Below are 104,068 nucleotides of genomic sequence, written 5' to 3'. Positions count from 1 at the left end.
GCCGCCTGGGGCCCTGCAGGCCTGAGCCTCCCAGCCCACCTCCCCAGGGGTCCTGGGGGCTGGGGGCCAGGCCCTCCCCGGCTCTGCTCCAGGCCTCCGAGCCCTGCATCCCCAGTGGGGTCTCCGGCCAGGGCGGGTGCTGGGAAGCCATGGATGGGCCCGTCTGCAGGGGGGGCTGCTGGGTGGGTATCTGCATGCCGCCCTCACCCCTGCTCTTTTGCCCCAGGGCACGGCGGCTGCGGAGCATGTCCCAGCGACACTCGGACAGCTCCTTGGAAGAGAAGCTGCTGGAATACCGCTTCCACTCCGAGCTGCGGCTCGATGCCAAGGGGAACCCAGCACCCGGGCTGCCCATGGTCCGGGACTCCCTGCAGGTCAGGGACAATGCCGCCTTCCAGCAGGACACCTCGGTGCCCCCACCTCTGTCCACTAAGGACGAGGAGCCACGGACCATTATCCTGAGCACACAGAGCCCCGTGGCCCTCAAGATGGGCACTCAGCAGCTGATCCCCAGAAGCCTGGCCGTGTCCAGCAAGGCCAAGACCCCAGCCCGCCACCAGAGCTTCGGGGCGGCCGTGCTCAGCAAGGAAGCTGCCCGAAGGGAGCCCCGGCTCGTCTCCGCCCCCAGCTTCTCCCTGGACGACATGGACGTGGACACGGGCCCCGAGGGAGCGCTCAGACGGAACCTGCGGAACCGATCCTACCGGGCAGCCATGCAGGGCCTGGGGGCGCCGGGCGGGGAGAGGACCCCCATCCAGCTCAGCCCCAAGCTCCAAGCTCTGGCCGAGGAGCCCAGTCCGCCTCCTGCTCGGTGTCCGGCCAAGAATAAGGTAGGGGCCCATCTGCCTGGACACTGGGGCAGGGGCCGTGCCTCGAGGGGCCTCGGGAGCTTGTAGACAGGGCCTCACCTAATGGTGCAGAGGGGCCCAGGGAGCGTCTACCGTGTGCATATCCCTGACCTGGTTCACCCCGGTCACGCACATGGGCAGACTGTGAGCTGAGTGTGACATCCCCATTTTATAGATGGGGCAGCTGAGGCTCAGAAAGGTCGGGGGCTTTCCCCAGGCCCTCAGGCTCCAGCGTCCCCACTCAGCCACAGTGAGAGGGAACAGCCCCTCTCTGAGCCCCAAGGGGAGCCGGGCTGTCGGGACAAGCTGTAGGGAGGGCTTCCAAGCGGCACCTGGCCTGGATCCGTCTGCCCAATGGGCCCCTGCATGGGGGCTCAGGAGAAGTCTGACACCCTCTCTGCCCGCACCCCTCCTTCCCCTGCCCAACACCCTTGTGCGCCAGTGTTCTTGAGAGAGCGGGGCTGGCCCGGGGCCAGTGGGAAGGGTGCCCTTGCTCGGGGTCTGTGTGCCCAGAGTTGTTCCCGCGGCCGCCTCTGCCAGGAATGCCCTGGGACTGTGAGCGGTGGCCCCAGCCCGGGGAGAAGCCAAGCCCGGCCGTCAGTGCCAGCAAGCCAGCATGCAGCGGGAGACCTGGGGTGCACCTTGGCCGCTGTCCTCCTCTGAAAGATGCCTGTGGCCTTGGAGGTGGGGCACGGCCCCTGCCTGCCTCCCTGAGCTGCCCAGGCCCCGGAAGCTGCCTGAGGAACCCCGCAGCCCCCAGCCTAGGACCAGGCCAGCTGCCAGCTCGCTGTTGGCCCAAGAGCTCAACCGACGTTTCCCGAGTTCTCCTGCGGCTGGTGCTGGGGTCCTGAGGGGGGCCCTGGAGGCAGGGCCCCAGGGAGCTCCCAGGGCAGTGAGGGGTCAGGGGTGCTCTGGGGTGCTCAGGTCTGGGGGCCGACAGAGCACCAAGGAGGGGCTGGCTCCCTGGTTGCTCAGGGCAGGGGCGGGGCGGGGGTGGGGACAGGGTCCCGAGGAGGAAGGGTTAAAGCCAGGTGTGAACGAGGGGCACTGGGTGGGCACAGGACGGGGGAGCCAGGTGTGGCTGGAGCACCGCACCTTCCAGCCCAGCAAAGGGAGTTGTCAAGCCCCAACTCGTCCGAGATACCAGCTCTCCCTTTCCTGGAGCCGGCACGGCTTCCCACTCAGGAAAACACCGTGTCCCGGCCAAGGAGGCTCTGAGCAGGCGGCTGCTGGGGCCACGGGTGGGGATCCCCGAGAACCCCCACTTGCCTTTGCAGTCCTGCCAGCAGCTGCTGGGACCCCACACCCATGCTGGGAGCTAGACTCCGCCCTTCCTGCCGCCCCAGCTCCCAGCCCTGGGCTGCCTCAGCCCCTCTGGCCGGACCCATCCAGCCTTGCGTGGGCCTCCCTTCACGCCCAGTTGGAACACCCGCCTGCCTGAGCACCCGCTCTTGATTAGTTCAGTCCTGCTTTCTCCTCCAGGCAGACCTCCTGGATCTGCCCAGCTCCCAGTCAAGCTGCCCTGCCTGCTCCAAGCTCCCATTCCACCCCATCCTACCCACCCTGGCCTCTGCCTGGTGGCCTGGCTTCCCTCCACGTTTACTGAGCATCTTGTGGGTGCCTGGCAGAGCCCCCGCTGTTGAACAGGCCGCACGCGTGGTGCTTGGCCCCCCAGGGGTAGAGGGCTCGAGGCCGACTCACACCTGCCTCCCCTCCCCGCTGACTGCTGGCGTGTCTGTGTCTCTCCTGTTTGCACAGAGGACGCTGGGACGGAAGCGAGCGCACAAGGGCTCCTTCAAGGACGGTGAGTGTGGCCGAGGGAGGTGACCTCAGGAAGCCACCATAGGCCCGGCTGGCACAGGGGAGGCTGGTCTCTCTGGGGCTGCTGGGGGGCGGGGGAGGCTGGTCTCTCGGCAAGAACATGTCGAGAGGGGTTTCTCCAGGGACGGGAGGTCCCCGTGGCTCATCTGTGCCGTTCTGTTGGGTCTAGAAAGTTCTCTCGTGCTCCCTTTTGAAGTGTTCCAAGGGCAGGGGACAGACAGAGCCCCTGCACTCACCCCAGGGAACGTTTGCCAACCCTGCATGTGCCAGGCCTGTAGTGACCGGTGGGACCAAGGCCAGCCAGAGGGCACTGGCCCCGGGTGTAGACACCCACGCTGTGTGCATTGCCTGTACATTTCACAGTGTGCAAGGAGCCCGGTGTCGGGGCTCAGGAGGGCCCAGAGCAGTGTGTGCAGCCTGCCAAGGGGTGGGATGCCGACAGAACCCCCCAGCAGGTGGGGGAGGGGTCTGTGCCGTTGGGATGCGGCACCCAGGGCTGTGAGGGGCTTAGGGCGCAGGGATCCAGCCAGGAAGGGCCCTCCCTCCCTGCCAGCCCCCAGCCTCTAGACAGCCGTGGGCCTGGGGGTGGGGGGCGGACAGGAGCCAAGCCTCCTGCCCCAGGGAGAGGAGCCGTGGTGAGCAGATCTGAGGCGGGATGGGAAGGAGGGGCGTGGGGGTTGCCCTGATCCAGGGCCAGCCGGTCGCCGTCACCGTGGGGCTGCTGCAGAGCGGGAGAGCGGGGACTGCCCTCCGGGGGATGGGCTCCGGGGAGCCAGCACCCCGTGTGCTCGGCCCGGCCTGGGAACAGCCCCCACCCAAGGCGGCCCCCCGTGGCTGGGATTTGTCGGCTCAGTCTCAGTCTGAAGGTGCCACATTCTGCACGGGGACGCCACCCCAGTGCGGGGCTGGGCCCAGCACGGCCATGAGAGCCAGCCAGCCTGAGGGGAGCCTGCTCTGGGGGGCCCTGCGCCGCCTGACACTCTCAGAGCCCCCCTGGGAGGACTCAGCCTGCAGGCTCGCAGGTTCCCACGCCCGCTCAGAGCCCCCCGGCCTGCAGGTGACACAGTCCCTCTCCTCAGACCCTGGGTTCTACCAGGAGATCCGGGAACGGGGCCTGAACACCAGCCATGAGTCCGACGATGACTTGCTCGGTGAACCGTCCAGCCCCGATGGAACGGAAAAGGCGGGTGCCCCCATCGTAGTCAAAAGCTACCGGCCTGCCCAGGTCACCTGGAGCCAGCTCCCAGAGGTAGGACCCGGATGGAGGGCTGAGGTCCTGAGCCTAAGCCCTTGGGCGGTTGGCTCCTCAAAGCCAGCCTCGGTCCCTCTGGTGTGGGGACAAGCCTTCCAAAAGTACCTTCTGGGCCCAGCTTGCGGTGGGGAGCTCCCTTCCTGCTGTCCTCCAGGCTGCCCTGCCCCGAGGGCTCCGTGGGTTTGGGTCCCATGGGGGAGATCCATGAGGGCCACATGCCATTGGCGGCACTTGTCTGACAAGCCTCCCGCCCGTGAGCCCCTCACTCTCTCCCTATGTGGACTGATCTGCCAGAGCTGTGGGCAAAAGGACCCCCTTCCGAGGGGCCTGCCCCCCGGAGAGTACCAGAGGGTCCGAGCGGTCCAAGACCTCAGGGGAAGGGAGAGGGCCAGGCCTCGGCTTCAAGAGAACCACATACCACTGTCACGCTGCCACCTCACCCTCCACACCTGATCATGGTTGTCCCTGCCCAGTAGGGCCGCAGGGGCCCCGGGAAGAGCATGGCTGGGACAGAGGCCCTGGTGTCCCGAGCAGGTGTGTGGGGAGGAACCCCACGACCCCAGGAGGACAGCCACACTCCTGACCCATCCCCAAGAGCCCAGGGACAGAGCTGCCCTGGAGCCCGTGGGCAGGGAGGGCAGCTGCAGGCGTGTGCTCTCCTGGGTCGGGGCGGGTCAGGACACGCCGCTGGAGATTCGGGGCGCCACCTGAGTCGGGGGCTTGGAGCCCAGCCTCTGGGCTGGTCGAGAAGGTGGGGGCTTACCGGCCTGGGGCCCCGGGGCCTGAGGGCATGGAGAGCCGGACCGTGTGCCCAGATCTCATGGGCAGGGCGCAGACTCACCTGGGCCCGTGTGTCCGAGCTGTGGCTCTGTCCCCAGCACGCCTCTCAGCCCCCAGGCCAGCTCTGCGGGACAGAGCCCCCTCCCCACCCAGCGGGGTCCGCCAGCCGCTCCCTCTGGACGCTCAGTTCTCTTCCTCGTCTCTTCGGAGGGAGGCTGGACTTCCCAAATGTGCCCACCCTGTGACTCCCGGGCCCGTGCCCTCCTCAGGTGGTGGAGTCCGGCCTCCTGGACGAGCTGTCTGCTGAGGAACGCAAGCGGCAGGAGGTGAGGGGCTGGGCGGGGTGTCCACTTGGTGCAGGCCACACAGCACACGGGCAGGACATCGGCCACGGCGATGCCTCCCGCCTCCTGGCCGGACACTGGGATGATGGTGGATGCCTTTGGCTTGGGCGGGGGGCGGGGGTTCCATCACCCCTTCTTGGACGCACGTGCGGGTCCTTGCCAGCGTCACAGCTCACGAGAGGCTGAGCCGAGGGCATGAGACGTACCCCTCTAACCTGCTGCTGACGTCTGGTCCGAGCCTGCCCTGCACCCTGGCCCTGTCCCCGAGGCGCACGGTGGCCCCAGCAGCGGCTCTCGTCCCCGCCAGGCCATCTTTGAGATCCTCACATCGGAGTTCTCGTACCAGCACAGCCTGGGCATCCTGGTAGCCGAGTTCCTACAGTCCGGGGAACTGCGGGCCACCATGACCCAGACGGAGCACCACCACCTCTTCTCCAACATCCTGGACGTCCTGAGCGCCAGTCGGAGGTGAGGCCCAGCTGTGCGCCTGCCTGCAAGGGTGCCCCACCCCGGGGCAGCACGGCACTGTTGGGGGTCTCGGGACAGTCTGGGTCTGGGACCGCGGTGGGAGGTTGGGAGCTGCTGGGGGCTGGGAGGGAACACAGGGACCCGAGGCCGCCCAGCGCTGGCCTCCGTGAGAGGCTGAGCGCCCCCGCCCCAGAGTCCCGTCCCTCGGATGTCGGACGGTGCAGCACGTGCTGGATGACGGGCGCCTTACCCACACCCACCCCCATCCCCCCACCGGGACGTCCTGTGCCGGAGGCTGAGCACCAAGCCCTGAAGTGGCCACGGGACGGAGCAGGCAGGAGGCGCTTCAAGTTGGGGCTTTGGGTCCTGTTGTGCCCGATGGTGTCCGGTGCCCGGCCCGGGGCTCCGGTGACAGGGCCTGGCGGTGGAGGAGGAGCCGGACGAGCCGCCGCGGGCCTGCAGGGGCCTGCGTGTGTGCGTCTCTGTGCTTGTGCAGGTGTGCGGCTGGGTGTGTGTGCACACGCGTCTGTGAGTGTGTGCGTCTACTCCCACACACAGCCCTGGGCCCCAGGAGACCCCGGGACACCTCCCCTCTTGCCCCAACGTCCTCCCTAACCCGAGGAGGTGGGTCCGGGGCCCTTGGCAGACTCGGGTGGGGCAGGTGGGAAGGTGGCGCGGCCCTGGCTGGTTCACATCAGCATCAGACCGGTTCCCTGCGTCCCGGCCCACACCTACTGCCTGTGACCCCCGTGGGGTTTCAGGGCCCTGCGGGGGGAGGGCTGCTGACTTGTCCCTGGAGACAGGTCGGGCCGCAGAGCAGAGCAGCGTGGGGAAACTCGCAGCCTTTGACTCCACGGGGGCCTGGGGTAGGCGGCTGCCCTCCACTGGCTCTGACCCTTTGCTCCATATCCCCGAGGCACAGCAGAGGGCCTGGACCCACCATGGGCCAGCTGTCCCATTTGTGCCGAGCTCCCCAGGGCCTCTGGCTGGCCATCACTGTCCTGGGGTACGACGGTCCGGCCTCCTGCTCCAGCTGGGTTCTGGCAGCTCCGAGCCAGTCACAGTGGCCTTCCTGGGACTAGGTTATCTTGGGTCAGCAGCTGATGGCTCCCTTTCCCAGAACTTTCTCGAAACCCTTGGAATGGCTGGGGGAGGCGCTGACCGGCGTGGCCCACCCAACCAGGCACAGGCATGCAGCCCTACACCTGGGCAGCTGGGGCCTCCCATGCCCTCCTCAAGGGGGCAGGGTCCTTGTCCGTCCCTATCCCCGTCTGCCTGGGCTGCCCAGGAGCTGGGGCTCTCCGAGTGCTCCCCCTTATGGACGCATGGTGCCCCCTAGGGCAGAGGGTCAAGCAGGGCCCAGCGAGCAGGGTCTGAGGGACCCGTCCTCAAAGCCAGGGCCTTGTTCACCCTCCCTGAGACTCGCCCTGGCCTCCCCGAGGGTAACCGGAGCACGGCCCCCGTCTCGCAGGGGCGGGACTGCCCATCCTCCCCCTCCTGCCGGTGGTGTCCCCATCCCCGGAGCTCGGTGGGGCTGACGGCGGGCCCCATGGTGTCTGCAGTGTTGGGGGCCTGGGACCTTCCCTCCCAGTCTTGTCCTCCTGATCTCTGGTCAAGGGTGATCTCAGAAGGGGACCCCAGGAGGAAGCGGGACCTGGTGACCACTGCTGGGGAGCCCACCCGGAGCCCCCGGCCTCACACCGAGCTGGCAGAGGGCACCAGGGCGCCCGGCGGGTCTGACCCAAGTCCAAGGACTCACATCAGAGCGGCGGCTTCTGCGTCCTGCCTGTCTGCGGCCCGTGGTGTCTGCCGGAGGCCCTGCCAGAATCCAGCAGGAAAGGCCCTCGGGTCAGCCTGATTGTCAGGCTTCAGCGGCTGGTGTGCTGGGGTTTCCCCAGGCGGCGGGTCCCCCACGCGCCTGCCGGGTTCCTGCCCCTGCGTGCGTGTTTGCATGCGTGTGCATGTGCCTGTGCCTGTGCCGTGCTGGGGGACGGCCAGGCCTCCACTGCGCTCTCGCCTGGTTAGATTCTTCGAGGCCCTGGAGCAGCGGCACAAGGCGCAGGTCTGCGTGGAGGACATCAGCGACATCCTGGAGGAGCACGCCGAGAAGCACTTCCACCCCTACGTCGCCTACTGCTCCAACGAGGTCTACCAGCAGCGCGCCCTGCAGAAGCTGACGTGAGTGCGGGCTCCCTGCGGCCGGGGATCCGCTCCGGGCACCCTGGTCTGGCGGCACAGTCCTGCTCGTGGCCCGGCGTCTGCCAGCGGCACCTGGCCTCCCGTCGCAGCTGAGGGAACGTTCCCTGTTGCAGGAACAGCAACACCGCCTTCCACGAGGCCCTGAAGGAGATCGAGAAGCGTCCCGCGTGCGGGGGTCTCCCCATGATCTCCTTCCTGATCCTCCCCATGCAGAGGGTGACCCGGCTGCCCCTCCTGACCGATGTGAGTAGGACGCGCAGACCCCCGCTGGGGAGGGAGCAAGAGGCTCCCAGGAGCTCCCTGCAGGGCCTCAGGCCTCTGAGATGCCGCTCGTGGGCCCGAGGGGCGGCGGGGTGAGAGGCACCTGTGCAGGTGCCCATGTCCTACGTGCACACAGGCAGGCGTGCGTCCCGTGCACACGTGCAGATGGAGACTCGGCGGGAGCCTGCCAAGCCCCCAGAGGCAGCGCACGGCTTGTGCTTGGAGGATTGTTGGTGTGGACCCATGGGATGTTAGACCCTCCACAGTCCTTGTGGAGGCTTCCCCAGACTGGGCCAAGACAGCTGTGGACCGGAAGGGCTGGGGTCCTGGGCAAGTGCCCTCTCCAGGGTCCCATCTGCCAGCCTGACCTGGCAGGAGCCGTTTGGGGGCTGTGCACCCCCGGGGCCCTGGCAGGAGCCTGTTGGACACGGACTCTCTGCCTCCCCGCAGCCCCCACCTGGGTCTGTTGTTCGTGGGGGGGGGGGGCTGTGCCCCACGCAGGCCTGAAGCCTGGAGCGCAGGAGGGTATGTGGTGCCTGACATGCGGGGTCCGCTCTGCAGACTCTCTGCCTCAAGAGTCAAGGCCATCCCGAGAGGTACAAGGCCGCCAGCCGCGCGCTCAAGGCTATCAGCAAGGTGAGGGGCGTCCGGGGGAGAGGCGCAGGCACCTGGACCAAGCCGAGGTCTGTCCCTTTCCGCCTTGTGCGGGGGACCCTGAGGGCTGGGCGGGCTTCTGCACTGTCCATCTCGGGCTTTTCACGGGGCTGATGGGGAAACCGAGGCCAGAGGGAGAGGGGCTCACACGTGGCCGGGGATCCCGTCCTGGGGGCGGCAGCGAGGACAGCCCGCGTGTGGGCTGGAAGCCGTGGGCAGCGGGCAGCCAGGAGTGGGTTGGGAAGCCGTGGGTGGCGGGGGGCCGGGCCACAGCCCGAGGCAGCGCCTGCTGTCCGGCCCCGCAGCTGGTGCATCAGTGCAACGAGGGCGCCCGCAAGATGGAGCGCACGGAGCAGATGTATGAGCTGCACGCGCGGCTGGACTTCGGCCGGGTCAAGGTAGGCACCCCTCCCCTCTTGAGCCAGCTCCCGGGAGGGCGGGGGCACAGCCCCGGGCCCTAGAATGTCCCTTGTGGCTCCTGGTCCCCTGGTGGGAATCATCCCTCCTGGGGCTAGGTGGGCGTACGGGTCTCTCTGGCTTGTGCTCCCCGACCCAGGGCCGTCTGGGGGCGGCTGCCTGAGGAGGGGTGGCAGCGGGGCGGGCAGTGGGGCGGGGCGGGCCGGAGGGCTTGCCCCGGGCCAGGCTTCCCGCAGCGCAGCGCTGAGAATGGGGTAAAGGACGGGGTCAGGCCCCGTTCCTGTCGTGGGCCTCCCTCGGTTCTGGGGACGGGCCTAGACATCCTGCCGGCCCTCCCAGGCAGGCAGGGCCCAAGCCGTTGTCCCCACTGAGCAAGGCCCTGCTGCGTCCCAGGCCACGGGCCTCCTGCCTCCGTGGGGGCAGGGGCGGGGGCGGGGTTGTCCTGCAGCGGGTGAGGAGCAGACACACAGACACTTCCCCACGGGAGCCGCTCCGCAGGAGTTGGCCTGGAGGCGGCTCTCTGGGCCGGGCCTCTACTGTCCTCCGACACGCTGGGCTGCTGACCTCCGGGGGCTGCCTGGAAGGCCGGAGCTCGGGGGCGGCGGGTGCAGTGGGCAGGACAGGAGGCCCCAAGTGTTGGAGGCAGGGCACGGAGGCCTAGAGAAGGGTGTGAGGGTGTGTGGACACTTCCCCACAATGGCTTTCGCTTCCCAGTTTGGAGAGAGTGTTCAGCAGGTGCTAGGAGGGCCCCAGGGCCTGGCCGGAGGCAGGACGGGCCTGTCCTGGCTGCTGGGCGGGATCAGGGCTGGGACTTGGCACAGAGCAGCTGTGCCATTTGTGCCTGTCGCCCAACTGAATAGCCCTTTGTGTGAGGCGAGGCCACATCGCCCCGCCTTCCTCGGTCCAGCCCGGGAGGCCGGTCCCCAGTTCTTGGAGGCAGGGACCCCCGCCGTCCTGGCCCCTGCCCCAGCTGTGGCGCCTCTCCGGCTCCTCCTTCCAGTCCCTCCCGCTGATCTCTGCCTCCCGCTGGCTGCTGAAGCGTGGGGAGCTTTTCGTGGTAGAAGAAACCAGGCTTTTCCGAAAACTGGCCAGCCGGCCCACATGCTACCTGTTTCTGTTCAACGACGTTCTGGTGGTCACCAAGAAGAAGAGGTGGGCCACCGTGGTGCCGGGCTGTGTGGCCCTGCGATCAGGCCTGGGGAGGCGTGGGGTCAGCCGCCTGAGCCACCCCTGACCTCAGAGTTGGAGTCCCCCGCGCAGCCTGGCCCGTCCCTGGCAGCGGCCTGCATCCCCTGACGTGTGGGGTGGCCAGGCGCCTCTCATGGCCCGCAGACCAGGGTTTGCAGGCCCAGACGAGAGAGCACACGGCCCGTGTTTTCTGCGGGGTGGTTCTCAGGCGCATCCCTCTGACTGTGCCCCCCAGCTGGGTAGGGGCTCCAGGCTGCCCACAGACCCCCCCACTGCAACTGGCCACCCGCCTGTCGTCCCGCAGCGAGGACAGCTTCATGGTTCAGGACTACGCCCAGGTGGACCACATCCGGGTCCAGAAGATGGAGCCCTTTGACCCCAGCCTGCTGGGCGGCGGTGGCACCCGCAGCTCCTCGGTGCCACACCCCTTCCGGGTGACCCTGCTGCGCAACAGTGAGGGCCTCCAGGAGAAGATCCTGCTGTCTTCCGACTCTGCGTGAGTCAGGGGAGGGTTCCCGGGAGCAGGGGTTCGTGCTGTCGAGTTCTCAGGCACCTGCCGTGAGCCCTGCCCTGCGTCGGAGGCCAGGGCAGCCTCGTCCTCCCAGAGTTCACACAGGTGGGAGGGGGACACGCCAGCCAGATAAGCAGCTGGACCGTCGGGCGTGTCCGGGGGCACCGACGAAGCAGGAAGGCAAGGCAGGGAAGGGAGCACCCGGTGGGGCAGCCTGACTGGTGCAATGCCGTGTGGGGAGGGGAGCCTGGCAGAGGCACGGCTGTGCAAAGGCCCTGAGGCAGGAGGTCTCTGCTGAGAACCAGGCTGGGCCGGAGCCCAGGTGCCGGCGGTGGGGTGGGGGGTAGTGAGGTCAGAACCATCTGGAAGTGTGTGGGCAGCACACGGAGACGCCAGCACCACGGGCACTCAGCAGATGAGGGAGGCAGGGACGGGGCTGGCTTGGTCTCCATGCTCCCTCCAGATGGGAAGCTGAGGCAGAAGGTAAAGCCTTAAACTGGTAAGGCCAGTGGGCTTGGGGCCCAGCACCGGCAGACAGGGCGGCCCGGTCGGTGAGGGTGAGGCTGCTGCCTGCCTCTGGGACGCTGGGCGGGTGGGGCTCAGGGTCAGCCTGGCTGCCCTCACTTTTGCCCCGTGATTTCCCCCACGTGGCCCCTCAGTGGTTTGTGGGGGTCAGGAGAGGGCACCCAGGCAGCGTGAGCCTTCGTGGCCACTGCCTTGAGGGCTTTGGGGTCACGCTCACGGAACCCCTGGCCGTGCGAGCCCATCTCTCCACAGTGCCGCCCTGCGGGTGGGACGTGTGACGCCAGAGGCCCCCAGGCTGGGCCTCACCCATCCCCTCTCCAACTGCAGGAGTGACCGGGCCCGGTGGATCATGGCACTCACGCACAGGGAGAGGCAGGGGCAGGGCCCCACCAACAAAGGAGGTAAGCGCCTGCTCCACGCTGAGCAGGGCTCCCAGTCCTGTCCCCGGGCCTGGGCAGGGTGTTGGCATGGAGCTAAGAGGCTCTGACCAGCTCTCTGTCCGTGCCACTGCCTGCCCCCAGGGTGAGCCACCCAGGTGAGGGACCCCAGAGCCGCGTACCCGTGGGTGCTTCTACGCACCCAGCTCTGTCCCAGGGCCTTCCCGTTCTGTGCGGGGAAAGGAGGCTGCCCCGCACCCAGGGACTGGAGCTGACTGAGGCCACAGTGCCCATCGACCTGTCACCCCGGCTCCAGCCCTGCCCCTTAGAAGCCGGGTTCTCCTCTGCTGGCGCTGGTGCTTTGGCTCTGAGAGCAGGAGCAGCCTGTCCTGTGGCCTCTGGAGGGAAGCAGCCGTGTGTCCAGAGCCCCCCAGGCCCCACCGAGACCGGGCCACGAGGGATGTGTTAGGAAGGGAGCCCTGCCCGACCTGGGGCAGCAGAGCCCCTGGCCCTGGCCCTCCTGGGGACAGCTTTGTTGCTGACACCCGCTTCCTCCTGCCCCCGCAGACCTGCCCCAGGTGGAGATCACCAAGGCCTACTTGGCCAGGCAGGCCGACGAGATCTCGCTGCAGCAGGCCGACGTGGTCCTGGTACTGGAGCAGGAGGACGGTGAGCACGGCTGCGCCTGGGTGGTGGCCAGATGGAGGTGGGGTGGACCCCAGAGTGAGAGTCCGTCCGGCGCCCCCACGAGGGTCTGGAGCATGCCAGGTGCGGGCAGCTGACCCTGAGCCTGGCCCCCCAGACGCGGTTTCTGCACCGGCTCTCGGTGGGCCTGGCCTGATCTGAAGCCCTTCAGCCCCTCCCTCCAGGGTCTCTTCAAAGGTCCCTGAGTCACAGGATCAGAACCAGCTTCTCTGTCGCTCTGTCCTCAGCAGGAGGAGGGCGGCTGTGCTCCTCCTGGGGGCCCCGAAGCTGGCCAGGGCGCGCTCAGCCGCTGACGCCAGGGTCCAGGCGGAGCAGCGGCTGGAGGACCCGGGGCCCGGGGCCCGGGGCCAGGCCCTGCCGGAGGAGCAGGGGGTGCTCTGTTCTGCGGGAGGCCTGGCCCTGGCGTCTCCCAGAACCCAGACCCTGCCCTCACCTGCCCCACATCTGTGTTCAGGCTGGGTCTACGGCGAGCGGCTGAGGGACGGGGAGACGGGCTGGTTCCCTGAGGACTTCGCCCGAAGCATCACCAGCCGCGTGGCCGTGGAGGGCAACGTTCGTCGGATGGAGCGGCTGCGGGTGGAGACGGATGTGTAGCCCGCTCGCCCCTCCGCACCGCACCGCACCACGCCCAGGCTCTGCTTCCAGACGGCTCCAGCAGCGGCCTGGCTTGGGGGCGGTGGGGGGGTTGCTTGTCCCAGGAAATGGAGCGGTCTGGGTCTTCACGAGTCCCCATGCTGGATCCGGATTCTTCCAGGGAGGAAGGTCAGGCATGCTGCAGGCCCCCAGGACCGTCCTCCCAGCCAGCTCTCGGGCCACAGCGGCCTGACAACCCCCACCCCCAGCGGGGTGAGCCCCAGCTCCCTGGAGCCCCAGGGAGGAGCCCCGCCCTTCCCCCAGCGCCCTGTGGCTGCATTGGACATGGGCTCAGCTCCCTCCATTGTCCCGGTGTGGGACAGATGGCTTGGGTGTCCGGGCAGCCCCAGTTTCGGAGAGGAGGTCCTGCCGGAGGGAGGTGACCCTGCGGGGACAGTGCGGAGATGCTGAGGTTTTCACAGACATTAAAGTATTTCTTCAACACCTGGATCTCCCTGGCAACCTGCCCAGGAGGACGCCAGATGAGTACCTGCGGAAGCCCCAAGGTGCCGAGGGCCAGGCCTGGCTCCCAGGTGTGGCACCTGTGGTGGGTCCTGGGGCCTCAGGAGAACCCCTTGTTCGTGGTCCCCCCTGCTCCTCTGTGGCCTTGGCCTGACTATCCACATGAAGGGTGCGGGGCAAGGCCTGACCCCTATCCCCACACTCTCCCTTGCAAGGCTCAACCTGGCCAGTGGGACTGGGGACCCTGCTGCTATGTCCCCTAGTCCCCACCTCCCTCAGCCCATCTGCTCCCCCCGGCCGTGCACGTGAGGGTGGGGAGGGCAGGCCAGCCTGGGCTCTGGGCTGCTAGGCAAGGCAGGAAGGCTGGGTCATGTCCTGCCAGTCCCGCCATTGGTCTGTCCCCGGTCCAGGGCCACTAGGCGGGGGCACTGATGTCTTTGCAGTGGCAGCTCCAGGCATTAGGAGGATCTGCCCAGTCTGAAGCCAGGAGCGTGGCTCCCCATTTCCTGCGGGCAGTGGGTGATGGGACCCAGCCCTCTGCCCCACCCGGGCCTCCTGGAGACAGAGCTAGTGCGAGGCCCAAGTGCGGAGGAGGCGGTGCTACCCTGAGCCCTGCCTGAGGAATCTTGGAGGAGAAGGAATTCGGCACCTGGGGTGGGGGTGGGGGACATCCGTGGCCTCAGGCAGTCGGAAGGGCCCGGCGGAGGTCAAATCCCCGCTGTCCTGGGCGGGGACTCTGCGTGATGGGGGATGGGACAGGTCAGGTTTCAGGGCCGGTGACAGGGCGGGGCTTCTCTGGAAGCGGCCCCAGGAGCTCCTCCCACTCCCTGTCCGGCTGGGACTGCGACCCCCCACCTGAGGGGTGGGTCACCTCCCAGCTCCTTTCCCAGAGCCCGGCGGGGGTGAGGGGGCCACCAGGACAGGGCACGGGCGCGCAGCCGTGTTTGTGCAGGTGTGTGTGTGCCCAGCAGGAGCGGGGTGACCCACCTGCTGGCTCTCACCGCGGAACCCCTGCCTACAGCCGTCCTCGGGCTGGGGCGTGTTCAGCGAATGGAGCAGGGAGGGTTTGGACGGCCCTTAATGTCCTGACCTAACGCCAGGACCCAGCCTTGGGTCCTCCTCCGTCTGCAGAGTGGCTGACGCCTCCTCTACCCCCCCACAGCAAGCAGGAAGAATGCTCAGCCAGTGGGGGAGAGAACCCGGGATGCTTGGGGTGCTGGGTCCCCCCAGGGAGGGCAGAGCCGTCCAGCGCGGGACAGACACCCTTCAAAGAGGGATCAGGAAGCACAGGGCCCGGCTGCTAACGTCTGGAGGAGCCCAGGCAGGTGGACGGTGAAGAGAAGAAAGCCAGGGCTTCCCCCAGCACCAGTGCCCACTCGATACCCCCTGAGGGCCTCTGCTCAGCCTGGGGTCCCTTACTGGAGGCAGAGCAGGCCAGCCTGGACCCTGGCCCTTCCCAAGCAGAGCCTGCTCTGATTTATCTTCCAGCAGAGCTGGTCTTAAGGCCTTAAAGGATCCCTCCACCCCCCTTCATCCCCCCACCACCCCCAGACACCAGGGCGTCCTGGGGAGAACCCACACCTGCTGGGCTGGGCAGGGGTCTCCAGAGGCCTCTAGCCCAGCCCCTCCCCCCAGCCAGCTGCACGGCCCTGTTTGTCACAGGCGGGGAAACGGGCCCCAAGAGCCTCTGCCCGCTGGGGGTGGGCGGCCATCAGGGCTTCCTAGGGCGTCCACCAACCCGGGAGGGAACAGACACCACGCTGTCCCAGACCACCCACTTGCTGCTAGGACCACTCCAGAACATTTTGGGGCCTTTCTGCAGGGAGGACCCACTTCCCTCGAGGGCCCGGGTGGCTGGCGGGCCCAGGGCCTAAAGACATCTGGTGCCTCCCGGTGCCCACAGTGGCACCCCAGCAGTGCCTGGGGCTCCCCATGCCCACGCCACGACAAGAGCCCCCAGACCCACTGCCCCTTGCCCCTTAGGCGTGCAGGTCGGTGTCTCCATCCCGACCTTCAGGGGCCCTGGGTGTCCATGACCTCCACACACTGCATCGTCACCCTTGGTTACTGCCACCTGTCCTGTCAGCCCCGGCCCGTTAGACACCCCTACCCCGTTCCCCCAGCCGTCACCTGTCAGCCCCTCGCAGGGCGCGCTCGGGCCTGGGGTCACACCAGATCGGGGGCCCTCCACCCCTGGCAGGGTTCAGGGCTCTGTGTGTCCTTTTGCCTGATAAACCGTGGGCACGGATGGGTCTTGCTGCCATGTTGAATGATGTCGTACCTGTGCAGTTTCCTGGTTGGTCACAGCTTCTGCTGAAGCTCTGTCACCCTTCCTGGGTTCTACGCGCTTCCTGGGACGGCCACGCTTTCACCCCGCTCACGCCTAGTCCTGCTCGCTTGTCTGCGGGCCCTTCTGCGTCCCGGGCCCCCGGGCAGGGTTCTCTTCCCCACAGCCTCCCATCCTAGTTTCTAGCTCTCACCCAGTGGGGCTTGGGAAGCACCGGGGGGGGGGGCGGGGGGGGGGGGCGGGACCCATGGTGGCCCCCACCCCCCCCCCCCCCCCCCCACCGCCAGGGAAGCTGTTCGCTCTTTCCACAGTGTTTACAGGGCCCTACCCAGGCCCCATCCATTCGGGGGGGGGGGGGGTCCAGCACAGAGCAAGCGGGGCCCCATCTCCTAGACAGCCGTTCAGCGCAGCGGGTCCCCATGTGTGACGGCGACGCCTACACACGCAGACATGAGTTCTGTGCGCGGAACAGCACGAACACACGGCTGTGAGCATGACTGTGTCCCCGTGTGCTAAAGCTTACTAGACTTCTCTCGTGGCCCGTGGCCTGTCTGCCTGACTTATTTATTGGGTTTTTAAGAACACATCAGCCTCCCCAGCTGGCACGGTTTCTTTCCAGCTGCTCCAGCCTCTGTTCTGGGAATTCCGAGCCTCCGCTGTCCCGAGCTGACGGCCGCACGCGGATTCCCAGGTTTCACCCTGAAACACCAGAGCTCGTAGCCCAGCTCTCTTCTCATTTACTTAGCATGCGTCTACGTCCAGCCTTCTGGGGCATCTTTCACCATTAAAATACCGTCGAGCAGGGTCTAAGACCACCCTGGGACCTGGGTTCTGACCGTCCCTTGTCCCCATGCATGGGCTTTGCGATCTACGTTCTCACCCTACTGGTCCTCCCTCCCACCTTCCACCCTGGCGAGGACAGGCCCTCCAGGGGCTGAAAGGCTGCCCAGCCCGCCAGCGTTCCTGCAGGGAGCAGGCCTGCCTGCCCGGGAGGCGAATGCACTCAGGGGCCCTCCCCACGCCCGCACCCGGGGTCTGTCACGTCCCTCCCCGGCAGGTAGGGACCCAGCACGCTCTCCCGCCCCTGCTCCCGAGCCTCTGTGGTCAGTCACGGTGAGTGTTTCATTCTCCTTTGCCACCAGCGGACGCGTTTCTTGCCGTCCCTGCTGGCAAGCGTCCCCCGGCCAGGGTTTCAGCTCCGGCTCCGAGGTCAGCCCCCGGGAGTAACCCTGACTTTGTTTCTCAGACACTTGAACACACTTTCGAGTTCCAGAAATTTTTCTTTGGTGCTTTGAGAACAGAATGTCACTGTCGTGGTTTCCAGAGTTTCAAGTCTGACACACAGGTTTCCGTTCTTTCCTGGGCCTTTTAGGACCCCTCCTTGCTGGTCATTTCCTTAAAGTTCCTTACATTGTGGCTTTCTTACTCCAGTTCTGCCACATCCAGTGCTTCTGTCTGAGATCGCTCCTGTGTTTGCTTCCCATACCTGCTTCTCTTCTTGCCCTAAAGCCTCACCAGAGGCTAACACCTCCCCTCCCCCGCTTCCATTAACCTTCCTCTCCGGCATCCTCTTCCTCCCAGCCTCCCTGCCGCCTCCCAGCAGAGCACCCAGATGGCAGAACCCGCTGTCCAGCCCCCGGGCCACCCTCCCCACTGCTCCTCCCAGAACGGCTTCTCCAGCCTGGTCACCAGCCTGGCACCCTGTCCCCTCCGGGAGCATTCATTCCACTTACTGGAAAGCCTGGACACAGCCCACTGACATTTCATGGACGGGCAGTTCCCTAGTTGGTTAAGGAGACCGACCGGCTGCTAGAACCCCCTCATTTTGCTCCACCAGACCCTCTGCCTTGAGGATAACCGCCAGCTAGGCTGGTGCTGGGGGGGACGCAGGGGCTACAGCTCAGACCCTAAGTGCCCGGTGGGGCCATCTGGGTCCAACCCAGTCCACTGGCCACCCGCCCCCGGGATGCTCGTCACCCCCTCCGCTGTACACTCCCTGAAGACATGTCGTCACCCCTGCCCTCGGGCCAGCCTCCTCCCCGCAGGGCCACGCTCCCACACACAGACCAGCTCCCATGTGCCCCCCAAGAGCACCAGGAACCTGGACAGACCCCAGCTCTCCTTATGTCCACCCCACCCCCAGGGAGGGGCAGGGACCAGATGGGGCCGGGGGGGGGGCTGTGGTGCCTCCCTGGTCTGGAGGAGGTTCCTGTCCCAACACACTCCTGCGGGCGCACTGGGAGGGCCGCACAGTGAGCCCAAAGCAACAACGGCACAGGCCACGAGGAAGCGGCGGCTTCTTTCTTGGGTTTCTGGGTTGCACATGTACCGGAGCTCGTGCCCAGCGACCCCACGGGGCCCCAAAGTCCCGCAGCAGGGTTTCCTGGGGCAGGCAGGGACAGGCAGCACTCCAGGGCCCAGGGGTGCAGCGGGCGTGGTCAGCCGCCCATAAACACAGCGGGCTACGGCGGCAGGTGGCCGGGCTGAGCACTGCAGTCCCAGGGCCTAGCACCAGAAGAACCTGCCCAGAGCGCAGGGACCCCTCTCTGCGCCTGCGCCTGCCCTCAGTCCCCACCCAGGGTCGCGGAGGGGGTGGCAGGGGGGCGGGGGGAGGGCTTCCCCAGCTCCTGCGGGCCCCGCAGCTGTGTGGCTGTGTGGCTGTGCAGCCGGAGGCCGGGCCCACCGCCTGGGCTCCCTGGAGCTGGGCCAGGCGGGGCCTCCCTCCCCTTTCCGAGCGAGAGGCTGCAGGGCCAGGCAGTCCGGGCAGAGTCCTGGCCGGCCCAAGGGCGCCCTCGTCAGTCGTCGCCAAGGCGCCTGGAAGACGGGCCTGCTTGGGGGCTGTCTCTGAGCTAGTGCTTCTCGGCCCCGCTGCTGAGCCCCAGTGCTGGTCGGTGAGACGCCAGCTGTGAGGCTGCTGTAGAGACGGGAAAAGGTCAGCGCCATGGCAGGTGGAAACTCTTGATGCTGCTGGAGTTTTGGGCTCACACCTCCCGTGTCCCCTCCTGCCTTGGCAGCCCGGCCCCTCCTCCCTCCCCAGCCTCTGCCTCATCTGGGAGGTCCAGGTTGTGGCTTGCCCGCTGCCCCGCGGGGCCCACGCTGTGTGCTAGTGTGCAGTCCTCATCTGTCCTCTGGCCTCCGTCGCTGGTCACAGGCCCGTGATACCCCAAATGCAAGGCCATTCTCTCACCCAGGCCTGCAGCGTCCTCCCCAGCGCAGCCTGTGCCCTGCTCACACCCATGCCAACAGCGGGGCTCCTCCCTCCCCAGATGAACGCTCCCAGTGCCCCCAGCCCAGCAGCACGGCGGGGGCTCTACAAGAAGCCGGCCAGTCCACTCCAGGGCAGGGGGCAGGGCCCAGGACTGCAAGGCAGTGCAGCCCTGCCTCTCCTCCTTCCCACTGGCCTGAAGGGTGACAACCAGGGCCCAGACCCCAGCTACACGTCCCAGTAGCAGGGTCGGCCCGGGGCCTGCCATGCAGTACCACAGCTCACCACCAGGTGCCGCCATGGGGGCGCTCGGGCCGCAGCCGGCACCCGGCCCACGGCCGCCGTGAGACCCGCCCCAGGGCTCCTAACAGCCAGGCCGGGCTGCCAGGCTCAAAAACACGCGTATACAACATCCAGCCCGCAGGTGGGGTTCCCCACTCCCCACCTGGCTGCTGGCTTCCCCTGACTACACAGCCCGTCCCCGCGGGCCCGGACGCCACCCTCCCAGCACATCTCCCCTCCCTTCGGCGGCCTGGGCAAGCTGACCGGGGGGCTCCAGGGGCACCCCGAGTTCTGCTTGCAGACGTATGTTCCCCCAGGGGCTGTGGGGGCCGTGGGGGCCAAGAGGCCAAGCCGCTGTCACGGCAACCCCCGCACCCGGGGCTGGCGCGGGAGCCGGCGGGCACTGGTGTGCACACACACAGGGCTCAGCACGCAGACTGGAGCCCACGCGTGCACGGGCTCACACACACGCAGGGCAAGGCGGGGAGGGGGTGGGGGGCCAGGTCGGCGCCCGGCTACACTGGACTGTCCGGCCCGGCCCACGGGGGCAGCAGAACGCTGCCCTGAGGTCCAGCACGGTGTCCCCGCCCCTGAGGAGCCGAGCACACCCGCGGGGACAGCCGCGTTCTCGCCAGCTGGCCTGGCCGCTCAGCTCGGTGTGTGGGGCGGAGGGACTGGGGGGACTGGGGAGCCGGTTGTCTTCCCGCCTCCCCCTCGGGAGCCTGACTCACCTTGCTGGCAGGTGGGTCCCAGGTAGCCGTCCGCACAGTGGCACCACCCGGTGACGGGGTCACAGGCCGCCCCAGCCCCGCAGCCACAGCGCAGGACACAGCCCGGCCCGAAGAAGCCCGCTGCGCAGTCTACAGGCGGGAGGGAGGGGGAGAGACGGGCCTGAGGGCCATCCTGCCGCTCTGGCCGGGGCACCCCAGGCCCTCTGTGGAGGGGTGGAGGAAGCAGAGGCCTCTCGGGCCTCACTCTTCCTGCCCTGTGTGAGCTCCCACACAGGAAAGCGCCAGGTCCTGGGCGCCTGCCCAGCCCAGGGCTGACAAAGGGGGCCGGGCCGTCCGGGATGCCCCAGGTCAGGGCGAGCCACCACAGCAAGGTCAGGTGCGCAGCCTGCCGTGGACAGGCCCTTCTATGTCCAAGCAGGCCGGCAGGTCAGGAGGCTCCTTCCCACCTCACGGGGCTCCCGTTCCGGCCATAGAGCAGGGTGAGCCCTTGACATCCCGGAGCAGGAGCCCCACGCTGGGCACCCCCGTACAGAAGGGCGGGACTGGCACTGGAGGGCAGGGGCCCCCCTGCACAAACAATCTTCTCCACCAGCAGAGACCCGCACCCGTGCCCTGCTGAGCGGGACCCCAGACTCACCGAGGTTACAGGCGGCCCCTGTGCGCCCTGGGGGACACAGGCACTGGCCGGTAACGGGGTCACAGGGTGCCCCTGCCTCGCAGTCACAGCGCTGGTGGCAGCCCTCTCCAAAAGAGCCTGGTTCACACCCTGGTGGGGGACAGTGGACTCAGCATCCCTTCCTGTCCCCTACCCAACACAGCAAGGCCAGGGGAGCACATGGGAACACAGAGCACTCACCCCTCTCGCAGAGCTGGCCAGAGAAGCCGGCAGGGCAGACACACTGACCGCTGACGGGGTGACAAGGGGCTTCATGCTGACACGCACACACGGCCCGGCAGCCAGCCCCGTGGAAGCCAGGGGGACAGGCTGAAGGACAACCCTGTTAGAGCCCTTACCTCAGTCCGCCCCCAGTGAGCAAAGGTCCTGGTTCAGGGGCTTGTGCTCGCCCTTTCTCCCACCTGGGTCTGGATCCCCCCCATCAAGTCTGGGGCTCCAGTGGGAGGTTCACCTGCTCTCATGGGACCCTGAGCCAGAGGAGTCCCACGGGGAATGGAGCCAGGCCTTATCTCATGGGCCGCCACCGGGAGAGAAAGGGACAGCGGCCCTCGCTATGAAAGCCCACATGGGCCCTGATCTCCCACACAGGATGAGCAGCCATGGGGGCCGGGGTCGCGCCCCAGGACTCACAGTGCTGGCAGGCCTGGCCGTAGAAGCCGGGGCCGCAGTGGCAGGTGCCGGTGGTGGGTTCGCACGTGCCGTTGTTCTGGCAAGAGCACTGCAGGAGGCAGGCGGCCCCATAGCGACCGGGAGGGCAGGCTGGGGAGAGAGCTCGCAGGTCGGTCTCCCGCCGCGGAGGAGCAGGGGACCCGGGGGCGGTCCCCGGGCACTAGCCTGACTCTCACGACCTTGGGGGGGTCTCGCCCAGCCCCCACAGCGGCCCTGTGCTCTCCCCGGGGGTCCAGAGTCCCCCCCTCCCCGACCAGGGCTCGGTCTGCCGGCTCACCCAGCTCACAGCGCGGCCCCGTCCAACCCAGGCCGCAGGAGCAGCTGCCGTTGGCCGCGTGGCACAGGCCCCCGTTCCTGCAGGAGCACACGCCCTCACAGCTCACGCCGAACCGGTTCTGAGGGCAGCCTGGGGGCAGAAGTCAGGCACCAGTCAGAGCTCAGGGACTGGACACGCTCTGGGGACATGTCCCCACCACCTTCACTCAACAAACACTTCCTGGGGCCAGTCTCTGCCCCACACGTGCCAGGGAGCAGATAGCAGCCGTGTCTTGCCCACTCATCCCTCTTCTCCGCAAATGCCAGGCCTGGCTGAGCACCGAGGAGGGGCGGGGAGTGCCTGCCCAGCTGGCAGAAGCTGATCAGGGCAGCCTTCCTGGAGGTGGTGGCCCTCCGCACAGGCCCATCCTCCAGGCTGAGGAGGCCAGGCTGCTAGGCTCTCCAGACGGCCCCCGTCATAATCTGGCCCACAGCTGCTGTAGGTCCCCGGACGTGAGGACACAGCCTGGCTGTGCCAGGCCCGAGCGGTTAGAACTCTGCTGCCACGGGCGAATACCTAGGGGGTCAGCGGGAGGGTCGCTGACTCCTTGATGAGGCCCAAAGGCTGGCAGAGTGCTCTGACCTACCAGGGACCGGGGGATGGGAGCCAGGCCAAGGGCCCATGGGGTCATGGGGCCCAGGACTGCCATCACGGGCAGGAGCCCCATGACTGCTCCTTTCCCCCACCACACCCTGTACTCCAGGCCTCCCTCCTCCTGGGCTCCCTGGCCTCTGGGCCCAGCAGAAAGAGCCACAGGACTTGAGCTGGGCAGCTGGCCCCGTCCTCAGACAAAACAGCCGCTGGACCCTCCAGCTCAGAGGCTATGGGTGGACAGTGTCCGGCCCCTGCCAGCGGCTTGACAGGATCAGCGGAGGCAACTGGCCAAATGCACCCCTGGCTCGAGAACCTGGATCTCCCCTGGGAACCGATGGCTTCTCCTCGTCAGCCTCCACTGAGGGCTGACGCCGCGGCATCCATGAGAGACGACAGGCAGGCAGAGCGGGCGCTCACCGTGCTCACAGTGGACGCCACTCCTCCCGGGGGGACAGGAGCAGCTGCCAGTCACCGGGTCACACACTGCTCCCTGCCCGCACCGGCATACGTGGGCACAGCCAGGACCGAAGCGGCCCTGTGGACAGCCTGCTGGGAGGAAAGAGGACGGTGGCCAGCCCTGCCGGCTCCCCTTCTCTGTGCCACATCACCCAGAGACAGGATGGGCTGCAGGGACGTCCCCTGCCCCTGCCCGCCCTGGCATCTCTCCTCCCCCCGCAGCTCGGCTGGAGGCCAGGCCAGTTCTGCAGGGACAGTGAGTCCCTGTTGCCCCCAACCCACTCCCACCAGCCCAGCCAATTTCCCAAACCCGTGGGAAGTCCCCACGACTCAGAGAAGGGCGCTGTCCTCGGCGGGATGCCCAGCTGGCCTCCGTCTGCACAGAGGTCCACAAGCCCCTGCAGGGTGTGGGGAGGAGGAAACAGAGCCGGGCGGCAGGGACACTGGTGTCACACGGACACCCTCCACCTCAGCCCAGCCTGGGGCCAAACGTGGTGGGACAATCAGGAAGACAGATGGTCAGGGGGCCCCACCCCCAAGGCCCAGGGAGCAGCCACACCCTCCCTCCCCAGCCACTCACGCAGGCTGCAGTCCGCCCCCAGGAAGCCGGCAGGACAGAGGCAGGCCCCAGTGGCTGCGTCACAGAAGGCCCCGGGGAGACAACCACAGCGCTCCTCACAGCCAGGCCCAAACCGCCCCGGGGGGCACCCTGCAGGGACAGGGGCAGGTGCCAGAGGCTGGGGTGAGCCTCTGGGATGAGCAGCCCCTCCCGAGGACAGCCCAGCGGGCACTTCCGTCCACAGCTCCACCCAGAGGGGCTGGGTGGGCAGGCTGGGGTGCGGGCGGGAGAGGTCAGTCCTGGCCCCGTGTGGAGGGGTCGGGTGCAGCTCGGGGGCCGTGTGCCTCCGTGACCAGCAGCTCTGCCCCCCTGGGTGGGGTCACCTACCCTGCTCACAGCCGGGCCCCGTGGAGCCTGGTGGGCAGTGACACTCCCCAGTGACGTGGTGGCAGGCGGTGTCGGGCGGGCACCGGCAGAGCTGGGCACAGGCCTCTCCGAACCAGCCACGCGGACAGGCTGCAGGAAGCCAGTGTGGGGGGTGGTGGGGAGCCCTGGGGCAGCCAGAGGGACCCCCATCCCCGTGCCAAGAACTGTCCCACCCAAGGGGCTGGCAGGGCCCAGGGGCTCACCATTCTCGCACCGTGAGCCTCTCCATCCCGGGGGGCAGAGGCAGGCCCCCGTCACGTGGTGGCAGGGGGCCCCCTGCCGGCAGGCACAGTGTTCCTCACAGCGCGCCCCAAACATGCCCTCAGCACAGGCTGCGGTGGGCGAGACGAGGCAGAGGCTCCCAGGGTACGAGGAGAGCCAGACGCCCCCCACCCCTCCCCCAGGGGACCCCCGGGAGCTTGGACGGCAGCCCCTGCCCCCACTTGCCAAGGGACCACCTCATGGGGCCTTCCACCCTGGAGCGAGGCTGAGGCCACCCCATGACGGGACCAGTGGGTCCTCCTGGGCCCCCTCTGCACCCCAGCCCCCAATGCGGCCCACTCACGGCTCTGACACTTGTCCCCGGTCCAGCCGGCGGGGCAGAGGCAGTGGCCTGAGCGCCCATCACAGACACCGCCGTTGAGACACCCGCAACTGTGCTCACAGCCGGCTCCGAAGTGCCCCGGGGAGCACTCTGCAGGGCACGGTACCCCAGGAGTGCCCCAGGCCACCGGGGCCCAGGAGACCCCCACCCCACCGGTGCCTCCCGCACCCAGAGCCTCGGGCCCCTGTCCTTGAGGAGGAGAGGGACCTGGGGGAGGGTCACAGCGCAGACCCGCCTGCAGAAAGCCCCCCCATGCCCCCAGAGAGTAGAGGGTGAGCCAGCGTACTTCAGGACGGACACCCCGGCCCTCCCCACCCCCCTCCTCTGCCTGACCCAGGCTCACCTTGCTCGCAGGCCAGGCCAGCCCAGCCCTCGGGGCATGTGCAGTGGCCTGAGATGGGGTCACAGGTGCCCCCGTGCTGGCAGAGGCAGGTGTGCTGACAGCCGTCGCCGTACAAGCCCGTGGGGCATGCTGCGGGAGGGGAGCGGCTCACAGCAAGCGGCCCGGCCCGGCCCAGCGGGCTCCACGCCTCGCCCCCATCAAGAGGCAGCCCCGGTGCTTCTGCACCTTCCGGTCCCCCCAAAGCCCAGCACCAGACTTTACGGGGAGGACCTCTCCCAGGGCTGCCGCTAAGACGACCCACCCCAGGCCACCCTGGGCCCACCAACCCCGCCCTGGGGAGCTCGGCATCTCCCTGCCCTCCCCCTCATCGTGCCAGGTGCCCCGTGGGGCGCAACAGGCCCCGGCCCCCCTGCCCACCGCTCCTGCCAAGTCTCCTGTCCTGCGGCATCCCACGCCCACGTGACCCTGTGTGACCCACGGCGGGGAGTGGGTGGTGTTCCTGGGGTGGGGGTGGGCTTACGCTCTAGGCAGGTGGGGCCCATCCAGCCAGGGCCGCAGCGGCACTGTCCGTGGACGGGGTCACAGGACGCCCCGTTGAAGCAGGAGCAGGTCTGGCTACAGTTGTGCCCGTAGGTGGGGGCAGGGCAGGCTGCAGGAGGGAGGGGAACGTCAGGGGCCGGAGGGGTTGCGCAGACCTGGGGCAGCTGGGCAGGCTTCCCTTCCTCTGGCCTGGGCACCCCTCAGCATGGCCAACGGCGTCTCTAAGTGGCCACCTGGCAGCTGGAGGAGGAGGCCCCGGCCTGTCTCCAAGAGCCCCCAGGGCCGCCCGGGCCTCACGCACCCTGCGCACAGCGGGGGCCCCAGCGGCCGGCAGGGCAGAGGCAGGAGCCGCTCACAGAGTCACAGGGGGCCCCGGCGGCACAGTCACAGATGCCGCCGCAATCCAGGCCGAAGAAGCCCGCCGGGCAGGCTGTGGAGAGCGGAGGGGCGGGGGCGGCTGTGATGGGCCACGTCCAGGGCGGCGGGGTCCGCCCTCCACCCCGGCACACGTCCCAGCTCACCGCGTTCACAGAAGGTTCCCCTCCAGCCGGCCGGGCAGGTGCACGCCCCGCTGATGTGGTCGCAGGCTGCCCCGTGCTCACACTGGCACTGCCGCCCACAGCCCGGCCCAAAGTGGCCCTGGGGACACCCTGAGACATGCCGCCCCCGCCCACTGTCAGCCAGAGTGGGGAAGACCCACTGAGACGCGCCTGCACCTCTGTCATCCCGGCTGGGGGCGGGGACCGTGGGGCACTCTCCTCTGACCCGGGGAGGTAGGAGCCCCAGGCGTGGCCTCTGGAGCTGCCCCAGCCTGGGGGGCGGTGGGGGACACACGCAGAAGCTCATGGCCCTCGGTCCTCCCCTCCTCCCGGTGCCAGGTCCCTGCTCTCCCTGCCTGGTGCTCCAGGTGACCTTACAGACCAGGGTCGGCTGCGGGGGGCGGGGGAGCCTGGGCCCAACGGGACACGGGGAGCTGAGGGAGCTCAGGGAGCGAGACCCTCCGCCTGTCCCGCAGACAGAAGGGCGGGACCAGAGCCCCTGGTACTTGCGTGCATGCGTGCGTGCGTGCGTGCATGGGCGTGCATGCACATGGGGTGTGCGGCTGTGGGCGGCCCAGGACTCACGCTGTTCACACCGCGGGCCTGTGTAGCCGGCCTCACACACACACAGGCCACTGACCGTGTCGCAGCTCCCGTGGCCTGGGCTGCAGTCGGGTCCCCAGTGCCCGCTGTCACAGGCTGCAATGGAGCGCTGGTCAGCCCACACAGGCCCGGCCGAGCACAGGCCCCGCGGCCAGGCCCGCCACGGGCCCCCCTCTGGCCCCCCACCCTGAGCCCTGGGCCACCCACCTCTCTGGCAGCTGAGGCCGGTCCATCCAGGGGCACAGCTGCAGCGTCCCGTCGCCGGGTGGCAGTGCCCATCATTGGCACAGGAGCATCTCATCTGGCAGCCGGGCCCGAACCAGCCTGCTGGGCACGCTGCGGGCCGGGGGCGGGGGGAGGGGCAGGCTCAGCCGGGGCGGCGGGGGCACAGGATCGGGGCTACGTACTGCGGGTCGGGGGACCCATACTCACGGTCCTGGCAGCGACTGCCTGTGTAACCCGGGGGACACAGGCAGGCTCCAGTCCCAGGCTCACACGTGGCACCGTGCTCACACGCTGGACAGATCTCCTGGCAGCCGAGCCCCCAGCGCCCCTCCGGACAGTCTAGACCCCCCCCCCCCAAGCCAGTCAGTATCCTCTAGGGCCTCGCTGGCCCCATCTGACTTGGCTGCTGACCCTGCATCACGGCCCAGGAGAGGGGGAACAACAGGTCATGGGAACCCCCAACCCCTCCCTGGGCTGCGGGCCGCACAGCACCACCCCCAGAAGAGGAGCCCCTGCCCCAGGACGGGCGGTGGGCAGGTAGCCTGGAGGGCAAACCATAGGCCCAGAGAGACAGGCTGGCAACGCGCGGACAGGTTCCCGGTGCTCCCAGGTCAGCGCAGACCCAAGGGTGGTTCGGTGTGGGCTCTCAGCCGCTAAGGACAGGCCTGGGGTCTCTCAGCCAGGGCTGAGACCCCCCAGACTTGCGGGCACAGGAAGGGGAGGGGATCACAGGACACCACGGCCACTCACCTGCCCCACAGTCGGCCCCCGTCTTCCCTGGGGGGCACAGACACTGCCCCGTGACCCGGTCACAGGGTGCCCCCCCACAGGAGCAGGACCCCGAGCAGTTCACACCAAATGTCCCCTCCGGGCACTCTGCAGGAAGGGACAGGAAGGGCCTCAGCCACCCCTTTGTGGAGCCACACCCCTGCCCCAGCAGGGCTGATGGGCTCAGCCAGGGTCCCCCGGGTGACCATGGGGATCTCAGGAGCAGGCAGAGCATGAGGCACCCAGGCAGGGAGGGGCCTGCTTGGGCTGACCGTGCATGGAGAGGGGGGTGCAGGGTGGACTCTGTGGGCACCCAGCACCCTGGAGGGCACCCTGCACCAACCTGGGAGCAGCGCCACCCTCCTTCCTCCCCCACCCAGCCGAGGACAAGTCTGCCCCCATCTCAGAGCCCCAGAGAGTGTGGGGTGGGGTGAGGTGGGGGTCTGCAGACACCACTCTACCCCCGGCTGTGGCCCTGTCCTAGCAGGACGGCGGCTGCCATGGGAGCCAGGCACGTTCAGAGGGTGTGGAGGACCTGGAGGCCTGGGCCCCCCTCCTCTTCTGCCCAACAGAGGGGCAGTGAGACCCTGGGGAAGAGTGGAGACCAAGGAAAGAGGGCCTCTGAGAAGGACCAGCCTAGGGGCTCTGTGCCCACAGTAGGGCTGCCTCGAAGCACATGGGGGCCCGGAGCCTCTCACCTCCCTGCGGGGACAGGCAGAGCCCTGCCCGCCCACCTCGCTGGAAGCCCGACCACCCTGCACACAGCCTGCCCCACGGGGAAACCTGGGCAGCCCTGCCCAGGAAGGCGGGCGCGGCCCCTGGAAGGAGCTGCTGTGATCAGAGCCCCCAGGATCAAAATAGCCCTGGGGGAGAGGATGGCCGCAGTCCAGCCAGCCCCAGCCGGGCCCACCGCTCTGCACGCACACCCTGCAGCCCAGGCCAGCGCAGCCATGTGGACGGCCCTCATCACAGGCCACACGCCGCGCTGTACCTCCAGCCCGAGCCTGTGCTCTAGCAGCTGCCCGGGCCCCACAGACTCCGGCCCACCAGGACAGGGAGCCAGCCCCTGGGTCACAGCACACTGAGGACACTGTAGCTAACAAGTTGGGGGGGGGGTAGGAAGGACACAACGTTGGAGGAGGCGACCCCTTCCCTGGGCGCACAGACTATTCCTGCCCCAGCAGCCCAGACCACGGTCACAGGGACAGGCCAACCAGTGCAGTCACCACTGTGTGACAAGGGTGGAGCCAGGTGGCTTGGCGGCTCCCCGTCCTGGTCACAGCACTCCGGGGGGCTGGGGCCAGCCACTGACCTTGACCACAGTCCTTCCCCTGGTAGCCGGCTGGACACGGCCTCCCGCACTGGCCGCTGACGGGGTCGCAGGCCACACCCTGAGGACAGGTGCACGCCTGTAGGCACCCAGGCCCAAAGAAGCCTGGCATACACTCTGCAGGGGGCGAGGAGAGAGGGACCTGCAAGGTCAGCCAGCCCGGGGCCCCCCACCCCGCACCCCTGCACTCACCATCCTGACATCGCTTGCCCTGGAAGCCGGCCTTGCAGGAGCAGCTGCCGTCCCTCCTGTCACAGACCAGCGTGTTCTGCTGCTCACATCGGCACTCCTCGGAGCAGCCAGGCCCGAAGGCCCATGGTGGACAGGCTGCACCCACAGAACCAAGACAGGGGGGCTGCCTACCCGTGTGCGTGAGCCCCTCCCGGGTCCCTGGGTCTCCAGCCCCCGAAAGCCATGCAGAGAGGCACCACCCGCCCCAGCCACTGGGACCACCGTGCTGGTTTCATAGATGAGAAACCGGGTCTCCACGGAGTCCAGGTCCTTGCCCTGGGTCCTACCACTTCCCAGCCAGGAGACTCGGAATCCCCATCTCCCCGTTTTAAATGATCCTTCTACAAAGCACCATACGGAGCTCCCAGATGAAGTTGGCTCATCACCCACATCTCCCCCACAGCCCACCAGGGAGTGGTGACTCCTCCTGGGTAACCCCTGGAGATTCAGGGAGCCCCACTGGGGATTTAGGACTCACCCTTGCTGCCGGCAAACTCCAACAGCCAAGGTGAGCCCCGTCCCCAGAAGCTTCCGAGGGAGGTCTGCCCCTGCCCAAGCTGTCGCCGACCCCTTAGCCCGGTTGTGGGACCAGGGGCGACAGAAGGCGGGGACCATGCCCCCCCCCAGGCACCCTGAAGGCCAGCACAGCCCAGAGGACATGGCTCTGGGTCCCTGGGGCCCATGTCCCAGCCGGGGGACCCCGCTGAGCCCTGCATTGCCCTCTGCAGAGGAAGGGTCCCTCCCGAGCCAGGGTGCAGGCAGCAAGGCACGGGAGTGTGCGGGCCTGCTGTGGCAGCACCGCCCTGCCCCCCAGACGCCGGCAGCCAGGGCAGGGGACTCACCCAGGTGGCAGAAGCGGCCGTAGAGCCCCGGGTCACAGAGGCAGGCCCCGTAGAGGCGGTGGCAGTGGCCACGGTTGGCACAGTGGCACTTCTTGTGGCACTGCTGGCCATAGAAGCCCTTGGGGCAGCCTGCGGGAGGCCGGGCCTCTTGAGTGCCCACCTGGACGCGTCCCACGCCCGTGGGGATACTCCGAGGGGCCCCGTGCCCAGCACAGGAGCTAGGAGGGGCCCAGGCCCCCTGGGCAGGGTCACCAGCGCCTGAGGACGGGCCCAGAGGGCAGACAAGGGCACCACGAGGACAGGGCAGACCCAAGATGAGCCATGCATATGGCCACCGGCCCCGGCTGGCCTGTCTCCCCAGCGTCTGTGGTCTGGAGGATGGCCCACGGCGCGAAGCCAAGGACGTTCTTGAGCATACGCGTGGGAGACGCACAGAGACCTCACCCTGAAACCCTGTGTCCCACCCCACCTACTGCATCCTGACATCCACTTCTCGGTGGTCACCCAGCACCCCCCGGCCCCCAGAGAAGCCTCAACTGGCCAGCATCCCGGGACCAAGCCCAGGGGGCCCCAGGCTAGGAGAGAGCATCTGGATTTCCTTCCCGAAGCGCCTCCCTCGGGCCCAGTCCTGCCCCAGGCCTGCCTCCTGAAGGGCCACAGGGAGTTAGACAGTCACCCCGAAATACATCCATGCCTAAGTCCCCAGGATCTGCTGGTGAGACTTCCCCGGGTTATCCTAACCCATGAGTGTCCTTAAAAGAGGAAGGAGAGGAAACCGGACAGGGGAAGGCAGAGGCAGGGGCTGGAAGGACATGGCCCCACCGTGCAGCTGCCCGCACACGGCGGGCTTCCAAGGGAAGGGCAGGGACGCGGAGGAGCCGCGAGGTCTGACCAGAGGGGGAGGAGGACGGCCCCGCAAGGCTGCCATCCCGAAGCCCCAGGGATGGGTTCCAGGAACTGAAACTACCCCCGTGCTGAGCGGGAAGTTCTCAGCTCATTGGCTACAGTCTCCACCAAAGAGGCGGAAGTCTAAGGGTCTTAAAGGTAAAGCATCAGTCACCTGGGACCCTTGTGGGGACCCACAAATTCCTCCAAACATGCAGACACTTCACAGTTCAAGAGGACAGCACGGTTGTCCCATGCAGCCATGGGCCCAGGCAAATCCCACCCAGCCGCCAAACAGCTCTACTCGAATGCTTCCAGGAACGGGGAGCTCACTACCTGGCAGGGGACCCCAGGGCAGACGTGCTAGTCGGCCAAATCTTCCCATGTGCTGCGGCTGGGCCCCAGGAAAAGCCAACAGAGGGAAGGCCACACCGCCCTCACTGCGCTGCTGCGTCCCCTCCCGCTCCCCGAAGGCCGGCGGCCAGGAGAAAGCGCCCGCTGAGAGGTCGTGTCCCATCCCCTCCACCCCAGGGACATTCCAGGGTCCCGGACGGGGCTGCACCCACCGTCCTCACAGCGGGCTCCACCAACCCCGGGAGGGCAGCGGCAGGCGCCCGTCGCGGGGTCGCAGGTCCCGCCATTCCGGCAGCCGCAGGAGAGGCTACAGTTCTTCCCGAAGGTATCCGGAGGGCAAGCTGCAGGGGGCACGGTGAAGCGTGAGGGTCGCCAGCCTGCAAGACGACGGTGGTCCCGGCAGCCCCTCGGGGACACTGAGACACGCTCCCCGGGCGCAAGCCGCCCAGCTCAGAAGCCCCCGCCCAGAGCCCCCAGCTGCAGCACTGGAGCCCCCGGCCCAGCCCCACCCCAGGCAGACATCCCCTCCCCCGACCTCCGGCACGTCCACCTTCTCAGCGGGGCTCTCAGCAGCCAGAGCCCCGGAGACCGACCAGCACCGTATGCCTGGCCCAGTGTCACCCGCCGGGGCTGCGAGAGCGGGTCTCAAAGGCACGCCAGCTACCCTCCTCCGAGTGGCCTGGGTGGTGGCCGCCGTACGCCGGACGGGACGAGACCGGCCCGCCCACCAGCTACTCTCCCCTGCCTCAGCTGCTGGTCTGCTTGCCCTGGACCATCCACGAGGGACAGCCGCCAGGCCCTGCCTGTCCCCGGGACCCTGCCCAGGGTGGCTGCCGCAGGTCCCAGAAATCACGCCCACCCCCCAGCCCCGTGGCCTCACTCTCATTGCAGATGAGGCCGGTCCAGCCCTCGGGGCAGTCACAGCCATCCAGGCCCGGGAGGCAGGCCCCCCCATTCTGACAGTCGTCACACGTGAGGCTGCAGTCCTGGCCAAAGGAGGCGTCCAGGCAGACTGGGGACAGACCAGGGAGGAGGGGGCACGTCAGGGCCCAAGTCCAGCCGGACTCAGCTGCACGTGTGCTGGGCAAACCCAGCGCCTTCTCTGAGCCTTGGTCAAATGAGACCACGACCGGGCTCTTCCCCAAGCCCAAGACCATAGGGCAGGCAGCGGCCAGGCGAGGGAGCACGGGCCACGGTCCCTGTGAGCAGAAGCCTCACGGCTGGGCCCGCTTCTCACCAAACTTCTCCATCAGTGTGTGCTCGCCCCGGACCTCCGCCGCCACCGCCTCCTCCTCCTCCTCCTGGACCCCGACATAGTCGTCTTGGAAGAGGGGAGGCCGTTCGTCCTGGAGCACCGCGACGTGTGGGAGGGGCCGCACGAAGGGCAGCTGGCCGTCCAGGTCCACCTCGGGGATCTCCAGGGCTGGGAGGGGGCACAAAGGACTCTTAGCGCCTGCCACCCCCCTGTCCTCCTTGGTACCAGACCCTCCTGCCCTCAGGGCCGGTGCCCAGAGGCGGCTCAAGCCCGAGTCCCACCCCTTGGTCTCGCCCTGCAGCCCCTGCCCCACCCCTCCTCAGCACGGTGGCAAGGGAGCATCCCAGCTGCCCTCCTGAGGGACGGGGCGGGGGGGGGGGCGCGGCAGCTCTCTTCCCCTTGGACACTCCTCTGTCCCTCGTGTCACCTGCACAGGGCAGGAGCTGGACCACCCAAGACCCCCCGGGCAGCCCTCCCCCACCTGCTGCCCCAGGCCGGCCGCAGCGGGAGGGAAGAGGAGGGGCACCCGGAGCAGGAGCTAGAGGGCCGGGTCCCTGTGGGGAGGGGCGCAGACTCACGGGCACAGCCCCTGCGGTCCTCGTCCAGCCGGAAGCCGGCTGCACATGAGCACTGGAAGGAGCCCACCAGGTTGGTGCAGTGGTGCTCACAGCCGCCACGGCCGGACGCACACTCGTCCACATCTGCGGACAGACCCAGGGCTGCGGGGGCCTATCCTCTGGGGTCGGGGAAGCAGTGCCCTCCTACCCCGCCCCCACCCACTGGACTGAGGCCACAGCCACTCCTGGAGGCCACCTCCACGGCAGTCCTCCGATGCCCAGCGTCAGGATGACGGCAGACGCCAGCCAGCCTGCGCCCAATGGACCAGTGTGGGGGGATGGGCACAGGCAGGTGGCAGGGCCCTGCAGAAGCAGGTGTCCAAGCAGGGCCCTGGGGCGGGGCACGGGTAGGGCCCCTCTCACCCCCACGCTCAGCCCCCCTGCACCCGCTCACCCTCACAGCTGCAGCCGTCAGTGCTGAGCCGGTAGCCGGCATAACAGCCACACTCGTACCCACCGGGACTGTTGGTACAGGCCTGCTGGCAGCACGGGGAGGCCGCACAGTCGTCCACGTCTGCAGGACACACACCAGGGCCGTGGCACCTGCCCGCGTGCATGCCCTCCCGCGCCCACAGCACACGGGCCCCGCACACACTGCCACGCATCTGGCCCCAGGGGCACACGGGACACACGCCGCGGCACCCCCCGAAGAAAGGACCCGCACCCCTGCAGGGCTCCAGGCACCACTGCCGGCAACCGGAGCGTTCAGTGACACGGGCCGACAGGGCGCGGGCCAGGGGCTCAGCAGGGCCCACCCTCCGCCCAGCCCCCGGCAGAGCGAGTAGCCCAGGGAGGGGACCCAGTGGGAGCTGTGGAGGAACAGCATCACGCCAAGGCACAGCCTGGGGGCGGGGGGCTGTGGGCAGGTCACCACCGCGCACCGATGCACGTCTTCTGGTCCTCGTCCAGCTCATAACCGCGGGGGCAGGTGCACAGCGGCCCCGCACTGCTGTGGCTACAGCCGTGTGAGCAGCCCCCGTTGTCTGCCTCACAGCTGTTCACAATTTCCATCTCGATACCTGCCGGGAGACACCCCAGCAGGGACGTGGGAAGGGGTCCTGGTGAGCCCCCCACAGTACCCCCAAACCCAGCAGCCAGCCTGCAGCCCCCAGGCCCATCCTATCAGGAAATGGGTGGCCCCCAGCTCCTGGGCTGGGCGGGTTCTGGAATGTTCCGCCCCAAGCCCCACCCCCCTACACATACCCACTGCGGCCCTGGGCCCACCTCAGCCCCCACACCCAGCCCTGCCCCTAGATGACCGGAGAATTCATCCCCTTGGCCCGGCCCCAGCACACCAGTGCCCGTGGGGTCGGGGGGGCCTGTGTCACTGCTTCCAGGTCCCTCCACAGCCTGGGGTGCCCGCGCCTGCCCGTTGTCCACTCACGGTAGCACTGGCGGCCGTCAGCGCCCAGCTCGTAGCCCGCGTGGCAGACACACGTGAAGGAGCCCTGGGTGTTGAGGCAGCCGTGGGCACACTGGGCCTGCCCCGTAGCGCACTCGTCCACATCTGCACGGGAGAGATCGAGTGGAGGGCTCTCGAGACGGAGGCCTCTGGGAGGTGCGGCCCCCAGTGGAGGCCTCAGGGCGGAGGAGTCCCAGTGGGGCTCAGGGCTCAGACCCAGGGCTCTCTCCCCACTTCCCGCCCCAAGATGCCCTCCGAGCTTGGCGCTCTCATCAACAGCCCTCGGGGTCAGAACCTCGCTCCTTCTCAGAGCAAGGAGAGCACAGGTCTGGACCAGCAGCAGCGGGCAAGGGGGTCCGTCTGAGCCCACCAGGGGCCATCATCAGCCTCCCGCCCACAGCACTGGCTGGGAGTGCCTGATCCCCAACACCGCTTTTGGTCACCCCCTGAGGTCCTCGGGGTGAAGCTGACCCTCGGCCCGGTCTCCTGCTGAGCCCGCCGCAGCCCCCCGCATGCAGGACGCCTGAAACGATCCTTCCCCGGGTTGGAGCCGTGGGGGTTGCGCTCAGACCCCCACCTGGACGCCTGGGGAAACGGCCACCGTCTGGCCTGGACGCACCCCGACAGTGATGGGGGACGTGCAAGACCCCCCAAACTGCTATGACGGGGTAAGACACGTGGCAGCCCGCGCAGCCCGCGCCCCCGAAGCGAGGCATGAAGGAGCACCTTCCAGAGAGCAGCACCCGGCTGGGACCTGGACGATTCTCTGTGCGCGTGCTAACGACAGCCATAGAAACATCTAGAAGCCGGCCGCTCAGGGAGCTCCTGGGGCTCAGTGATGCTCCCTGCCTTCTCTCTGCGGCCTCCCCCCAATTCCCTGATGACCACGTACCACGAAGCTGATACCATAACCACTGAGAAACCGCCCAAGACCGTCCGCTTGTTTCTGCCGGAGTGAGACTTGGGCTCCTTGAGTGTGTCCCTGTCCCCTCCCCGTCCCCCGCCCAAGGAGGGGTGCAGAGCCCGGCTGGGGCCTGAGGGGGGGCGTCTCACCTTCACAGGACCTGCGGTCGGCTGCCAGCAGGAAGCCCGCGTGGCACTCACAGTGGGCGAGGCCGCGGCGCGCCTGGCACGTGTGCGAGCAGCCGCCGTTCCGCTCCGCGCACGGGTTCCTCCCTGCGGTCACAGGCCCAGAGGGAAGACGGGGGCTGCAGCAGATCTGGGGTGCCCAGGCATCTCCTGAATCCCCCACCAGGGCTCTTGTCCCTGGGGGCTCCAGTCTAATGGGCTCAGCAGGGGTCCCCCTCTCCCCAGTGTGGGAACCTCCAAGACATCCCAAGTCCTCCGGAGCCTCCTCCTACTCAGACCTAAGGAGTCCTGAGGCCCCCAGCCCTGCAGCCCCATGCCACTGTCCCCCACTGCTCAGCCCTCAGGGCCACCCTTACTCTGGCCTGGGACCCTGAGGCCAGGTGTGTGTATGCTGGGGGGTACTCTCAGTACTTGCCTCATTCCAGCACGGCCCCCCACTTCCACATCTCGCAGACCCCCAGCCTGCCCTACCATCTCCATCAGCAAAGCTCCTCCTCCCATGACAGGCCCGAGACCCCAGAGCAAGAGGCCAAGTGGGGCCCTGCCTGCGTCTCCTGTCCGGGAGGGCCAGGACCTGGGTCCCACATGCCCACACGGAGCCTAGGACGGTGTGAGAACTGAGAAACACTCAGGATGCCCTTCCTTGCCCCATCCCCCACGCGCCCCATCCTGGGCTTCCTGCCCCCAGCAGATGCACGATCGCAGAGCACAGCCTAAGGGGCTTCCCCACCACACCCACTAGGGGCCAGACGGTGCCCTACCACCCAAGGGGCCCTGCCTCCCCCAAGTCCTGCTTCCAGCCCCAGAGGCCACACAGGGAGGCCAGCCCAGGATCTGTGCCTGGGGCTCGGGCTTCAGGGTTCCCAGGTGGGTGTGTGGCATGGGGAGCAGGGGAGTCCCGGTGGGAGTCCCAGCCCCAGCGCCCATCTCCAGGGCAGCACACTCACGGACACAGCGCTTTCCATCCTCCTGGAGCTGGAACTCGGGGCGGCACTGGCAGCGGTGCCGGGTCACCGTGAGCTGGACACACTCGTGCTGGCAGCCCCCGTTCCCCACGGCACAGGAGTTTATGGCTGGGGACACAGACAGGAGTGGTGGATACAGCCCAGGGGGATGACCAGCCGGGGGACCACCCTCATCGGGCTCCGACCACCTCCTGCAGAACCCTTCAGGACCCCCCACGCCCCTTTCCTTTCTGTCTCTGTCCCAGAAGCAGGACTTTGAGAGGCACGCCGTTCCTATAGGGTTCACAGGCTCAGCCCGCATGCGGGGTACCCGAACCGTGATCAGCTTCCAGACCCGTGTGCCCCGCCTGCCCGAAGACTGGGTGTAGATGGGCCCTCCAGGGCCAGCCGGCATCACCCAGCATGGAGAGCACCACACGGGGTCCCACTGAGAACCGGCGCTTCCAAGGCCAGAGGCCAAGCAGCCTGGGAGGCTCCCGGAGGAGGCAGCAGGCCGGCTGTGGGCAGTGGGGCTCAGATGCTTCCCTCTCCTATCGGTCACCTATCAGGTCAGGGCAGGCATGTGTGGGGCTGCCACGGAGGGCCACTGCGGCCCAGAAGCCTGGCCTCCAGCTCCGAGGGAGCAGTTTCTGTGGGGAGCAGGAGCGGCAGTACTGGCAGTGCCAAGGGGCGGCCACTAGGCGTGTGGCCCCAGGTCTCTGAGGACACCGAGACCACGCAGAAGGCAGAAGGAACTCCCTTCAAGACAGGGCAAGCGGGCTTGGGCAATCCGGAACACAGCACTCGGGAGAGCCCCACTTTCTTTACGTGAGGAGACGCGGGGTCAGGGAGCCCCTGCCGAGAGTCCCAGCCCTACGGGGCCGCGCCCAGGGAGGACACGAGGGTGGCCGCATCGGCTGTGTGTCCTGCTGCAGCAGGCCTGTGCACAGCAGAGCGGCAGAGACGTGAGGCCTGTGCCCAAGCAAGGCCGGCAGGGCAGCCACTGTCTGCTGTCCCCCAGCCGCGAAGCCCCTTCCCCAGCTGCCACCCCTGAATCCGTGCCTACACACTCCATTTCAGCCACCGCCATCACTCAGACGTTTCCGAGCATGAGCTGAGCCCCCCCAGTCCCGGGCTGTTTGGGTTCACGACTCCAGCAGCATCCCCGCTCGAGACTCATCACGGGCACCAGTGCTCCGCCTGACAGGGTGGGACAGGCACACAGAGAGAGGGTCATGGAGCACAGGGCAGGGGGGCCGGCAGGACAGGGAGGAGGACCCAGGAGGGCCCAGGAGCCACCCCTGCCAGGCTAAGCCCCCAAGTCAGGCCCAGGGACAATCAGGCACCTGGCCCAGGGCAGCACTGGGGGGAGAAATCACTGGGTTGAGGCGGGGAGGCGGCAAGCAGAGGGGCCCAGGCTCCCTCCCGTGCTATGCCGAACGAGTCCTAACCTCCCGATGTTCCCAAGCTGTGTACACGGGGAGCCAAGCCCCGTGTCATATAGCACACCCGGGCCACGGGCTCCCGGAAAGCTCATCGACACAGATTTTTCTCGGGCACTGGGCTGTGCAGCTCAGGGAGGGGCCGGCTTGGGTGTGGCCAGTGCCCAGAGCTGGTGGGGAGGTTCCAGGCCCCTTGGGTCACTTCAAAACCCAGCCGTGGAATCCACGTCCCAGCCCAGGCACTCCCGCCGATCGGTACCCCGCTCGGACCTGCAGCAAAGCTGAGAGCCTGGCAGAAACAGGAGGTCCGGGGCGCGTGCTCGCGGCCCTCCGAGATTTACTGGCGTACCCCTAGAATTGAACCCCCGATGTGAATGAACTCGGAGGCGGAGCTTTCATGGAGAAACGTTAGGTTTTATGAGGTCATAAAGGTGCCGCCCTGATCCAGCAGAACCTGTGTCCTTATGAGAAGGGACGTGAGATCTCTGTATCTCTGCGTCTCTCTCTCCCATGCAGGAGGCCACGGGAAGACGGGCTGCCAGGAAGGGGGCCCCCCACCAGCCGACCCACTGGCCAGCACCGTGATCTGGAACTTCCCGCCTCCAGAGCAGCGAGAAAATAAATTTCTGTTCTTCAAGCCACTCTGTGGAGGGACCTGTTACAGCGCCCCGAGCTGACAGACCTTCCCTCTGGGCCTTCCGGGACCCCCGGCTCCAGCCCCAGATGCAGGCGGCTTCCAGGAGCTGGGCTGCAAGCCTGCCCCCTGCCAGCAGAGGCCGCCACCACCCAGGGGCCTGCAGGCAAGGCGTCCACTCACCAAGGCGCTGGGGCTACTTGAGCTGGAGGCAGGGACATGGGGCGGGGGAGAAGGGGGAAGGGTTAGGGGTTAGGGTCTCTGCGGGTGCAGGCATGGGGGCAGCCCGGAGACCTGAGCACGGACTTGGACCCGGGGGCATCCCAGTGACTCGGAGGTGGGGCGGCAGGTGGGGCGGTGGGCGGCGACTCTGCCCGGCCGGCCACCCGCGGGAGGGCACTGCTGTGAGCAGCACGCCGAGGCCGCCGGCCGGCTCTGCAGCTGCCTCCACACCCAGCCCCGTGGTTTCTGGGCAGGCTGGGGCGGCTCTGGTCCCCGCTGCCTTCACGGGGTTTGGTAATTACGGCCCTCGGACTGGCTTGGTTTCTAGGTCCCAAGAGCCTCCCACCACATGTGGCCAGAGGCCACCCACAGGGTCCTTCCTTCTGGAAAGCCCTCTGTTGGGCACAAGGCCAGCATGGCAGGGCAGAAGGGGAGACTCACTCGGGCTCTGCCCACCCCATCCCTCCAGGCAGGGGTGGCCAGCTCCTCGGCCGTGTGCGTGCCGTCCTGCTCCCCGACCCCGGGCTGGGGCTCCCGCATGGCAGGCGGCCATGAGGAAATGCAGCTCTGCAAGTGGCCGCCCCCCCCCCCCCCCCCCCCCCCGTGACAGGGGCTGGGCCAGCCTCGTCACAGACCACACACCCACCAGCCGCCACCACTCTGGAGTCCGAGCCAGGGACAGACAGCCACGGGGGCGGGGGCGGGGGGCAGGACCCAGGCCGTGCCGACCGCCGGCCCACACCTCCCACCTCGGGGTAAAGCAAAGGTGTGACACACAGGCTGTTCCTGCAGCTTAGCCGCCGGACCCCACACCTGGCTCCAGCCCGTCCCGCTGCACGGCCCCAGCTGCCCTTGCTTCCCTGCTGGTTGTCCTCATCCAGCCCGGGCTCTGACCACTGCCCCGGCTCCCCTGGGCTGGAGCAGGACCATCCCGTCGCCCCCGGGCGCTGGGAGGCTCATCGCTGGGCTCCTGGGCTTGAGCAAAGCCGCAGCATCCCGGGGCGTCCCAGGGGCGGGGCTGCCCTTCCAGCAGCCCCAACCAGACCCACGGGCCCCTCGAGGCTAGGAAGGCGACTTCTAGCAGCCACAGCCTGCGGGGTTGGGGGTTGGGGGCCGCTGGAGAACGTTCTCAGAACGGCACAACTCTGCGGGGATGGGCCTGGAGACTAGCCTGGAGATTTCCACCTTCCTGCTGCCTGGGGCCTCCAGCGGGGCCACGCGGCCTCCCTGGGGACTCCCCCTCCCTGCCCCCTCACTGGGAGACACCCTGGCCTGGCTGGGAAAGAGACTGCCCCAAGGCCCAGGGAAAGGCAGAGCTGGGGAGCCCCTCCCCCACACCTTGGGCACCATGGGCCCATGGGACTCCTAGGAGAGGGAACCAGGACATCTAGTTACTGGTGAAGGGGGTGGGGAGTGCATGCTGCCAGCACAATTGGGGGGGGGCAGGGGTCCGAAAGGCCATAGGGGCAGAGGCCAAGGTTGTGGGGGAGGATGGAGAGCCCAGGTCTTCCAAGTGGTTGGCCCAGGGCATCACACGGGACCCGCTACTGGAGGGTGATATCACAGGGACCCCCTGAGGTCCTACTTGCCTAAGGGGATGTGGAGAAGCATCCACGTCCAAGAGCAGGATCCAGAAGGGACCACAGGACAGCTGCCCAGGGGAAGTGGGCTTCCCAGGCCCAAGTGTTAAAGTGCCCAGCAGCGGCTCTCCATGGATTCGCGGGCTGGATCTCCTCGAAACGTCACAGAGAAGCAAGAACACCCTCCCTAAACACGTCCCCTGATCAAACCACTTGCAGGCCCTAAGCCCCGAGTCGGGAAAGGAGAGAGGCCAGCTCCGTGGCCCGAGAGTGACAAGCAGGGCAGACTAACACTAGGCCCTGCTCTTCCCAACCCCAAGGCTGGAGGACACATCCACGAAGGCTCCCTGGCCATGGAGAGTCCCATGATGCCAGATGCCAGGCTACGCCCCCTTCTCCGGGGCCCAGGCTAAGTGGGTGGTGCTCCGGGACTTCGGGCTGATGGTGAAGTCCTTCTTGCAAATTCTCTTTTGGAAGAATGGAAACCTTTTTGTGTTTTATTTTCATCAGACCTTCTAGAAAGGAGAGATGGGAGAAAGCTGTGCATTTCCTGTCCTCTCCCTGCCCCGGAGGCAAGTTCCACAGTGTTTCAAGGCCCCCACTCGAATGTGCCTTTGAGGACTTCCGACATCCCTCAGGACCCCGTGACATGGCATCACAGGAACGACAGTCATATTGCAGGGGGAGCTCCTTCTCCACCCCAACCTCCAGCTCTCTCGGTAATTCTTACTCCCAGCTGCTGGACGGGAGTGGGTGCCTGGGGCTGTTTTCTGCCAGGCTGCAAAGTCCGAGGGGAGCTCCCGGCACCCCTCCCCCAGAAGAGGCTCCCAGCAGGCCCCAGGGAGGGGTTCCAGAGCAGCTGTATTCCAGCTGTGCAGCTGGGCCCCGCTGGGAGCGCGGGATTCCTATCCCAATTCCCCCTGTGAGCATCCTGTAGCCCAGGGTGGTCTGAGCTCCGAGGGCGCCCCGTAAACCTCAGTTAGAGAAGGCCCAGCTTCTCCCCGTGTCCTGTACCCTGGGAATCCCAGAGCAGAGGGGACAGGCCCCCCACAGTTCTCAGTGGCAGGAAGTCCAGCTCCCCCACTCAGAGCCCGTGGAGGGTCCAGCACTGCCCTCCACCAGGCCCCCACCTGGAAGCTGCTCGTCCCTGCCCGCCCACCCAAGGACACGCTGAGGCTGGGCAGGTCCCCCAGACACCAAAAGGGGTGCATTAGCGAGAAGATCAAACACTTTCCACTCTGCCTGCGAAGACGCTCCCTGGGGAGGCCTGTCCACTCCGGAAGTTTCTCAGCAAGGCCCAGGCCCCTCCAGAAAGGGCAGCTCCCAGGGGACCAAGCCTGACACACCCACCCCAACTCCAGACCCCACCCCCCGGGGGGCCCTGGGCCCTGGCCTGCACCCTAGCAACGCTTCAGCTCCCGGGAGCTCCCGGTACAAGGAAGCCACCAAAAAGAGCCAGACGTGTGCAGGTAAGTGGGGCACCGAGCACGTCCTGCTGGGGGTTCCAGTCGAGAGGGGGAGGCCCAACAACAGCCTTGAGGAAACCACTCCCAGCAACGGGAAGCAGCCAAGAGGTGGGCACCAGCTCCGAGAGAGCGGGGGGCCGGCCTGGGAGCACGGTGTTGGGGCTGCCCACCGAGCAACCGTGAGGTCCCAGCAGCCTCCTGCCAGGCTGTGCAGACCATGCCCAGGAGCCCTGGCGGCAGACCCCGAAGAGATGTTTGAGATAAGCCAATGCCACAGACGGAGACCTCTGCACCTGGAGCACAGGCGGGGAGGGCGCCCGGGAAGAGCTCCGGCCAGCCGGGGTGGGCTGGGGGCCGGGGCAAGAACGAGGGGCGCCCCTCCAGGCCTCCCGCAGCTAGCAGCTGAAGGACACTCTCCGAGGCCAAGACCTGTCCCTCCATGGCCAGGAAGGCGCCCCTGCCTTTGCCTGCTGTTCACCCAACACCAGCGGGCATTCCTGCCATCAGGCACCTCAGGGAAGCATCACCAGCAGATGGGGAGACCAGAGAGACGTGGGGGGGGGTGTCCCAGCCCCAGGCCCCTCATGGGGGAGCGCCCAGCAGGGAGGGGACAGTGGGCACCCCCCAGGCCGAGCCCAGCCCACCATGGCCCGGGCCCCAGGGACACACGTCTCCGGGATGTCCAGGAGCCTGGGGGAACCAGGAGGCTCCCAGAAGTCCCCCCCCCAACCCCCAACTGGGGGCCGCAACCCCCACTGGGTCTGTCTGGAAGCACATTACAACACTTCCCACATCTGTTTCCACTTCCCGACCCGGAGAAACGGCGGAGCAGCTGCCTCCCTCCCCGAGCGGCGCCCGGACATGTGAGAGTGTGTGTGCCCGGAGGGCCCCCCGGGGCTGGCGGGCCGCCCTGCCACATCGCAGCACAGCGTGCAGGAATGAGGCCACTCGCAGCCTGCCGGGCCCACTCCGCATCTCCGGGAAACGAGGGGAGTCCCGCACCAGCCCCCCGAGAATGACCATCACATGGCCTCCCAGACACAGCAGCCCCAGGCCCTGGGCCCCTGCGTCCAGAGCCAGGCAGGAGAGGGGCAAGGCGGGGGGGCAGCGAGCGGAGGGCTCAGCACCAGCCCCCGGCCTGCAGCCCCTCCACCCTCCACCGCAGCAGGCACCCGGCACCGTCCCCTCGCCCCGGCAGCCCTCCATGCTTGCAGGGACAGCACGCTGTGGCCAGGGCACCTCCAACAAGTCTAGTCCCCACAGACAAAGGCCCTGCAGAGGAAGTGCGGGTCAGGGTCCTGCTTCTCGGCTCCCTCTTCCCGACCTGCCACAGCCCAACCCCCTAAGCTTCCCAAGGCCGGGGTGGGGGGACCAGGGCCCAGGAACCCCAGTTCTGTAGGCCAAGAATGGCCTCATGCTGGCCCTCCCCTGCCCTCACCAGCCGCCCCCACCCAGCCCGCACCGAAGTCACCCCCAAGTTTGGTCCCCGGGCCCTGGGCCCCTGCTGACCCAGCACCACAGCTTCAGCTGAGAGAGCCCTCCAGAGAGTGCTGGCCCAAGGGCTCCTCCCCAAGTCGAGAGAGGAACCCCAGGAACATGGCCTCTGCACCCCAGGGTCACAGGCCTCAGCATGGAGGAGCCAGGCCCTGGGGACTCAGGAGGGCGCACTGCCCCACGACAGGCCAGCCAGGGCCCCAAGGGGAAGCACACACGCAGCAGGACAAGCCCCTGAGCAGGTTCAGGAGGATGGGGACCCCCGCCCCACCCCGGTGGGCCCAGCCAGGATGGTGGGGGCACCACTGAGGCCAGGAACCCAGGCGGGGAGGTGGCACAGAGCCCGGGTGGGGGGCAGCCGGGCACTTACCCAAGCAGGTCCTGCCGTCCGCGTGGAGCCGGAACCCGGGCTTGCACTCGCAGAGGTAAGAGCCTGGTGTGTTCACACATCTGTGCTGACAGCCGCCGTTGTGCACTTGGCACTCATCCACATCTGGACAGGGACACGGGCCAAGGGTTAGCCGCCCCAGGGACCCCGATCCAGGCGCCCTCACAGCGGAACCCCGCTCAGGTGCCCGCGCTCCGAGCCCACGCTTACTGGAGCAGAGTGGGGAGAAGGCAGGGCCCCTCCCTCACACCCAGCCAGCCTGCTTGGGGGGAAAGAGCCACCACCTCGGGGTGGCCAGAACGTGGGGAGCCCTGGGGGTCAGACACAACACAGGGAGCAGTGGTCTGGACAAGGCAGCGGCTGCAGAGGGCACTGGGCTGGGGGGGGGCAGCTTCTCAGGCCTTTTGAGACTGAACCTGGAGCTCGTGCTCTACCCCGAAGGTCCAGATCCGGAAATACTTTCAGGACAGGGCCAGCTGCTTCTCTGGGACCCGTGAGCCCAAAAGGAAAAGCCAGTAATGCACGAGATGCCTTTGTTCGGGCTCTGGCTAGGGGAGAGGAGGCTTGAACAGCATCCCCCCAAATTCACATCCATGCAGAGCCTCAGAGCGTGACCTTCAGAGGCAGACGCAATTAGTTACCCACGCTGGATGGGGTGAGGCACATCCAGCAACCAGGGTCCCCAAAGGAGACACGCGGGGAGGCAGAGGTTGGAATGAGGTGGCCACAGCCTAGGAACCAGGTGGGGTCACAAGAGGCTGGAAGGACGAGAGAAGGAAGGGTCTCCCCTGGGGGTTTTGGAGGGAGCTGCTGGCACCTTGATGTTGAACTTCCAGCCTCCAAAACAGTCAGAGGATCAACGTCTACTGTTGTATTTGTTTTGGTCCCGGGAAACTAACGTGGGTGATATCTGCCTGGGTCTCCTGGGGGCCTCCCCATGCCAGAGGGAGGGGAGACCACCAGCAACATCCCCAGGACAGGACGTCATGGAGGTCCCAGGCACTGCTGGGAGAACACCTTCCATCCGAGACCACCAGCCACCAGAGCAGCACACATGCCCACAGCACCCCAGGCCACAGAGAAAGTGCTAACCAGGAGTGGATGAGGCCAGCCCAAAGGCCCTGGGGGGCCACCCCAGGAGCCCAGCTAAGACCTGGAGAAGCAGGAAGACCCTCCCCAGAGCCGGGTGCCCGCGGGCCTGCACCCCAGGAGGGTCACCTCCTCCTGCAGGAACTCAGAGACACGGGGAAGTTGGGAGCTGCCCTTACCTCTCATCCCTCCCTCCAGACTTCCGTCCACCAACCCGGGCCCCCGAGGAGGCTGGGCAGCGACGGAAGTGGTCAGAACAGGCTGCTGAGACACCTGTGTGCATGGTTAACGCCAGGAGGGACACAACTGTGTGGGAGACCCGGAGACCGAGGGAGGGAGCTGCTGCAGACACGGGGGCCCCCAGGACACCAGGCACAGGGCTGGAAGCCCATGCCGGGCCTCAGGCCAGTCCACATTTCTCAGACGCCAGCCTCCCCAACCACAAATGCAGGGAGACAGACACACAGACGCTCCACTCTGACATCGACTAGGCATGACTCCAGCCTCTGGTTCCCTCCCGTGAAAACGCTCAGCTTCCATTCTCCTAAAATGCCAGCCATCTGAGGCCGCCTGTGAAGGGTGCCAAAGGTGGGCATCAGGGCGAGGCTCCCCCTGGCCATCCCCCGCGCCCACCCACCAGCTTGTGCTTCCCACACACACGGGAGCCGCGCCGCCAGCCCACATGCGGAGGACAGACCTGGAGCCCCAGAAATGACACCCAACCAACTCCAGGAGGCCAGGGCCTCTGCTGCAGACACAGACCGGGTCAGCCTGAGGAGACCCCCAGGGCCGTGCCGAGCGCCTTGGGGAGAGGCCCAAAGACACAGGGAGGCTCTCTTCTGCCCGCGGCAGCCTGGAGCTTTCTCAGGATGGACACGGGTGGTTCTCGGGAAGAAGCCTGAAGGCAGAGGTCAAAGGGCCCCAGCAGAGTCCCCAGGAGGGTAGGGGACAGAGGGACCCAGGGCCCTCTTGCGGGAGAGTCAGCTGGGTGGCAAGTGGTTGGAAGGGAGGTGCGGGCAACCCCCCACGGGGGCTCAGAGAGGAGGTAAAGATGCGACCGTGGGGGACGTGGCCCCAGGCACATAGTAGGTGCTTAGCGAAACTTCAGGGAAGACATGCCAGGTATGTGTAGTCTGTGGGGGTGGTGGGGTGGACGGCAGCCTCAGCGTCCAGACCAACCCTGCCAGGCACCATTCCAGTGGCTGCTCCTGATGTGGCCCTGGGGCCGGGAGTGCTGGTGGGCAGGGACACTGGCTTCCGGGTACCCTGCTCTCGGCCAGCAGCTCATAATCACGCTCGGCTCACTCCAGACCCCAGCTGGGGGAGAGGCTGCTCGGACACTTGGCTGGGCGGCCAGATCCTCCAGCAGCTCCCAGGCAGGTCTGAGCAAGCTGTCTGGGACACAAGGGGAACCCAGGACAGCGTCAACCCCTCGGCCAGCCCAGCAGCCCTTTGGGCCACAAGGACAGCAAATGGACAGTCTGGGACGAAGCACTCGGGGGAGGCACAGGCAGGAGGCCGCCGTCAGCCAGCAGGGTCCCTCCAGCTGGGCGGCCCTGACGGCTGGGGCCTCCGGCCTGGCTCCCACCCCTGCCCATGTGACCACTGTTCTTTGGGCCCCCCTGCTGCCCGCACAGGAACATTCAGACTCAAGTGTCCACACCAGCGGACAGAAAGCCTGCTCCTTGCTAAGACGCACAGGGCCACGTCTGCAAGCCATCTCCCACAGCGGCCCCGCTGGGAGGGGCTGGCACACGGACGGCAGCCCCAAGCTCTCCAGTGGCCCCCGGACCTGCCCTCCCTGGTGATTGGCGACCCGGCCCCGGCGGGGACAGCGTCTGTGAGCCGTGGCCCAGCTCAGACACCTCTTCCAGGGCCCCCGGGGCACTGTCAGCCGCGCGGGCATAGGGGCGCAGCAGGCAGCTCAAGGCTGAAGAGCCTGAGGCCTCCCCTTCAGCCCTCCGGGCAAGGGAGGCCTGCGGAAGAGCAGCCGGGCACGCGGCCACCTGACCTCCTACCGGGGCCCCTTCGAGGAGGAGACCGACCTTCAGGAAGCCATGCAGGACCCGCGTCCCTCACCCTGCCTGCCCGGCTCCCGAGTCGGCCACGTGGGGGTCGCTGTCCTCCGCCGATTCCAGCCACCTGCAGCAGCTGACCCGGCGGGTATGGCTGGGACTGAGAGCCACAGGCTCAGTGTCTTTAAGGAGAGCAGGGTCAGCTGAGTAACGGCCCCTAAAAGGGTCCGCAGTCTAATCCCTGGAGCCTCGCCAGCTAAAGGGACTTGGCAGGTGGGCCCACAGTCATCACGAGGCCCTTAAAGGTGGGGACAGGACATCAGGGAGAAAGAGATGGGGAGACACGGGGCCTCTGTCCAGCCCGGCCTCCTGCCCCCCCGCCCCCCAGTGAGTTCCCCTGTGCTCTCTGGGGGCCAGATGCCCTCCCCGGGGCTGGTCCCACGGGCCTGCTCTCTCCAGCCAACACTTGCCCTCACAGGGTGCTTCCTGCCATGGGACCAGTGCCCTGAGTCACCCCAAACTGGGCATTGACACCTCAGGCCCTGGAACTACAGAGAAGATATCCCTCTTGCAGACAGCACAGAGGGGGGCCTGGGTGCCCCCCGACCCCAGGGGTCTCTGAAAGAGAGCTTGAAGGCCCCGAGCCTCCCAGGCTGAGCCCATGGAACCGGGGACCAGAGCCTGGAGCACAACCCCCGGCCCTGGGCAGCCTGAGGCCCAGCTGCCACGTATCCGGTGCGGCTCACGCCCGCACGGGGCACAGCCGGGAGCCCGGGGAGCATGCTGGTGCCGCCCCAGGCTGAGCAGTGTGGCTGGAGCTTCGGTGGCCTGCTGACGGAAACTGCCTCCCACCCTGGCACACGGGGACACGTCGCCGGGCCGACACCGGGCTGACTCCCCCGGTTGTCCTTGGGCAGCCAGTCTCGATGCCGCGGGGAGCCCATGGAGGCGCCCCCAGCTCCCGGGCCAGGGGCTCAGGCGGGTCAAGCAGACAGCCCCCTGCAAACACGTTCTCTGCCCCATCAGCCCCTTCCTCCAAAGCCTCGTGCATGCTTCCCCGGAAACCTGGGCCCTCTGGGACGCCATCAGGAAGGCCACTCACGTGGTTATCAAGTTCAGAATCCTGCTTGTCCCCAAACATGCCCCAGGGTCCTCATGCCCAGAGGTATCACCCTGTCATCCACGGGCCCTCGTCCTCTCCTCTCCGCAAGGCCGCGCGGGCCCGAGCTGGGCGGGAGCTCCCCAAAGCCCAGCCTCACACAGCCTCCCTCTGGAGGCTACACTGCCTCACGGCGCTTACGGTCACCAGCAGTACGGTGACAGCACCGGCCTGGCTGTGGTTGAGCCACTGAGTGGGAGGAGGGCTGCCCACCCCGTGGGGACCCAGCCTGAGACCCAGCTGACATGGCCCAGAGGACAGCGGAGCAGGGCCAGTACCTCCAAGAAGACCAGGTGCCCTGCACAGAGCCACACTCAGGGGCCAGGGCCGGTCTGGAGGGGAGGGCCCGCCTCCTGTTCCCGAGGATGATGGCCCCCACATCTGAGGCGCTCCCTCGGGGAGGGCGGCCCACTGCGGGTACCAGATCTGAAGGGCAGGGAGAGGCAGGACAGACCCGGACAAGGGTGTATCCACTGTCCATGAGCTGCTGGGGTCTCGGGGCTCCCTCTGCAGCTCACCGGGGTGACCACACACTCAAGGCTTGGGGAAGGTGATGGAAAGGATGGCACCTGCCACAACCATACACGACCGCCAAGGGGCCAGGCTCTAGGGACCCTGGAAGGGCAGACTTTGCTTAGGGACCCGAGGGCTCTCCTTTGAAGCTGTCTTCTTTCTTGACCCGCCCCCAACCACGAGCCGCCAGTGCGGGGGGGAAATGTCCCCGCACCCCATGCCACAGGCAAATGTAAGGGGCTACTTCTCTTCCCTCCAGTCAAGAGACCGTGTGGCTGTCAGCAGACCCCACAGCCAGGTCAGGGGGGGACGGAAGGTCCGATGACTCAGGGAGGAAGGGCCCTGTCCCAGAGGAAGAGGCCGCCAGCGGCACTGCCCCTGCCCGGCTCCCTGCAGCCTCCGCGCTCTCAGCCCCGGCGCTAGCTTCAAAAGAGGTGCAAAGGGGGCCCGCGACGGAGCCCGGCGCCCCCACCCCGCGCAGGGTCCGCCCGGCGCCCCCACCCCGCGCAGAGTCCGCCCGGCGCCCACCTGGCCTCCGGTCCCCGGCGCTCACGGAGTAGCCGGCCTGGCCCAGGTGGCACGGCCAGCAGCCCCTCCAGAGGTAGCGGTAGTGCGTGCCCGCGACGCGCGCCAGGCCCCCCAGCAGCCCGAGGAACCAGAGCGCCGTCAGGGCCCCGCGGCCCCGGGACGCTCGCATGGCCGGCCGGCGAGCTGCGCGCACCCCAGCGGCCCCGGCGCGCTCTGAACCCGGCGCCCCGCCCCGCGCCTTTTTGTTCTCGGCTTTCCCTCCGCCCCCCGCAGGTGAAGGCCAAATCCTCCAGGCGCTGGGGCCGCCCCCGCCCCGCCCCGCCCTCGTGGGCCGCGCCGGTCCGCCCCCCCCGCTCCGCCCCCTCGCACCGCCTCTCGCCCCGTGCATTCCGGCGGCGCGCGCTCCCACACCCGCGCAGGCACACAGGCACCGTCCGGCACACCGGCGGGGACACGTGCACAAACAGACCCGCGTGTGCAGATGCGCACGTGACACACACAGCCCCCCGCCCCGCACAGACGTGTGCGGGCACATGCATGCCCGCGGGCACATGCATTCCCACACCTACACGGAAGACACCCAGGCAGAAAAGAAGGCCACCCTGGCAATGCCACTGGGGGTTTCGGAGGGACAGTTAGGTGGGCCGGGGTCTGCCAAGTGTGAGGTGGGTGGGAGCCAGGCACCTGGGGGAAGAGGCCTGCAGCCCCCAGCGGTGGCCCGGCTCCCTGCACTGTCGCGTCCTCCCCTGGCTGGGGGCTGGCACCCAGAGGGAGTCCCTATACCCCTGCAGCAGGTGGGAGAGGGTCGGAGCAAAAATGGACTCCCTATCAAGGGCAGCGAGCCCCAGGTGTCCGGCTACATGAGCCTCGGAGGCACATCCAACCCCAGGGCCCTGAACCCCCAGTTTGCTCGAGGGCACAGCCTGAGGCTCCAGCTTAGTCCCAAGCAGGCAGCCTCCTAAGAACCTAGGCATACAGGCCTCATGAGCATCTGACCCCCAAGCCCTGCCGGCCCCTGAGGTCTCACCCGGGGACCCTGCGTAGGCCAGACCCCACCTCCTGGCCAACAACTGGGCCAAAGCCCTGCTGTCCGGCACTCTGCACAGCCCACCTATGGGCCAGGTCCGGGGAGAGAGGCACCACCTCGCCTCACCCAGCCCTCCCGCGGTACAGAGGCCGGCCCGTCCCATTGGCCCCCTGCCTGCCTGTCTGCCAGCGCCTCCTGGGTGAGCCCCTCTCCTGTCCGCCGTCTGAACAGCCCACCAGCCCTTGAACTCGGGCCTCTCACCCTGGGAGTTCCCGTAAGTTTCCCGGATGGGCACGCTGTCGGATCGCCGTGTGGCGCCTTCCGCACGGAGCAGCACTTTGTCACTGGGGTGTAAATCTCATTTTCCAACCCCCACAGACCAGTGATCACGGGAAGCCAAGGGTCCCCCCATCCGCGGCCACCAGTCAGGAGGCAGGGGTCAGGAGGCCATGGAGACAAGCTCTGTGTCCCAGGGAGGGGCAGAGGGATACCATCGGGAGCTCTGACTCCGAGGTCACCCTCACCGCTGGGCAGCAGGGCCTGGGGTACTCCCCGGGTACACCCAGAAGAGCGCCCTTCTGGGGTGAAGGCCCTGCAGAGATCCCGCAAGGGGTCCCTAAGTCCCATGCAGCCCCCACCCTGATGTCTCTCAGGGCCAGGGTCGTGGGAGGAGGAAGAGCCAGACAGGAAGCGGGGGGCACTGGTCTCGGTCTCCTCGTGTAGCCCCCCAAGTCCTGCCCACCCTGGCAAAGGGCTCTGCCTTGTTCTGTGTCCCAGGGCAGGGCCACAAGCCCCCACAGCCGCTGAGCACGGGGGCGGCCACTCGTCCTTGTAAAACACGCCAGCTTCTTGGTACGATACAGAAGTGAGGAATCGCCTTCGTCCTTTTTACATGAATTTCACCTGTAAGTGGTTTTACTTGGATATGTGGCATTAAGTAAAATAGATCATTAATATCAATGTCCCTGATTTCTTAGTTTTTTTAACGTTGCTTCGGGAGAACTTAAGACTACACACATGGCTTTCTGTGGGGCGGCGCTGGTCTCCCCGTGCCCAGCCCCCAGATTGCTACCAAGGGGACAAACCTCTCTGTGCTCGTCTCCCCGTCTGTAACGAGGGAGACCATCACAGGCTGCCGTGCGAGAGGACGGGGAAAGCGAATGCAGAAAATGCTGCACTGAGAGTCCGTAAGAATCAGCCCAAGCGGCTGGCCGGGTCTGCACACATGGGATCCCTGCCCCTAGCCCAAGCAGCAAGACCCACGGCAGCGTCCAGAGCCAAGGGTCAGAGGGGTAGCATCCTGGGACCCAGCCTCCCTGCTCCCTGGTGGATGAAGTCACAGCCCAGAAGGCATCCTGGAACCTGGCCACACCAGCTTGAGAAGAGCCCAGGGACCTCAGGACAGTCCCTATCCCACAAAGCCATGTCCCTGGGGCTCCCACTGCCGCCTGCCCGTCCCGATAAGCTGACAGGGAAGCACCGCTCAGGCCCTCTTGTCCCACCGAGGGGCGGCCTCCACCCTGGCATGCGGACTGCTATACATTCCAGCCTGCGCGGGGACGGGGCGGGGGCTGGCAAGGGCAGAGCACAGTCTGGGAGCAGCAGCCCGGGACAACGCGAGGTATGAGATGAGCTCCAGCAGTACGCCCCGGAAGGACCAGGGGGCCGCGGAGGGCTCTGGGCCTCCAGCCCCCACGAGGCCCGGCAGGAGGACTCGGGCCCGGCCGCGCAGGGAGCAGCCCGCCAAGTGCGGGACGCCACCAGCCGTGCAGACGGTGCCCACGGCCGCCCTGCCGCCCCTCCCCCACTGCAGTGCCGCCAGTCGCATCCAGGCCCGAGGCTGTGGGGTCTGGAAGCTGTTTGGGAAATGCTTTCTCGATGCGGAAATGCGGGCTGGGCGCCTCTGCCCCTCGGAATGTCTGTGTCAGCAGGAGGAGCCGGTCCCCCCACCCCGCAGGCCGGCTCCAGCTTTCCTTTCCCAGCTGGGCGGCCACTGGTCTCCTTCGCCAGGACCCAGGCTGGGGTGAGGGCCCGGGCCGCCCCACAAACAGCCCACTTCCCTGAGGGCTGGGTCCATCCTGTCACAGGACCCTGACATGGGGCTCCAGGGCAGAAGTGACATGTTCCTGGGTCGGGGACTGGCGGGGGGGCAGGAAGCAGAGCACGGCGGAGCCTCCCCTCACTTGTGCTGTGTCTGTCCCGGGGGTCAGGACGTGCAGCAGGCAGACCCTCCAGCAGCACCGGAGGAGGCCAAGGCATCCGCCCTGTCTGGTCCCTGAGGGGGAAACCGTGGGTCTGGACCCTCCTGGTCTTCTGGGGGCTGGGCGCTCCCCGGTCCCTGAGCCTCAGGAGGGGCTAAAGCCTCTGCAGGGAGAGGGGCGTGAGAGAGGAGAGGCGCCGGAGAAACCCCCAGAAGTCACTGCTCAGGATCCCTGGGCGCCCAGACTTGAGGATGCAGGTCCACGGGCACAGCAGGGTCCAGACTGGAGGAGCAGCCACGGGGCACCCACAGGCAGCCCCAGTGCTGGGTGGGGGCGGGGACGGGGACTGGACCCCACTCACAGGAAAGGGGGGCAGGGACAGGCCGCCCCAGGACGCTCGGGCCCCGGGCTCAGGCTCTGCCAGCACCTCAGCTCACTCCCCCCTCCCCACCCCCCACTGAAGTCAGGCAGGTCCTCTGTTCCTCCTGGGGGTGAGCATTGACAAGCAAGTGTCCCAGTGGGCACAGGGACTGTAACAGGACAGGCCAGCGACCAGAGAGCCCCTGACAGGACCCCCAGCAGCAGGAAAGAAGGGCCAGGAAGGGGCTGGAGGAGGCTTCTGTCTCGGGCTCCTCTTCCATTGGCCTTAGGGGCGGTCTCAGTAGTCCCCCCGGACTCCTTTGGGCCCTCAGGTGACCCACGCCTGCCTGGCTGTTTCCACCCCGAGGTCCAGAGGTCAGTTTCTGGTCTGGGGCCACACGCGGTCCGGCCTGCCTGCACGTGGGACGCCAGACCCCGTCCCTCCCCCACGCCCTCCCCCCCGCAGGCTGCTGCCCGAGTTGATTTCAGGAGCCGGAGCCGGCCGGTCCCCGCGCCAGCCTCATGGTAAACCCATTACCCGGCTGGACTCCTCGCCCAAGCAGAGGGAAGGAAAATTAAAACCAGGGCTGTTTCCGAGAGCCCAGCTGCCAGTCCTCACTGCAGCTGTCCCTGACTGGGCCAGGCGGAAATGGGGTGTCCCTCTTCTTTCACACATGCCCCCCCGAGAGCCCAAGGTGGGCAGCCTCCAGCCCACACACTCTCCTCCGGGGACCAGCCGGCTTGGGGGGCATCAGACGCTGGCACCACAGCAGAGAGCCCGGGGCCGAGTCTGGCCTGGGAGGCACCCGCAGAGAGCTGGCCCGGAGTGGGGCTGAGGCCTCCCACTCACGTGGGCACACACGTGTGTGCACGTGACGAGGCCCTGTCTGTGGCAGCTGGCAGCTGGCACAGGCTCCCCAGCTGCCGTGCAAAGGCCGTGGGGAGGCCAGGTCCAGCCCTGGGAGTGCCTGAGTCCAGGATGTGGACAGCCCCCACCTGGGCCACGGCCACCAAGGCCTGGCTCTCACGGAGGACACTGAACTGCCCAGATGGCCCTGGAGCTCACGCTGTACTCGAGGGAGAGGAGGTGGCAAAACTGACCAATGGGGAGCTTTCCCGGAGAAGGTGGCCAGCCAGCCTGTGGCCAGGTAGCAGGGAAGGGCACATGTGCGCCCGCCAGCCCATCAGAGGACATCAGGGCAGGTGCAAGGCTGAGGACACAGAGGCAGGTAAGGATGTTGGGCAGGGAGCCTGGCCGAAGCCCTGGGCCTGGCTCTGGTCCACAGCAGGAACCCAGACAGATGGCCAGAATCGAGCAGTCCATGGACGGCCAAGTGCACAGCCAGGCCTGCACCCAACAGCCCACACAGACTCTGGGCCCTGGCGGTCACACCTCCTGCTGCGCATCCCCCACCTGAAGGCCACACCTGAGTGCAGGACGCTGTGGGCACGGGGCTGTCGGCCAGCTCTGCCAGTGTCCCGGGCCAGCAGCCTGTATGCTCCCGCCCAGGTGCCCAAGTTGGGAGCTGGCAGGGCGGGCTGTAGGCCCCCCCCCCCCCCCCCCCCCCCCCCCCCCCCGGCCACCCCGCAAGTACTCAAGGCCACCGAGTGCACAGGCTGAGCCCAGGGCGGACACTGTCCACCTGAAATACAGAGGGACAAGTGAGTCCAAAGGGCCCCCCCACCCAGCCAGCCTGACCCGGCCAGCCCCAGGTCCCGGCTCCAGCACCCACTCCCTCTCCCTGTGGTCTGTTCAGGGAAGATGTGCTAGTCCTGGGGTCTGGCCGTCTGCGCTCTGGTATAGCTCCCCATCCCCAGAGCGGCTCCGGGCAGAGCCCAAGGAGCAGGGAGCGAGGAGGGCTTGTCAATGGGGTTCTGGAGTCCGGCTGAGGCCAGGGTGGGGTCAGAAGCCCAGCGGGTTCCAGAGCAGCAGGGCACGACAGGAATGGAGGCTCAGCCCAGACCTGCCTCCACAGCAGCCTGGAGAAGAGCCAGCCAGGGCGGGGAAGGTGCGACCATCATTCCACAGGGAGGGACAGAGCCACAGGCGGGAGAATCCAATCAGGGGACTGGACACTGCGGCGGGGGGAGGGGGCCTTCAGGATGAGCACAAACTCTCAGGGAAGGGACCCAACCCCAGGGCAACAGATGAGAGAAGTGGAGGGTGTGACCTCCCCCACCCTTCCAGGCAGCAAGGCTAGGAGGGGCCATGTGCCGCCCTCCCCAGGCCTGACGCCATGAGCTTCACACACTGCCACGGGCAACCAAGCCAAGACCCTGGACCATCGACTCTGGGTGGAAGTGGTCGCCCCCCACAGCAGGCCCCCAGCTCAGTGGCGGAAGCTTCCGGGACAGGGACAGGCTCCAGCCTGACTTGTGTGCCCTGCCTTCCCCGCAGCAGGGCAGGATCCCCGTGAGCACGCGTCTGCCTGCCCTGGCCGAGCCCGGAGCGTGAGGACACGCCTGCGGCAGGTCAGGGCTCAGGGACCGGAACCGGCCTGCCCAGCCCCCGCACCCAGCTGTCGCCCTGCCGCTCAGCCTCCAGCCCCAGGCCCAGCACTGGCCTCGGGCACCAGGGCTCAGCTGCCCACCTAAGGTCTCCCCCGGGCTCAGGGCGTGGGCAGGCCCGCGGGCCAGGCTGTCACCAGCGGGCTCTGACTGCTGATGGTGGCGATGCTCATTTCTCCCGAGTTGGCCGCACCCAAGGGCATACTTGCCCCAGGTGCTCACTAGAGGAATGAAAACAGCCAGCATCGAGGAAGAAAAGCCTTCGACTCCCAGGGCCCGACGGCGGAGGCCTCTGGCTGCGGACGCCCAGTCGGAAAGGCCGCCGTCCTGCCTGGAAGGGTCACGGTTCTCAGCCAGACGTGCTTGCCTGTGTCCAGAGGACAGGCCGCCAGGGGACCAGGCCCTGACAGGAGTAAGGCAGGGGCTTTGCGACCAGAAGGCCCGAGTGAGTGCAGGCTGGGCTCTGAGGCCCGCAGGTGCGCGATGAGCCTGCCAGGTGGCCTCTCCCGTCCCGGTCTCCGGACCCATACAAACCAGTCACTCCACAGACACCTGTCGGGTGCCCACTACGTGCCAGGCCCTGCCAGCTTGGATGGCAGGGAACAAGCAAGGGGCTCCTCCAGCTCCAGAGAAGCTGGCAAAGCCGGAGGGGATAGGACGGGGACCGCCACACGGGGCCCGAGCCGGAGGGGATAGGACGGGGACCCCCACACGGGGCCAGCCGGAGGGGATAGGACGGGGACCGCCACACGGGGCCCGAGCCGGAGGGGATAGGACGGGGACCCCCACACGGGGCCCGAGCCGGAGGGGATAGGACGGGGACCCCCACACGGGGCCCGAGCCGGAGGGGATAGGACGGGGACCGCCACACGGGGCCCGAGCCGGAGGGTATAGGACGGGGACCCCCATATGGGGCCTGAGCGCCCAGGACATCACTCCAGGCTTTACTCCCCGCCGCCCCCAGCTGTGTGAGCCCAGACGTAGCACTGCAGGTGCACGACCCCGCTGCCTTTTATAAGGTGGGGCCCCAGGGCAGCCTGAGAACCAGCAGCGGAACTGGCCCGGCCTGCAGTGTGCGCTGGACAAGACAAGGCATCCTTCTTGCAGTCACCATGATGGCTCCCATCACCATGACGGCTCCCGCCACCCTTCCCCTTCTCCGGGTTTAGCAGGGTTGTCCTGGGAAATGAAAGAACCTCCCTTGAGACTCTCTTGGGTGGGTGGGAGGGACCAAGGACTCCAGGACAGGGTCAGAGAAAGCCCCCCACCCCCATGAAGGTCTATGGAAGGGCAGTCGGTGCCCCCCAGGCGCCACGATGAGGGTGCCCAGCAGCTCCCCTGGCCACCCCCCCCGCCAGGGCATTGCCGCAGGCTAGCACAGCTGGCTCCAGTCTGCCCACGGCCCTCCCAGCCCCGAGCCCGAGCCCTGGAGGTTCCTAATCAAGGCCTGTCACTTCCCACATTCCTGCCTCTCCCTCGGGATGGTGCGACGCAGGCAACCATCTCCAGGAGGCCGGTGCAGGCCAGGCCAGCAGTCAGGCCAGGCAGAGTGGGAGGGAGAGAGAAGCACTTGCCCAGCAGCTTCTCAGGAGGGAGACAGGCCTGGAGCCCGTGGCCACAGCCGAGGTGGGCGGCTGGGCGGGCGAGGCCACGGAGAAGCCGCTTTGTGCCCAAACTACCCTGAGCACACGTGCCTCGCAGCGGGTTCCCTTGGTGTTCCCCGGGGGCCGGGGGGGCCTGAGAGCCACCTGCTCAGTGCAGACACCCGAGCTGGGCCCACAGGAACCGGGACGCAGGGACACTGGTACTGTCCCAAGTCCCCATGGGATTCCCACAGACACCCCCATGCAGACCCCAGCCCTGCCCAGCCACCCTGCGCTAAGACGGAACCAAGAAGCCGGGGTGAGCCTACCCAGCACCCCACAAAAGAGCCAGCTGTTCTCGCGTTGGGCCGAGGAGGACGTGCTCCGGAGGAAGCTCCTGCTCCCTGCACAGCCCCCTCCCCTGCACAGCCCCCTCCCCTGCACAGCCCCTCCCCAGAGCCTCCCTTATCTCTGCAAGGAGGGGGGTAAGAGCGGTGGGAACCGCGGGTGGCTCACCGTGGGAAAGCGGGCCTGCGGGCTTCACATCCCCCCCGGGAGACAGCCGATTCTCTCCAAACGGCAGCCTCCTTCTCCCCCGGGGGGTGGGACCGAGACCTCCCCCCAGCAGGAGCAATGTCACTGCAGTCCTCAGGCCACACCATCTGGCCTAGCGTGGAGCTGGCCACATCTTCCAGATGGGATGCTCCGGACCGCGGACCCAACCAGCCCGCTGTGGGGTGGGGCAGGGCATGGGGCAGGCGCGAAGACCCCCCACTCTGGCCTCAGGGTGGTCTCCACAACCCCAGGGCCGGGTTCCTGAGGACCCTGTTCACGAAGCAAGTACCCCGAGGCCAGGTGGAGGACGGGTCCAGCTCAGGGTGGGATGGCCCTTTGCTCCCCGTCACCCCCCTTCCCCACCAAAGCTGTCCTGGGGCTGGGCGCCCCCATGGACGCTGGGCCAGGGGCCTGGAGAGGTTTCCCGGCTCCTCTGTGGTTCTTGGAGAGCCAAGAGTCTTTTTCATTCCACATTCTGGATAAAGAGACTGAGGTTCAGAGTCACCCAAGGTACCAAGCTGAGGCTCATCGGGGACCTCACGGACGCCAGAGCCCGGCGCTGGGATGGCCTTCCTAGAGGTGCTAACATGGAGAGCAGGGCCAGAGCCCCTGGGGCTGTCAGGGCACAAGTTTTACAGGGAGAGGGGCTGCCTTTCTCTCCAAGCCCCGCTGCCTCCCTAAAGCCTCTGCCCACAGATGTGGGGAGGCAGACAGAGGCCGAGTTGGCACCCCCGGGGAAGCAAGAGACGGCAGGAGCCATGCAGCCTCGCCTTGGAGACGCGCGTGCGCCCGGCTTCCCCGCCTCCCGGAGCTCATGGCTCCTGCTCCAGGACGGTGTCCCAGAACATGACAAGCACACGGGCCTGGCTGTGCTCCTGGAGCAAGGGCCAAGGCGCCGTCCAGCCAGGCTCCCATGCCAGCGCTCAGGGTTTTATAGTGTCCATTCATCACCGGGAGCGGTTTCTGGGCTCACCCCACCATCACCTCGGGCGCACCACCCTACGTGTGAGCGAGCAGAGCCGTCCTCCCCTCGGAGGTAACATCTTGATTTCCTGCTGGCTCTGCTCGCTCACGGCCGCTGGCCGCCCCAGCAGTCCTGTGTGCTGGCCGGAGCTGCAGTTTCAGGGGGGCTGGGCTGGGCTGGCAGAGGGACAGAGAAAACACAGCAGGCGCTTGGCTCTCGGCTGCCGGCCGCGCGGTGACTCGGGGCTCCAGCCATCCCAAACACGCAGGGCTAGGGGTCTGCAAACTCCCAGAGGCCGAGGCCAAGGAGGGGCCTGGGGTGGGGAGGAAAGAAAGGGCCGGCCCTGTGGGATGCAGGGTCTGAGGCCAGTGCCCCTGGCCTGACCTCCCTCCTGGTCATTCTGTCCACAGCGCTGCCCTCGGACAGCTCTGCCAGATGGCAGAGCCTAGCCTGTCCTTCGTGACCTGGTGGATTAAGGGATTCCAAAGCTTCCTAAAGGAACTCAGAGAGGCTGTGTTTGCAGGCCCTGTGCTGTGCTGACTCGGCGCAGGGTTCTGGCCGGTGGCTGGAATGCACACTTATCTTCCAGGACCCGCCCCGGCCGCCGGGGCCCCAGGTCAGCACTGGGAGCCTGCGGCATGGGTCAGAAGACCCCAGCTGTGCAGCAGCCCCAACACCTTCTCCAGGGCCTCCTGGACACAGACAAGGGTCTGGGGCTGCTCTCCCAGCTCTGGGGGCCAAGGACCAGACGGGAGAGGATAGGAAACCCAAGGTCCAGCCCCAATCTGGGAGGCCCCTGGGCTAGAAAGCCCCTCACGGTGAGGACCTTGAGGCCATCTCAAACTGTATACAAGCCGGTTTCCCAGGGCTGGAGACCCGGATGCAGGAGCTAAGGCCCAGACGGGCCAGGCCAGCCCCAGCAGGCAGGGGCTTGGAGCGGGATCCTCCGGGGGTGCCTGGGCTGACGCCTGGGGGAACCAAGGGATGACATGTGTGTCCTGCACCGGGGCATCCTTGGGATCTGCGGAGGCCGGGGGCGCTGGCAGGGGGTTGAGGCTCATGGGACTGCCCTGGACCTGGCCCACTCTGGGTCCCCCAATTCATGCACTATACCAACACCTGCTCCCCGCTTAGGGGAGCATGAGGCTGTCCGTAGAGGAGGGACTCGTCCAGCTGTCTCATTCTGAAGGCCAGGGGGGCTCCCAGGTGGGAACATTCAAACACAGTCCCCAAACCCCCAGGACTCTCCTCACTGGCACCAAACCCCCAGCCCCGTGGTTCTACAACGTCGATGGGCTGCCGAACACCTGGCTTTGGCCAGACACCTTGCCGGACACCTTGGCTTTTGGGACACCTGCCCCAACTTCCCCTGCACGCAGTGCGTCCTGGGGTGGGGGGCACAGACCCCATGGGTTCTCTCATCCCAAGGGGACCCATTTCTCAGAAAGGAAACCAAGGCCAAAGCCAGAACTCGGGGGAGTCCTTCTTGCCCGCCCTCCATCGGTCATAGGACCCTGTCCCTGTTGCGCTGGTTCCCCTCCCTCCAGACTCCTTCTGGCCATGAAAGCGCTGGAAAGGAGAATCAGCACAGGGACACCCCATGTGTGCAAACCCCTCTGCAGGGCAGACTCCCACACCCCCAGACCCCAGCCCAGCAGGCTGTACGCCCCCCCAGCCCTCTGACAGACGCCCCCCCTCCCCGGCTGGCCCAGCAGGAGACTGCGTTCTCCCGGGACACGGAGACGGGGACGACAGTCCAACATGGGGCAAGGGGACCGATGTCGCCGGCCCGATGGGCATGCACTCAGGGTCAGGTGGGGGCAACGCCCGACAAAGGAGTGTGAAGGGGCACTAGGGGTTAGCACCAGCCTTCTGCCCCGCCTTCTCCCTGCCTCACCCCTAATCGTCCCTCTCCCTCTCCACCCCCAGAGGAATCTCCTGTCTGTTCTTGATCTTGCTGGCTGAGGGAGACAGTTTCCCCGGGGCCGGACCAGGCCTCAGCAAGCCTGAGTCAGGGCTCAGTGCCCACCGGTGCCACACGCACGCCCAGGGACACGGCCCACCCTCCCGCCCCCAGTGCTTGTGCTCGGGCCTGCTGGCCACGCCTACACTCCCCACTGCATCTCCCCCAGCACAGCCCCCAGGACGCCCTCGACCCACAACAGGTTCTCTGAGCCCCCCAAGCCTCACTTTCGGAGACACGTGGATGCCCTAAAGGCATGGCAAGGAGGCTGGGCAGAGAGGGTCCCATCACGGGGGCCCCACGCAGGGAGGCCCTGGGGACCACGGAGGAGGCAACCCCAGGCCCGGCCCGGCCAGGTGGGGGACGGTGGCAGTGGGCAATGGTGGGCTGGGCCCGGGACCTACCTTGGCAGGCCCTGCCATCTCCCTGCAGCCGGTGGCCAGGGGGGCAGTGGCAGTAGAAGCCCCCCACGGTGTTGTAGCACTGGTCCTCGCAGCCCCCGTTCCCGTCGGCGCACTCATCCACGTCTGTGGAGGGAGACACTGGTGAGTGGTGAGGAGCCCCCCAGCCACGGCCCACCCCAAGCCCCAGACCCGAGAGGCCATAAGAGGGCACGGACCAGCAGAGATGGGCAAACCTCACCCCTGCACACAGACCCCATGAGAGGGGGACACCCCACGTGTCCGTCCCACAGCCAGGGAGGCACACGCACCTGGGTCCCACCCAGGACAAGCAGCCTGTCCTACAGCATTTGGGTGGGGGTGGTTTCCGGAAAGCCATGCAGAAGTGGCTTGGCCCGGGAGTGGACCCTGCTCTCCCAGACAGGAGCGATGCCTGCTTTCCTGGGTCCTCACAAGAACGGCCTATGCTCGTGTTCTGGTCCCGCGGTCAGTGTCCCAGGGAATCAAGCCCCCCCCACCCACTTTGAGGCCAGAAAAAGACCCTCACAGCTGCCCCCAGACCCGCATCACTGCCCCACACACTCCTGGTCCCAGGACCTTATGGAGTCACAGCTGCCAACAGGGAGAGGGACAGGAATAGGGTAACAGTGGAGGAGCAGTCCCCTCAGCCCCCCAGCACCCCTGTCCCCCCGGCTGCCCACCTGAGGTCTGAGAGGGGCCCTATTCTCCTCCTGGCCTCTCAAGGCCAAAGGCTGAGCTCCCCCAGTGTCGTGGGAAATGTGACCCCGAGGCAGGCACAGACCACGCAGAGACCCCAAAGTGCCACAGGACACAAATGGTCAGGGGCCAGTGCGGCCCACAGGCTGCTGCTACTAGAAGCCCCAGCCCCTCCTGGCCACGCAGGGAGCAGCCCCTCTCCCAGAGCCTCAGTGCTCAGACAGCCCCGTGCTGGCGTTCCCAGCCAGGCCAAGCCTCCCCTGATGGCTTCATCACCTCTGCCCCTGCCTGGGAGTGTCCCCATAAGACCCCAAGTCCAACTGAGGCCACAGCCGGCCACAGTCCCACAGGCAGGGCTGTGGCCGGAACTCTCCTCGGGAGGGCCGGGAGGCAACCGTCAGCCCAGGCCTGCAGAGGTTAAAGCCAGGAATTTTCTGGGAATTCCTAGAGAATGACACAGGATGAGACAGAGGTCGGCCCAGCGCAGGGGTCAGAGCTGGGGTGCCCGGGGCAGGAGTCAGGGTGGGACTGGGGAGACAGCACAGCAGCCAGCCCTGTGCACGAGGAGTGCGCCAGGTGGGAGGGGCGCGGGGAAGTTCCGGCCAGACCTGCCCTCCGGCTGCTCAGTGGGGAACAGGGAGGGTGTGTGCCAGGCAGGCAGGCGGCAGACCCAGAGAGCTCCTTCTAGCTGCTGGCACGCAGGGTCGACAGGGGCCTGGGCACGCGTGGCCACACAAGGGCACGGCACCCCTGCCAGCACCCCACCCTGACCCCATGGGCCACCACACACCCCAGAAAAAGGCCTGGGTGCTGGCCTGGCACCCGTGATGTGTACCAGCTTGTGGCTCCGTGTGCCGCTGGTAGGGCATCCTGGAGGCCCTCAGTTGCCCCTGAGCCCCGGGCAGTACGCCTCGGCTCCAGGACCCCCAGGGAGCCCCGCGGGGCTCAGCGTCAGGCGGGCTGTTCGGCACCTGTCTCCGCCACGGCTGGACCGTGCCACCCTCAGCACAGGGACAGGACCCCAGTGGTCTTGGGTCTCCGTACCCGGCCCAGGCCAGCACACAGGGGGCTGCAGGACACCCTCGGCAAACGCAGAACGAACATCACACTCCTCAGAGAGACGGGAGGGTGGGGGGTGGGGGGCTGCCCCTCCCCCAGGCCCCTCCTCAGGCCACGGCGGCCCAGACTGCGCGGGACGTGATCTTGACCCGGGCCAGAGTCGGCGGGCTCCCCTCTGCCAAGCCCCTGCTGTGCACCTGGCTGGGGCTCGAGGACACAGGCAAGGGACCCAGCATCCTGGGCAAGGGGGGGGGCATGGGAGATGAAGGGGACAGCGCAGAGGCAAGGGCCCAGGGAGGGTCACTGCCCCGCTTGAAGCCATCGTCTTGCAATTCCACTGCACTCTTGGATAGGGCTGGCAGGTAACGGTGGGTTCTGTGGGGACCCCAGGGGGGTCAGCAGCCCTGCCAGGGGCAGGATGAGGCCAGTGATGACCTCCTCCTGGTGCGGCAGCCAGGCCTGGGCTGGGGCCGTGGGGCCAGAGGGAGGCGGGCAGCCAAGGGCCCAGAGCCCCTGCGCGGCCTGGGAAGGAAAGGTGGCCCCAGAGCTGGAAGACCATCTCCCGGGCACTAGGCCCCAGCCTGGCCTCTGTCAGGGCTCCAGGTCTGCGCAGGGTTTCTGGAAGCAGATCCCGGGAAACGCAGGCCCAGGCCAGCGCGCTTCACAAACCTCACCAGTTGGCTCCTTGTAGAGGGACCCGTCCATCCACCAGCGACCCCAGCATGGGGTGCACTGGGCCCCAGTGCCAGCAGATGACGGCCGGCAGCCCACACTCCTCTCTGCAGCCCAGGCCCCACTCGGCTCTGGGCTGGGAACCATGGACCAGCATTCCACTGGGGTGGGTCTCCCTGCCCTCCCCGCCCACGAAGCCAGTCTGGGGGTGCGTCTCCCAGCCCAGCAGGCACCACACGGGCCCCTCCGACCGGCAGGTCTCAGGGGTAGCCTGAGCCCAGGCAGAATCTGGAGGTCATAGGCCAGGTCCCAGCCCAGCTCTGAGCTGCTGGGAGACAATCCCTGGCCCAGAGCCGGGGCCCATGCAGACGCTGGCAGAGAGCATGACTCGGAACGACGCGACCCCCAGACGTGGCCTCTCCCTCCAGTGGCACAGCAGAGCCCCTCCCACAGGCAGGTGTGGCAGCCCCCCACAGGCTCTGGCCTCCGTCCAGGGGTCCTGGGCTTCCTCCCAGTGCTGGGGTCACTGGACAGTGACCTTTTCTGGAGGGAGGCTGCCTCTGGCCCTCAAGCCAGGCTCCCGTGGGCATGTGATGCAGACACCGACTCGGAAATGCTGGCTGTCCCTCGCTCCTGCTCCCCAAGCCCCTCCCCGGGCACCCCTACCCTCCCCAAAGCTGCCGGTGGTGGCAGAAGAGACGGGAACCAGGAGGCCAGGCTGTAGGACGGGGACGGTGCCCTGTTCCCTGCTCTCTCCACTCCGGGAAGACCCTTCCACCCACAGAAAACACTGCCTCCCATAACAAGTGAAACAGTCAGCAACGGACCCAGCAATTCCGCTCAGGCGCACGTGCCCAGAAGACTCGAAGGCAGGACTCACACGGACACTCGTGCATGAATGTCCATCACAGCCCAGGTCACGACGGCCAGAGCCGGGAACAATGCAATGTCTGGCACTGGACAAACGGTAAACACACCGGCTGCATCCACCACAGAAAATCAGCCACGGAGAGGAGCCCCTCGTGGGGCTGAGCCGCGGAGACCGTTCCCCTTGGGGAAGGAGACCAGACGGTGGAGGCCGGACGCTGGGAGTCCCCCTGCGGGGACCATGCAGGGCGGGCCACTGCAGACCCAGAGAGCAGGTGGGTGGCCACCAGGGCTGGTGGACAGGTGGGCGCGGGGTCTCCTCAGGGGCGACGAGCACGTTCTGGAGCAAGTGGGGTGACACGTGCCCGAGAGCGCATGTGCTAAACGCCACTGCTTCGTTTACGTGACCTGAGCGTCACCTCAATTAAAACAAAGAAAAGCAGAAAAAAGCCCTCCTCCGGGCGGATCCCACACCACACTTCTGCAGGGGTTGGTGTGAAAGGAAGGGGGATCCAGGGCGGCCACCCTGCCGGGCAAGGGCTCCGAAGGCCCTACCCTTTCCACTGACCAGCAACCAGGAACTGCAGTGAGAAGCCCTCAGACTGCTACCCCTTTGCCAGGGTCCTGGGGAACGAGGGGGCCCACACCCCACAGCCTGTGTGCCCCCCACCAACCATCCCCCAGCAGCCTGGGAGCAGCAATGAGCTCTCAGGTCCACCATGAGGGCCAGCCCAGCCTGGGCTGGCCCATCGCTCATGCCCACAGAGCCCCAGGCGGGAAGCAGGTGACAGAAGGCAGGCACATGGCTCCAGGCTCCCAAGTCAGGCCGCCCTGGCCACACAGCAAGGTGACCCTCCCACAGACTGCCAACTGCCCAGCCCACACGCAGCAGGGGCCCCACGACCTTGAGCCTCCCACACACAGCTGGGACCTAGGCTGTCCCCCACCAGCTCTGAGCTGGAGGAGTCCGCAGGGAACAGGAGATACTGCCCCTAGCGCTCCCCCCACAGGGCGGGACATGGCCCTCAGAGCCACACCTTCCTGCAGAACTGGCCTCCAGTCGCCCCAGGCGAGCAGGGCAGGGTAGGGCCACCAGGAAACCACCATGTGGGGCCCCCAGTGGGGCCCCCCACCTTTTCAATCTTCACTGCTTCCAATCCACAAAGGAGACAAGACCTTGCGGGGCAGCCCCCGATGGAGGAGGGCAGTGCGTGTGTCCTGCCCACTGCTGTGCTCTGTCCAGCTAAGCCCCAACTGCACCCTGTGGCCCCTCGCCCCTCCCCACCCTCCAGATGGACCCAGCTGCCCCTGCGGCCCTGGCCTAGGGTGGCAGGAACAGTGAGAAGGCGTGGCCGCTCTCCGAGGGTGCGGGGCAGCACCCCAGGACCCCAGCCTGACCATCAGGGCCCCGGATCCAGGCTCCCTCCGCCACCCGGGCAGCCCTGCACTCCCGAGCCTGCTCGTCCTCTCCCTTCTCACCCCTACTCCCAGCCTGAGACCCCCGTGAGGCCAGTGGACCCCAAGCCTCTCCCCCTGCCCCTGCCCTGCCTGGCTGCTCCAGGTGGCCTGGTCAGGGCCCCCACAGTTATTCCGGCGGGTGGAGGGGGCACAGCTCCTCAGCCCCGTGTCCCCCAAACATGTCCAGTCCCTGGTTGGGCGTCTATAGAAAGAAGCAGAGCAGGGAGGGCAGAGGAACCCCCGCCCTGTCTGTGAGGAAGAGGAGGCCACGAGCACGGGGGTCTCACTCTGCATCACGAAGGCCGAGACTTCGCAGAGGAAGGCCCTGAAGCCCAGGGGAGGGGCCGGGGGCAGGGAGACAGCTGCACCTTGAATCCACGGGACAGTCCCGCATCCGGCCGGCCCACCCAGGCCTGGGGCTACCTGTGAGCAGCCAGATTCAGGAGGCACGCCTGCAAGGAGCCCGGGAACCCCCTCCCTGCAGAGAGGCGGGGGGGTGGGGGCGAGGAAAGGCAGCTGGACCGCAGTCGGCCGCTCTGGGCTCCGCAGCGGCAGGCACGGGGGGCCGGTCTCTGTGTACCCTTCACAAAGAGCCGTGTGTGCGAGGGGCCTGGAGAGGGACCTCCCTGGGGGCTCCGCCGCAGGACAGGGGTTCAACATTTGGGAAGAGGGGGCACCCGGGAGCCTCCCACAGCCAGCAAACCAGAAGGCACCAACATGGGGACCTCCCCTCGGGTCAAGGGTGCATGTGTGTGGCTCGGGCCTGCCTTGCCTGTCTCCCCAGGAATGTCCCGCGCCCAGAGCCCAGCTGCACCCCCTTCCCTTGGGGAGCTGGGACAGTTGGGGCTCCCTGTGGGAGCTCGCCCTGCGGGCCCCTGTGCCTGCTCCCAGCCGCAACCTGTTTGGGCCTGCCGCAGGAGCTGGGGCAGAGTGGGGCGGAGCAGAGGCACCAGCCCCACCCCGAGGGAGCCCCCTTTCCCGTGCACCTTACTTCCTGTCTTTGGCAGAGTTTCAGGCCCCCAAGACAGGTGATCCAAGGCCCTGTGGGGGCTCCTAACCAGCCTTGGGGGGCCTTCATGCCCAGTGTAGGCCAGGTCACCAGGCCCCGGGCCCTGGCAGGGCAAAGCTGCAGAAGGGACTCGGCTCTGAGCCAGGAGAGCGGGAAATTCACCTAGAGTCAGGCAAGGGGCCCGGGGGTCCTAGCTGCCGCCGGAGGTGGCCATACCATGTCCTGAGACTGCTGGGACAAAGGACCACCGCCGGGGAGCCTGACCAACGGAAAGGTATTGTCCCCCACCGTCCTGGAGGCCAGAGGTCCCGAGTCAGCGTCCGAGCTGAAATCAAGGAGCCTCCTGAGGCTTCCTGTGCCCTTGCCGGAGGCCAGTGTCCCTGGCTGATGGGCACCGCCACACCCACCTCTGCACCCGGGCCTCCTCAGGAATTTGGAGGGAGCACCTCCCACCACCGGGGCATCCCCTGCCGAGCCCCATGCCCGAGACGCCAGAGGCTACAAGAGGCCCCTTCTGCGCATCTGCTCCGTGCGCGCCGGAAGCTGGGCGAGGCAGCGCCCGACTGTAGGCCTGAGGTCCTGCTGGCGCGGGTCGGGGCTGCCCGGGCCTCCCAGCCTCCGGGTGAACAAGACGCGTCACAAACCCCCCCTGCGCCCATTTCCTTGTCTCTAAGACAGGGGAGCTGTGCACACGGTGGAGGGCGGCCAGGGCGACCCGGGGCAGGGGGCGAGGGGCACGGAGAGCACGGAGGCACCAGTCACTCTTTAATTCCATTTGGGTAAAAACCAAGAGCCCAAAGTAGCACGGCCCCAGGGCCCAGGCCCACCGTGACCGGACCCTAGACCCCGACCCTCCACCACAGCCGCGCGGGCCTATTACAGACACACAGAGACCCCCCAGGGCTGCAGGGAACCTCTGAGCCCCCCACATTCTCCCAGCATGGTGCTGCCCCACTAGGCACCTGCCTCAGCTTGTCCTGCCGCTCCAAAACACATTCCCGCCCTGGCCAGGGCCAGGGACGAGCTTCCCGGCTCCGGGGAGGCATGCACCAGGTGGGGCAGGGCGGGGAGCCACAGCGGGAGGCAGACCTACCCCAGGCCCTGGCTGAGGATCTCATTAGAGATCCCATCGCAGCCAGGGCAGGGGGCTTGGCCATGGGCCCCTCTTCGAGGTGGGCTCAGCCGGTCAGATGGAGCAGCCGTCCCTGACCTGGGCACGGCATGATTCTGGCTGTGCTGAGGGGCCGTCATGCCTCTGCCTGGGGTCCCCTCCTGCTCCTGCCCCAGCCAGGAACTCCCGGGGTCGGAGTGGCTTAAGGGCCCACGGGTCACCTGGTCCTTTCTGTGCGTGACCAGCTCACCAGTTCCCAGATGGAACTCTAGGCCCTGGGTCCAAAGAGACCCCCGTTAACCCACGGCGGGGGGTGGAGGGGCAGAAAATGCCACACACATTTTATGGGATTGCCGTGGTTACAGGCCAATCCAAAACGTGTGCTAAATGGAATTAAGTTCACACAAGGAACCTCACCACCTGACCGTTCAAATACCAAGTTACCATCACCGCAACAATGACAGAAACCAGTGGCTCTGAGCAGGCGGACGGTGGGGGACCAGGCAGAGGGACAGAACCATCAAGCCGTCCCCGTCCATCCGCATGCTGAGCAATGACCAAGAACACACAGAAAGGCACAGAAGGAAAGCCAGGAGGCCGACCCCAACCCAGGAGCAGGAAGACACCCTCCGGACGGGGTCGGGCAAGGTCAGGCCTGAGGCAAAGAACGCGGGGTTCTTGCTTCCTTTTGGTCTGAATTAGTAGATTTTATTTTTTAGAGAAGTTCAAGGTTTATGGAAAGGTTGAGCAGAAGTATGAAGAGTTCCACGGGCTGCCTTCTCCCCAAACACAGCCCCCACTCCCTACTCTGCACCCGCACCCCACCTGTGCGCGCTGCCACCCGTCCCCACGGCAGGCAGGACGGACACACCCCCAGGAAGGCGCGCTCACAGCTCACCTGAGTCTCACACGTGGCGCTGGGCATTCTGGGGCTCTGACAAGTATGTGCACGCGTGACAGTGTCCCAGGGAGCGGCTTCGCTCCACCTGTCCACCTGTCCTCCCCCAGCCCTGACAACGACCATCTTTGTGCAGTCTCTGCGGCTTTGCCTCTTCCAGAATGTCCTGTGGCTGGAGCCACACAGCATGGCCTTTTCCCACACGCTTGCGTCACTCGGCGATAGGCGTCTAAGAACACGCAGCTGTCCACGTGGTTTTGCAGGAGGACAGCCTGGGAGGCAGGGAAAGCTCCCCAGGTTCAAAGGAGTCCATCCCAGGGCCCATCAACCTCCCCCCCCGCCCCGTCCGTGGTTTCTAGGGAAACCATGAAAACCAAGAGGGGGTCGCCTAGAAACGGCAGACAGGCCTCACCCACTCTGGATGCCCAGGGTCACCCGGCAGTCCCCTCTGGGAGGTCAGAGGGACAGGCCAAGAGTGGGGGTACCGGGTTCTCCCTCTTCCAGGCCTCTCCCGGAAGATTCCAGGACTCAGCTCTTGGCCCCCTATATCCCCAAGGCCAGGCCCTAGAGGTGGCCTGGGGTCAAGGAGGCTGCGAGGCTCCTTGCCCGTCAGACACACCCTTGTCTCTGGCAAACAGGGAGTGCCAGGAAGGAAGAGGGCCTGCCAGCAGGAGGCCGCCTTCGGAAGGCGAGGTGGACACCATCCCACCAGGCAGAGGCCAACACTGGCTCTGGCCGGGAGGCAGTGGAAAAAGGAAGTTCGGGCTCCCAGCAGACCTTGGGGGGCCCCGTCGAAGCACAAGGGCCAGAGGTGGGGGGCTCTCAGCTGCCGCCCAGGCAGGGCCCCGAGGCGTGAGATGGGGTAGGGGTTTGGGCAAAACTGAGACAAGGGGCCCCGAAGGCTCCCAAGCAGGCCTCCAGAGGCGAGGGACAGGAAGGTGTTGTTAAAGACACCGAAGGAAGTGGACCGAGCCGGCGCAGGGCCAGAAGGGCTCCCCCGCCTCCTGCCATCAGCCCAGGACACACAACGGCCTCCCTGACATCAGACAGAGTTTCTCTGTTTACCCTGAAAGTTATCGGGTCTGGTCTGTTTATACAAATCAGCTTTCAAATATGTGGGAATGGGGCTTTTTTTCCATTTGTTTCCCAGAAAACAAGACAAAATGTAAAAGGCCCAGGAGAGAGCCAAGAACATTCCTTGGTTCCCCAAATATCCAGGTCTCCACTCCCCCCGCCAGCGAGTTCCCGGGATGGCTCACGGCTTCGGCGGCTGTGGCTGCGCCCGTGACAGGGGTGAGGCTTAGGAAGGGCTGGTGTGGGCTGAGCCACGCACACCCTGAGCCTGGTCTTCTGTCTGCGTGAATATGTGAGCCTGCTTGCGTGTGCTGTGTGTGCGCCTGAATGTGTGCACGGGCCTCCATTGTGCACGCACGTGCGTGTGTCTGCCTGTGCACGCGTGTCTGTGCGTGTGTGCACGTGTGTGTGCCTGTGCAGGGCATTGTGTGCATGTGCGCGTGTGCACGACTCCATTGTGCACGTGTGTGCGTGTGCACGTGCATGTCTGCCTTGTGCACGTGCGTGTGTGTGGTGCATGTATGCGTACGCATGTCTTGTTCTGCGCGTGTGTACCTTGTGCGTGTGTGCGCATGCATGTACACTTGTGCGCACTGTGCATGTTTGTGTCTCCTTTTGGACACGTGTGTGCAGGTCTCTCTCTGTCCCAAGAAGCCTGATTTCTGGACTTAGCCAGTCTACCCACAGCCAATCCAATCCCCTGCACAGTGGCGACCTGAGATCCATGCAACCCAGAGGCCTTGGAGGCCCTGTCACCAGGCGTCCACCCTCTGGTCTGGACAACAGGATATGACACCCTCTTTGCATCTTGCTCAGTTTCTAGGCCACGATCAGGAAGGGCTGGCGGCGCTCAGCACCTCCCTGTTCTTCCCTGAAACAGAGCCCGGAACTCGACCCAGACGGACGGGGCTGTGGCCTCGCTGGGAGCCCAGCCACCCCGGAGGGGGAGTCCCAAGCTGGGCTCTGACACGGTGCTCGAAGCCTTGTCTGCCCCTCCTGCCTCCCTGGTGTGCGGCCCTGGGGCTGGATGCTCTTGAGCCTCTGGTCAGCTGTGCACCTGGCCCGCCAGGAGCCCCTCAGCCAGGCCCGCCCCGGCCCAGACGCCAGTGGGGTCGGCAGCACTGGCCCTGGCCGGCCTGGAGCAGTGGCTGTGGCAGAGGGGAGGAGCTGGCCCCGCTCAGGCCCTACTCTCCCACGGGCAGGCTCTCCAGAGAAGCATCCCACTGCCCACTGGGGCCCTCGGCACCACCCACCTCTTACCTACACTCCTTGGGCCACACAAGGGTCCCGGCCCCAGCGGCCTCCTGCTCTGCCAGCCAGCTCAGCCCCCCGCCTAGCCCGGGCCCTTGCACAGTGAGCAGCACCCCTAGGCCTGCCCATATGTCAGTTCCCCTGCAGGTGGCCTGTCCTAGCTGCCCAGACCCTCAGCAGACACGCACGGCCCCCCAGCTGCACAACCGCCTCTCTGCGGACCACTGGGGACCTCGCTCTAGGGCAAGTCCCTGCGGGCGCCGGCATTGAGCCCCATGCTTGGTGCCACGCCAGGCCCAAGTTCCGCGTTCCCTCCAGCACCTGCGTCACTGCTCTGGTGACAGGAAGCCTGCCCCCTGCCCCGGACCTGCCCGCGGCAGCACTGGGCACACAGCGAAAGCCAGCAAGTACTGGCTGGAGGAGCGCTTGCTGAAAGAGAGAGGTGAAGGGTGGTGACCAGCTCTCCTGGGACTGGGGCACAAGTTCTCTACTTTCTGCGAAGAGCTCTCCTCTGGCTCCCAGGATGCCTCCAGGAGGAGGGACGAGGCTAGGGCCCAACCTACAGATGGGAGCACAGACAGGACAGGCCGACGTGGCTGCCTCGGCATCTGGAGCCTCGGGCCCCGTAGTGTCCACACCCTGCCCGGGCACGGGTGCACCCCCCAGGGCCCCGGGCAACAGCCCCAGGCCCGAGGGCACCTCCCTGGCACAGAGGACTAGACAGAAACCACACGTGTCCACTGGCCCTGGTCTCCCCGATGTCAGGAAAGGGGCCACTATGCCCCCCACCCCGCAGACCAGAACCTGGGAAGCCTCTTTCCCTCACACCCACGCGGAGCTGGGCTCGCAGCACCCCTCCCCCAGCCTGTGCTGACTCGTGGCACCCCTCCCCCCAGGCCGGGCCTGTACCCCCCTCCTCACCGTCCCGACCTCAAGCTCCAGCAGTCCTGGGGCCGGCCTCGCTCCACAGCGGTGCTCAGTCACCAGTGCCGAGTCACCCCCTGGCTGTGCCCCAGCGGACCCGCTGGGACTCGGGCCCTGCCTGGCCAACCCCCCACGCTGGCCCTGCCCCCGCCCACAGACCCGCCAGGTCTTCCAGCTCACGGCTCACGTTGTGGTAAGTATTTAAGCCCGCAGAGCCGCAGTCCCCACCGATGCAGCCCCTGTCACTTCCACCCCTCCTGCCCCCGCCCTCACCCCGTTCTCCCCAGTCACGCTCTCAACCCCACCCTCCAAGGCCATCCCCCCTCCTTCTCGCCCAAGGCCCCAGCTGGGTCTCATCCTCTTTCCTACGGTGTCCCTCAGGCCTCAGCAGCTGTCAGGAGTGACCCCAGGTGACACCAGCCATCACGGGGCTGGACCGGCTCAGGAGCCACTGAAGAACTCAGGGACCTGAAATCCCAGGGGCCTGGTGCGGCCGCTCTGGCCTCTCTTCGCCACCAGAGGGCGCCAGTGCCCGGCCTGAGGCACAGACAGGGTGGGCACCCACTTGGGCATGCTGGGGCAGGAGCCCCTTCCAGGAGGGGGTCTGTGAGCCCTCCCCCTCCCCATGGCTGCTCCCTCGTGCCTTCCTGCTGCCCGTGGAAGCCTCTGGAAAGGCTGGCAGGGCTGGGGGATGCTGGGGCACGGCTAGCTGGCCGGGGGCAGAGGGCCCCGTTTGCTAGGGGCTCCCATGTCCCACCACCCTAGCCTCTGGGCCTTCCTCATCGCACCTGCAGAGCCCGGAGCCAGTGGAGGGCAGAGGTCAGCATGGAGAAGGGCAGGGAACACAGCCTGGCCTTGTATGGACATCTGCCCCAGGGGTCCCACGGAAGAGAACAGGCTGTGAGCAGGGGCATGACGGGGCCAGGCTGTGGAGTCCCCTGCCCCTCACCCACTCTAACAGCACACGGAGGGCCCGGCAAGGACCCGGCCTGGGGCCTGCCCTCTGGGACACACAGGGAGGGGCCACAGCCAGCCTGCCTCCCCTTCGGAACACAATTCAGTCTGGAAGAGGAAGAGGCCTGGGCCAGACACTGTCCATCAGCCACCTCCGACCCCTGGGTCCTCAGGCCAGGGCAGCCTCCCCAACAAAACCAGATCCCTGCCCCACAGCTTCGGGGCGAGGGGGACCAGGTCCCCACCCACCTGGAGAGATGGCCCGGGGGTCCAGGCAGCTCTGCCAGCCTCGGGGCCCAGCTGCCCCCTTCCTGGAGCCTGGTCTCGGGAACGGGCAGCTTCAGCTCCTCCACGTGGACTGTGGACTGGTGGGCTGGCAGACGGGGGACTCTGACCACGTTCCGCAGCCCCACGTGGGCCGGCCCCACTGCCCCAGCCCTGCGCTCAGGTCGCTCCCAAAGACAGCCCTCCAGGCTGGGCTCCGCAGCCCCATGTGCTCCACCCATCGTCTGCCCCCCCATGGGAAGCAGGGGTGTCCGTGGCCTCAAAGGGCTGTGGGGGTACGAGCCTCCGGGCATCCCGACAGTCTGAGCGCCCAAGTCAGAGGGGCCGTACTGCCCAGACCCTCCCTGCACAATCCTGATGCTCCCCGGGTGCACAAAGGAGGCCCTTCCCGACAGCTCTGGGTCCGGCGGCTACATCCCGGGGCTGGTGGGGCCAAGGTAGGCCGTCCTCTCGCCACAAAGCACAGAAGGGCCAGAAACCTTGGCGCCTTGCCCCTCACGCTGGAATCCGGACGGCTCCACCTCTGTTCCCAGGACACAGAAAACGGACGGCCCACAGGGCTGTAAGCACAGTAGCCAGCACGGCCTACCCCCACCCTGTGCTCACAGCTGCCAGGGGACACATAGGCCGCCCCGCTCAGCCCTGCGCCACGTCACCCCAAGACAGGGCAGACAAGAGGACTGCCACCGGGCTAGGAATGCTGCCCCCCGAGGACCCCACCTAGTCCCATAGCCTCGGCAGGGCCGTCCCAACTGCAGGGACCCCACACGTAGCCCAAAAGAGAGACGGGCCATGCGAGCTCCAGGTGCCCCCACAGTGGACATGTTGTCCTCACAGGGGCTGAAGAGAAAGGTCCTTGCCTGGCGCCAAGTACCCGGCCAGCACCAGCGACCTCCTCCCCAGGACTCCGCCCCTCCCTTCCTGTGGGCCTTTGTCGACCTGGCAGTGCCTAGAGACGCTGGCCCCAGAGCACAGCCGCTCCTGGGAGGTGGTGTCTGTCCTGGACCCAGCCCAGAGCCAGCCCGGGTCCACCCCCACCCCAGCCTGCCCTGCCCTCAGTCTGGAGGAGGCCCCTAGATGGGGGCAAACAGCCCAAGAGGACTGGCGGTGAACGGGCCGGCACAGGGCCCCCGCACAGAGACCCTGAAGTGATGGTGGTGCCGCAGGTGAGGGAAACCAGGACAGGGAGCCAGAATTCTGCGGCCAAGCCCAGCCCGCCTGCCCCACCGTGCACAGACACCTGTGGGAGGTCCCCTGGAAACCTCAGCTCCCACCCCGTGCCCCCCACCTCTGGGACGACGAATCCGGGATCCCAGAAAAGCCCAGCGCCCTCCATGGTCACACAGGCTGCTGCCCTTCGCCAGGCCCCCAAGCCGGGCCAGCACCGGGCAGAGCCGTCTACCCCGCACCCGGGCCAGGGCACAGCCCAAGCACGCACGGGGCACAGGACGGAGATGTTTGGTGCACGAGGTGTGGAGCGCGCCTCTCCTGCTGAACAAGTCCTGTCATGGGTTTGCTGCAAAACTCGCCCGTCTTTGTCCCTGAGCAGAAAAGGCAATGCCCGTCCTTGGAAGGGAAGCCACAGACTGTGAGCACGAAGCCAGCCCACTGGAAGGCCAGGGCCATGCCGGGGAGTGTCGGGCGGCCCAGGGAGCTGGGAGAGTGGAGGGCGGGCGCGCAGGGCCGGGCGCAAGGGGCAGGCCCTTCTGTCTGTGCACGCCCCGAGGCTGTGCTAGGCCAGGAAGTCCCCCTGCCAGGAGCCGGGGCCAAGCACCCAGGAGTCCAGCGTCCAGGAATCTTCCAAACTGTCCAGTCAAACCAAGTGGTCACGGGACCATCTGGTTCCTCTGCCTCCAGGGCTCGCGGGCCACACACACAACACCCACTGCGGTTTGCTTCAGGTCGAGGGTCCCCAGGTCAGGGCGGCCACGTCCGCCGGGGAGGGCTCGGATGTGTGGGATGCCTGTGCCCTGCCCTGCCCCGCTCTGGCCTTGACACTGCCCTGCAGAAAGGCACGAGGCAGGACGGGCAGCTGCACGGGGCTCGGTGGGGAAGTGGCCTCCTCCCTCCTGGGACCTCCAAGGACCCCAAGGTGGAGCCCCAAGAGGTGGGGCGGCCCCTGGGCCCCATGGAGACCGAGCCAGGCAGCAGCCCCCTGGCAGCCAGGGTGGCCGGAGGCACCCCTGCCCACCCCCTCCCCTCCCGCAGTGATGGCCGTGTTATCAGCCGCCTGGCTCCGCGTGACGCTGCCCAGGCCCCATTTCGACCCGGGCACAGAGGGCCAGGCCCTGCTCTGGAATGCCAGGAGCCGCCAAGACCCGAGAGCAGACCCGGGATGCCGATGCCAGACCTGCTCGCAGACCCCTCATTAATTATCCAGCCTGGATAGGGAACCAGGCACGAGCCCCAGGAATCCTAAAAACGGGCTACCAGCACGTTTCCTAGGATTTGCCCCCGAAACAGCCAGGCCTCCGGGCAGCCCGTGCTCAGACGGGTAGAGTGGACACGGGGCCGAGGCACCCTCCAAGCACCCAGAAAGCAGCCCGGGGTCCGGGGCTCGCCCAGAGCTGCTCTGCCTGCCGCCTTGGGCCTCCCTCTGCAAGGTGTGAGGGAGCTGCTGGGCCGGGAGCCAGGGATGTGGCCCGGTGGAGGGCTCAGCCCCTAAGGAGGCAGAGGCAGGCCCAAAACGGGCTCCCGAGCCCAGGCAGGGCTCCTCTGGGAACGCGGGTCCCGAGGTGAGGTCCCCAGCGACAGCTCAGTGGACGGCTTCGTTTTATTGACTCATGAAGGCTCTGATCGCCGGGTGCTCAGCATGAGGGGTGAGCCAGAGACCCCCAGAGGGGCAGCCCACTGGGGCAATGAGAAGGGGCCCAGCATGGTGGGGACCTCATCTGGGAGGCAGCCAGGCAGGAGGGGAGGGAGGACCCCCACGGCTTCCTAAGCAAGTTCCTTCCACGCGTGTAAGTCCTTGCTGGGCTGTGAGGGCCTCCCCCACGTCCAGGCCGAGAGTCCCCAAGTGCACGGACCCCCTACATTGCCCCAGCACCCCCGGCCCCATCCAGCTACCTCTGCTGACCCGGATCCCTGTCGTTCGGGCACCCACCGGGCCACCACGCCGGCCAGGAGCGCCCCTCCAGGCAGACAGCTGCCATAGAGGCCCTCGCCCTCCGCTCCCCTCCCCTGGTGGAGAACAGGGGCAGAGAGGGCCTGAAGGGCGCAGGAGGGCTAGGGGTAGCCTCTGTGCAGAGCGGGGGTCCCTAAGGGCCGGGGGCCGGGCAGCCCACCCCGCTCGGCGTGGCCAAGCCATCCCTCTGTCCAGATAGAAAGTGCTGAGCCATCAACACGGCCAGCTGGGTTCCAGAAGACAAGGCTCTGCAGCTTCTGGGAACGGTGGGCAGCTGAGGGCTCTGCTTGGCCTAGTGGGCCACTGGGAAGAAGTCTGCCAGAGCCCAGGAAAGGGCCCTTGGCTCCAAACACACCAGAGGGAGCCCCTGTGCCAGAGTCTGTCTGCCCCGAGGTCATGCCAGTCTGGAGACCCCCACAGGGTATGGCGCCGACAGACCCCAGACGCCACCCAGTGGGGCCACCACGAGCGTCCAGCCCGGTGCAGTGAGTCCAAGAGTTGGCAAGCACTGAGCCACCACTGACCCCAGCAACTCAGGAATGGCCTGGGCTCCGTGTCCCCATCTATAAAATGGGCAAGCAACCAGCCAGTCCAGGGTCCACCCCAGGACTGCCCTTGCAGTCCAGGGGGGAGCATGTCACAGAAGAGTGTGGGTCATCTTTGGGGAGGGGGGCACAGCACAGTGCGGCTGAGGCAGGCAAAGGACAGATTCACGGCATCCTTTCGGGAGACCACCCGGAGGACGGGGCGGGGCCTCGAGCCTGGGGCAGCTGGGGACGGGAGGCGCGGAGGGCTTGTCCTCCAAACCTGAGCCTCAGCCCTGCCTGGACAGTAGCCCCACTCAGGCAGGGGCCCCTGAGCTCCTCACTCACCAAACGGGCAGGCGGGGCAGCCTCGCGGACCCCCGCTCCCAGGAGGGTCTGCCCTTGGTCCTCCTGCCTGTAATCGGAGAGTAGGAAGCCCCCGACTCTGGAGTCCGTCCTGGGAAGGCCCACAGCCCCCACAGTGCACGAGGCAGGCCCAGAGGCCACAGTCATCCCAAAAGACCGAGGCGCCCCTGTGGTTGGGTGCAGGGGGAGGTCAAACCTGGAAGTTGAGTGATTCACTGTGTGAACACAAACGCCCCCGGAGTCAGCCACTTTGAAACTGTGGCTCCGACTCTGCGCGTGGCCACTCTCGGCCGACCTAGACAGGCTGTCGGCGCCCCACTGCAGCCCTGCAGGGACGTGGCCCGGCCCGCCGGCACAATGGCCCTGCGGCAGCCACACCTGACCCCACCGACTGCCAAGGGCAGCACGACGGAGGCCAGAGGGCAGAGTCAGAGCCACCACTCACCCCTCCATCTGACGCCCCAGGCCTTGCCCTCCCAAGGGCCAAGGTGACCCCAGGCCACGCAGACACCCCCTGCCCCCTCCTGCAGGAAAGCAAGGCTGTGGAGATTTCGGGAACTATCTTCGAAGGAAGGGCTTCGTGCAGCTAAAGCAGGGTGCGTGAGACACAGCCCGCGGCCACCCTGTCCGCTCAGGCCGGACGCGGAGCACAACCGGCCACCCAGGTGCGGGAGAGCCACGCACGGCGGGCCACTGCGGGCTTGGCTTTTCTGATTCCCCAGAGAGCCGACCAAGTTCCTCGAAGGCTGGACCCTGAGGACAGCTTCCCAGGGAAGCCCAGGTGCTCACAGGGGTGCCCCCAGCTGCAGGGTCAGCAAGCACCCCTCTCCTGATGGCCAGCAGGACTCTCGAACGGCCTGGCCACACCACGCGGGCACACGGAAGGGCACAGGGAACCTGGAGTCGGGGGGGATCGAGGTCAGAGGCAGTTGGGGACAGGTTAGCCCTCGACCACACCCGCAGGACAGTGGCTGAGCTGCTCCAAAGGACTCAGGCCAGGCGAGGGCCTCTCTGGCCGCCGGCTTCAGGACGGCAATGCTACGGCAGGCGGCAGGAGCCCACGGGTGCTGGAACTGTGCCCCAGCCCCTCGGGGGCAGGCAGCGCTGGCTGCCTTCCCCACCACTACCCCCATGAGGCCCAGGCTCCCGGAGCAGCAGCAGCTCCCAGGCCTGGTCACAGCGGCTGGCCGAGAGCCGCCCTTGGTGGCGTCTGGTCCTCAGGGCAGGGGTCAGACTCCCACCCTCCGACACAGGGGCAGCGCCGCAGGGAGCCTGGAGGCTGGCTCCCTCTCTGTTGAGACATCATCCCAATTTAGAAACAGAGCTGCCCTTGAGCCGGGGCCAGGGGCCTGCCTCCTGCCCCCAGGCCCTCGGGGCCAGCCGCCTGCCTCTACTTCTCAGAGCAGCCGCCTCCAGCCCCACCCAGGGTCCCCCACCCACTGGCTTCCTGCTCAGAAGGCAGGACCCACCAGAGCATAGAGGCTCCAGGCAGGACCTCAGACCTCGGTCTTGCTGGGCTGGCGTGGGGGGTGGGGAGCAGGTCACACTGGGTCTCCCGGGGCACCTGTCGGGCCAGCCCCAAAGTGGCCGTCCTGACTTCAGGTCTTCCACCAGCCCAGAGAGGGTGGCCAAGGGCCCTGGGGGTTCCAGGCTAACCCTTCATCTGCACTCCCCACCCAAGCCCTCCAGGCTGACTCACTCTCTCCTCTCCCCGAGGCTCTCCTCTAGCCTCTCTTTCATCTGGAAACCCCACCCTGAACCATCTGCACGTCCCCAAACCTTCCCCAGCCCACAGGCCCACCTCCTCCAGGAAGCCCTCCAGGCTGCCCAGCTCTCTGTTCGGCTGAGTCCTGAGTCCCAGAACTGCCTCAGAGACCTACCCAACCCACCCGTCTTACAGGTGAGGACACTGAGGCCCAGAGGGGAACCAACGCCAAAGCTTCTGGAACCGAGAAGCTACCAGAGATAACCCAGACCTGAGTTCTCCACCTGCTTGTGTCCCATGAGGTCAGGTGAGATCGAGTCCCAAGACAGGACTGGCGGCCCCGTCATGGTGCACAGCTGGGTTGAGAGGTCATACACTCCTGGGGCTGTGTCTCCTGCCCGTTTTTCCTTTAAAGATCCCGTGACGGCAGCCAGGCAGCACGTGTGTGGGTGGCGGGGGGGCATCTACCGCTCACTAAGAGCACACACGTGTGACCTGGGTACCGAAGGGGGACAGAGCTGTGTTGTCCGCGGGTGCAAACCTCCCCCAGGGGACGGACAGGACCCCAGGAGCCCATGGGTCGAGGGCTTCCTGCGGTACACAGCCCTCCTCTGCTGACTGCTGGTGTTGGGCCACGGGCGGGGGGCATTCGTCCGCAGGGTGTCCCCACCCCAGGCCCCTGGACGGAGCTCGGGCAGGCGGCGCAGGCAGTTACCCCAAGAGCCTGGGACAACCCCGGTCACCAGATCACCCACCCTCACGCCCGCAGGCCCAGCAGACCTGGCCTTGGGAGAGACAGCGCTGCCAACCCCTCTCCCACGGGGGCGCTGGGCCTCACCTGTGCCGACCCCTGGGACCCGCAGAAAATCACTCTCCCTCCCCACCTGGCACATGGAGTGACCAGGGTCCAGGATGCTGCCCAGGGTCACACGTACATGACACAGAAGCTAGTTCTGGCCACACCAAGGGGGGCCGAGCCCTGCAGGCTCAGGCCCCCACCCTGGGCTCCGCCAGCACAGGCCCCCTTTGTGTCCCTGCCTTCCGCCTTCCTGGGGGGGGGGGGGGGGGGGGGGGGGGGAGGTGGAACAAAGCGCTAAGCCACCGCCTCCCCCACAGGCCACAGCCCCCGGGAGGGGGCAGGCAGAGGAGGGGCTCTTCCTAGGGGCCCCCTCCCCCTCTGCACTCCACAGTCAGCCCAGTGGGATGCCTCCCTCACCCCATGCTTTGATTCAAATGAAAGAATTTGGGGGAACCAGAAAAAAATATGGCTTTTATTTTCAAAACTGGAATCAATTATAATTGGGGGGTCGTTAAATATTCCCAACTGGACTGAAGCCCATGCCCGCCTCATCCAGAGCCAGATGGAAAGACAGGAAGGTGGTGCTGTCGGGGTGCGGGCAGGGGCACAGGCAGGGGTGCCCCTGCACGTGCAGCCCCGCACACACAGCCCTGCACATCCATCCCTGAACACCTGCCCCTGCACACCTGCCCCAGCACACCCGCCCCTGCGCATGGGGCCCTGCACACCGGCCCCAGCACACCCACCCCTGCACAACAGGCCCTGCACGCCTGTCCCGGTACACCCACGCTTTGCACCCAAACCTGCTAGCCCACACACCCTACCCAGCACACCCGCTCTGCACTCCCCACCCAGCACACCCACCTCTGTACAACCCACCCTGCATACCCAGCCCTGTCTGTCTAGCCTGCACAGTGAGCCCTGAATGTCCAGCCTTTCTTCCAGGAGACAGGACCCCAGGAGGACACCCAGCAGCTGCCGCCCGCCAAGGGGCTCAGGGTCCTAACGTCAGGAGGTCCGGCTGAGGCACCAGGGCATGGGGCAGGAGCCCCCCAGCATCTGGAGGGCTCTCGACAGCAGGCCTCACTCCATGGCCCAGGCCTCGGTCCTCCCAGCCCACGGAGCCCCCGAAGAAGCAGGATCGAGGAACCAGCTCAGCCAAGAACCTTCAGGCTAACAGAGGGCATTGGGTACGCAAGCGCAGTCTCCTGACCACTCCTCCAATCCTCAGCACCCCAGCGGCCGGCCCCCGTCTCAGAACCCAGGGACCCAGCCGTTCCCAGGACCCCTGCCCTCGGCCCATGCTGGAGACAGAGGGCAGGCCACCACAGGGGGACACACAGGGACCAGCCAGCGGGCAGGGTCCCCTGTGCAAGCGGGGGCCTCCTGTTCCCCACAATTAACTGACACCTGCCCCCTTCCCCGCTGCCCGCTGGGCTCCAAGGCACTGGAGCGTGGCGCAGGACGTCCGCCCTGGCGTCCACCTGGAGGGAGGCGCAGCCGCTCGCCCGGAGCAGGTTCAAAGCCCCGGAAACTGTCCGCGGGTATTTCATTTCAGCGGGCGGCACGGCCGGCGCCTATCCCGACGGGACCCTGAGGGCTCCGTGCTCATGAAGACACTGGACAAAGCAGGAAACCCCAGCGAAATGCTCACGCCTCCCCATCACCAAGAACTCGGAGGAGCGTCTGTGGGGCCTCCTGACTTCCCATCCGCTTGTGCTCCTCTTTACAAAAACGCAGTCAGCCCGGCGGCCCCTCGAAGCCGGACGCCCCGCCCGGCACCCAGTCAGTATCCCCCGTGGGCACAGCCCCCAACGTGGCACGACTTAGCTGAAGGCCCCACGTCGGGGCACCGAGCCCCCAGCCCGGAGCGGCACCCGCGAGCCGCCAGCTCCAGTACCCCCGGTCGGCGCCAGGATACGTCCCCCTGGGAAGGGCCAACTGGCCCGGCTGATAATTTCCTTTCTCCTGCGCTTTCTCTTCCCTTTAAAAACCTTTCCTTTCTATGAGATGGGATTCTGCCTGACTCGAGTCAGTTAATAAATCCAACGAGGTTTCGAAAATTCACTCCGTTGGGTTTCTGTTCAAGTGCGGGCAGCGTAGACGGGTTTCCGTGATGTATCCATTTACAGAGGTGTCCGGTTTCCCCGAACCAGCCGCCTCCAGTAGGGCCCAGCACGCCCCCACGTCGTTCTTCGTGAAGGACGCCAGGGTCCCCAGCACGGCAGGAGTGCTGCTTAGAGACGCCGGGCCAGGCCACTTCCCAGCTGCCCAGCACCCCGGGCAGCCCCTGCCCATCTCTCTGGAGGCCACGACTGGCGGGGGGGGGGGGCCTCTAAGATGACGGCGTGCAGGGCGTCTGTGGGGGGAGTTCCAGGGTTGCCCCCCCCACCAGCAAGGTCAGACAAGCCGCAGGAGCAGGGCTAGGCAGTGGAGGGGAGAATGCCCAACCGTCCACTCACCATACTGGCAGCGGGGGCCCTGGAAGGCTCGGGGACAGTAGCATAGCTGGGCGGAGCCAGGCATGCAGTGGCCACCGTTGAAACAGATGCCCGCGCTGCAGTGGGCTGTGGAGAGAGGAGAGAAAGCGTGAGAGGACGGGCAACAGCCCAGGGGCAGCCACAGCCCACCTACAGGACACAGTGTCCTTGGGGACCCTAGCCCATGTCCCCCAAGAGGCAAAATCTCGGGCTGGACAGGACCCAGAGCCCCGCCACAGAGAGGACAGCCCTCCTCCCACGGAACCCCAGACTGCACCTTGAGAGCTGAGCCCCGAACCCTGGGGGATAGGGGGCATCACCCAGGCCGGCAACCCCGACCCTGCCATCGGGTCACCGGTCCCAGCTCTGTTCTGTCCTGGGTCACACACTGGCACTGCCACCAGAGCCTGAAGTCCCCCCTTTCATTTTCTCGAGGAGGTGGGGAGGGAGAGGCAGCAGGGGAACAGCCCACTGCTGAGGACCCCAGCCCTTCTGCTCACACCCGAGGGTGCCAACCATCGTCCCTAGGAGGGACAATGCCGGCGCAGGCCAGCAGAGCCTGGAAGGAGGGATGGAAGGAGGGTTCTGGGCTGGGGCGGGCAGGCCCCCTCCTACCTCTCTAGAGGAGACCCCTGCCCCCAGACCGTTCCCCACACTTCACCCCACTGGGCAGGAGGCTGCCCACCCATGGCGTGGGGGCCAGTGAATCCCATCGTCCCATCGCAGCACAAGTGTGAGGGGTGGGAAGCTGCCTGTCCACGACACTGGGCAGGCAGCCCCCAAGGACCCCGCAGCCCCAAACTGCCCGCCAGCCCCATCACAGCGAGGACCCTGACCCTGGCTGGCCTGGGTACCCCAGCACCCATTTCCTGGCCCTGCAGCCGCCTCCCATCATATCCCCATGCACAGGGGGGGTACGGTCAAGGTGGGAGACTGGTCCCCCACCCTGGGACCCCACCAGCCTGGGCCTGAGCCTGGAGGCTTCAGGGGTGCTCACTGGGTGAGGGGTTGCTCGGCACAATGACTACCCCCAAAGCCTCCAGGAGCCTGGCGCGAACCATGGGCTCACTGACTTCATGGGTCACTTCGTGGGTCCCACCAGGAGCAGGAAGAGAAACTCCAGAAGGTGGGAGGCCTGCCAGAGGGCTGTCGGCCCAGCACATGGGTCCAGGCAGCCTTCTGGGATGGATGCTGCGCTTGGTAAGGAAACAGAGGCTCAGAGACAGGTGGCACACGGCCCCAGGCCACACAGCCCGTGAGCAGGGACCAGGCCCCAGGATCCTCTGCGTTGAGCCTGGGGTCAGGAGGGCCCTCTGTGGAATGCTTCCTCCTCTCTGTCCCCTAACTGTGGCCGCTGTTCCAGTATTGGGGGCAGTGCTCCCCTTTGCTCCGGCCCCCCTACGAGTGAACTCCCAGCCTCCTCCCTCCAGCCCTGCACCTGAGTCCGGAGGGCGTGTCCGAAATGCGCAGGAGTGGGGGCTGGGGGCGAAGTAGCGCTGCAGGGGTGTGGGGGGTGGGGGCTGGGGGCGAAGTAGCGCCGCAGGGGTGTGGGGAGGACATGCGCGGTGACCCCGGAGCCCACACAGGGAAGGCCGGCCGAGGGGCCAACCTGGGGCGCGGACAGCAGCAGCGTCCCAGAGGCTAAAGGCCCGGAACCTAGCTCCAGGGTACGTGGAGCCCACCTTCCCCCAGCACCCCAGCCCCACGGGGCCAGTGAAGGCCACTGTCACTGCTCGCCCTGCTCACCCGCTGAGCACAAAGCCCCCCATACCGTGAGCTCACCCCTCAGACCCCGGGGCGCTCTGGGCTGCCACCCACCAGGACAACCGGCATCATCCCCAAATGTCACACACCATATGCACCCACAGCATGGCCCTCTCCCTACTGTGCCCACGGACTCCCTGAGAGCGAGCGTCGACCCCATCCTGGCCGCCACCCGCCGCGCTCCGGGGCCCCGCCCACACGCAGACCCCGAAGGCGCCGACGAAGGAAGAAAAGCACTACAGGCGGACAGGGTCGGGGGTGGCCAGGCCGTCGCGGGAGGACAGAGCTGGGGTGTCCCCAGACGGAGGGATGCGTAGGGCAGCACAGCCACAGAAACGAAAACGGGAAAGACAAAGATACATGACTATGCCCCAAACCGAGAAGGGGCACCCCCGGGGAGGCTGGCGGGATGCAGGAGTAGTGGGGGGCTGCAGAGGGAAGCCAGGGGGGCAGAGCCTGCTTGGCGGGCGTGGAGCTGGGCTGTGGCGAGTGGTAGAGGAGGGGGCCTCCCCTGCGTAACCCCACAGGGTGGGCTGGGCTGCATGACAGGGTCTCCCTCCCCTGTGTCAGGAGGGTCACCTCCAGCGGCAGGGCACAGCCCCACTCCCACCACGCCTCCGAGGGGGCAGCACAGACAGCAGACAAGGACCCCAAAAACCCCGACCAGAGGCCGAGGAAGGACACGCCCCAAGCAAGCACGGGAAGGACTCACGCCCAGGCAGGCGGAGCTCAGGAGCCAGAGCCGGGCTTTTAGACCCACGTGTCTGACACCCGCGGTGAGACCCAGGCGACCCCGTGTGGGAAGAAGCGCCAGGTCAGCAACAGACACCGGGAAAACCTGACCCGTGGCCGTGAACGGAGGCTGGATGGGCGCCCTGCAGACAATTTAGAGATTTCCGAGCAATAAATGTGTTCTCTACTTAACATTAGTGTATTTTTTTGAAACACCTACTATGTTCCCAGGGCCGGGGCCGGGGGTCTCCTGGGGACCGTCCCTCAGACTCAGCTTGGCCAGGCCTGCGGCCACAGGACCTTCAGAAGCCCTGAAGGAACCGCCTCCCAAGAGTCAGAAATACCAGGGCCGGTGCAGGTGACCCGGGACGGGGGCGCCCACAGGGTCCGCTGCCGTGGGCGGCCCCCTTCTCCGAGGGCCGAGCCAGCAGAGGGAGGGCCCGAGCCGGGGAGTCCCACGGGGCTGGAGAAGACTCCCAGGAACCATCATGCACACATCTCCCTCTGCCCCAAACCCCCAACGGCTCCCCACGGCCCAGATGCCTTAGCAGGCAAGGCCTGCGCACACGTGTTCTGTCTGGTGTGAGTCGGTGGGTCAGAAACTGGTTAAGGGCACCTGGAGCGACTGCCTTCCGCTCCGGTCATGATCTTGGAGTCCCGGGATCGAGTCCCGCGTTGGACTCCCTGCTTGGCGGGAAGTCTGCTTCTCCTGCTGGCCTCTCTCCCTCTCATTCTCTCTCTTGCTCTCTCAATAAATAAATAAAATTTTTTGAAAAAAGGAAGAAACAAACAAACAAACTCGGGTTAAGCTCCAGGCCGGGCGATCTGCACACATGGACACACTCTTCTCAGCGACCTTCATTCCGCCAAGTGTCTGCTCCACGGCCCGCCTGAGCCAAAGCTGGACCCGCTGCCCGCAGCAGCCCACCCGCAGGGTTGATGGGGTCCCCGCCCACCATCTGAACCAAGAAGGAGGAACATTGGCCTCCCTGGTGTGCAGAGTGGGGCTGGAGGCGCTGGGACGGGGGCCGCTCACAAAGCACCCCCGCTGCCCCAGACCTTGGGGCCTTGGGGTGACACAGGGTAGGTCTACCCACATCCCCAGAACCAAGGCTGGTGGGGCCCCGAGGGGCGTCCAGTCTGCAGGATGATGGATTTGGGGAGCACAGTCCCCAGTGTGAAGGCAGCACGTCTGGACACCTTCCTTCCTTCCCTTCTCCCTCCTTCCTTCCTTCCTTTTCAAAGATTGGTTGATTTTAGAAAGAGAGCACACAGGTGTGCGTGCACACTCATGGTTGGGGGAGGGATGAGGGTCCCCATTGAGCACGGAGCCTGACACGGGGTTCCATCTCATGACCCATGAGATGACCTGGGCCAAAACAAAGAGTCGCACGCTCGACCGACTGAGCCACCCAGGCGCCCCTGACACCTGTGGCATCTTAACGCCGGCCATGCTCTCTTACGGTGGGCGCCACGAAACACCTGCCCTTGGCTGGACCTCACGTGACCCTGCTGCAGGAGCGGGGGTGGACCCTGTCCTGGGACGGGCTCACTGTGGTGACGGGGCTCCGCTCCCCTGCAAGCACTGGGCTTCTGCCCATGTGGACCCAGGCCACATCCCCGAACTGCCATGTGGCTGGCCCATGGGCCCTGCTCTTCTCTTCCCTAAGCAGCTGCCTGCTGGGGTGGCCTCAGGCGGGGCAGGTGTGATCCGGGCGCGTAAGTTTCTCCTGGTCTCCGGGGCCACCCCCACCCCCACAGGCTCTGAACACAGGGCCTAGCTCACCAAACGTGCGTGCGGCACAAACGTCAGCCTTCTCCCCCGCACCTCTGCCCAAGAGGCCCACGAGCCCCACGTGCGTTCTGTAGCTCCAGCAGGCCAGGGCCGGAGGGACCGGCTCAGACCCAAGGCAAAGCTCCTGGCCCGGGCCCTCTCTCTCACGGTCCGTCCCAGCTGCTCGGCCTCCTACGGACTTCCCGTGCCGAAGCCTCTGGCTCCCGTCCGCTCCCTGCCATGAGGGCCGGGCCCAGGAGCAGGGGAGCCCCGTCCCCGTGCCAGCGCCCCCTCGGCATCCCCCGAGGAGGGGCAGGGCTGTCTGCTGGCTGGGGCTGAGGGCACCTCCTGGCCAGGCCTGCACGCGAGCTCAGCCCCTCCCTGCAGCCCACAGAATGTTCAGGATGAAGCCTGGGAGGGGCCTCTCCGGGCCGGAGCTCCTCCACCACAACGGGGATCAGCCCACCACCGAGGTATGTGGTAGGTGTGGGGGCCCACATGAGCTCCCAGTGCGGGGCCTGGCTCGCAGAAACCTGAGAGAGGAGCGCCCGGGTATGGGTTGGGCCTCTGCCTTCGGCTCGGGTCATGACCTCAGGGTCCTGGGATCGAGTCCCGCATCGGGCTCTCTGCTCAGAGGGGAGCCTGCTTCCTCCTCTCTCTCTGCTGGCCTCTCTGCCTGCTTGTGATCTTTCTCTGTGTGTCAAATAAATAAAATCTTTTTAAAAATTTAAAAATTAAAAAAAAAAAAAGAAACCTCAGAGAGGCCTGATTGAACATAGGCTCCCAGTCCGACCCCCGCAGGTCCGCAGGTCCCTGGCTCCCAGGTTCGGCAAGGGAAGCAGTGGCACCAGCACCAGGCCCGGTCCTGCCCGTGGCCGAAGCCACCAGGCCAGCCAGAGACAGGCTGTGTGCTACACAGCCCCGGGGCCCAGAAGCTCTCCCGGGGCTGCTGGGGCACAGACAGCAGGGCGGAACCCCAAGCGGACACACGCGTGTTCCCAACGATCCCGCAGCAACCGGCCTGGGAAGCCAGCACCAGGCAGAGCTGGGGGGTGGGGGGAGCCCAGACAGAGGGGGTGACGGTGAAGACGGCACAGTGCACCGCAGGGTGGCGGGATGAGCACCGTGGCTCGGGGCAGTCCTCAGTCATCAATCAAGCCACAGGGTAGTGTCTCTGAAACCTCCCCCAGGTGCTGGCAGAGCCACCCAGAGTGGCCGGGAGCGGGGCCCTCAGTGCCCGCCTCCCAGCAAGGGGCAGCTACAGGATGGAGGCCACGTCCCTGGGAGCCCAGGGGGCAGGACAGGCCCTAGGTCCCTCCTGCTTTGTCCCTCCATTCTGCTGGAGGCCTGCTGGCCTTCAACCCAATGCCAGCTGGAAGCTGGAGGCCGGGACCCCAAGCCCCCAGCCCCACCTCCCCTCGTCCCAGACCCGTACTGCAGGGAGGCAGTCACCCCGGCCCCGGGACCCCGCGTTGGATGACAGAGCCGCACGGGGGAGGAGCACATGCTCAGTGTGTGGGCCGTGAGCCGCGGCTGCCAGTGCGAGCGGATGGTGCAGGCGGACGTGCAGGCGCTGCCGCGGCTGTGAGCACCGCACACACGCGTTAGCGGACAGGCACGTGGTGCACGTGTGTGAGCATGAACACGTGTGTCCAGTGCCCGCATGTGTGTACGTGAGCCCATGTGTGCATGAGCACGTGGTGTGGGCACATGTCTGAGGGTGAGCGTGTCAGCACGTGGGAGACCATCCACGTGTGAGTGCGTGTGACTGCACACACACACAGGTCCGTGTGAGCGTGAGCACGGGCGTGGACCGTGCACGCACATGTGAGGCTGTGACGTGGGTGAGCTCCCTGGGTGGACAGCATGCCGGCCCAGTGCACGAGTGTGCACGAGCATGCAAACGTGCCTGATGCAGCCCCATGAGTCCGGCTGTGACTCCACATCTGGAGACAGCTGGCGGGGTGAGGGGTTCGCTGCAGAGCAACACGGCCCCAGCAACCGTGTGGGCGTCCACGTCCACAGCAAGGACAGGACAGCCAGAGCGCTGGCCGTGCAGATTCCCACGCTGGGCGCGGGGCTGACACGCGTCCGGAACGGAAAAGGAAAAGTGAACCGCGAGGCAGGAAGGCAGAGGCAGCCGTCCCCGGGACCCCCAGCAGTCTTCCTGCTACTCATTCCCGCAGCCCCAGGATCACAGAGGAGACGGCCGTGTCCCAGGAGGGAGGAAGGCTATAGGGCACGCCTGCGAGCTGGTCAGCAGCCCTGGCTTCTGTCCCGTGGGCCCACCACATGGCCCATCCCAGGCTCCTGTGACAACAAACCACGTCAATCCCCCCCCAACTCGTGTGAAGCCCTCATAGGCCACAGATCTCCCCCAGCCGGCCTGGCATGCCCTGGGCGGTAAGAAGCCACGAGCGACCACGCTAGGCCAGGACAGCCTGTGGGGAAAGCTCTGGATGGCTGCCCTACAGTGCCCTCCGCAGGCCGTGGTCGCCTCTGAGGGTCAGCTCCAGAGTCAAGGGCAAGGCTGTGCCCCACACAGCCCGGGCACACGTGGGGTCCTGAAAGCCCAGCCACGGCCACACCGTGTAGACCTAGTTCCCACTCCATCCACACGTCCAGAATCCGGCCACTTCCCACCGCGTTCCGCCACCCCCCAGGACCAGGCCCAAGCTGGCTCCTTGACGGCCCAGCGTCTCCTCTGCCCCCTGCAGCAGACCGTGTCCCTCCCCCAGCCAGACCCTGCACGGGCTTCCTGTCCTCACCAGGGCCCCGGGACCTCAGAAAGGGACCTTACTTGGAAACAGAGTCTTTGCAGGCGTGACGAAGGCAGGGACTGAGCTCACACAGATCCCGGCAGGCCCTGCTCAGAGACAGAGGAGGACACACGGGCAGAAGGGGGCTGAAGCAGCCCTACGCCGGGGAGCACGTGGGACGGAGCAGGAAGGCTCCCCCACACTGGGGCACTGGGATGCACACTGGGATGGGACAGAGCAGGAAGGCTCCCCCACACTGGGATGGCACACTGCCGCCCTCCAGAGAGCCAACCTGAGCTGTTCCAAGTCCCGCCCAACCCCCCAACGACCCCCCAACCAGCCAGACGCCCCTCCCCCAGCCGTCCCCGGAGAGAGCGGCCATGGGCTGGCACAGAACCACCATGTGCTTGTCCACTTGTCCGCTGCCACAGCACTGCAGTTCCGCTGGAGGGAGGGCCAGTCCCGGTCTCTGTCACAGCCACTCCTGTGCCTGAGCACAGTGCAGAGCTTGCTGTCAGACCTGCACGGACGACAGTCCCGCCGCTCGCCCGGCTCCGGCTCTGTTTCCCACGCGTGCCTTAGGGACACTGTTTATTTTTTCAACTTTGTTGTATCTTTTTATTCCTTTCTTTTTAAAGAAAGGATTGCTTTGGAAAATACTACATAGCCTTTCTCAGGAACCCACAGGCCACATTAGCATGTTAAATGCTCTGATAAGTCCTGCAACGAGGCAACCTGCTTTATTGTGCTTTACACGGAGCTTCCCAGACCACAGAACCCTTTGCCGTCCCACGTTGCAGGCGTGACTCCGCGCACCTGCTCAGGGTCTGCCATCCGTCCTGCAGCCTCCTCAGATGCCCGGGGCTCAGGCTGCACAGACTTAGGGCAGGAGCCACGGGGCATCTTCCTGGCACCTCATTAGGGTCTGCAGGCAGCACCTTCACGCTCAGGCTCCCTTAGATGAGGGGGAGCCAGGGCCCTGGGCACGGGGGTGTCCAGGAAAGCCACACCCCACTGAGAGGGACGTGGAATTAAGAGAGGGGCTGGGCGGGAATCGGGCACCCCAACAGCAGAAAGGGTCAGCGCCCAGCTGCTCGTGGGGCACGCATGTACCACGCAGACCTGAGAAAGCCCCCTGGTCACCAGGCAACGCCGCCCCACCCAGGCAGCCTTTTTCCTTTCTGGTCACCTCCAGGTCACCCATGCCACTGAGTGCGTCCCTGAGAAATCACAGGGACCCTCAGAGGCTTCCTGTCATTCTCTCACACAGCACGATGTCTGCTCTGCACTCCCACACGAGCCTACAGGGCCCTAACAGCGCCCCCCACGTGGCTATGGTTCCAGGTCACGCGAAGCAAGGACGTCTCACCCGGCTGGGGCCGTCCGCAGCAGGGGGCCTGCCCCCGGCCCAACCCAGCCTCCTGCGTCTGCAGACAGCCTGGGCTGGGACAGGGGGACGGTGCCGGAGAGGACTGGAGGAGCAGCACAGGGATGGGGAAGGGCCAAAGCGGAGACTCCTGACCCCCAGGCCCCTCCGCAGGAAGTGGGCGCCTCTCCCAAGTGGGGGCCCAGAACCTCAGCCACTGCTCATACTCAGGAGCTCATGGGCCCTGACCCAGCCTCCAGCCCCAGTACCCACACCCAAGCCGGCAAGAAGGGGGCCAAAGGCAGCCCCCCAGACTCTCAGCTGGCACTGCAGGGCAGGGCTTCCCAGGGGCTGGGGGTTCTGGTCACCCACTCCGTCTGGGGCAGGAAACAGAGTGACTGAGGACTCTGCTCACAGCAGAAAGCCCACTCTGTGCTCTGGCCACAGGGACAGCGCTCCCACATGGGCTCCTGCCTCCCTTGGCAACCCCCGAGCCCCTGCAGGCCTGCCAGGCCCCAGCTGAGAAACAGCCATCCCTGGGGGAGGGGGCCCAGGCCCAGGCTCTGCCCCACGTGACCTTCTCTGGCCCTCCCTCCCTTCACATGCCGGTGACCCAGACACTGGGGGGACAAGCGGGTGTCCCAAGAGGCCGGGTCCAGGCCTTTTCCTTCAAATCAAATCCAGACACAGAAATAAGTAAATCCTGCACTAAAATGTTTTGTTTTTGTTTTTTAAAAACAAGAAAGACAAAGCCTCAAGTTTGGGATACACGTGGGAGCCCGTCCATGTCTCCAGGCGGATGGGACAACCGGGACCCTCAAGGCCAGGCCCTGTGGCCAAGACTCCCCCATTTCCTCACCACCCCAGCCCTGTCCCCAGCCCAGCTCCTCCACCTCCGCAAGGCCAAGGCTGCCCCGGCGGCTTCAGGTCTCACCTGCTGGCAATCTGCCTGCCCCGCAGCCCTGTACCCCCTCCTACTAGCTGGCGAGGCCGAGGCAGAGCCAGCCTTCCTTCCGGGCCACCAGCACAGGCAGACAGAGCCGCAGGCCAGGCCAGGAGCTCATGCTGAGCCAGCGTGCAAGGAGAGACTGGCAGGGCCGTGGACCTGTGCCAGATCGGTCTCCCATTCCTGAAAACCCAGCATTCGGGGCCTACCTCCGACCTGGCCTCCCGGGATGCGGCTGGCCCTTGGACCCTGCTGCTCCTTGGCAGCCCCAACCCTGGGAAGGTCGCTCTAAGACACAGGGGAAACCGAGAGCCTTCCGACCCTGGCTCAGGAGTATGGAAGCTGGGAACGTTGCAGTACCAAGCCTGACCTGCACCCGGGCCCCCGTCCCCTTGCCCATGCAGTGTACACACCCACTACTCCCCCAGCCCGGGAAGCCAAGTGCAGAAGGCCCCCCACCCCAGGCCGGCCATGGGGTTGCGTGTCCACGGCCCTCCCCAGGCATAAAAGGCCGTGCTCCCCAACCCACCCCGTGCCATAGCCCCTGCCTCTTCCGCCCGTCCCCACCACTCACCGGATTACTAGGGCTGCCTCCAGCAGGCCTCAGGAGCCGTGTCTCAGTGGAAACCAGGGCCCTCAGCTTTGACCTCCACCCCACACCCCCAGTCAACAGACTCCTTTGTTTTCCTAGAAGCCAGAAGCAGGGAAAACACACATCCCCAGGATCAGAGGGGGTGGGAGAAGCACTGCTGCAGGGGCCAGGGCCCGGGGCACCTCCCGCCGGAGGGCCAGCTGGCGGGTGTCCAGGCGTCCGCCCTGTCCCCTGAGCCTCTCCTGCCCACGAGGGAAGCCAGGGCTGCTTCCTTCTCCTCTTCCCTCCTGCTCCCTTCCTGGGGAGAATTATTCATTTCCTCTCCCAGAAAAACAGCACCAACATCCTTCTCTTCCCTTTTTCCCACTGGAGTTTCTATAAAGGCGTCTCTGCCCCCATTCAGAGGCTCCCATGCTGCCTGTGTGTGGAGGGACCCAGGGGCGGAGAGACAGGCTGGAACAGAGCCCCTGAGGTCCAGCTCCTGTGCCAGCATGGGGGAGCTGGGACGGCCAGCCACCCCTGCTGCATGGCCCCATCCCTCACGTCAGGGCGAGCCCTGTCACTGTTTCAGGGGAGGCCAGACCTCTGGAACCACCTCTCTAGGGAGGGGATACTGCCACCTCCTAATCCCATCAACCCCAGCTGCCCACCTACCTGCACCACACCCGCCTGCCGGCCCACCTGTGTCTACACCCACAGGCCAGGAACAGCTCCTCAGACACTCCCTGCAGCCGGACTCCAGAGCTGTGAGTCCCATTTAGTTTCTGAAGCAGAGGCTTCACAGTGAGGCTCGCGTGTGCAGACACACGGCTCCCGCTCCCTCGCGTTCTACCAGGATCCCCCTCCCAGGGAGGCAGTGGCAAACCTCCATGAAGCAGAAGGGGAGACCGCGGCCCAGGGCACCAGGACAGGAGGCAGGACAGGAGCTACAGTCTCACAGATAACAGTCCACAGACGCCAGGGACCCAACGCCCAGCTCAGGGCCCACTCGGGAACAGAGAAGAAGGACCCAGAGCAAGGCCATGGCTATGGTGGGGCAGGACGTCTCCATGACGGGACCCTGGAGAGGCAGCTGAGCCCACAGACAGCAGCGCGTGGCTCAGGGCCACCCTCAGACCCCCTCCCCATGCCGGGAACCTAAGCACTGGTGGACAGCCTCACACCCTCTGCTCGGAGCCCCCCGAGCCATGTCCTCTTCAGACATGGCCACCAATGCACGGATTCGGGGTCGGGAAGGGGCACTCACGGGAGAGGCAGCCCTGGTCACCGGGCCGCTGGCTCCAGCCCGGGCAACACTTGAGCACGGTCTGGGCCTCCATGGCGTACACCTGCCTGTAGCCGGTGTAGTAGATGGTTCTAGAAAAGAAGGGAGACGGGAATCACTCACTGTGCAGACGCAGTGCTGGCGGCATCTCCCGACGCCCCGGGCCCTCACCCCACCCCTCCCTGCGCCGCTTCTCTGGCCCGTCCCGTTTCAAGCTCAGCAGGTTGAGGCTTACAGGCGGGTGGAAGGTCTGTGCCCCAAAGCAGAGCGGCACCCACGTGAAGAGGGACAGCAGGAGGGGGGCAGGCGACCGGCCCGCAGCCAGCAGCAAGGGCCCCGGCCAGCTCTCCCGGGGGGTGGGGCGGGTGCTACCCCGCTCCCTCTCCACCCCAGCTGCGGGCCCAGCTCCCCACATCTGGCTCCTATCACCAGGCCAGATCTGAGCACCGGGGGCCTGACTCGAAGTGCCCAGCTTAGGAACAAGCGGGGCTTCCTAGGGTCCAGCGCTGGGCGGGCTGTGACCCGGGTGGTGCCAATTCAGACCCCAGGTTCTCAGCCCACCAGGGCTCAGCAAGACGGCCCTAGGGCATCCGTGAGGAACCCCTTCCCCACCTGAAGAGCGTAGGGCTGAGCTGAGGAGACAGGGTGACTGGGAGAAGTGCCGTGGACAGCAGCAGAAGGACCAGAGCGTGACCAGCACACAGCCCTAAGATCAGAGGGGAGCGGATGGGAGGGCCTCTCGGGGGAGGCCTTGGACCCGGCCGGTTCCCACTCAGGATGGGAGCAGCTCCCACAAAGGCTAAGTAGAGAGAGTGACGGAACAAGAGGAAGAGAATGCCCCGTGGGCACCTGCAGCCTTCAGACCTGCAAGCCTGTGCCACCACTGTCTGTAGGAACGGTCCCCAGCAGCCGTGGGGTCAAGGACCCTGGAGCCCCAGGAGCAGCCCAAGGGCCCAGACCACTGTTTTCAGGTGATGTGACACCCTTCCGCTCGCTGGGGCTTGGCCCTGGGGAGTCGTGGGAAGCCCAGGGACCCCACAAACAAGCAAACAAGGCCACTTCCCGGAAGCATGAATTCAGGCGCTCCTGCCGCGCACGGCAGCTCGGGAGAGCTCTGCAAAAGGCCACTTTGGCAGGACATGAATCCACTCGCCTGGAGGGAAACCGACCACAGCAGTGGACAGTTTTTGGCAGAGCAAACAGTGTTTGGGCCCTTCCATCGTAAATATTTATCCCTCTCCCAGGGCTACGTGCCGCTCCTCACGGTCACCCGGAGAACAGAGACAACCAGACCATCTGCCACCTCCCCCCCACCCTCAGAAGTTACAGACCCTCCGAGACAGCGGGTGGGCCTACTGCCCCCTCGGGCCCCAAGAGCCAACCCCTTGCTCCGCTGCAGCCCACATGGGACGGCTCACGGGGACACGGCTCACAGAGGCGGACAGGTGCAACAGCTCACAGGGGACACATCACGGGGACTCGGGCCCAGCGGGGAGCTGGCTCACAGCAGGGTCAAGGGCGACGGGGGCACGGGGGTGCCGGGCTTGTGCACACATCTCCACCTTGTGCAGGCCCCTCAGAGCGTGGGCCACAGGGCAGGACACCTGGCGGACAGCCCGGGGGAGGGACTCCGTGGGGCTCCTGGAGCCTCCAAGCGCTCCTTCCTCCTCCCTTTGCATGGACCGTACCCCGCAAAGGGGCAGGGGCCTTCCACACAGCCAGGGGCTCCTCAGACCTGGCATGGCCCGTGCTGGCTGCTGATTTGTCGGGAAGATGCTCCCAAGGCACTAGGAGAGCCGCCCCAGACTGGCAGGTGGGGAGCAGGGGGCCGGGGGGCAGGGCCCGCCTCCCAGGGAAGCCGCAGCCTCTGTGCATTCCAGAAGGAGGAAAGGGAGTGCGCCAGCTCCAGCGGCTGCTGCCAGAGGACCATCTGGACGAGGCACTGGGGCAAGTGCCCGGAGCCAGCACGCGGGGCTCCGCTGCGGGATCACAGGAAGGGACACGACCCATTCACAGCCAGGAGCCCCACAGAAGGGAGGTGGGGCCAGGCCCAGTGAGTGCTTGGTGCGGGTCTCAGGAAACCCCACAGGACACCGCAGTGGTGAGACAGATCTCATTCACATGGAGTGGAGCGCTGGCGGGGACAGCCCGTGCAGGGCGGGGAGAGCCCCAGCTGCACTGCAGGCCACGAGACCCCACAGACCTCGCCCCCAAGCAGGCCAGGGACCCAAACTGTTCCTGCTGAACCCAAAGGGAGGGTCCCAGAGACCTGGAGCTAGGGAAGGTGGGCCTCTGCCCTGGAGCAGGAAGCCTGACAGAGACCCCACAGCCCCTGCCCCAAGTGACGGACAGCAAGGACCTCCCAGGCAGGGGGACTTTTCTCCCACGCCCCCAGGTGCCCCACCAGGACACTGAAGGCACCCGGATGCTTTGAAAACGCTGTTCCCACCCCACCCAGGCTGGGGGCCTAGGAGCCAGTGATGGGGAGCCTGGGGGCTTCTCAGCAGAGCTACCCACCCGACTCTCCAGCCCGTGCTCCCGGCAGCCTCACCGCTCACGGTGAAGTGGTAAGTGGCTGGGGGGACACAGCCCAAGCTGGAGACACAGCACAGGGGCCTCTCTGGGGAAGCACGAGGGGAGCCGTTTTCCTTCTGCTGGGGTTTCTCGGCCCCCGACAGTCCTGCAGGATCCCCGCCATCCCGAGCACCAGAGGACCTGGAGCAGCGTCCCCGGCCCCTGGGCTCACCTGAGGCAGTGGCCACTGTCCCCAGACACCGCCAAGCTCCCAGGAAGGGAGTTCACACCCTCCACGGACACCATGCAGGCCACTCCCGAAGGCTCCACTGCAGAGCTGGACACCACACCCCATCCGAGGCCTGTTCCCGCCTTCCCCACACCTAACCCGGAGGCCTTGCGGCTGCCAGCCAGGGAAGGGGCCCGCGCTGAGGCCCCCCCACCGCCCCACTTTGCAACCATGCAGATTCCAGAGCCCGAGTCTGTAAAATGTGGAGAGGTATGCAAAGGCACTCCTTAATTTGATTTTGAAATAAAATCTTGAGCAATAAAAGGCCTCGCGCCAGCTCCTCTGGGAATGAGGCCTGGGCTCGGCCTCAGCAGCCCCGCAGAGCCTAGCAGGCTGGGTGCCCCGCTTTGCATCTCTCGTGTGGTCCCCGCCTCCCCCCCAAGACCCCGCCCGCCTCAGAGCCCCCTCCCACAGAACCCCCTCCTCCCCCTCCTCCCTGCAGGGCCCCCACTGCTCCCAGAAGGCCCTGAGATCAGGACAGCCCCCCACCCTCGTCACCCCGCTCCCACACCGGACTCGGGGACCCCAGCACATACCTCCGCTCGTGGCGGACGCACCACGCCTGCCGCCCGCAGCCCACCTTCCACACGGGCACGGTCCGGCTGAAAGCCTGCACACAGGGCTGGGGGCGGCCCACCACGGTCAGCTCCCGTTCGGCACACACGTGGGGCCTGGGACAGAGGACAGACGTCAGCGCCCTGGCCACCAACAGCCAGGGGGCCCCAGTCCTCCTGCACACTCACGCTGGGGTGTGGAGCCGTCAGGGGGGGGGGAGTCCCTTGGCCCCCACTCCCCCCTGGTGGAGCCCTAGGCCCCACGGCAGGCCCCGGCTCTAGGGTGTGGGCCTCAGAGGAAGAGGGTCCTGTCCGAGAGTCCTCCAGGCAGGGCCCCCATGCCGCCCACAGGGGTGTTCTAATCCTGCTGACCCCAAAGGATAGATATCACTGCCCCCTTGAACAGGGTACTGGGGGGCCCGTGGGAACAGTGGCTTCAACCCAGCGTTCACGTGACTCCTGTTCTAGGCCGCCTCGTCCCCAGCCATGCAGGCCTCAGAGATGGCCCCTGAGATGCAGGTGCCAGGCACGAGGCTGGGTGGGTGTGGGCTCCAGGCAGGACAAGCAGAGCGAGAAGGAATGGAAGGAGGGGAGCCTCCAGGGAGCGTGGCGTGGGGGCCACAGTGGGAGCCCCGTGATTCTGGGCTCCTCGGCCCCCCGGGAACCCCTGCCCGCGAGTGTATGGACAGGAGCCCACCACACTCAGGAAGGAGAAGGAGGCTGAGAAGAGGCAGAAGGGGCCCAGCCCTGCTCCAGAAGGGGAGGGGAGGGGAGCAGAGGGTCACAGTTTGCCCCAGGCGTGCCCGGATTCAGGGACCAGGGTGGTCCCCAAGCAGGCGAATTTCACAAAGTCCCAGAGAGAAGGCAAAGCTTTGCCACACCTGAGAGGCCAGCCAGGTTCCTCTGAGGAGGGTGGGGTGGGCTGGCTTCTCCCCAAAGACACCCTCCCTTCCTGGCCCTCCTCAAACCGCAGGGGCCAGCTGCCCCGGGGAGGGTTCTGCAGCAGCTCTCCGGTCACTCTCCCATGCCCTGTCCCCATCCCGGGGCACCTGTGTGACTCCTCCTCAAGGCCTGGCCCCCCACGGCCCTGAGGACAGCTGCAGCCTTGTGGGTTCCCCATAGGCCCCACAGGGCCAGGGGTGAGCTCCGGAATGATCTCTTCTGGGGAGTTCCCAGCGCTTCACAAGCACAACCTTGGCCATCTTTTCCATGTGCAGGGGGGAGGGGGCGGGACAGGGGAGGGAACAGACAGACCCGAGCATCAGCCCAAGTGGCCGTGGGCCCCTGCTTCCCATCTGGGGAGGGAAGGCAATTCCCAGACGACGACAAGAACACAGCTCTGCGGGACATCTGCCCCTGGGTCCCCGGATGATGGCCCCAAGGTGAGGAAGTGAAGATGGGAAAAGCCGGGCTGGGAGGGAGGGAGAGACAGCCAGCCTCACCGAGCTGCTCGGCCACACACACCCCTGTCTAGAGGTCAGGCTACCGAGCGGCGTTTGCGTCACGTCTGTTCTTACAGGCTCCCCTTGCGAACCCCGCAGCGGGCCTCTGAACGCAGGTCCCCCTGGCCTGCGTGCTTCCCGGCGTGCAGCTTGGAGCCCCGCAGGCTAGGACCACAGCCAGCTGGAACTCCAGTGCGTGAGGACACCGTCTCCTGTCCCGACCCTGCTCCCGCCAGCCCAACCAGTAGCCTTGGGCCAGCCACGTGCACTGAGCAGTCAGTCATTCCAGGCCCCAGGAAGGAAAGCCAACCACTCTGCCATAAGAAATTCACTTCAGAGACACAAACGGATACATAAAGATGGGTTGCAGGGTTTTGAATCTGGACATGGCCAGCCAGTGGGAGCCAAAGAACCAGCCACGGGCTCCCACAGGTCCACAAAGGCCCCCTGAGCCCCAGGGCTGTGAATCAGTGGGACTCCCCCAAGCACCCCTCTTCTCTTAGCCTCCCCCAGAGGCCCGCCAGGTGGCTCAGGAAAGCCACAGAGGCTGGGGATGCCCGCGCCAGGCCCTGTGGGCTCATCACATCTCCCCCAAGGGAAGCATGGCAGGGGGCACAGCGCCAGTGTGGGCGAAGCACTTTCTGGGACGCTGGCTGTTCTCTGCCCCCCACCCCCCGGATCGTCTGGGGTGCGAGGAGCAAAGAGCGAATTCTGTCACCTTGCTGGGGTCTCGCAGAAGGGTGCCCTCCCTCCTGCCTTCCCCTGGCCTGCAGTGCCCGCTGTGGCCGAGCTGCATCCCGGGTCCACACCAGCTGCTTCAGAAACAACCAGAGACGGCAGAGCAAGGCGCGCCCCGAGGTGCCGCAGAACTCAACACGCCTGGGGCGATCTGAGAATAGACACCCCACCAAGAAAGAGGGACACAGGCCCCCAGAGGGGCAGCGACCCCTGCCACGTGGACGGCTCCGTGAGGAGGAAGAAAAGGAGGACGGAGCAGAGAGGGGAGAGGCGGCTTTGGGCGAGCATGGAGCAGGAAGAGAAGGCGGCCTCAGGCAGTCCACTAGCTGCTGGTTTGAAATGCTTGCCCCGGCCAGGCCTGAGGCTTCCTGGAGCCCCAGGGAAGCAGGTCAAACTCACAGGCGTTTGGATCCACTCCTTGGGGGGCTCAGGGAAATGGGCCCAGGGAGGTGACAAGCAGTTTCCATGAGCGTGCTGAGGCAGAAGCCGCCTCTTAAGGAGGGGCCCTCTGTCCTCATGGGCTCAGCTGCTGTCCCCCTGACCGGCACCCTGGAATTCCCAGGAGTTGGGGCTTCTGGAAGTCCCCCACTAATGCTGCAAAGAGCAGGCAGGCTGAGAGGCCAGACCCCACTGTGAGAGCCCTTCTGAGGCTGCAGCTGCCCTTAGACTAACTCGCTGGGACCGCAGGAAAGCATCCAGCAGAAGTCACGCGGAGAGTCGGGACTCGGGCCACTCACGTTTCTGGATGCAAAGACCCCCTCTTCCTTTGGAAAGGCCACAGGGAAACCTTCCTGCTTGGGGGAAAGCAAGACCCAGGGTAGGGGCCCTGGGGCCAGGACTTGCCCTCCCCCAGCTCTGCCTGGAAGTGACCATCCTGCACGGCCAGGTGCTGGGCAGGAGTCCCTAACCCAGGCCAGGCCACTCTCCTGCCCTGGGCAGCTGTCCACAGCCTGTCACCATCGGGCAGGCCCCGGGCTGACACCCTGCAGGAGCCCTGGGGTGGGGGCAGCCGGCGAGTGGCTCTCCTTCTCTTCCCCGGCTCGCTTTGGCACTAGCTGTCCTTTGAGGCCAGCGCAAGGATTGATCTGCTGTTTAAGAGAGACCGCTAAACGGCCCATTGGGGAATCATCTTTCAAAACTGAATTCATCTCAGCTGGCTCCCTGACCCTCTCTTCCTGCCCATTCTGGTACTGAATTCCTTCTCCTGTCTCTCCGCCCCAGCACGCACGTGTTTAATACATAAACCACGTCCAGGGGCCCCCTGTCTGGGCGCACCCGCCCCGGCACAGGCCCCCCAGGCTCCAGGAGGCAGGCTTTGGAAGGATGTGAGAACCGTCTGCTTCCTTCCTGCCTTCTCGGAGCCGTGGCCAGCCAGACCCTGCCCGCAAGGACCCCGAGGGGAGCGCAGCCTCCGCCGGCGCGCGCGGGGACGCGCATTACCGAGGGGAGGGAGACGGCGGGAAAGGGAAGGAGGAGGCGGCCCTGCTACCGAAGCGCCCCCAGACTCAAGCCCCGACCCTCCCAGTTACGGCCAAGCGCCCGACTGTGTCAGAGCCCCAGGGACAAAGCTGCCCAGGGCCCAGGGGCTCCCGCCGTCCAGCGGAGCCCTCCCCGCCCGCTACTCACAGGCCCGGCTGCAGGCGGAGTAGGGCGCCCGCGGGCCCCGCCGGGAGCAGCAGCACCAGAGCCAGGGCCACCGCGCGCCCCGCCGCCCTCGCCTCCGGAAGGACGGGCATCGTGCCCGCGGCCCCGCGCCGGGACCCCGCTCCGGTCCCCCGCTCACAGGAGGCCCCGGCGGGCCCTCGGAGCCACCGCCTCCACGTGCGCCATGGCCCGGGGACGCGCAGGGCGCAGCCGCAGGTGCCCGCGGAGCCCCCGGGCGCCGCAGGTGCGGAAGGTCCGGCTTCCCCGCCCGCCCGCGTCCGCCTAGCGCCACACTGCGCGCCCAGCCGGGTAGCCGGAGCCCGCCCGCCTTTGCCACGCCCCCGGCCCGGACCCCCGCCCGGGCCCCGCCCCCCACCCTGACCCCGCCCCGGCCCGTCCCAGTTCCCCGCGACCAGCCCCGCCCCCAGCCCGCCTCGGGTCCTCGCCCCTAGCCTTTGCGCTCCCGCACCTCTCAGACTGCAAGTCCCAGGTACCCTACGACCAAGGGATCAACTCCGACGGACATCGGACCCAGGCGCCCGTCTTTAGGGGCATCCCGCAGCCCTCCGTCCCTCGTAAGCCTCGGCGACGCTCCGTCCTTCGCCACTCGGGTGCCCCGACCCCTCCCTTGCGGGGCAGAGGGTGGAAGGGCTGGGGTGTAGCCTCTGCGGCCCTCCGTGTGCCTCTGGACACTGCCCTTTGGACACCCACACGGCTGGTCACCGACCACGCCCTGGACCGTCTGCTCTGATTCTGCGCCGGTGTTCTTGGCCGGCGGCCTTCAGTGGCAGATTGTGGGGCTCCCCAGAGGCTGTGGAGGGCAGGAGTGTCCGTCTGGAGGATTTCTCTCCCCCCATTTAAAGCTGGTTGGGGGCACCTGGCTGGCCCGGTCAGGAGAGCACGAGACTTTTGATCTCCGGGTCTTGACTTCAAGCCCCATGTTGGACGTGGAGATTTCCCTAAAAATCAACCAGCCAAGCAACCGGCCTGGTTTTGGTTTGGAATTCACCAACTCCAGGGGTGAGGACCAGGTGCTCCAGGGTCCAGGGTATCCCTGGGGTGGAAACAACCCCGTCAGGAGGTTTTTGAAGAGCAGGGGAGGGGCTGGGTAGAACCAGACGAGGGGCCAGCAGGGAGGCATCCCGTCAGTCACAGACAGTGCGGAGGGAGGGCCCCTGCCAGGCCCAGCTGCAGAGCCCCACCGGCGGCGAGGCTCGTGTCCGAGGCCGCAAGCCCTCTTTCTTGGCCCACCACTTCACGTGGTCCGGGTGACTGGCCCTCACCTCGCCCTCATACAGAAGCACAGGATCCCTGGCTGGGGGCGGGGGGCTTGGGAGGAGGGACCAGCCGCTGTCTAGCACCAGGCCCCCTGGCCCCGCCAACTCTCTGAGCCCTCATCACCACATGGACCGTTCGTGTCATCTGGGGACGGAGGCTGCCAGGCCAGCCCCGATGCCTTCCTATTGCGCAGATGGGGAAACTGAGGTCAGAGTGGGGAAGAGCACCCCTAAGCCACCCAGCCCGTGAACTGCAGATCTGAGAACCGGACACGGGGGTCTGGCTCTGGGGACCTTAAGTAAACCCCCTACTGTGCTGCCTGTAAATCCGAGGAAACCAGTAAAGCACACAGAGTAGACAAAGGGCGGCACCGCGGGGGTGCCCGGTCAGCTCCAGCGGCCGGAACAGAGCACCACAGACCCCGCAGGCTAAACACAGACACTTCCTCCCAGTCCCCTGGAAGTCCAAGATCAAGGCGCCAGCTGCCGGGTCCGGGTGAGGACCCTCTTCCTGGCGTGTGGAAGCAGCGTGCCTTCTCTCCGTCCTCACCTGGTGGAGGCGGCATCAGGCGGAGAAAGCTCTCTGGTCTCTTCCTCTTCCTCTTCTTTTTTTTTTTTTTTTTTTTTTTAAGATTTTACTTATATATTTGACAGACAGAGATCACAAGCAGGCAGAGAGGCAGAGAGAGAGAGAGGGGGAAGCAGGCTCCTGGCCGAGCAGAGAGCCCGATGCGGGGCTCGATCCCAGGACCCTGGTATCATGACCTGAGCCGAAGGCAGAGGCTTTAACCCACTGAGCCCCCCAGGTGCCCCTGGTCTCTTCCTCTTCTTAAAAGGCACCAGCCCTGGAGGATCAGGGCCCTTACGACTTCATTGACCTTGATTACCTCTGGAAAGGCCCTGTTCCGAATACAGGCACACGGGGAATTAGGGCTTCAACGTGTGGGTTTGGGAGGGACACAGTTCAGTCCAGAGCAGGGTGAGTTCACTGTCTCCTGAATCCCCCACTCCCACCTGCCACCTCTGTGCAGCCTGGAGGCAGAGGGCAGCTCAGCCCTGGGAGGGGCCACGGTGAATCCACGCTGTTGGAGCCAGAGATGGGGGCCATCCCATGTGCCCGTTCCGTGGCCAGTCTCCGAGCGGCTGCTTCTGAAGTTCGTTCCTAACCCTGCTCATTTGCCCCAGAAGAGATATGAACGCAGTCTCCTGCACCGTAGCGTGGGGGTCTGCAGCAGGACCTTGGGTCGGGCCCTTTGCTGATGAGCTGCGTACCCCCAGATGGCTCTCATGTCCTGTGTGTGGCCCTGGACATGGTCTTTCTGTTCCTCAGTCCTCGTGTGTGAACCAGAAACGGCAGAGCCGCGCCTCCGAAGTTGGTTCCCACTCAGCCTGGACTCCGACTGCTGTTCGGTGAACGAACCCCACCACAGGCCCTCCCTCCCCCATCCCCAGGCCAGCACTCAGCGGCAGGAAAGGCGTCAGGCCCCAAAACGGCTCCAGGGTGGTGGAGACCGCCTGTTGCAGCAAGAGCAAACACCACACCATTCACACCAGGGACCAGGGGTATCGTGGGCTGCATCGTGTCTCCGAAAGAACAGATCCGTGTTCTAACCCCCAGTACCTGCACACAAGACTGATCTGGAAGAGGGGTCTTTGGGGACGTAATTAAGTTAAAGATGTTTGGGATGAAACCGCCCCGGACCCAGTCACAGGTGTCCTTATGGAGACCAGAGGGAGACTTGGGACTACGAGTGAAGGTCACAGCAACCCCTAGAAGGGAGGAAGGGGAGAGGCCTGGACAGTCGTCCCTTGGTGCCCCCAGAGGCAAGCAGCCCCGTCCGCACCTGCATTTCACGTTTCTGGCTTCCAGACCGGAGAAGAAGGGCGTCTATTTTAGCCACCGCAACTGTGAATGTTTCTGGCAGGCACAGGAAGCCAGTGCAAGGCGCGCAGTCCGGGGACTGCCCGCGGGGCCCCTGGCCTAGAGGGGAGCTGGCCGGCCACAGGGCATGCTGGGGGCCCCTCCCGCCAGGATCTCAGCAGCTCTCAGGCGCTGGGAGAGCAGAGGTTCCTCTGGAAGCCGAGACCTGGAGATACGGAAACTTGTCGCGGGACACGCTGTCTGCGGGGTGGCCCTGGCATTTCTCAAGAACAAGGTCATGTGTGTCCCTTCCCCGCACAGGCTGTGCTGACCGGAACCAGCACCGATCCCCAGTGTGCGTTCCGAGACCTCCCGGCCCCAGCTCACCCCAGGGCAGCTTCTCAGAGCCAGACCCTCTCACGGATCCCGCGTCTTGCTTGGGCCGCAGGTGCAGAGACAGCCCTCAGGGCACCTGGGCCCAGCAAGGTGGGCGTCTTGGAGGAGGCAGAGCAAAACCAACGTTCTGGTCGAGAGCGGGTGTGACAGACGTGGCCACCAAAACAACGCGGCTTCTAGAAACCACAAGACAACTCTCCCTTCGATTCCCCAAATCTGCTGATTTGCCTTAAAGCCACGTTTGGAAACCTGCCTCTAGGTCCCCAAGGCCATAGCCCCCCGTCTGCTAGGAAGGGTGCTTCTCTGTCGACCACATTGTCCCTGCTTCTGCTGGGATGGGCCAAAGCCTGTGGGCGGTCTGCAGGCACCACGTGATAGCTCTTCCATGCGTCCCTGCGGCCACGGGGCCTCCCAGCCCCAGCCAGCCCCGCAGGAAGCCCCAGGCCCACCCTGGAGGGAGAGGTCTCACCCAGGGTGCGTTGTCTCTGGAAAGTGAGCTTGGCCCATGGACCCTGTGAATGGGAACATTCTCTGGGCCGTGTGCTAACCTCCACCACGGGGAGCCTGCAC

General features: G+C 66.6%; 2 protein-coding genes across 4 annotated transcripts; one reads left to right on the top strand and one right to left on the bottom strand.

Moving 5' to 3' along the window:
- Positions 1-230: 230 nt before the first annotated feature.
- On the top strand, positions 231-12,944 carry LOC111154876 (Rho guanine nucleotide exchange factor 16). Its single transcript, XM_022514810.1, has 14 exons — positions 231-830; positions 2,607-2,652; positions 3,749-3,918; positions 4,971-5,027; positions 5,353-5,513; positions 7,539-7,691; positions 7,826-7,955; positions 8,535-8,609; positions 8,933-9,025; positions 10,045-10,196; positions 10,537-10,728; positions 11,596-11,669; positions 12,213-12,314; positions 12,805-12,944. The coding sequence occupies exons 1-14, from the start codon at positions 246-248 to the stop codon at positions 12,942-12,944; spliced, it is 2,130 nt and encodes a 709-aa protein (XP_022370518.1). The 5' UTR covers positions 231-245.
- Positions 12,945-16,943: 3,999 nt separating this feature from the next.
- LOC111154767 (multiple EGF like domains 6) lies at positions 16,944-100,056 on the bottom strand. Of its 3 annotated transcripts, XM_022514664.1 has the most exons (36): positions 99,947-100,056; positions 96,123-96,257; positions 92,766-92,875; positions 81,569-81,673; positions 43,426-43,548; positions 36,221-36,346; positions 35,238-35,360; positions 34,167-34,289; positions 33,664-33,801; positions 33,177-33,296; positions 32,744-32,866; positions 32,148-32,333; positions 31,791-31,922; positions 31,123-31,251; positions 29,672-29,800; positions 28,791-28,925; positions 28,581-28,715; positions 27,251-27,376; positions 26,708-26,839; positions 26,483-26,611; positions 26,258-26,371; positions 25,655-25,783; positions 25,435-25,563; positions 25,114-25,242; positions 24,594-24,722; positions 24,212-24,340; positions 23,850-23,978; positions 23,608-23,736; positions 23,242-23,370; positions 22,623-22,751; positions 21,573-21,701; positions 21,257-21,385; positions 20,807-20,935; positions 20,588-20,716; positions 19,951-20,079; positions 18,523-18,646 (listed from the first exon to the last, which is right to left on the bottom strand). In XM_022514664.1, exons 1-36 carry the CDS (start codon positions 100,054-100,056, stop codon positions 18,582-18,584), a joined length of 4,554 nt encoding a protein of 1,517 aa, XP_022370372.1. In that variant the 3' UTR covers positions 18,523-18,581. The 3 variants fall into 3 exon arrangements, with proteins under 3 accessions (XP_022370371.1, XP_022370373.1, XP_022370372.1); XM_022514663.1 differs by lacking the exons at positions 92,766-92,875; positions 96,123-96,257; positions 99,947-100,056 and adding exons at positions 60,313-60,435; positions 91,502-91,565 and having other exon boundaries at positions 16,944-18,646; positions 20,807-20,856; positions 22,623-22,754; positions 25,655-26,371; XM_022514665.1 differs by lacking the exons at positions 32,148-32,333; positions 32,744-32,866; positions 33,177-33,296; ... (7 more) ...; positions 96,123-96,257; positions 99,947-100,056 and having other exon boundaries at positions 16,944-18,646; positions 20,807-20,856; positions 22,623-22,754; ... (1 more) ...; positions 28,581-28,659; positions 31,791-31,914.
- Between the last annotated feature and the right edge of the window lie 4,012 nt (positions 100,057-104,068).

The sequence above is a fragment of the Enhydra lutris genome, unplaced genomic scaffold (assembly GCF_002288905.1).
Source record: "Enhydra lutris kenyoni isolate GAN:26980312 unplaced genomic scaffold, ASM228890v2 scaffoldscaffold38, whole genome shotgun sequence".
Lineage (NCBI taxonomy): Eukaryota > Metazoa > Chordata > Mammalia > Carnivora > Mustelidae > Enhydra > Enhydra lutris.
Note: the sequence above shows the minus strand (reverse complement) of the source record. Positions and strands in the feature narration are given on the sequence as shown.

What these genes read in the sequence shown, in the direction of transcription:
- LOC111154876 (XM_022514810.1), top strand. Translation starts at nt 246, where the DNA reads ATGTCCCAGCGACACTCGGACAGCTCCTTGGAAGAGAAGCTGCTGGAA. An exon ending in AGGAACGCAAGCGGCAGGAG is followed by an intron (nt 5,028 to 5,352) that starts GTGAGGGGCTGG and finishes CGTCCCCGCCAG; the next exon opens with GCCATCTTTGAGATCCTCAC. An exon ending in CTGCTGTCTTCCGACTCTGC is followed by an intron (nt 10,729 to 11,595) that starts GTGAGTCAGGGG and finishes CTCCAACTGCAG; the next exon opens with GAGTGACCGGGCCCGGTGGA.
- LOC111154767 (XM_022514663.1), bottom strand. Translation starts at nt 81,632, where the DNA reads ATGCCTGGCTCCGCCCAGCTATGCTACTGTCCCCGAGCCTTCCAGGGC. An exon ending in CACACTGATGGAGAAGTTTG is followed by an intron (nt 31,923 to 32,147) that starts GTGAGAAGCGGG and finishes GTCTGTCCCCAG; the next exon opens with TCTGCCTGGACGCCTCCTTT. An exon ending in CGGCCAGGCCTGCCAGCACT is followed by an intron (nt 20,857 to 21,256) that starts GTGAGTCCTGGG and finishes TCACCCCGTCAG; the next exon opens with CGGTCAGTGTGTCTGCCCTG.